This window comes from Anolis sagrei, chromosome 5, assembly GCF_037176765.1.
Source record: "Anolis sagrei isolate rAnoSag1 chromosome 5, rAnoSag1.mat, whole genome shotgun sequence".
In the NCBI taxonomy this organism is placed as follows: Eukaryota; Metazoa; Chordata; class Lepidosauria; order Squamata; family Dactyloidae; genus Anolis; species Anolis sagrei.
Genome location: NC_090025.1, coordinates 115,836,327 through 115,980,505, shown reverse-complemented (window position 1 = coordinate 115,980,505; position 144,179 = coordinate 115,836,327).

Sequence of the window (144,179 nt, the reverse complement as noted above, 5' to 3'; positions counted from 1 at the left end):
CCCATTATCTTCACAAGTTTTTTTTTTTTGTCGTGTCATGAGCAAGTCGCTTCTGGTGTGAGAGAATTGGCCGTCTGCAAGGACGTTGCCCAGGGGATGCCTGGATGATTTTGATGTTTTTTATCATCCTTGTGGGAGGCTTCTCTCATGTCCCCGCATCAGGAGCTGGAGCTGATAGAGGGAGCTCATCCACCTCTCCCTGGATTCAAACCTGCGACCTGTCAGTCCTCAGTCCTGCCGGCACAGGGGTTTAACCCACTGCGCCATCGGGGGCTCCACATCTTCACAAGTACAATTGATGTTTATATAACACAAGGCTTTCTCTTTGACAGTCTCTTGGTTCTGGAGCATCCTTTCTATAGAGGCTGAAATGACTTCTTCCTTGTCCTACCATCCAAAGGCACAGTCTTTTCTATTCTGATACACTTTTAGAATGGAAGCTATTTGAGGAAAAGCTTTTTTGGGGGCCGGGGGGTTACATATTATTTTGATAACTGTCCTAAATGAACAACCCTTGGGGAAAATTTATGAGATAAAAACAGTTGGATTCATTATCTCCAAGGACAAATTAACCCTTTGTTTATTCCCTCCTCCCATTGCTGCTCTGGCTATAGAGTCTTGTCTTTTTTTTTATCCTTCCATATGAGGAAAAGCTGTTTCTATTGTTTTCCACACTACAGAAGGAGAAAAAGATCCTCTACAATATATATATTCTGTAAAGTATTTGATGGAATTATTTATATGCATGTTCTTAAAATACATCTTTTTTTTTTGTATACAGGAAACAGTGAAGACAGCAATATTTTAGAGGGGGAAAGCATATTATTTCTTGTGTGCAATATATTCCCTCTTTTTTCCACAGAAAACATGTCTTGTTTACTTGTTTTTGTGCATTGAAACCATGTGTATTTCTGTGAAAATGAATCACCCAAGACAACTTCCAAGGAACAAATAATCTTGCCATGGCTATATTATTCTTAGAAGAGGTTTTCTGAGCACTAGGAAATCCATTATTTGCCAGAAATGAATAGAAATGAGTAGTCTTCCCACATTGGCAGCAGTATCATTGTGTGACCCAGCAAACAAACACCTTCATTAGCATTTCTGTAAGGTCCAAGTTCCAATAATTTTACAGCATTTTCTAAAGCAGCATCCTCCTTTTCACATGGGCTAGCAGCCAGTTTAGTGGGAGACAATGGAGACTGCCAGGTGGGAAGTGAATTCAGGACACTATCCAACATTATTGGGAAGATTCCAGCAGTCAGCTGCTCAGCAAAGATGAAAAAGGCAATTGTTGATTGCATCTATCAGTAGATATCAAGGTCCCAAGGTTAAATTTTGTTGTGGCCTACAAAAAAGATGGATAATTATGAACCTCTCAAGAGATGTGGAATAGGAAAAGATGTGCTTTGTTCTCCAGACTGAAGATATTTTAGGTTCCTACTGATAATTCATTGAAGTGTAGTATACTCAACACATTTTGACATTCAGTCTTCTCTAGAGGCAAGAAAATCTTACTCAATGTTGCCTTAATGCAGCCCATTAAAACCATCAGAGTTGACTGTCAGCTTCAACCACAAGATGGGGATAACATCATATTAGCACATATAGAGGAAAGGGGGGGGGGGGAGGAGAATTCGTTTAACTTAATGAAATGTCCATAATTATCCAAAAACCTAAAAACTTTATTGCAGAAATCTGCTGTTCCATGACATTTGTGTGATCAGGATAGTAGCAACTTTCTATGATGATTACCCCCCCCCCACACACACACACACACACTATCACACCTATCCATAATTATGGTATAGCCATACAGCCTGTTACGAATGTAACTCTGTCCTCCCATAGTCTTCTTATTCCATCATTTTTAATAATAATAATAATAATAATAATAATAATAATTCAAAGTAACTTTGAAATATCTGCAAAGTGAAGCACACACAAGCAAATAACAAACAAACAAACAAATGAATGAATGAATCACAGTGAGGGAGGGTATGACAGTAGCTCAATCTCACTCCCTGAAGGCATTTCTGTGCGGGCATGCAGATTTGGCTCATTGTATAAGCTAAGTAATGGGACTGTGACATGATCAGGGGTTGTTGATGGGTTTCCCCATCAACATCAGGGAAAAAATTATCATCAGAAGATGGCAGACCAGCAACAGTTTGCTCATGCCATTATGCAATTGGAATTTTCACAAATGGTAGCATCCCTGCTTCAATTGCTACTTTCATGCAATAGAGTCATAACAAATCTGAACATTCAGAATCTTCATACAAGATTCCATCCCCGCCCCCCTAAAAAATATCCAGGGTTACAAAGTATTGTATTTTCTCTTTGATGTCAATACATTCTTTACATGGACGCATATACACATAACTGATTTTTTTAATGTTTTGTTTCCTAGATACCTTTCTTGAGTAATGAATTAGATGCCTGTAATATGGGCAATTGCATTGCCGACTGCTCGAGCCATTAGATTCTGAGCCATAGCTCACACAAAGCCTTACATGCTTGTGTCTGTTAGGAGGAAAGGGAATATTGATCAGAAGCCCTTGCCTGTCCACTAATCTTTTCTAAAGGTCTCAAGGGATTAAAAACCTCTTCAGTGAGAGACAAGTGAAAGAGAAACAGGCATCTCTAAGAATGCATAAGTGTTCAGTTGCACTGCAGAATCAGCAGCAGGCCTGTGCCAAACTTCCTGGACTTGAAAAACTGCTGCACTATCTAGATATATGTATCATTATAATGTGTCTCTATTAGCATATTCCTGGAGATGGGAATGCCATCGAGGCATCCTTTCTTTGTGAGTGACAGTGTGAATGCAAATGTATTGCAAATGAATTTTGGACATGGGATGCTGAATGTGGTAGATGTATTCTATGGGGAAACCTAAAATTGACTTCTCTCATCAGTCACATCTTGACAGTATGACAATTGATATGTGAGAAGAAGAGGGATATAAAAACATTCCCTTATTACCAATGGCTTTCCCCCTTTTCAGCATGTAGATATTTTGCTAGTGTACTGACTAAAACCAGTAACCCAAATATTCCAGTATAGAAAATTTCATTGTGTTAGCCTCATATCTGATTCCTCTTTAACTGTCATAACAAAATCCTATGGAATTCTGAGGTTGAAAGTTTAAGGAAGGATACCTAAAATTGCCAGCCAGATAGCTCTCCTTTCTATAACTAAACTATTTCAGGATTCCACAGTCAGTTAAAGTGGAATCAAAATGTAATTTTGTCATCTGTGTGGGTCTCTAGGATCAGTGGCAGTTGTTGGTTTCCCTGACACTGGATCCATTAGGTTTAGTTTGAATTTTACAGCATCTTGGATAGCCTGTTTAAAAATTGAACTACGATTTAAAGTAAAGTCATCATCCAATTCATGTGCAATTCATCAGCTCTCACTGGCTATCAGAGTGCAAATGTTCTAAATAGTAGAAGAGGTGGTGTGGTGTCTTTTCCCCATCTTCCTCTTCATTCTCTTTTTTAATGCCATTGCCACATCAATCCAATGAATGGGTTGTTGTAGGTTTTTTTCAGGCTATATGGCCATGGTCTAGAGCAGGGGTCCCCAAACCTTTTAAACAGAGGGCCAGGTCACAGTTCTTCAATGTGTTGGAGGGCCGGATTATAATTTGAAAACAGCATGAATGAATTCCTTTACACACTGCACTTATCTTATTTGTAGTGCAAAAAAACACTTTAAATCAATACAATTAAAATGAAGAACAGTTTTAACAAATATAAACTTATTAGTATTTCAGTGGGAAGTGTGGGTCTGCCTTTGGCTGATGAGATAGGATTGTTCTTGTTGTTGTTGTGTGTTTTCAAGTCATTTCAGACTTAGGTTGACCCTGAGCAAGGGCCGGGTAAATGACCTTGGAGGGCCGTATCTGGCCCCCGGGCCTTAGTTTGAGGACCCCTGGTCTAGAGGCATTCTCTCCTGACGTTTCGCCTGCATCTATGGCAAGCATCCTCAGAGGTAGTGAGGTCTGTTGGAACTAGGAAAAAGGGTTTATATATCTGTGGAATGACCAGGGTGGGACAAAGGACTTTGTCTGCTGGAGCTAGGTGTGAATGTTTCAACTGACCACCTTGATTAGCATATAATGGCCTGACAGTGCCTAGACCTACAACAACCCAGTGATTCCGGCCATAAAAGCCTTCGACAATACATTAAATCTAATGAATAATTCCATGAATTAAAAGAAAAAAAACTAAGAAGATCCATAAAAACCACTCTTGATATTCATCTAACAAAGTTAGTTAGAATTCCTACTTTAGAGTAATGATTTGGCCTTTGTTCTTTATCATTTTCACCATATTTGTGTTGTAAAAACACATACTTACAGATAATGAAGAGCTCAAGCCTTATTGTCAAAATATGTTTGCGATTCATGGTGAACAATTGTAATAGCCACACCAATATAATCATGATGAACATGTAAATATACTTGAACATATGCAGTAGAAAATGGCTTCTGGGATGGAAGAATGAATGTATATGTAGCTCTTAATGACATTTTCTTGAGTGGCATATTCCATTATAATGCTTTATCAGTACATCTGTTGATGGCAAAAACAAACATGATGGTGTTGTATAGTACACAACCAGCTTGCTATAGAAGATCATACTTTTTTCATTCTACATTTAGAATAACCCATATTTTTGTGAGTTAGAAACAGCAGTGGATGAAAAGTGTATGTGCCATTATTTGAGCCATTACGCAGTTTGCAAGAACCATAAAGCCAGCAAAATCCCAAAATTCAAAAGTTGCAAAGTCTGAAAAAACCTTTCTGTTAACAAGATGATATTAGATAATGCCCTCAGGAATCTTTTCTGCAGTGACATGTATGCTGTGCAACCCCTATTAATATCACTGGGGTGGAGCAAAGTGTTATTCAGTGTCAGCTTTGTCCTTGTAGCTTAGCATTTATAGATAACACCTGACATCTCAGCCAACAGCTAACAGTCCCATTTAAAAAAATTACTTCACTTTTTGTCATGTAGTTTCTTTGTCTAATATAGCAACCTACTTAGCACACAATCAACTTCCACCACAACTATCTTGTAAATTGCTTTTTGCGAGCCTGCAACCCAGTTATATCAAACATGTTGGAACAATACCTTGAAGAGACAGAATACAACACTTCAAATGATGCAATTATTTTATCAGAGGAATAGCTTCTTGTAACTATTTTGAACATCTTGTTTTCTCATCATTCCATGTGAGTTACAATTCCAGGGAACATTTTGTCTGGCACCATTGGGTACACTGCAGAGTTGTCAAATGTACTAGTATTATCAATAAAAATGACCTGTTATTCAAAACCATATTGGTTTGGTAGCTAAAAGTGCAACATAACTTTTCAGCCATTTCAAACAAGTCTTTGGGGGTAAGAATGAAGTTGGAAATCAAGGAAATGCTAAGGATGAAAAATATTGATTTCTGGCCATATCCATAATGTAGAAAACAAACATATTTTTTTATCTTCAATTTTTAATAAAGGTGTCTGAATAGAGGGCCATCTGCACTCACACTCAAATTGAATAACACAGTATGCATGCAATCCGTATAATCAGGAAATTGAAAGATCTGATGGTGAAGTTTAGTTCCGGCAGTGGTTACCACCACATAGAAGTGATCATATACACACAGTTAAGCTCTGCAACCAATGTGGGCCAATATTTGAAGGTAGGTCTTACATACAGTAGAAATCATGCTGTACGTTGACAAATGTGTTTGGTGGTCTAACTGTACTGTGCATATAAAATACTTTTCTTGCCAATTTTGCCTTAATTTTTTCTGATTTATTTTAATCTTTCAGAAAACAAAACCTGACAAATGAAAGGCAATTGCAGATGCGGCCAGAAGAAGAAGAAGAGTAGAGATAGAGAACATGAATCCAACAGCAGCAAGTCTGAGACTGATTGGTATGTACACCTTTTGATTCAAATCATATCCAATACCAACATCAACCTGGACAAGCATAACATGAGGGAGAGTGGGGAGCCCTTATGTATGTCTAAGCAGGCTTCAGGGTGATTTTATTTTGAAGCATATTTATTTATTTATTTATTTATTAGATGCACTTATTGACCGCCATTCTCAGCCCTTACGGGCGACTCATGGCGGTGTACAGTACACATAAAAAGACAGTTACAGAGGCCAGTATCAACAACATATGACTATACAACAAATACAAGCTACATAAAAATCCGCTTCGTCTCTTAGTAGAATCATAGCCAGTCTCATTTTCCTTATAACATTCCAGTTCTCATTACCGTAATGTTGTTGCTTAGCACTTAATTAAATGCCCTCTCGAACAGCCAGGTCTTAAGGCTTTTTCGAAAGGACATGAGGGAGGGCGCCTGTCTGATGTGTGCCGGGAGAGTGTTCCACAGCCGGGGGGCCACCACCGAGAAGGCCCTCTCCCTCGTCCCCGCCAGCCGTGCCTGTGATGCAGGCGGGATCGAGAGAAGGGCCTCCCCAGACGATCTCAAGGTCCTCGTGGGCTCGTAGGCCAAGATGCGGTCAGAAAGGTATTTTGGGCCGGAACCGTTTAGGGCTTTGTAGGCCAAGACCAGCACCTTGAATTGGGTCCGGTAGCAAATCGGCAGCCAGTGGAGCTGGGACAACAAGGGCGTTGTGTGCTCCCTGCTACCCGCTCCAGTTAGTAACATGGCTGCCGCACGCTGGACCAGCTGAAGCTTCCGGGCCGTCTTCAAGGGCAACCCCACGTAGAGAGCGTTGCAGTAATCCAGGCGGGATGTGACAAGAGCGTGTACCACCGTGGCCAAGTCAGACTTCCCGAGATACGGGCGCAGCTGGCGCACGAGCCTAAGCTGTGCAAATGCTCCCCTGGTCACCGCTGAAACCTGGGGATCCAGGCTCAACGATGAGTCCAGGGTCACACCCAAGCTGCGAACCTGCGCCTTCAAGGGGAGTGCGACCCCGTCCAGCACAGGCTGTAACCCTATATCCCGTTCGGCCTTGCGACTGACCAGGAGTACCTCTGTCTTGTCTGGATTTAGTTTCAGTTTGTTCGCCCTCATCCAGACCGTTACAGCGGCCAGGCACCGGTTCAGGACCTCGACAGCCTCCTTAGTAGCAGGTGGGAAGGAGTGACAGAGTTGGACATCATCTGCGTACAGATGACACCGCACCCCGAAACTCTGGATGATCTCACCCAGCGGCTTCATGTAGATGTTAAACAGCATGGGGGACAGTATGGAACCCTGTGGCACCCCACAAGTCAAAGGTTGTGGTGCGGAACAGGAGTCCCCCAAATGACACCTTCTGGGTGCGACCCTCCAGAAATGACCGGAGCCACCGCAAAGCAATGCCTCCAAGACCCATTTCCGCAAGGCGCCCCAGAAGGATACCGTGGTCGACGGTATCGAAGGCCGCTGAGAGGTCCAGGAGCACCAACAGGGACACACTCCCCCTGTCTAGCTCCCGGCGCAGATCATCCACTAAGGCGACCAAGACCGTCTCGGTACCATGCCCCGGTCTGAAACCAGACTGTGCCGGATCCAGATAATCCGTGTCTCTCAAGAATACCTGGAGTTGTGAGGCCACCACGCTTTCCATGACTTTGCCCAAAAAGGGGAGATTGGAAACAGGCCGAAAGTTGTCCAATTTAGTGGGGTCCAGTGATGGCTTCTTCAACAGCGGCTTTATAATAGCCTGTTTTAGGCTCGCTGGAATCTTGCCTTCCCGAAGGGAGGCATTCACCACCACTGTTATCCACTCGGCCAATCCCCCTCTGGCCTCTCTCAGAAGCCAGGATGGGCAGGGGTCTAGGATGGACGTGGTGGGCCTCATTCCTCCAAGTATCTTGTCCACATCCTCGGGTTTCACAAACTGAAAAGAATCCAACAAAATAGGACAAGCAGGTGCTCTCGTTACATCCACAGAGTCTGCATCTAACGCGGCGTCCAGCCCAGAACGGATCAAGGCGACTTTGTCTGCGAAGAACCAAGCAAATGCTTCACAGCGCGCGACCGAAAAGGTTTGGAAGAGAGGTCATTTTATGAAACTGTTTTTCATCAGATTACTGAATATTTTTCACAAATTTGTAGTCTACTATTCATTCTTCCCAGTTATGATCTCCCTTTTCTCTACTTTCCTGAAAGTATATGCTAATTTTTTGTGCAATAAAAGATTTTTTAAAAAATATTTATGTATTTCCTGTATTTATATACTGCCCTTTTCACCATGAAGGGGGCTTAGAGTGGCCTTACAATCAGCAACAATTTGATGCCATATCAACAGACTATAAAATAAAAATATACATTAAGACAAATTAAAAGCAAAAAATTAAAAATTTAGAGACATTATTCTAAAGAATCCCCATTCCTCTGTTTTCCATTCATTACAATATTTTACAAAATTTGAAATATTTTCTGTTCCTGGATTGAAAGTGTTATTTCCTGTATAATTGTATGCTACTTGAAAGTAGTTTTATACTCCAGAATCTTCCGTTTTGTGGCTACCACAAACTATGTTGAATTTGTTGAGACTATATGAGATATTAATTGAAATCTATAGCAAAATGTGCTGCAGGGTGTCCCTTTAATAAACCTTTTTCTATGATTTTATGATACAACCAATTAGGAAATGACATTTTATAACCCAGGAACAAAAATCATGTTACATAATGTTATTGATAGATCTGCTGCATAGAAAATTTTAACTGTTTTCAATCAGGGCCCATAGTAGCATTAATTATACACACAAAGTTCTTTCGTATCATTTTTGGAATATCCACTTTTGAGTACAGATTTCATAACTGATGCTACAGTCCTATATATGTTTAGTCATAAACAATGCCCAGAAATAAGGTCTATTCACTTCAATGGAATGACAAGGTCGGCAAAGTAATGGCATTTACTTCAGTGTATATCATTTTTCATGACTGCTTCCCATCTTAAACATTGAAAATACAACAATAAATTATCCTGCTAACTTTTTGTGAGACCCCAAATGTTGCCTGAGCCAACTGTCTGATTCAGCATTCTCCAGTTCTTTTTTCTTTCATTCATTTTAACCCTATTCTGAACACCTGGATGCAGATAAAAGGGTGAGTCGCCTGATGGCTGAGAAGAGCAGTATACAAGTAAATAAATAAATAAATAAATAAATAAATAATAGATTCAGACATGTATAGATCTTTCAGTTCATTATTAGGCTATTTGTGAAAAATATCTGAAACCTGGGGTCACTGTCATATTATTTCTCCATTACCCAAAAACTTTTCCATCTGGATCTATTTCCACTTGGCTGCATTTGAGGAAAGGGAGAAAGAACACAACTCAAAATTGAGATTAACTATGGTTTTGGCTCCATGTTTCCCAGAACTATATTTTCTCTGTTTCTGAAATCTATTATAAGAATAATTACATAATTTTAAGCAATAATCATCTGGCAATGATTCTTACTTCATTGACAGTTTCTTTTTCAATTGCATGGATAAGCCAAGAGCCAAAATCATGACTTTTGATATCACCCATGAATAAATTGGGGATAATTCTTCAGGAACCAGAAAGCTCTATCACTGTTTCAGGGGAGCAGCTTCCATAAACTACTGCCATTTCCATTTTCCCAGCTAGGCATTCAAGAAGTCCAAAAATGCTGTTGCAACAGAGAGAGAATAGAGCTGTTGGTGCTGCTTCTAAGTTAACCCAAGTTCTCCTTCCTTCACTCTTCTCAGAGAAGAGGATGTTTGTTTGTTTTAAAAAGGTTAAAATATGGTACAATCATGGATAAGCCAACCCAGGGTTTGGGGTTTTGATATCTGATGAAAATTTCTAGACTTAACTCTTCACTACTTTCACCTATAAAAAAAATCAACAAGTAATGTTATCTGTTTTCTTTCCATTTGAGAATCAGTCAATGCAAAATATATTTGAAATGAAACCGGTAGAACAGATTTCTGCCATTTCAAACACTTCTATTACAAATTATTTCCTCCACTCTCTCAGCCCCTTCAATTAACACATACCCATTGATTAAACAACACATTTTCAGGATAATCCATCAATTAAATTGCCTAATATCTGAAGGAGAGATGAGTTTCAATTCCACATTCTTCTGATTCTGTAACAATTCTTTGTTAAATTGACTGTAGTATTTTGTCACATTTCAGGAATTGGTTCTGCTTATAAAACGAGCAAACCTGTCTTTGTCATATATTAGAATGAATGCCAGAAGCACACAACACATTGATTTCATTATAAAGCAAAACAACACATTCTGTATTGCTGGGTTTCGTATTGTTTTGTTTTTTAAATAAAGGAGTAGACAAATAGTTCTTTTGAATTAATTCCAAGTAATAGCTGACACCGCATGCAGCACTGTGAGACAAGGAGGCAGAGATGCAAAATAAAAGTCTGCAGGCCTTGCTACACCTCACCAGTCATACCACAAACACCTGCTGCCTTGGCCTCCCGTGGTTAATCCAGCTACACCTTTGTATTCTTAGGACTACCAACACAATTATGTCAGATTTAATTTGCAAACAAGGGGATAAATTGTAGTTGGTTCTGTACAATACATATTTTTAAAATATATCACTTTATAATTTATTGTAAATGACCCCTTCCAGAGATCACAGTATATACGTTACAAGACCATTTTAATATAATTTGAAGGCTAGTGTAACAAGCCATGTTTGATAAGTATTAATTGCAAGAAGACTGTTATGTATTAAGCAGGGAGATGTCTCTTGTCAGAGTCTGACTGTATTATAGAAGGCATGTGGAAGTGTAGGACAAAGTCAGGCTGGATCACTGGTCATCTTGGAAGAAGACATTTTAAAGTGCAAACTGTTACTTCCTTTGAAAAACCTTTCCCTCCTACTTACAAATAAATGGTCTCATTGTTGAATTCAGAAGAACATTAAGTGCTTAACTGCCTTGTTTAACTGAAATGAATGGAAACCCTGCCAAATTGGTTTATATTCATACACACTCCTCCATGATTATACTGGATTGGCTTTGTTTCTTGTATGCAACTCCATTGTTTTCATCTCCCCAAATGAAAGCCTAAACCTACCAAGACACAAATGTGTGCTTTCCACCTGCAGAACCATGAAGCCAACAGGAAATTGAAAGTTACCTGGGATGGCCAAGAGCTTGAACATTGTTTGCATCCTAAATATCTTGGTGTCATCTTAGATTGAACACTAACATATAGGAAAAATTGCATGTACACCAAGCACAAAATAGCTGCACACAATAATATCCTGTGGAAACTTACTGGCAGCACATGGGGTGCAGACCCAAAATTAATAAGAACATCACCCCCTAGTTTTGTCTTCAGGCTACATTTGGCTGATAGAAAAGGGGAAACATAAGAGGCATGATGAGGAAGTAACTCAAACATTGTCTTGTCCAGAAGCACTGCCAAAATACTAGTAGAGAGTAAGGTAAAGGTGAAGGCAGTACTAAATAATTTTTAAACTAGGATGGGTGCAAGAGTATGAATTCAGCATTGTTTTTGCATGTCGAGTTTGGGATTAATTAGGATTGCAGTCTTGGAGACCTTGGGAGAAATCCAATGTTTAAACCTTTACTAGCCTTAGCAACTCTCTATCTTTTAACATGCTCCTAGTTATATAGATGAAATTAGGATTCACCCTGACTGCTTTATTAAATTACAGAAAAAAAGTAGTAGATACATATAAACTAAAAATTAAGATAAAATAAGATGTTCTGTTAGATATTTACAATACATTTCTATTGTATAGAAGTGACATGATAGTGATATTTAAATATTTAAATGAATGTCATATTGAGGAAGGAGCAAGTTTGCTTTCTGGTGCTCCAGAGACTAGGACATAGAGCAGTGGATTCAAACTGTGGGAAAAGTGATCCTGCCTAAACATTAGGAAGACCTTCCTGACAATAAGAGCTGTATGAAAATGAAATGCATTGCCCTGGTCTAGAATCTCCTTCTCTGAAAGCTTTTAAGTAAAGCTTTGGATGGCTGTCCATCAGGAATGATTTGATCTGGCATGGCAGGAGGTTGGACTGGGTAGCCCTTGTGGTTTCTTGCAACTCTGTGATTCTATTAGTCTTTGTTAGAGATGTAAAGTGCAGTATTGATGACCAGCCTGTGAAATGAGTTACACACAGAAACTGGGAGATAAAATGAAACAACTTTATTTGCTATAGACCTAATTATTGTTTTCTTCTAAAAAGGATGCTATAAAGAGAGAAGGAGGTGTGACCTGGTGTAGGAAACACTGAGACAGGAGGTCTCCTACCAAACCGCCTCTGTAGCCTTCCTCGGGCAAAAACACATAAGCACTGAGGTTAATCCCCAAATGGGGGAAAGGCCTAACCAAGGTTTCCTGTTTCCCAAGTCCCTTGACATAAGATTGGAGGTGTAAGTCTCAGGTAACCCCCAAGAAAGTCCCACCTCCCCAGTCCTATGACTTAGAAAGGTGGGTCTAGAGGACTCTCTTCCACTCAAGTGTGGGTGCCAGAAATGTTAACTGAATAAGATTGATTCTCTATCCCCTGCAGTGGCCAGCTATTTAGGACACCATTCAAAGACAATTATCCATGGCAAAAAAAAAAATCCTTCAACAGGGGAGAAAATTCCTACCCAGCTTGAAGCAAACAATAGAACTCACACCAAAACAGAGCTAATGGGTGGATCATATTTTTAAAAAATTAAAAAACTAGAGGAAGAAGAAGAAGAAGAAGAAGAAGAAGAAGAAGAAGAAGAAGAAGAAGGGAGACAAATTAAGAGGACTCGAATAGGCTACAAGTCTCACTTCACCATGCTCTCACCTCAGTGCAAGCACCTGATGAAATTTTTTTGGTCTCTGTTTCCAGGAAGACAACAAAGAAGCCTTCTTTTTCCAGCATGGCTGCATCAGGTTGGGTCATTCCAATTATCTTTCTATATGAATGTCTCAAAGTGTTGTCTCAAAGATAAAAACACTGTTCTTCCTGTGTATAAAACCCATTTTTATGCAAAAAAGGATTTTTAAATGCAACTCTACCCCTACATATTTTATCCATAGAGTAATTCCTATAGAATACTTTGTTTCATGAAACAGAAAGCAAAACAAAAAACAAAAAAATCTGCACAGAGTCATTGGTAGTATATTATTTTTCCCAGAAGGATTTCTCCACTGTTGGGACACTTTTTTTCAAGGTGGGGACATGTGATTATCAATGATTTTCCATCACCAGCAATAATATATATGATGCAGCTTCTAATCCCAGTATGTCATGTATTATTTTCTTAGTTTTGCCTTTGTTGTGCAATGAATGCATACCACACTTTTCTAAGTGCAATGAATTGTGAACAAAAAACTTTATTGCTAAGGATTGGGCAGATTATTCAGCAGAACATTGGGGTGCAAGGGCAGAGCATTAAAATGTCCATATTTTTTGCTATCATTTTTGTTTGTTTCCAAATTGTTGGATATGATGGTAAACAATGATTGGCTGTAATTTCACTGTTAGTCGAAAAAGAGCTCCAGAGACAACGAGAGGAACGGTATCTTCAGAGAGAATAATTGGCTCACTGTAGGGAGTTTTTGGATCTTAAATTGTTCTTTGCCTTCATCTTCAGTGGCCATATGGTCGTATTGATAGTTGCACAGTGCTCCAATTTACAGGGGAAAGCAAATCCTTTGCATTTTATAATTGTACTTGAACCTGCCCCTGAAAGGGAATTTTCAAATAGAACTAATTAGCATCTCAATCTAAGAGGAATATCAGTATGCTGAAGATACCCAAATGGATTAGCAAGACAGAAACTATAGATGGTGATCAGACCATACATGATTAAAGGGAGGCACCAAAACCGGCTTCTAACAGTTTGCAAAATACGATGTGACTTCTGCTCAAAGGTTTTAATGTCTGTTGCAGGACAATGCATTCTAAGATCATTTGCAATCATCCTTCAGATCTGCTTTACAAAAACATGACAACACAGAAATAGATAACTGGAACAAATTGCTCCTCTTAAAGCAATTATTCAGTGAAGAAAAGAAATAAGAAGAGAGCCCACAAATTTGAATAACTTGTTTTCAAATTGTGTCAAGAAACATTACTTTTTCTGAGAAGAATCAGCTTCATGGAATGTTGATTTGCTTTGGTGTCTGGTGCTCTCTGGCCTCTGATTTTCTATTAATATGAAAGTACTGTGGGTCCTCAATATTCACTGAGATTTGATGCCAAAATGTATGGATGCTTAAGACCCATTATCTATAATTGTGTTGTAAAATGTTATCCCTATATAAAAAGGCAAAACTGAGGTTTATTTTTGGGTTTTTAAAAATATTTTTTCAAGCCATACTTGGTGGAATCTGTGGAATCACAATCTGTAGATACAGAGGGCCAGCTGTCAACTGTATAGCAAAGTAATTCAATACATTATGCTGTCAAAAACCAATTTATTTATTTATTTATTTATTTGCTGCATTTGTTGACCGCCGTTCTCAGCCCTAGGGCGACTCACGGCGGTGTACAACATATAAAAGGCAATTTACAAAAAACAATAACGAAATATCAACATATCAACAATTCAACAACAATATAATTACACTAAACAATCCGCTCCGTCTCATCGTAGAATCATAACCAATCTCGTAATCCGTATTCCGTTCCAGTCGTCATTGCCTTATAGAGCAGTGGCTCTCAACCTGGGGTCCCCAGAAATTTTTAGCCATCAACTCCCAGAAATCCTAACACCTGGTAAACTGGCTGGGATTTCTGGGAGTTGTAGGCCAAAATCATCTGGGGACCCCAGGTTGAGAACCACCGTTATAGAGGGATCATCATCAAACATAAGAATTTTTGATGCATTTAAAATAAAAAAAAGATATCACATTTTCAATTTTAGCAATACAAATACCAATCACAGCTCACCCTACTTAATAAAATGTGGTTTGAAAATGCATTTCATTTTTACTTTATTGTTGAGATCTGGGATCTTGACAAAATCCCACTGAAGCAGTGACCTTTATCAGTTTACTAGCTTGGGTACCTGGCATTGCTTGGGTTATTTGAAAGTCATTTTTTTTATTTTACAGAATGCATAAGGTTGTGGGTGAGCTACAAGTTACATCATGCCAGGTTAACCCCCTGAAACTCCATCAGTGGTTAAAGCTTGTCTTGTTGGGCAAGTTTGCTCTTGATGCATCATTGGTGGGGTTCGATATGCTCTGTGGCTGCAGGATGAACTACAGCTCCCACCACGGTTGATTAGTTCTCCTTAAATTCCTCCAGTAGGTTCAATTTGGTCATGGTGGTTCTGTGTGTCAAGTGTGATCCCAGTCTATTGTCAATGGTGGCCATGGTGTCTTGGGATATAGGCGAACTACAACTCCCAGAAATAAAGGTTAGTACCACTCACCCTCCAAACCCCTCCAGTATGTTCATTTGGCCACGAGGGTTCTGTGTGCCAAGTTTGATCCAGATCCATCACTGGTAGGGTTCACCATCTCTCTAGTTGTAGGTGAACTATAACTCCCCAAAATCAAAGTCAATCTCTCCCAAACTCCTCCAGAAATGAAATGTGGGCATATTGGGTATGTGTGCCAAGTTTGGTAGAGGTCCATTTTTGGTGAGGTCCAGAGTGCTCTTTGATTTCAGGTGAACTATAAATCCCAGTACCTACAACTCCCAAATGCCAAGTCCAATTCCCCCAAATCCTACTAGTATTCCACATTGGACATATCAAGTATGTGGGCTAAATTTGGTCCAGATCCATCATTGTTTGGGTCCATAGTGCTCTCTGGATGTAGGTAAACTACAACTCGTACAAATCAAAATGAATTACCTCCAAAAGCCTCTAGTATTTTTGTTGGACATGAGGGTTCTGTTTGCCAAATTAGGTCCAGGTCCATCATTGATGGGAATAAGAGTGCTCTTAGATGGCAGCTGATCAATAAATCCCAGTACCGACAAATCTCAAATGTAAAGGCTAATTTCCCTCCAAATCCCTCCAGTATATTCTGTTAGTCATGGGGGTTCTAGGTGCCAAATGTGGTCCAAGTTCATTGTAGGTGGTGGTCACACTGCTGTGTCTTGATACAGGGTGTACTACAACTTTCACCACGTGGAGTCAGTCCCCCAAACCCCTCCAGTATGTTCAGTTGCTGCTCATTTCGGCTCTGTTTCTTATGCAGACAGAGCTGAAAAGAGTAGGAAAGGGTTAAGCGAGATGCAGTGGGTGGGGGGCATGCATCAATAGAGAGAGAGGAACACTAGGATGTGGCACTCACTATAACTTGCAATGTCACTAGCAGGAGGACCATTGGTGTCTCCTGTGTAGTGTGGGCTATAGCTGTTTGTGGAGGTGGGAGTCTGTCTTTGTAAGTGGACACACCGCCACATACACACCTACACATTTTCACTTTTATTATGTGTATAGATGTTGGAAACTTGGGTGGAGCCATTGTCTCCCAGTTCTGTTCTCTTTATGTTCCTTGGCATCACAGATTTGAAAGACGAATGTAGACTATATGAACCACACCTCCCTCTCTGGTTTCCTGTTTATTTGTTTGCCATTTTAGATGCTTTCATCTTCTACTGGGCAATTAAAACATATTTGGGAATCCACAGATGCACTGTCTACTGTAGTGCTCATCTTTCTCCCAACAGGGGTGATTTTTGGTTCTAAGGATTCCAGATTGTCTAAAATCCTGCCAGAAGTGTACTTTCTGAAGTGACTTCAGAAGGCTTAATGCCATGAGTTATCTCATTTATCCAAATCAATTAGCAAGATAGAGTCAAGACTAAACAGAAGGATGGTGATATTAAGCCAATACAAAAAGAAGACATTTTCTATCATTCTATCTATATTGTCAGATAGCTCCTTCCTCTGGTTAGAGCTACTGTTGTCTTACCCCTTTGCACGGCTAGAAGAATTTTTAACACTTTAATAAGTAATTGAATCCAAATGCAATACATTGCATTCCTATCAAATACCTGCTCTTCTATGGAATGTGGAGATAATTTGGACAGTTTGGCTGAAGAACCTGTAAGAAAGTACTTCCATAAAACAGAGCCCTATAATACCTTCTTCTATGAAACAAAAAGACAGTCAGACAATTATAGTGTGGAAAAGACTTGTAACACATCCAATCAAACATAAAGGGGAGATATATGCATATGTATGCATCTCCAGTGCACAGGAAATGGTGTGTGTGTATGAAAGGAAAAAATGTTTTTCTTTGTAAAATTGTTCTTGTTCAACACTTTGAGAAGCTCAAAAGCAGGTAAATACTGTGGAATAATATTTGTTTTCTCCTCAGCTTTGGAAGCCTACTGGGTAATCTTTGGCAAGATGCATTCTTCTGGCCTCAGAGAAAGGCAACAGGAAACCCCTTCTGAACTAATTCTGCAAAGAAAACTCCATGATAGGTTCACCATAAGTCACAAATGACTTGAGGGCACACAACAACAAGAGCAAATATTTGTTTTTTTTCCAGCAACAACAATGAAAATACTTTAATTTTTCATCCACATCCATGAAGAGAAACTAGCCAAGAATTTACAACCTGAGTACTCAGTGAGTGGAAACATTTTATAAAATATATAAATTAGTAAAAACTGCCCCTAAAAATACATAGGCAAAATGTATTTTTCAATGAGAAAACAAACCAGTATAAAACAAACCAGTATAAATATGTCATAAATATAAACAAATGAAAATAAAGTCAGAACAACCCCCCCCCCCCCCACACACACACACTTTGCTCTCTGAATGGGTTTTTTAAAATCAGAATATAATTACAGAAATATCAGGGAAATTGGTTGTAGCATATAAAATATTCCCTTTTTCATACCAAACAAGAATGAGTAGTTCACTGCCGGCAACACCCTGTCTTCACAGATTAATAATGGGATCTTGTTTGATAATCAGTCTGAATCAGTCATGTTTTATTTTCTCCCTGGAGGACCAATTGCTTATCTCATCAAAAGTAGGATGATTCTCTCCCCTCTGTTTTTTTCCTCTCTCTTTCTTTCTCTCATTTCTGTCAGATGATATGATCATTATCTGGACATACTCTACATCAGGAAACAGCACTGAGCTCTGAGCCTCGCTGGTGGTGAAGGGATTCAAAATTCATGTTTATCATATACAGAAGATTGATGTGGTAACTAGCTTCAAGCACTACATTAGCACTCAACTCCATTAATTCTAATTATGCTTTGCATATAGAGAATATTAAAATGTTTAAATTAATAAAGGAGAAGGGCCAGCCTCTTGGCTCTGCTGCAGAATGCTAATATCATCCGTGGTGTGGGAGGTGATGTGTGTAGCGCAAAGAGTGCTCCCCAGGCCTGTGGAGAATGAGTACACAAATCCATCTGGAGAACATGTGCCAGCTGCAACCCTCTCACTGCATCTCCTTCATTAAACTATCAAATACCATTTGTATGAAGTTCCAAAGAAAGTGGTGATATCAACTTGGAGAATAAATGGAAGTGAAAAGTAATCCTTACCCCATTTTTAAAAAAAATATCTGTCCAAACCTGTTAGGGCTTGGTAATACTTAAACAATGTTGGAACATCTATAAAGGTCCTCACTAGGTATCCAATATAATTCTATAAAACCAGGGTACTTCATAAAGATAATTCAGCCTTTCACAATTTGATGTTGCATGCATGGGGTCCTTTCCCACAAAAAAAGATGTATGTGATGTATGCTACAATGAACAAAAGCATCTCTCTCTCTCTGTATGTGTGTGTGTGTATGTGTGTATGTATACACATACATACATACATACATACATACATACATACATACATACATACATACATTATGAGATGTATATGTATTATATTCTAAGCAGGCAGTAAAAATAAGTTTCCAGACAACTTCCTCTCTCACTTTTGTTCTTCGTTATCAATGGATTCATATACACTGATCATTTAATGCAGTTCAAAGATAGCTTCGAACTGTGTCTGACAACAAACTCACAGAAAAGCACATACAAAAGAAAATTCCTTACTGTGTGTCAAAGCTCTGCGGTTTGTGTAATCACCATTCAGGCTTTAAACTGGTCCCAGGGTTTCCTGTGTTATCATCTGCACAGTGAAACCACTTTCTTCAATGCTGGTTTGAAACTTCATTCAATGGTCAGTGTAAATGGGGGCAAGGACTGGTGACTCTTTTGTGAATAAGAAAAAGTCCCTTTTTGCAAAGAGTGGATTATAACTAATTCATTTCACATTTCCAAAGTTTATAACATCATAATAGTTGCATTTAATGAAGCCCAATTTCACATTTTTTCAAGTACATGTTTAGTTAATTTGAAGTCAGAGAAGTGACTTCACTACATGAAGAAATAACAATATTTCTTCATCCCAGCCAAAGCCTTGGATCCATGCTTTAAAGTCTGATGTTCAATCCTTGTATAAGCAGTCAACTTAATACTGGGTTAAAGTTGGCATTGATCTCGTTATTATTTTCTTTTCTGAGATTCCCCTTATATTATACATACATTGCAAACATTTATAATAGTGGCCTTTCTATTGCTAGGAATCGCTGCAACTCTTGAATTTGGACACAATACACCTAACAACCCAATGTATGTCCTTCACTCCAAAAGTTTTGATTTTGTCATTTGGGAGTTGTAGTTGCTGGGATTTATAGTTCACCTACAATCAAAGAGCATTCTGAACTCCACCAATGATGGAACTGAACCAAATGTGGCATACAGGACTCCCATGACCAACAGAAAACACTAGAAGGGTTTGGTGGGCATTGACTGTGAGTTTGGGAGTTGTAGTTCACCTACATCCAGAGAGCATTGTGAACTCAAACAATGATGGATCTGGACCAAACTTGGCACAAATATTCCATATGCCCAAATATGAACACAGATGGAGTTTGGGGAAAATAGACCATGACATTTGGGAGTTGTAGTTCCTGGGATTTATAGTTCACCTACAATCAGTGAGCATTCTGAACCCCACAAACGACAGAATTGGAGCAAACTTCCCACACAGAACCCCATGACCAACAGAAAATACTTAAGGCCATCTAGTCCAACTCCCTTCACCAGGGCAAGAAAATATAATCAAAACCCTCCTGACAAAGAGCCATCCAGTCATAGATATAGATAGATATATATGATTTACACACACACACACACACGCACACACAGATAATATCATAGATTTGAAAGAGACCCCTAAAGAAGGACAATTATATGTTGCATGTTCCAAAGTAGGAAAACCAGACACTCTCCACACCAACACTGACAAAGAAACAACAACAATTATGTTTACCCACAAGCATAAAGAAATTACATATATTAGAAACCAACATTTTCTCATTACTTTATTTTTCATATCACCAGACTGGGCCAAGGCAGCACGTGGCAGGGGATGGCTAGTTGGGATATAAACCTTGACTCATTTTATTCTTATATGAAAGAATAGAGTTAGGAGGAGAAATCAAACGTTCTTTATCTTTTGGCTGTTATTATGAATGCTTTTCCATACTTTTCTGTGGTGTTTGTTTTTCATTTCAGGGGTTTTCTTGGGGAAAAGACATACATTTTGCACAAAATTTTGTAGGAAAATAATGTGCTTAAAAATTGCAAAAGCTTCAATTAAAAAAATAGATGGAGGCTGATGATGGAAAGTAATGTCCTTGTCCCACACATTAGTGAGAAGTTAAGTGGTGATAAGTCATTGCTGGTGGGGGTGGGTTTTTTTTTTTTGACAAATTGATACATCTTTATTCATGAAACATAAGAAAAACTGTGACTATTATTTGCAAAAATAGTTAGCATGTAATCACTTTTTTTGATCTTCTGTTCTGTTTTTGATACTTGTTAAGTTCTGGAAAATCTAGTGTTAATTTCTAGGTATTGGTAGGCTTGGTTAATCCAAAAGAAATGGTTCAAAACTTGTTTCGGATGTAGGGGGCACTGGTGGTTCATTTCATAATTGAATTCTGAATTTTTCTAAAAAAAAAATTGAACTTTACAAAATTTCTGAAATTTCCAAATCAGTTTGTTAATGGCGGACGCGATTGTGAAATATGCAATAAGCAAGACTTGAAAGTATGGGATTTGTAGTGTCTTTTAGGCAACACACAGCAAACAAAGGAAATAACAAACAGCCAGCCCTGAGAGCTTTTGGGGCCTTGTAAGCTGATTTCACAAGTTAGGTAAGGAGAGACTTGAAAGTATGGGATTTGTAATATCTTTTTAGGCAACTTACAGCAAACAAAAAAAAATAACAAACAGCCCTGCCCTTTTTCCCTTGGAAGCTGATTTCACAACTTTTGTGTTTGTGTTCAAAGAGTGGCTTGAATTGATGGGTGATCTAGTTCTTTTGAGGCAATGTACAACACAAACTAAAAAATGCTGAGGCCAGATAGACCTTCTACAATGTTGGCTTTTAAAAACGTTGGAGTATGTGCTTTGGTTCCTCCGTATTGCTCTTTCCACCCATGCCACTCACCCACACACTACCCTCACAGTGCCCAACCATCCCAAACCCCAACAGCAGCAACAACACACAAGCAGCAAGGCAGGCTGTCCAGCCAGGCAGGCAGGCAGGGAGTCAGGCAGGCAACAGCCCTTCTTCTCTGCTTGCTTGCTTGCTTACCGTGCTCTTCTTCCAATCTCCCTTCAACACAATCTCCCTTCCCTTTGCCTTTCTCTTTCCCTATCCCTTCCCTTCCCTTCCCGGCTCTGAATGAGCCTCTGAGCCATGTGCTCCCCCACAACTTCTCTCCTGATTGGCTGGGCCTGGGAGGCAAGGAGCCTCCCAGCATGCAAGCTGCTTGCCTCCCAACAGGCTAGTAGAGGGCTGAAAATACACGGAATCATTTCCAACTCACTTCTTGAGTCATAACAAAAATGGTGGAAAAAGCTTCAGAAGGGCAAAGGGACTTCTGGTTTTTAAAAATACTTCAAAATCGCTTCAAAAGGGTGATTTTAACAAAATTATTACAAGCAACGCATTATCCGACGCAGCTCTATCCATGCCTAGGTATTATTACTATGATACATTTATAAATTCACTTTATTATCTTCTGGACCTGGCTTTTAATTGATAGTTTGTTAATGCTTTTAATCTTCTATTGTCGCATGCCCTTACATCTATTATAAAAGACAATATAGCTAACAAATTCAAAAATACAATAAAGACCAAGCATTAGCTAGTGGTCGTATTGTTGTGCTCAAAATATTTTGCTCTTCAGCATTGCACTCTCCATTCTTTTCTTTTAAAAATATTTCTATCAATAATTCATTACTTTAAGCTCATCAGACACCAAGTATGGAGGTGATTTTTATAGAATTTAAGTCCATTTTTGATGTATACATTCAGAGTGCAGAGCACTTCTAAAAAAAGAAAAAAGAAATGTCTGCTATGGAGTATTCATTATGATGATATTAGTCTGTAACCTTCTCCTCATACAAGACCTTTACCTTCATAAACTTCTTCTGTCATCTGTAACTGTCCTTTGACTCTGAAAATAATTACTGCCCTTAGTATTACTTTTTTTTAAAACCAAGATGTTTTGGAAAGGAGGGCAGAGGACTGGATCCTCCTATTTCTCTATCCTCACAGGCTTGGAGGATTTACAGTCACCTTAAGGTCTTGCCTGTCATGAAAGCTGCTTGCCTAGTTGATGCTGAAAGAATTAGCATTGCTTGCTGTGAGACAGACCTGTGGGGACATATCCAACTGATTTACAGTTTGGGTTGGACTTCATTATATACACCCTGTCATGGATATAGCCATTTGTCCTCTGTGCAAATGACTTTTCTCCCAAGTTACCATGCATATTCTTGAGTTCCCTGTCCTATAAGAGTAATGCTTTCACTTGGAATTAATATTTCCATTCTCTTTGTTCTACAGTTTATCCATCTATCACCAGCTATATCTCAACATGTCACTTTTTTTCCTCTGAATGTTTGGTCAAAGATAGAAACATCCAGTTTAATGAGGAACTACTCTGGTGCTGCAGAAGATTCTTGTAAGGTTAAAATCTGCCAAGACAGAGTTCTCTATCAATACTATCAGAAATGATCTCAAAGTTAAAAATGAATAAATAGTTGCATTTCATCTGAAGGTTTAAATGGACGCATGTTGAATATAAAGGTCAATGCCACAGTTGGATCAAGGATGGGGAAAATTTCCATTCCTTTACACTTTGATAAGAACCTATGAAATCCATATATTGGGAATATATATGAGAAGCAGAATAGTGTTGTCCATTGATATTTGTATTTATTACAATATTGTGTTCAAAACATACAAAAAAGTGTATTTTGACAGAAAGTGCACACAAAAACATATTTTATGAGTTGGGTGAAAGCATACAAAAGCAATTTTGTAATAGTTTAAACCACACAAATGCTAATGTTTACAATTTATAAAATAAACACAAGAAAAAAATGAAAGAAATAGGGAAAGGCCATCCCTTGTTGATAAAGAAAACAAATGTTTGAAAGATATTAGGAATTAAGATATGTAATAAATATATATGAATGGCCATGTTGAAAAATACATGCAAGAAAATAGCACATTGGAAGCTTTTGCAAAAGAGAAAAAAGAAGAATTTGGGTTGTCAATGAAGCATATAAAGCACACAAGGAGCAAGAGTGGGCTAATGTTGCCCTCCTCTTGCTTCCCTCCTTTGTGTAGAGACTGGTAGAATTGTAAGGACTGGAGTGTGACGGTAGTACACTAGCTCTACTTATGTATTTTATTTATATGAGTAGCACACAAAAAAAGTCTAAGCAGTCAAAAATAGAAAAGTAGTGACATGTATGGCAACAAAAATAAGAACGGTTCCAGATATTTCACACTGCCATCATTGTTCATTTAGACAGGAAGAGCACATGTACACTGACCACTTAGACAGTGTTTCAGAGAGTCTCTTTTGGGCTACCCAAACAGTTGTCACTGGCTAATGTTACCAGTATAAATTAATGTGGTCATGTCATGCCTTTTTAATAGCAGTTCAACAGGCATTACATGGTTTGGTGAAAAAGACATCCATGGATCTCTTCACATGGGCTGTTTTTTGACGGAAGTGGCAGGTTTTTAGTGGTTTCGCCACAGAGCCCAATGGCTCCAATCATACCCTGGAGAAACACATCCAGTATGGCTCCATAGCAAAACTGGCAAAAAACCCCGCCACCACTAAAAAATATCTGGCTGCAAAAGACAGGAGGCATCCCATATTTCCATATGAATCCATGGGGACAGATGGCTTCTTGATTCTTCCCCTATGTGATGAAGTAGGTGGGAAGCCTGAACAGTGCAGGGCACAGGTAAACAGGTCCCCTCGACCCCTGGGCTGGCACTGCCAAGATCACAGCAATGAACATGCAACTATACTTGGTGATTCTGGTGACGCATTTGAAGAGGTTGCATGTACATAATAAAGTCAGCCCAATCTGGTTGTTGAGCCAGCCAGATTTGGTGAAAAGCACTCCAAGAAACCATGAAGTGGCTGAGTCATCAAATAATATTCCTAAGTTAAGAACTTGTTCTTTAAAAGGAAGTGCAAACACATCCACATTATACCCATTATAAAAAGAGTTGCCTTCGGATTATTCATCCTTCCACAACCTATTACAGCATCCAGACATTGGTTCAGGATATCCATAGTTGGATCTCTTTCTAATGACATGGAGATTGAGATTTGGTTGTTATCAGCATGTTAGAAGAGACTCTACTCTTTTAATAGTGTTAAGGAAAGAGAGATCCTCCATGTAAAAAAGAGCCTCAGTGGAACAATATATCTTAAACTCATCCATTTTCTCTCTCTTCATTTCTAGCCAAATTGAACAAGATATTCCTGGCGTGTCTTATTCAGAAGTTCCCTAGAGAGAAATGCAATGGCAGCTGTACAGCTCTTCTGCATATTTAGCCAGGAATTTGGCACATCATTAGAAGAACTGCTATGCATACCAGCAAAAGTGCCAGTGTTAGAGAATCAAATGATAGAGCAAACAAGGTGATGTATGTGTGGAAATAACACGATTTAATTCAACAGGATAGTTTGACCTAGAGGGTTACTGATGCTTAAGCAGGAGATAAGCTCATAGCTGTCTATTCTGATATTTCCATAGGATATTCTAAGAAATAACCAAAATAGCAATTTGAGGTTTTTTTCCTAAAAGAAATGAAGTGTTGAATTATAAGTTTCAGGCTACGATGCTATGTACACTTACCTTGGATTAATCCCCATTAAACTCAGTGGAACCCACTTCTAGACATGTAGATTATTGAGTGCTTCCAACCAGCTGCATGCAACACTTCATTTACAATGCCACAGCTGCAAAACAAGAAGTTAAAGAATTATTAACCACTGCATAAACATGGAATTCATCCCCAGTCTTATATGAAGCAAAGTGAATCTGAAAAAAGATACATCTTATCAGTTTACAATGCATGTAGAAAGAGAAAATTGGATGACAGAGTGGGTATACATAGGAAAGAAAGAAAAAACAGAGATAGGGACTAGAAAGAAAATATTTTCTAAAAAAAATTATATAAAATTTGCAATAAAGTATAGAATGAAATCAAATAAAACCAAATTTGTGTAGTATACAATCTTAAACAAATGATCAAATTTAGTATATGCAAGCAGTTTAAATGCAACTATGATATTTTTCTTTCCCCACTTTGCCTTTTTCTGAAGTTGACAAAAAACCTTGATAAGCAGAGAAATTCTCAGCACTAAAAAACTTTCATGGAAAACAGTCAAGCAGCAATGAAGGAACCAAATTCAAATGCTGAAAACCATGCCTCCGGTATCTTAAAATTGCCACTGTCATTTAGGAATGTAAATTCCACCTGCATTTTCTTCCTACCCTTCTTCCATAGTGATTTGAAAGACTTGGAGGCAAATCTCACATATACAATTGTATAGATGTTAACATTTTCCTCTAAATGAGCACAATTATTAGTGCATTTTACTCATGTGTTACCCCCATTGACCAAAATATGATTTTGCATATTTCTTAAAGTGTGCACATTTCAGTCTTTTACATTTTAAACTGTTTGTGCTGCTTTGTGTGCGTTTTATTTTTCTGAGATGCCATGTAAGGCTTACAAAAATACAAATGCTCATGGCTGTCGGATCCAACAAAATTGTCTGCCATCACTAACAGGATTAAATCACAGCATGAAAAAGAGAGATCAGGATAAACATTGGTTAGTGGAGCTGTTGAGTTGAAGGAGAATTCAAGGAGAAAGTACACAGGACCTAGAGATAAGGCTATCTTTTCACTTTTGACAGAAAGGAAAGGGGTGAGCAAACAGGGGAGTCAAAGAGGCATAGAGTCATGATCTCAGACTGAAGTAACATGGAATAGGAATTGGTCAAATTCCTATCTTCTGTAACTCGCCAGAAGGAACCGTTCTGATTTGAAACCCAAGGCTGGCAATTTAGATTTGGAACAGTATCTAGACAACTAGACTGCTGAAGAAGATTACCCATAGGCAAGTTCTTTGGAGTCAAACTGCCCTAAAGGGACTGAGTTCCTGAACAGCAGGACAAGCCTTACTTTTCAATGTTCATTCATTGATTTAAGGAACACAGCAGATAGAAGTTCAGAGAGGTGATGAATTATTCAGGTTGATATATTTCCCCCTTCAAGATCTTCACTTTTTAGTTAAGGAAATATTATAGGAATAGTAAGAATATGAGAGAATATAAGATCTTACTTGGAACAGAGATTCCTCTGGGACAGGTTTCTTATTCCTAGTGATTTATGTTTTGTCATCTTTATTCTCCATCATTGATCCCACTTTATTCGCATCATGGCCTCCTGCCCCAATATGTTGAAACCATTTTACTTTCAGACTTGCACACACACCACTGAATTGTCCACTTTTCTCAGCACTACATTCTGATATCAGACTTTGTGTCTCCCTCACCATTTGCCATATATTCTGCTTTCCCCAAGATAGGGTACAATTGTTATTGTTAGTGGTGCATGACAATGCAATATGGTGCAATATTTATTTGCATCTCACTTTTTCTACGTGGAGTTGCCTCTGAAGACTGCCCGGAAGCTGCAGCAAGTACAACGCACGGCAGCCAGATTACTAACAGGTGCTGGGTACAGGGAGCACACCACTCCGCTGTTACTCGAACTCCACTGGCTGCTGATTAGCTTCCAAGCACAATTCAAACTGCTGGTGTGAACCTATAAAGCCCTAAACGACTCTGGCCCTGTTTACCTCTCTGAACGTATTCTCCCCTACGAACCATCAAGACCACTAAGATCGTCTGGAGGGGGCCTGCTCTCGGTCCCACCGCCTGCACAAGCACGGCTGGTGGGGACAAGGGACAGGGCCTTTTCGATGGTGGCCCCTCAACTTTGGAACTCCCTGCCATTAGAGATCAGAACTGCCCCCTCCCTCATGACGTTCAGGAAACTAACAAAGACCTGGTTGTGGAACGTGGCATTTGACAACTGATTTAATTCTTTGCCCACATGAAAGGAGGAGGATGAATGGGATTATGATGGTGTTGGACGATTTGGCTCTTTTAACTGTGATGATAATGTTTTAATGTGTATGGTGCTGATATTTTAATCTTGTAATGAAGTGGCATTGTGTTGTTATTGTATATTCTTTGTATGTTAACACATGTTGTGAACCGGTCCGAATCCTTCTTTGAAGGTGAGAGAGTCGGTATATAAAACCTCGAAATAAATAAATAAATAATAATTTCACCAGACCTGGAATTTATTGAAGGTTTACATCGCTTTAAAAATGCAAAAGTTTAAACTCAATCAATTACAATATTAATATAGTAAAAAAAAAAAAGTAAGCAATACAGAAAGCACAGCACGAGCAGTCAGTTCCAAAAGGGTTGTCAAAACAAATCTGTCTTTGGCTGCCATGAAAGGACACCACTGATACCTCTCTACAAAAACCATTCCAAAGTCTGGGAGGAGCCACAGTGAAAGTACTCTCCCATGTTCCCGTCACATGGTGGTGGAATGGAGACAAGGCCTGGTGCACTCTAGGCCAAAGTAGTTCCCACTTTACCATTGCCCCATTGTCACATAGGTCCATCTACACTGACCATGTAGTCTGGGAGAGATTAAAATCAGCCCCACAGTGGCCAAACATTGTATGGGGGAGATCCGTGGGGCAGGGCCATCTTAGTATGGCTGTGCTTCACTGGACCAAAAAGTCAAAGGAAAGCCCAAATTTTGCATTGGAACTTGGGCTTTCCTCCAATTTATAACCAGTGGGTCCAATTGAGCCATTTCTCAAATGGAATTGGCTACAAATGTCTCGATTGCAATTCTACATTCCCTGGGCTCAGGTAGACCAGGGAGACTGAATGGTAGTCCCCTTTCTCCTCTGACCTCCATGTCATGGAAGTTTCTGGCCATGACACAGGACCTATTTATTTGCCATTACTTCCCTTATGTTAGCTGGGGTTATGGGATGGGAAGGAGGAGAGCAGCAGGATTTCCTCCTCTCCTCCTTCCCTTCCTCCTCCCTCTTCAGCCCATTTCTATGACTGATGTTAAGAACAGCAATGGGGAACAAGCAGGTCTTATGTTGCTGCTAGAGAGCAACGTGACACACAGGTGGAGGTGAGAATAGGTACAGTGGCTGCTTTTAGTGCTGCTGGATGTTGGGGATTTCTTCCTGCCTCTATGATGGTTGGGGGAATCCCTGTGGGGACTCTTTTGGGGGCTGGTCCAGGATCCAGCACACTGGATTGGTTATGAAAAAAAGAGGTTGGTATAGATTTGCCCAATATGGCTCAACCTCTTAAAGAAAGAAAGAAAGACTAACATGAACCTTATACCACCCAAAAGCTTGGCTCTATGTTTCTTGCTACACATTGAAAAATAAATGCTGATCTGATGTCTTGATTCCCCCAATGCTTGTGGCAGGTTTAATAAAAAATTTAGTTTCTTAAATAAATGCACACTCACATCAGCATAGATTTAGTTTTCCAATTCACTGAGAAGACTCTCTACTGAGCATTTTGATTTTTCTTTTATATTTTTCCCCTAATATTTTGAACTTGCTTTCCCCTTTGCTATCATCCATGCAGACTGTTAAACTCAGCCAGAACAAATATCTGAATAACTGAATTATAGCCTTGCCAAAAATAGTGATAGAGAAGATAAGTCTATCTTGCTGAAGCAATTTTGATTTCAAAATTGATATATACCTCTTCTTAGTTTCTTTTGTGTTTGTAATGGGGTGCCAGAAGCAAGGCCTAAATGCAAGGGTTGGGATTAAGGAATGTAAAAGTCTGGAACAAGATATGAAACACAAGCCTCTAGGTACAAGGATGGGGGAAAATGATACTTGGTGTTACAGCATGAATAAAGGAACAGTATTGCCAGTAATAACACAGGCCCAATTAAAAAGTGATGTCAGCCCCTGTCAAATTGACACTACATTGGTGTAATTTGGGGCAGATAGGAAGAGCCTAATTTGCATCTAACATCAACATCACATGTCAAGGATTTCTTTTAGCTGTGGGCCTTTTATATTTTGTTTATGTTCTAAGTTTAACATTTAGATTGTTTATCTATACCTAGGGATTAGTAGCATTAATTTACTTTTTGGTGCTAATACCTTTGAGTGACAATACCTATATTTAGGAAAGTGTCTGCTTGATCATTTATGTTTGACTGATATTTGCTTGTTGCCAACTGTCAAAGGCAAGGATTGCAACACATGGAAATAGCAGCATGTACCTTTTTCATCCCTGAACAGTGTATTTCATATATTTGGTGGTGGGACAGGGAGAGAATGAGAATCACACACACACACACACACACACACACACTAAATGATCCATAACATATTATGTTGTCATTTAAAAACAGCATCAGAATAGGGTTTTTTAACACTCATAAAAAATTGTTCCCCAAGGCTCAATCTAGCATTTTGTGCCCATGTTCGGAAAAAATAATGAGGAAAACATTTATTCTATTAATTGGCTCAGCTATTTTTATTCAGAACACTAATGACTTGCTCAGCACAGAGATTTCAAGTCTTAGCTCTGTAAAGATTTTAGTGTGTACTCTACCTCTGCTGCGGCATCAAATAGGTTTGTGCTATGTCCTCCATCATTTCTAGGTTATTTTCAAGAATGATAAAGTCAGTGAAGATGAAGCAAATACAATATTATTTTGAGAGGCTACAAGGGATTGAGTTGGCAAACACTGATTCCCCTTCTACACTGCCATATAAAATCCAGATTATCTACTTTGAACTGGATTATATGACTGTATATTCATATAATTAGGTTCAAAGCAGATAATATGGGTTATCGGATTTGATAATCTGGATTATATGGAAATGTAGAAGGGGCCTGAGAAAAGAATGGAAATGTTGATTTACTATGTGCTCTTTACTCCACCATAATTTGGGTCACCATTTATTCACCAAAATATAGCAATTAGGACTGATAGCTTGGTTTGCATCAATTGCATAGAAGAGGGATTCACAGCTGTCTGCTCACTGATCAAAACTAAACTATCAGGAACAACACCAACAAGATTTATTTTACAACACATATCTCCTAGGACTGGGACCTAAAGCATCACACAATCTTAAAAACAATTTATACTTAAAAGAGAAAAAGTATTAGTACTTGAGGAGTTTGTTCTAAGAGTTGGATGGCATGGGTACCTCTGGTGCATGAAAACAAAAATAGAAACTTCAAAAATCATTTTATAAGATCAGCACTTATAAGAATTTGGGAGAAGTACAAGAAGAACTTTTATTTAAAAACACCAACATGGATTTCTACACTAGAAGGAGGTCAAAGGAGATTCTTAGGATGGATTGAATGGCCCACTTACAAGGATATCTTAATAAAGAAAGAAGGAAAGGTTCAACTAAAACCACAAGAAGAGATATCATCATGATATAGGAATGTATCATGGTTCCAATACCTACAATTAAGGGAGTACTTTAAAAAAGACTCACGAGTAGGTTTCATTGAAAAAGATGACTTCTGGGAACCCTTAATTCAAAACGACAAGAAAAACATAACTAAGATCTACTCCAAATTGTTAGAATGGTCTACAGAGACTGAACTAATAAAAGAATGCATGGGGAAATGGTCCAGGAATGTAGGAAGATTGATAAATCTGAGGAAATGGGAACAGATTTGGAAGGTAAAATTAAAATACACTTACATAATTAAATTAAACTAAAATAAAATTGGAACAAGATGTTCTGCTGGTACATCACTCCGCAGAAATTAGGCCTAATGTAAAAAAAAAATCCTACAAAATAAATGCTGGAAATGTGAAATGCAGGTGGGAACGCTATACCACATGTGGTGGACGTGCCCAAAGTAAGAAAATATTGGAAAATTATTCAAGAAGCCAAACAGAAGATCTTACAAACTACAATACAGCTTAAACCAGAATATTTCTTACTTGGAATCACAGATGAAGACATTGAATTGGACAAAAATAAAGACAAATTGTTCACCTACTTGACCACTGCCGCTTGGATTGTGCTTGCAAGGAAATGGAAATTGAAAGAAATGGCAACAAAAGAAGACTGGGAGAACAAACTATGGGAAATAATGAACATGGATATGTTGACCTTCTAATTAAGAGATTCAGGGGGAAAACCTCTGAAACCGACCAACTGGACATTATATAAAGACTATATGAAGGCTCAACAAAGCTCACAATGGCCCTAAACTACAAGACAAGATGGGAAAATTTAGGTTCCAGATCAATGAAGCAATAAAAAAGAGAAGCAACCTAATGTAAATAATCTAAATTGAGACAGAGAAAGACAATCAAGACACAGGGAAGACAAGTGTGGAAGTCAGCACTACTTTTATTTCCAAGTATATTCTTGTGTGTGCGGTTTCCTTTTTTCCCTCTTCTTCTTTTTCTTTTTCTTTCTCTTATTATTCTACTGCAGTGGGTTTTGTGTTTTCCCATCCCCACGTTCTCTCCCCGCTGCCCTACCTCATACGCCCCAATTCATACCCCCAACCCCTCCCCTCTCTCGTCCCATCCCTCATTAACCAGCCCCTATTCCCCTCCCCAACTTTCTTTGTTTTTTTAAAATATCTGTAAGCAAAATTCTAATAAAGACATTTTTTAAAAAAATAGACTAAATATAAATGTAAAAATAGAATTAAATATTACAATTATTAAGAAAAATAAACAAAGCAAGTACAAACCACTAAAAACAATTACTAAACCCATGATATACTCCTTGTTCCCAATTTTTAAACAAACCACTTGCTTTAAAAGCTTTCTGAATAAAAATGTTTTGGGATCTCTGCACACGGTGCAAAATAGCCCTGTTTTGCCACTTTTATTCACGGTTTGGATGGAGCCTGCCGATCACCATCAGACGATGCATGGAAGACCCCTCCCACATTCCTCCCAAACTGGAGGGGACATTTCCTCCACCACCAAGGAGAGGAAAGTGCGTTTTGGGTAGCTCTGATGGAGCTACCTGCATTTTCCTACCCTTTTTTCCGATATGATGGGGAAAAGGGCTGAGGGGCAATCTGTATTGCCACTCTTTCTCCCATCTGATGAGGACAGAGACAGGGTGCAAAAGCACCCTGTCCCATCCCACTATACGATGGGGAAAAGAGGGAGAGAGCATGGAGCACCACAAGCCTCCTGGTGTGCCTTCCCGTTCACCGGCAACTGCTGGCATAACAGCACAGCCCAAAAGGGCTGTGTGAAGTGGTCCTTAGTCTATCACTGAGAGTATAGTGAGAAGAGGACCATTCTGACCTCCGTAGGAGGGGAGGTCTAGAGCCAGGGTCAGTGACTAAGAAGGCCCTCTTCTTTGTCCCTACAAATTGTGCTTGTGAATGTAGTGGAACTGTGGACACTTCTACATTGCCAGAGAATCCAGGTTACCAAAGCAGAAAATCCACATTATCTGATTTGAACTGAATTATTTTAGTCTATACTGTTATATAATCCAGTTCAAAGAAGATAATGTGGATTTTATAAAACTGTATAGAAGGGTCCTGAAAGAAGGGCCTCTCCTGGTGATATCAGAGCCTAGGCAGATATGTTCAGAAAAAATATAGGTCATAAGCAGCACTTTGAATTGTGCCCAAAAACAAACTGAGAGCCAGTGGAACTATTGCAACAAAAAAAGCCATGTGCTCCATGTAGCCAGCCGTAGTTCCCAGTCTGGGAGCAGCTCTTTGGACAACCTGAAGTTTCTGAACACCCCTGCAAAGGAAGTCCCAAGTAGAGCATATACCAGTAATCTAAAAGGCATGTAGGTAAGGTATGTACCACCATGCCTAGATCTGGCATCTCAAGAAACAGACACAGCTGGTGTACAGCGTTTTAATTTGTGAAGACACTCTTGGCCATCACAGAAATCTGGGTCTCCAAATTCAACACTTAGTCCAGGAGTACACCAAAACTACAGACCTTTGTCTTCAGAGGGACTATAACCCATCTAATACATTATAAACTCCTATGCTCTGATTTGCCTTCTAACTGACCGGACACATTGCTGCATTTTCTGGATTAGGTTTCAATTTGTTTATCATTACCAGGACAGCTTCCTTGTCTTGAGGTGGAAAGGAGTGGGTGTCATCTGCATATAGATGGCATCAGACTACAACACTCCAAAATAGTACATGCATGTGTTAAATATCATGGGGACAAAACATGGTCCTGAGGAACCGGAGAGGCCTGAACAGGAACCTCCCAGCGCTATCTTCTGGGTTTGCCCCTCCAGGAAGAATTGGAAGCACTGTTTTACCCCCATCCCCCCCCCCCCCCACACACACACACAATTTCAGTGAGACAGCTCAGAAGGATGCCATGGTGAATGTTACTGAAAGCCTCTGAAGGGTCCAATAGAATCAAAAGGGACACACATTCCTCCTCTCCAGCTCCCAGCTTGGATCATTCAACTAAAGCTGTCTATGTTCCATAGCCAGATCTAAAACCAGATTGAAATGCATATTGGGGCCTTTCCACACTGCCCTATATCCCAGAATATCAAGGCAGAAAATCCCACAACATCTGTTTTGAACTGGGTTATAAGAGTCCACACTCAGATAATGTGGAATTTTCTGCTTTGATATTCTGGGATATAGGGCTGTGTGGAAGGGCTCTAGGAGGAATATTGAATTCTCTCTTTAATGACATATCTTCAGCATAGATAGGAGCATTTCAAAACCTTTGAGGACAGTGTATATGATGCCTTCAGGGAAAATGCACACTAGAATCAATATCACAAAAATGCTTGAAGTTGTTTAAAATGGGTGGGACTTTGGAGGAGATTAAACACATTTGTATGCTAAGACCTTCCAACAAAGCTGATGAAGTAGTGTCACTGGAAAATGTATGTGATAGCTATGTTTAGTTCAAGTTACAATTTATGCTGGAAACTCTCAGAAATACTGGATAAGCTTGGTCATGCACTCAGCCAAAATAGGGATCTCTACCAGTTACCAAAAATTATGCCAATGTAACAGGTTTTCACAGCATTTGTTCAGTTTGCCCACTATATGCTCTATAATTTTCATATAGAGGAAATGATTACAAATGAAGCAATTCCATTTCTCATAACTGAATAAGAATTGTAAGCTCCTTTAGTGATTACTTAGTTTTCATTAGTTTCCCCAGTAGTTCTACCACCTTGTTCAAGCATCTCTCCATAGCACAGAATCTCTTGGTCTATTTGTTTTGCTGTACAGACCATTACACAGGAAACCGCTGAAATGGACAAAGTGACTGTGATCATTAGATTCAAATGTTGCATTATTAAGATGTTATTCCTAACTAGACACCACAGAACAATGTATTTATGTAGAAAGACTTACAAAATATATTAGAATCTTCTATTCTTCACATCATTCTCCCCACATGTGTCAATACTTTCTTGGATTTTTTTTTTTTTGGCAATCAACTATGCACAGGTGTCAGTAAATGCAAGAATGCATGCTAGATCAATGAGGGTGGGATGCCAGAAAAATTGACTTTCTTTTTCTGTTTCTCTTGAATAGATGACCTAAACACTGTTTTGCAGGTCTAACAATTTGCCTTTTTCTACCTGGCACCTCTGGCTAATGGCAAGAGTCCTACTGACTCTTGAGTGGGCACCTATCCATTCTTCCAGATGGATCTCATGGCAGGCAGCCCAAGCAAGATTCATATGAATGTAATACATTCTTTAATGTCTGTAATCCCAAACTGGGCAAAAAACAATAGTTGGTGTTGTGCTTTTTTGGCTCCTGAAGTGGCTGCAAAAACATCAGTGTGCAAACATGTTGAAATACCTTGCTAATAACATTTTCAGTGAAGTGGATTCATTATGGAAATTACAAAGCAAACAAACAAATCACATTTAGGTCTGTTAAACCTTTAAGAACACCATACTTAGACCATGTGCTTCTCTCCCCTTAGTAGCATTTGAACAGTTCAAGGATTAAGTAAATACTTCTGATAGTGTTACTGAAAATTTCAACCAAACTTCTATAATGTACACATAGTTTGGAAGAGGCTGTAGCCGGAGGGGTCTCTAAGACCATCTAATGACTCCTAGTGCAACAATGATGTCTCAGTGCAATAATGAACAATTCAAATGGCAATTGGAATGGCTCCTGGCTTATGTTTCTAGACTATGTGATTTTATGTTTGTTTTAATTTGATATGTTTTAATCATGTGATTTTAATGATTATGTTATTTTATTCTTATATGCCCTCAAGGCATCAAATTGTGCCCTGTGTCCTCTTCAGAGTGAGAAGGGTGGGATATAAATCTGGTAAATAAAGAAATAAATAGATATTACAACCACCCCCTGGGCAGGAAACAATAGCTAAAACATTCCTGAGAGGTGACTGCTGCGTAAAAGCTGCAACAAAGCAAAGTTCACAACCTTCTACAATAATCTTTTCTGGTTTCAAAGAGCTCTTACCACCTGGAGCTCTCTTCTTGTAGTTGGCTTTCCACTCAATCAGGGAGGGCGAAGGTATTTTGAATAGCTGTCAAAGTGGATGAAATGTTCTGTACGTCTCTGTATACTTTATGTTAGTGCTTTTTGAGCACAGATTCTGTATTAACATCCTATTTGGCCAGATTGAATAAACTTCTGCTTGTTGCCTTCACACTTGGTTTGTGTCTTGAATCTGGCTCACTGGAAGTAGTGAAGCATGCCAGGCTCAAACCTGCTTTTCACAATTAGCTGAAATCACTCGTCAATGGGACATGAGAATCCATGAATTTTGGTACCAAACTTCAGTGCACATCAAGGAGCGGCAGTAGTTGTCTTCTTATTTCTTCTTTTACTTTCTGAAAAATGAAATTCTGCAAGGCAAGCATGCAACTCACTGAACTTCACATCCTAGGCAGAGATAATCAAAACATAAGCTGAAAGCCTATATTATTTTTGTATATTGTGTATCTACATGCATGATGTTAAATGATGGCTGAGTTACACCAGTCTTTTGCTGAATCCTGGTATTATACAACAAATTATGTATCTGTGAATATGCTTGCTGTTTCTGTAATCTCAATAAATCAAGCCGTAAACTGATACGCAGTTGCTCAGTGTCAAAGACTGTACAGCTACACTGAAGAATTTTGTCCCAGCAAATGCAATCTGAATAGGAACATGATAGGGCCAAATAAAATGCAACCACATATGTGAGTGAATGAACACATGTGCAAAAATACCAAAAAGATTATGGTCATTATTGTGTCCATATATTCCAAAACATACATGGACAATATATAAAAATACACCTTAGTTCTCTGTGTTTATACAAGGAGGCTCCTAGTGTAGAACTACATCAAAATGGACACACATCATCATGTAAATGAATTGAATTCTTTGACAGTCTAACTCTTAACTGCAAGACACTATATTTGTGATGAGACATAGAGGGAATGTCTCGATTGGGGGTGTATAATTTTTTGTTAGCTGTTGTATGATGGATTAAATTTGTTAAATTTGTACTTACAATGCAATATACGACATGTCGGCATGGCTCACACCAAAAATGTAAGAATCTAAAGTTACCCTATATATGTTTCCCAAAGTCAGTTTTATATTCAGTGCAAGCAAGCAAAGCAAACCCAAAAAGGCTGTTATTCCTCTTTAAATTAATGGCCTCTCACCATTAAAAGAGGGAAGCAGCAGGGAGAAAGCAGGGTTCACTGGGAAAGAGACTAAGAAAGAAACTAGGAAATGTAGTTTGGGAAGAAGAAGACCCCCGTGGCACAGAATTCAAAAGGCCTTGCCCTAAACTACATTTCCCAAAATTCAGCTCAGTATCAGAAAGTCCCAATCAGGTTAAGGCAGCCAGTCAGAGTTCCAATACACTGTTGAATCTGCAAAGAGGAGGGCTTGTAATAAGTAAATCTCTGTGCTGGTTTGGGAAGAAATCCCTATGGAATGGAAGTTCTATTGGTTAAAATGAGAGACATTCAATGAAATAGCTGTTGTGGCTTTTTTAAGTTGTTTTAAAAAAAAAAACCTTAAAAAATTCTTTAAAATCAGATGTATGAATATTTCTGCAAGTTGGGGGGGGGGGTGATCCCCTGTTATTTTGTGTCATTGTATAGTAAATTCAAGGAGATAGTTGTTTATAAAAACTTTGACAATTCCCCAAAAATCAGTGGATAAGTGAAACGTCCTGAAATTCAATGGGCTAACATGGGGCACATGTTCTACCATTGTAGTGTCACCCCAATAGCTATAAATGGAGGGAGAAAGGAGCACCTATGGTTTCCCACTTGTGCATTTACTATAATGAAAAAGTAACGAAATTTCGTTACTCTCATTACAGTAACATTGTCTCTTTTTTTACCAATGATACTTGGTAAATACTTTAGAAATGAAATGCCAGCACACACACACACACCCAGTTTTGTAAAGTCTTTTGAAACTTTTTTTATCAACCACATTTACTGTAGGGTATGTTGACTACAGGTGATGCTCACATATTTTTTCTATAAACCAGAAGTTAAATTGTCAGCAACTGTAACCAAAAAGTGTATGCATGCTAGCTGATTCTGGGGGGTTTATTCAGTAGGAGGGGTTTGAAATGTATAAAGAATTTGGTTTCTCATTTTATTTATCAGGTCATGTATGTGTATTTCTGCAATATGTTATACAATTGGCTAAATTTCAAGGTGAATTTATTATTCCTCTTTGTACAAAATATCTGGAAACTTTAAGTCAGGAAAAATAACAGTTTCTAGAAAACTGATGAATATCTCAGCAGGGATCTTTTGCACGCTGGCATTAATGAGGAGGGGGAAGCCCTTAAGCACAATACAAACATCTCATGTTTTTTATCCTTTATTTTGTTATTCTTTTCTTTTTTTCCCATCAGCAGTTACAAGTTTTCAAAACTTTCTTTCTTAGCATTGAACAACAGCCTGAGAAGAAGCTGCAACTGTTTTGAAAGAAGCAGAAATGAGCAATGGCCTTTAGTGAGACCATTACATGTTCAGGTGCATCCATCTTTATATTTACAGCTTCAGCCTAGTTCTTGCCAAATGTGTTAAGGATAAGAGAATGTTCAGGTAGAATAACAAGTGTAGCTGTGTGGGTGTCTCATGATAACATGTCATTTTCGTGGCCCCTGAGGAGAAAGATGGTGCTTTTACTGGGGGCTTTATTGGGTCTATTGGGCAGCATGTACTGCGTTTTTCTATAGCCAAATATCCTTGGTAGGACTTTGGGAGAATTATTTGAAGATGCAGGCTAATTCCTCTGAGCCATGAGATGCACTGAAGTGAAAAGCAGAAACCTTATTTTCATTTCAGTGCTCCAGAGAACAAATTCCTTTGTACAGAAGGATGCATGGCACTATGACCTTCTGAAAAGAAAGGTGTTTTTTTAAAAAGAGGTATGTTGCTAGAAGGTGGAAATGAATTAGGGTGAGAGGTACCTTTGAAGCTATCATGTATCCCTTGTAAGTCATCTCCAATAGAAAAATAACAATTAATGCTAAAGTTAGCTTTTTTAGTGATACCTCTCTTTGTAAAGAAAAAAGACTTTGAGATTTAAGACAAAAAAGAGGACCCTCACAGTCAGTCTACAGTTTGCCTGTTTCCTGCAGTGTGAAATTTTGTTTTGATTTTGTAAATATTAATACTACTGTGTGGGATGCCAACTCTCTGAAAATGAGATATCCAGCTTAATTCAGATGCCTAAGGATCCAAAGAAAAGAGAGCAAACTTTAAGTGTTCAAACTGCCAAATAACCATGGTACATCTTGTGGATTTAAAATAAGACATGGTTGGGTGATTTTTGTGTTTTTTAAGGAGGGGGGAGTGTTGGTCTTTTGAGAAATATGGGAGATATTAATGGCAGAAATAACGGGGTCAGGATTGGGATATATTGAATACTTGCAGATGTCCTATGAACTGTCCAATTCTGCATTCCTTATAGCATTGCTTTCCCAACTTTTTTTTTATCAGGGCCTACTTTGACCAGGGTCTACTTGACCAGGGTCCACTTGACCAGGGACCATTTTGACCAGGAGTCACTCTTCAACATTGGTACCAAAAGGGGTGGGGCTGGTCAGCTGTATGGAAAAGAGCAGAAATAAATAAATAAGGAGGAAGGAGATCAGATTTTTGTTCTTTCAGCTCACCGCTGGGTTAGGAACCACTGCCTTATAGGTTCAGAACATTCTCCATAAAGAACAAATCCTTTTCTGAATTTCCAACCAAGGCTGTGAGGATAAATAAATCTACTTTTAATATAATAATGATGATGATGCATGTGGGAACTTCTAGAGATTTCATAGTGATTCCAAAGATAGGCTTTTTCCTTTTTTTTTTTTTTTTTTACAAATAGTATTACTAAGAATAAGATGCTTTACTGAACCTAGGATCAATTTCCAGTGAACTCATGACTAGAATTGAGTTACAAGTCTTTTGAAGCTATGATTTTCTGCTGTTTGTTACATCTATGGTAACCTGTGATTTTGTGTGGGTAAAACGGTGCACAATTTAGGATTGGGCAGATTGAATGAATGCTAGTAGGTCATATTTAGTTTGTTTTGCTCAGAAAAAGATACACAGATCTGACCTACACCAGAAAATGAAGTATTTTGAAATCTCATGTGGAGACTAATGCATGTCTAAAGTACAATAATAATTCCACTACACACGATAAGGAATAAATAATAGATATTCATGATCAGGAACACTATGCAAGTTAGAGAACAGATATAACACATATGCATGATAAGGAACAGATAAGTGAAAGGGAAAATGCTAAGAGAATGCAGAAAGGCAGACCTTTCTGTGGAAGAATAATAGTTTATGCACATCCTTACTGAAGAAAAAAAACAAAGGAAAAAACTAAAAGCCTTGCTTATTCATATGCACAGTTTTATCTCCCCTATTTTATTCTAAAGTCTCCAAACATTCAGCCTCTGAAAACAGAACTGAGTGTCGTTATCCTGTAATGCATTTGAGCCAAGAGCTTTATGGCCTCAGCTCCCACATGCCAGTGCTCATGTTTAGCATTGTTTAAATCTATTCCAAGCCATTCTCAGCAAACCTCATTTCATTTTTCCTACTCTGTATTTAGGCACATAAACACAACATATTTTTGAATGTTTTGCATCCCTTTTTATGGCCCTCTCTGCTTAGGAAAGATGTTGTTTTGGAATTAGTGAATGTAAAGGAAATTGTCAATATGTGTTGCAGTGAATATTGAGAACAAAGATAGTACTGACGCAGTGATAAAAATGGAACTGCTTTCTATTTTGCTGTTAGACCTCAGTTCCACAGTACTGGAACAATTTGCAATGGTCTAAATACTACTTAATCTTTCCTTCCAATTACATGCCATTATTTACAGCGATGGTGAGACATTCTTATTCTGATATTTTCTGCAACAATGAACCCAGTAGTGTGACTGTGTTTCTAATCATGTGTTAAACAACTTCCAAGAACTAATTCTTTATCTATTTTACTTTTCTCAATATTAATTTGAAGCACTGCTGTTCCAAGTGTAGAAGTGCACAAAATCACTGCAGTTCCTTGAATGCAATTTGGGTTGTTTAAATCTACATATTTGACTTCTCACATTCATATCTACTTAAGTTTTTTTCCCTATTTCAAATTGTTAATTTTGATAGACCTAAAAATTAGCCTTAAATGTACTGGGAAAATATGATAGGAGGGCTGGAGAAATTTTGTCTCTCTTTCCTTCCTTCTATAACTCCTAAGGACTTTATTTCACAGAATATACACATAATGCACAGGAATTGTTTAAAGCCAAAAAGGCCATTTATGGCCCAACAAATCATGGCATACATCTTCAAAATAATAATAATAATAATAATAATAATAATAATAATAATAATAATTGTATTTCACCACCATCTCCCTGAAGGAATTTGGGGTGGCTTGCACATAGCACAAGATGCCTAAAAACAGAACATAAAATGAAAACAATTTAAAAATACAATTAAATCAAACAGAAAAGTCACAGCAGATTGGAGGAGGGCAAATGCAGTACCTAGATAGGGAGAAAATAAGAGGAAAAGTGCGGCCCAAACCATTACCATCTGGTCAGCCTCACATCAATATCCGGCAAGATTCTGGAAAAGATCATTGACTTCCGGGTCCTTGGACATGGCGGAGAGTCGCACACACTAGAGCCCTGCAAAGTGTGTGAGTGACAGGGTATGTCTGGGTAGAGCTAGAGCTCCCTTCCCTCTGTGGATTGAGGCAGGGGGAACAGAAAAACCAGAGGGGTCAGCCGATGGTCCAAAAGGAGGTCTTCCCCTCAAGAGGAGATCTCTGAAAGGACCCTGTATATGACTCCAAGGTACGGCAGCCACCCTGATTGTACGCAGGCAGATGCCTGCAAATCTCCAGCCACACACATTTTAACCATAAGAAGAAAGAAGGAGTGGAAATTTAAGGTAAGAAGGAATGAAATTTAATATAATACAAGAAAGAAAGGTATTGGAAGAGGGTCTAAGGCTCCTCTCTCAGAGGAAAGAGTTGAAAGACAGACCTGGGAAACCCTGAAAGAGGGAAGAAAGGAAGAAAGATTGAAAAAATCTTAAAGATAAAGACAAACAAGGAAGTGTGCAAGTATTCAATATTCAAATTAAATTGAGCGGATAGAAGAAGATAGAAGACGACAAAATAGAGGATAGCGGAGGTGAGGAGCAAGAGGGGAAAATAACAGCTCAATTAGAAAAGATTAAATAATAAATATTCAAGGGGAAAAGCATTACAGATCTAATACACATTAACTATCGGGTTTAAAAATAAAACAAAGAGGGAAAGCAAAGTGCAAAAGATAAATATAATAAAGGCAAGTAACTTCTAACTTCAAGAAGAAGAAAAATAGAAGACTGACCTTGAATCCAAGATTGTTTTAGCTAGAGGCTGAGGCATGTGAGGAGAGAGGCGGTGGAGAGTCTGCATGGTGGAAGAAGAAGTGTGGAAGTAGGGACTTAGCATTGCGAGAGAGAGTGGGAGAGTGGGAAAGAAACTTGGAAAGTAGTCTCACGAGTCTAGGAGGAGGCAGCAAGAAATAAACAAAGAAAAGGTGGAGAAGGAAGAAGAGAAGGGCAGAAGAGAGCCGGAAGATGCAGGGTGGAAGAGGACAGAGAAGGAAATAAATAAATAAATAACGTGAGAGAAATCGGAGAGGAGGCGAATCCCGCAAGATTTGGAACGGGATTGAGAGAAGGGCGGATGAAGTCATGAAGTAGGAGTGAAAAAAGGGTGGAAGAGGGTGCCAGACAATAAAAGAAAGGACGTCAGAAAGCCAGGACAAAGAGGGCGGAAAGAAAGGAGGAAAAGAAGAAAGGTGGAAAGAAGAGGAGGATAATAATATAAAGAATACAAGCAGGAAAAAAAAAGGTAAGGAATGTAAACCACCTACTTAATTATTTACTTCCTCAAAAACCCCAGCCAAAAGGAGATCGAAATTAATGAATAGATAATGGAGATTTAATTTATCAATACAGATAAGAGAAACAGAGGATCAGAAGTAAGAAACAATATATCAACATCTTTTTTAATGACTCAGATGAAGGGTCAGAAGGCATGATCATCAAGTTTGCAAATGACACCAAAATGGGAAGGAAACCTAATACCCCAGAAGACAGGAGCGATCTTAGAGAGATGGGCCAAAACTAACAAAATGAAGTTCAACAATGGCAAAAGCAAGATACTCCACTTAGGCAGAAAAAAATGAAATGCGAAGATACAGAATGGGGGATGCCTGGCTCAAAAGCAATACATGTGAAAAAGATCTTTGAGTCCTTGTGGACAAGTTAGACATGATTCAACAGTGTCAGGTGGTGGCAAAAAAAGTCAATAGGATTTTGGCCGGCATAAATAAAGAGTATAGTGTCTAGATCCAGGGAAGTCATACTACCCCTCCATTCTGCCTTGGTCAGACCACATCTGGAATAATGTGTCTTTTTCTGGGCACCACAATCTAAGGGAGAAATTTAAGGGAAACTGCTTTATCTCATCTCAAGAATGGATAACATAATGTCAGTGGACAGCAAAAGAGATTTAAAGATTGGCTTAAAGCTAGCCTTTAAAAATGTGGCATAAACACAGAGAAATGGGAAGCCCTGGCACTTGTGCATTCTAATTCAAGGTCAGCTGTTGCCAACATTGCTACAGATTTTGAAGAGGCATGAATAAAATAAGAAAGGGAGAATTATGCCAAGAGAAAGGCAAACTCTTCTCAGGACTGCCTTCCATCTGGAAATGTATGTCCCCACTGAGAAAGAATATGCAGATCAAGAATAGGTCTCTACAGTCACTTACAGACATATTGTCAAGACTCTACCCTTAGAGGGCAATACTTAGCCATGAGTGAGAGCCGATGATGATGATGATGATGATGATGATGATGACGACAATGATGACATTAAACCACCATAGAAGCAGCATACACAAATCATTGCAGGTCTGGCACCTCTCAGCGACAAACTCGTATTGAAATGCAAAACCCATACAAAGAAAATTACCAATTTGTGTTGCAGTGAATATTAGGAACAAATATAGTTTGGATGCAGCAATGTCAATGGAATTATTTTCTATTATGCTGTTAGATGTCCCTTCTAAAGGACTAGAAAAAATTGCAATGATCCCCAGCTGCTTGTATGCCAACATGTTGGCATATAAATGATGTCAGGAGGACTGCTCTCCTCCCATACAGTAAAATAATAGATAGATAGATAGATAGATAGATAGATAGATAGATAGATAGATAGATAGATCACACACACACACAGACTATTTGCTGGAGTTACAAAATTTCATTAACATATTAAAAATATGGAGCAGTAGAATTGTGGGAGAGTGAGGTTATTATATATAGAGTTGCACTGTAAATTAAGAATAGCTCCTAATCTCGAAATTATACTCTGTTATAATCACATTAGTAGTATTCCAAACAGCAGTGTTTTTGTTATCCTTGATAGATGTAGTGTACTGTCACTAATTTATTTTACTCAGTACAACTTATCTGATGAAAATGCAGACATTATTAAATCAAACATACTATGTTCAAACAATAAACAAAAGTCATATTAATTTGTTCAAAGTTATTTCCATCTAAAATGCAATGTTTCAGGGGCAAATATTACCATTGTTTCTCAGAGCAGTTATCAATCTATAGCTCACATACTGTTTCAAAATTATAGTCTAATGTAGCCATAAAACTGGCTGAGTTTTTTTTCCAGTCTAGAAGAATGTGACATTTGCCTCCCCTTTCACATTTGCTCAAATTTGACCTTTGATTCTTTTTGAGGCTGGGAGTATTTATCATTAAATCAGTACTGTTAATTTCCTTGTCTTTTTGTATGTTTGGGCTGGGTAGTCACATTTTTGCTTTTTCCTCCCCAAAACACCTGGGTTGCAGGGAATATTGGATTATTTTATAGGAGAAAACAGAACTTTCTGCTCACTTTTGATTTTTTTGTTTGTTTGTTTCATTAAAAACCAATCTTCTCACCCTGTGAAATGGAAAACCTTTGTGGTTTTGCATCATTCAGCAAGCTGGCATTGTAGGAAGCCATGTGCCAAGATTGAGCAGGAAGGGAATGCAATTTTATCTTTATTATTATTTGTATTATTTTATTTACATTCTGCATTTTTGAATAATTTCACAAAAGGCTGCTCCCAAACTTTCAAAGCAATGAAAACAATCACATGATGGTAAAAGCAATATCCTCACAACAGAGATAAATATCATAAAAGGCACATTCTCTTTAAATGTCATATCCAGATTAAAACTGATTATGATGGACATTGTTAAATGAAGGTGTTTTCAAAATGAATGTCAAGTAGGTAAGCTACTTGGAAGGTTTCAATGGTTTTATCATTTCCCTTTCCAAATAAAGCATAAAGTACCACCATGAGTAATTCTTTCTCAATTGCACCATATCCATCAGTTCTTAAATATAACTTTCTGTATTGGGAAGCAAGCATGAATGAAAAGCCATGACCCTTTTCTGGTTGCAATTTAGGTTTTCATGGTTTGAGCATTAATACCTGAAATTGGCACTTGTAATGGTGCATCTCTATTCCTAGGAGCCTTCTAAATGTTTCTGGGAAACAATATTTACAAAGTCTTTTTTATATCTCCATGCTGAATATCATCACCATAGGCAATCACTCCTGGCTGAGTATGATTGTCTTCCAAAGGTAAGTCTTGAAGATGCATTAGAATGACTGGAGCTCCTGGTGGCGCTGTGGGTTAAATCCCTGTGCTGGCAGGATTAAAGACCAACAGGTTGCAGGTTCAAATCCGGGGAGAGGCGGATGAGCACCCTCTATCAGCTCCAGCTCTCCATGCAGGGACATGAGAAGCCTCCCACAAGGATGGCAAAACATTAAAAAAAACCCATCCGGGCGTCCCCTGGGCAATGTCCTTGCAGACGGCCAATTCTCTCACACCAGAAGTGACTTGCAGTTTCTCAAGTCGCTCCTGACACGACAAAAAAAATTAGAATGACTGAATCCCATGGGCCAAACTGTAGCTAGGGGCTTCCAGATTTCACAGTCCTGTCTCCGTCATCACTGGACAATCACCATGAGATTGTTTGTAGGTTTTGGTTTGCTTGAAAGATGCCTGTGTGTGAATTTGTTTTAAGTATGTGGATTGTTACACAGCAACCAATATACAATCTTCACAGAAAGAAGCAACATGATATTGGTAGCCTATTATCTATTGCAGCTGTAATAGAAAAGCTAATTATAATGGAGTTTTATTGTCTAAGTTTATTGGTGTTGATGTTGTGACAAGGGCTGTCAGGAGTTGGTTACATAGGATTGGTCTTTGTGTTACTGTTGCACTCCAGAACAAGATTTGGCCTCTCTGACTATAAACACACCACACGATGAGTGAAGGAACAATCCTTTTTATTAAAGCTTAGCAAAAAAGCCAGTAAAAATAAATGCTTGTAAAGATTGATAAGATTCCAAAAAGCAATAAGGCATTTAATGGCAGGAAGAAGACAGAGCACCCAAACTTACCATTCAAAAGCAATGTTAAAAAAGCATAAAATAGTATTCTAAGGCACTGATAATCCAGACAGGAATCAACCAAGAAGCAGGAACAAATTGACTAGCCGCTGCTAGTTAATTTGAAAGGCTAGAAAAAACCATGAAGACAAGATCACTTGAACAGGAATTCTATGAGGCTTGTGCTAGGTTTCCAAACAATATCTGATTTGACAAGATTTTCTACTGGCAAACCGTACATCCCAAGAACTGGTTTTGTTTTCCCCTAGTCTTTGACTTTAATTGATGAATTATTTCGGATCTATGTAAACATTGGGCCTCTTGTCGATTCTGGCTAATTTCCAGCCACTGACTCTGCTTATCTGACTCCTCATTAACTTTAGCAGGTGTCAGACTGTTTTCCAAACTAGAATCTGAAGGGCTCACAGACGGACGGAGTAAACCTTTCTCCCAAGGCCTGACAGGAACATTCTCATGAGGATCTGATCTTTGGCCCAAAACATCTCTGTCAGTGTCTGCATGAAACTCATTGACCAAAGTGTCTTCATCTTGCACCTCATAGTCCATTCCAGCATCCCCCATATCAGAAGCAACAGGGAACTGATTTCCCTCCTCAGTACCCATATAAGACACGGAAACATCAGGAAACTGAAACACATTCACAGGTTCAAGCACAGGCTCAGGTTCAATCACAGGCTGAGTCCCAACAATTACCATGGATACGTAGCCTTTGCAGTAGAAATGTATCCATTTTAGAGTAGGTAGCAAGAAAAGGGGTGGAGCTCCCTTCCTGGTGAGATCAGGTCGGCCTCCTCTCTCCTGTCCTTTAGAAGGATGGTAAAAACTTGGCTGTGGGACCAAGCTTTCAGGGCAGGGCAATAAAGAAGTGATAGGAAAGATTACAGTAAGATGTGTACTGGGATGTTTGTTTTGTATGTCGATATGTTTATGTTGTTCAATTTTTTTTACTTCAATAAAAATGATTTTTTTAAAAAAATAGAAATTTTACCAAGCCAATTAGATTCAACACTGATGAATAGGACAGTTTTAAATGGTGTATTTTAATATTGAGATAAATGTTTTTAATGTTTATGTATGTGTACATGAATTTGTGTCCCGACATTGAATGTTTGCTGTATATATGCTGTGCTCCGCCCTGAGTCCCCTTCAGGGTGAGAAGGGCGAAATATAAATGTTTTAAATAAATAAATAAATAATAGTGGGGAACATTTTAAAAGATTAGGGAGTCTCTAGCCAGGAGCTAGAGCGAAGAGGATCACTGTTTAAGTTTGCAGTTTCTATTGCTATATTGAAGCAAAGAAAAAACTAGCATAAGTCTAAATTATCAGTTAAGTAAAACTGAGAGACAGAGATTCCTTTGAGGAATAAGATTTCAATCAAACTATTGACGGAAGGGAATGACTAAAAGTCATAAGCTAGCCAGCCAGGTGGCTGAAGAAAAATGTATTTTGAAGTAGCTTAGCAGAGTAGAAACAGTTAACTGTTTGAAAGTTATGAAATAACAATTGTATGTATTCAAATGAGTGAAAGACAGTTGCAATAATATCCAAGTGGAACTGAAGTGAAGTGTGTTGTAACAAATAAGCTTATGTGCAAAAATTCCATAAATAAACATTTATTTGTTTCAACATATATATTAAAGTCTTGTATCAAGTTATAGGATTAAAGTTACATGGCTGGAAAGCAGTCTGTGATTATATTGAAATAACTGGTGAGGAAAAGTTGGAAGCTACATATTGACTCCAGGTTTGGATTATACATTGAAGAAATATACACAGACATATAAAGATTGCATCCTGCAACAAACACATATTAATAAAGGCGCCACAGAGACAGGGATAGTGTGTTCCAAGCAGGAATTACAAGACACTGAGTTTGTGAGGTTTGATTCCTCATTCTCCCCATAATGCCTCATCGCCTCACGTGTACAACATACATATATGCTTAATGTAGACAGAGGTGGGATATCCAAGTTTTGATATACAGCTCCCCTTGGGAACACCCTGCTCTGTCTTGTCCTTTTTTTATATTCCAGCATTCTTCATCCATCTTTAGAGCAATTGTAACATGTACCATGTTATCATCTGCCTGTTCTGCTATTGAAGACTTCCTAGAATTGTTCTATGTAAAACAGAAAAAGCAATGTAATTGTGTCTTGCTGGCTGCTTCCATCCCATTCAAATGTCAGTGGAATTCCTATGAAAATTCCCAAAAAAATCCTATGAAAGGTTCATGTTAAACAAAGGATTATATAAATAGCAGCCAAGCATATGGGGACATTAGTGTTCATGGTTTACATAGTTTAGTTCTACATAGTTTAGCTGTAATTACATAAGAGCAATGGCTGCCTAAGATTTCTGAATATTCAGTAAGGATGTGGCAGAGAGGTACAACTGGCAGTAGTTTCCTGAGGCTTTGAGGATTATGCCATCACATGATTCATGGGACAGAAGGTATTCAAGAAGGAGTGATTTTAGTAATTTATTTTACCATGCTCATAATATCTGTGAAAGATAAAGTAGTCTAGGGACAATCAATTCCAATATTACCAAAAGATATAAATTCCACCTAGTTCTATAGATCTATTTTAACTCTGGCAGAACAAACAGTGCTTTGAACCTTCACAGTAAAAGAAGTATCCAGTACTAGAAACTGATGCAAGGTGTTGGGTCTTTCTCACTTTAATCGGCTTCTCTGCCTGGAGACCATGTATGAGAAAAGTTATATATAACATTCAATCATCTTTTCACAATGTTTGAGGTTATGCACCCTCAATAGCTGTATATGCACAAGACTGTCTTTTATGCATGCCCCAAACCCTTTTTTGTGACTCAAGTTAGAATTCATAGACATAGATATCAATGTCTAAGCTATGGGGAAGTGACCATAACTCATTTGTGCACCATATGCTCAATATGATGTCCTGGAAAAGGGAGAAATGATAGGTGCTACTGACCACTGCTACTTCATAGTGCAGATGAACCTGTAATAGATTTCAGAGGGATGCTTCATAGGGTCATAGAATCATAAGTTGGAAAAGACCACAAGTGCCATCCAGTCCAGAAATACACAATTAAATCACCCCTGGCAGATGGTTATCCAACCTATGCTTGTAAACACCACATTCCGGAGTTGGCTATCATAACATGTTCTGCTGGATATGCTGATATTAGAAAATAGCTGAACTTGCTATCACAGCTTTGTGTCCATTTCAATATGCTTGTGTCAAAAGTCATCTGAAAAATTTCAAAGGAAAATCTCAATAAAAGAGTTGAATTTTTCAGTGGGATTTCACACAAAAAGGAAGTAAATTTAAAGATTCCACTAGAACACAGAGGAAAGCAAAACAATTCGAATAACAAATCTCAGAAGGACCCAAATTTCCCAGGATGTTTAGCAGATCCCTATTGAAAGCAAATATTATGGGGATTCAGATTAAGCCTCCAGAATGAATGGGGTTGAAATGAAAAACCTTGGTGCTTTTTCTAACCTAGTATTTACTGTGTAAAAGCAAATAAATAGGAACTGAACAGAGAAGTATTTCATATGCAGTTCCTGCAGACTCATGTGGCATATTTTATATAATCAAATGGGGATATATTGTATTTATGAGGCTATAATTCTATCTGGAGATTCAGAGGACCCCATAAAGCACTTCCGTTTCACTCCAAGTTTATGTCCTTAGAACATTTCAGTAGAATAGAGCTCATAATTCAGTAGCTAGTGGTAAACTTTCTTTTATTAAAAGTTTTCTGGGATTTAGTAAGAGAAATCTATTTATTTTACCCTTTCATATCTCCCAGATCACTTTTATGAATTGGATACCTATCTGCATAGTAGCTTCCTACTTCCTACTACGACAATGTTGCTAAATTATGATCATAATGACACAAACCAGATTTTTTTTAAGAAAAGAGTAAAAATTCATACGAAAGATTCATACAAGGTCCATCTCAAACTAAGAAATGAAAAAAAAAATGCAGACATTTGATAGGAAAGAGTATTTGAATATCACAAAGACTGTACCTCCTAAAGACCAGCTTTTCTTTTTTTATAAGCAGCAATACTGTTGGAAAGGAACTTTTACACACACACTCTCACACAAACACACTCCTCAGAGTTTTTTTTTCAGAAAAAAACCTTGCTTTCACACTCAAAGGCCTTTGGAAAGTGTATGTGATTTCAACTCTGCTGAACAATGGGTTCGAATTCTTGCATAACTAGGCTCTGAAGTTCCAAATCAGACAATATAAGAGGTCTTATTCACGTTGGCCAAAAATGGATGTCAGGAGAGAAGGTATTCCCAAATCAGACATAAAGGCAACAGACATTCATAGAGACTTGACAGCGATTCAAAAGAATGGACTTTTACAATGCTGAGTACTGATTGGTGCAAGTTAGGATCTGCACACTGGTTGGTGGAGGCATGCTGCCAGGGATTGCTACTGGTAAGGGGTGTGTAACTCAGCAAAAACCTGTCCTATTTTCTATCTCCCCCCCCCCCCCCCCCCGCTCCATTTCATTTACTGAGAATTTCCCGAAATTGGGAATGGGATTCCGTTTTCATACTGGTAAGATTTGGTTAATTGGCGGAAACTGGGAAAATTTAGAGGCCAATTCCTCTACCCATTTTAGTCCTATCAACATGAAAATTATCTCACTTGGAGACCACATATATGATTGGAAGCCTGTAAAGTTTCAGAACGTTTCACCAAAACATTGTTTTTTGGGAATTTGTTTTATATTTTTACCATATAAAAACAACCACAAGAGGTTCTGAGAACTGAAGTCTCAAGAGTATGCCACAAAAGGGGAGGAGAATGGACACAGTCAACCAGGTGTCTGATTGGCTGAGAAAAACCTCACATCCCATGATACACCAGGAGGGAGCACAGAGTCTTCTTCGATGCCTGTGTCACACAAAGTGTTGCTGGGAAAATGAGTTCCCATTTACCTCAAGCTGGCATGGTGGTGGTGGGGCTTTTGGAAGGGATAGAGGAGGCTGCCATGGAAGAAAGAAAAGGAGTAGCCTCAGCTTGCCTCATTTGCAAGGCTGCTCACAAGCTGCCTCTGCCTCAGGTAGAGTGCTATGCAGCCCCCATTAGTCCCCATTAGCCAAAAAGATCCTACTGCTGTGATCCGTACTGGTTAAGGCTTTGGCTGCCCCTCACCAGGCTCCTTTTGGGCAATTCAACAGCCAAATCCCCTGAATCCACTGAAACTGGTGCGACCAAAATGATATCTACCCCTACTACTTATTGGTTCCCTGGTCTGGTGAGAAATTTAAGAAACGGTCACTGCTCAATTTGAAGTTTGTGGCTGTTTTATGCAACCCAAAACATTTTGCTGCCTGAAAGAAAGCAGCAAATATAATACAGAACCAAAACCCAAGCAAATTATTTTGATACATGAGGATTTTCCTCAGGACACCTCTACCACATGCCAACAGGACAAGTAGAAAATAGCAGAATAAATAACTAACAATTCATCCACCTAAACTCTGATGTCAGAGGTAGCTAGCTGCCTTACTCTGTCTAACAGAATGTCCAGTTCAGATACCAATTCAAACAAAACCTGTAAAATGTCTTTCATATAGAGACTAGTGATCATTAATCGCTAAATAGCAATAATATTAGTTGGAGTGTTATTTCACCTTGGACAAATGTTACAAAATACTTCATAAATTCAAAAATGTGTTGGGAATTTAAGAATGAAATTTATCTTCAAGACGATATAACTCAGATTTCATAAACATATAGATCCTGAATTCTACCTAGTTAAGCTAGAGATGTGAAGTGTACTTATATAATAGCTAGTTTAATTCTGTTTTAATGTTTGTGAGTTATGCCTTCTCAGAGCTCGAGAAGGGACAAAGTAGGTGTGTCAAGACCCAGAAGCCTCAGTAAAGCCAAACACAGGATGCAAGGTCCAAACACAGTTTTATTGTTCACAAAAGAGTCTTTGAAACACTTACTTCAGTGCCTCAGGTTCAAATAAAGAGTTGGTATCAAAAGCAAGGTGAAATAAGCAACTTAAATATAACCCGGATTATCCTGGCGTATAATCCAGTTTAACTGAAATATGAAGCAATCCGCTTAAAACTCACAAAAATACAAAGAATGTTCAAAAGCATGTTAGGTAAAGGCAAAAACAGAGTCCAAAAACGGTCTGAGGTCGAAATATGATGCAAGCAAGATGAATTAGTCCAAGAAGCAAAAAAGCGTTGTCCAAAACGGTCCGGAGTCAAAAGTGGTAGAGTAGAAGTCGTCGTTCACCGAATCACAAGAGGAAAACACAGGAACACAGGAATCTGTAGTCCAAGGACCCAAGCTCGAGAATTGTGGCAGGAACAAAGATTCACACCCCAAAAGAGGCACTTTGCCTTCTGCAAAGACCCATTGAAACAAACCCCACTTATATCTTAAAATTCCTCCTCAGAAGATGAGCTGCACCCCACCTTTTCATCATCACTCTCAGCTGCCCCATTCCCTGCAGCTGAACCCAAACCACCATCCCTCCAACTTTGCCAGCGTCTGTCAAGACTTAGATCTTGCCAAGTGCTCCCTGATTGCCACTCTTCTGTGCACCCCGCAAAGTTATCACTGGAGATAGGCTGGGTACAGATATCCCTAATCTCCTCTACATGGGTCCAGTCAAGATCATCCTCCTCCCCCCCCATGTCACTCTCAGTCCCATCACTCCCTTCAAAGCCCATAAAATCTTCATCCTCCATAGGAGCGCTAAGTATATCACGGATACGTTTCCTTTGAATCTCCGTGTCAGATTCTTGTTCGCAAGTAGCCTGCTTAACTCCCCTGCTTTCCTCCCCACCCCCCATTTCACAGTCAGAGAAACCCTCAAAGGTTTCGGAATCAGAGGGGGCCATGTTTATCTCTCTAATCCGATTTGCTGCTCCTCCTCCTCCAACACCTGCGCAGCCCTCTTCTCCCTTCTACCACTAGTAGCAACACTACTATCATGCTGAACTACAACAAGGTAGGCATTGGCCCTCCAACACATGAGCAATGCATGGTAAATGCATTAATAAATAAAAAATAGAATTAAATCTAAAGCTATTAAAATTAAAAGTTTAAACTATTAAAACTATTAAACCCCATTTAAATACATAAAAATGACACAATACATCCTGGTTTGGTCTAATGTTCTTTAAAAGACTGGCTGAATAAAAAAGTCAGTAGGGAGGAGGCCATTCTGGGTTCCTTAGATAAAAAGTTCTAGAGCTGAGGAGCAGCCACCAAGAAGGCCTTCTCTCACATTCCCATCAACTGTATTTGTGCTTGAGGTGAAACAGAGAAAAGGGGCTCTCTTGATGATCCCAGAGCCTTGGACAAGTCTGTACTAGTGGATATCCAAAAGCCTGAACCTGAACCATAAAAGGCTTTAGTGTACCCAACCTTGTCTATAAAGCCCTATGGTTGTGAGAAGGTCTACCTCACAATGTCTCCATGGCAATACTCTGGCAATGGTAGATAGACTCTCTTTTGTGACTTTTTCTTTCTTTCCTCCATTCCAGTAACCTCCAGGAGTGAGCGTATTACACTTGTCCTAAAGTCACTCCACTGGCTGCCAATTAGTTTCTGGGCAAAGTACCAAGTGTTGATTTTGACCTTTAAAATCCTGCTTGGTTTACGTCCAGATTACCTAAAGCATTGCCTTCTCCTGTACAATCCGCCCTGCATACTTCGGTCCTCTGGGGTGCAGTTACTCCAAGTAGCCAAAACCCAACTGGCAACCACCAATCAGAGGACTTTTTATTGACCACTCCACAACTGTGGGCCAACCTGTCAGTAGATATCCCACAGCTAGATCAGCTGTCAGAATTTAAGATAAAGGTGAAGACCTATCTCTTCCAGCAGACCTATCGAGAAGTTTTTAATAATGAATTTTAAACTCCAGTATATGTATGCCTAATTTTTGTTTGTGTATTTTAATATGCATTTTAATATATGTATAATATATGTTCAAATGATTATGTGTTTGTTTATGTTTTAGTAATGCTATAAGCTGCCTTGAGCTTTGAGGAGCGGTGGGCAAGAAATAAATTTTTATTGTTGTTGTTATTGCTATTTCAACATTCTCCTTTATCTGTTGAAATGTATTGTTGACAGCTTTCAGTTTCTATGACCACAGTTTTCCTATTCTCCTCCTATGGTTCCCCGAGACATACTAGGGATTCATATTTTAAAAAAATCAATTCTCATGTGAACTGAATGTCCAGGTGACTTCTTTATCATATTTGAAAAAAAGTTGGTTGTTAACACTTGTATTGCACTTTTGGAAGGCTATATGAATAAATTAATATTGTACTCAAAAGTAATCCTTAAAATAAGTTGCGTGTTAACATTCTTCTTATTGTACAACTTTGAGGCTCTCAGTTGAGTTACTTTCTACTAATGAGAGTATGTCACTTGGAACAGAGAACTTCCTCAGTTACGTGTAAGTTACACCAACTATGTACAGGTATCTTCAAAATCTAGCAAGTGAACTTGTAGAATACATCGATTGCTATGAATTAACATCACACACAGAGAGGCTTTTATAACATAGTCCTTTTCAGACCTAGTTTATATTAGAAGGAATATGTGGAGAGGAAATTAGATTGTGTACTTATATAAGGTAATATTATATGAAAGATTCAAGCTACCATCTCCTATGCTTGTATGAAGCAAATGACATTTCATTGAAATATTGAGGAGGGGTGTGGGGAAGAAAGCAGAGTAAGTTCATCAACATTTCTGGGAACTTGTGGTAGAGTGTAGCATGTGTACATCCCATCTCATCAGATCAAGTTGTACGAAGCAATCAGATCTGAAGCTATTTTGGAACATTCATTGCCTGTGGGTTATTACCTGCAAGCAATGAGTCAGCGCACTTATCCATGGGATATAGTCAGTAGCAGGTGTTCTGCTGCTGGCACATATCCACTGTATAGCATTCTTTTTTCTATCATGTTAGGTTATTAGGTGCTGACAAGAGTTGGAATCCAGCCTCTAGAGAGAGAAAGTTCTGTTATTCTTATATTATGTTAACACAGGTAATTTGTAGCCTTTTCTATTTGAGGTGTCCCATTATCAATAATTAGGTGAACAGACAAAGTAGTCTACTGATTAGAGTGTAGGGTGTGATCTCTGTTTCAAAATGGAAGCCTAATGCCTGGCAAATCATATCCTCTTTGCTTCATAGGAAGGCAAGAGCAACCCCCTTCTGAACAAATTTGCCAAGAAAACCCATTGATAATAATGATATAGGAACACCATATGTTGGAAATTATTTGAAAGCACATAACAATAATAAAATTATATTCATAAACATTCATCCTTCACCCACTTCCCTATTCTTTTTATGCCTGTTTCTGCTGACACACACACTATTTTTGTTTTTAAAATGCATATTTTGATTGTATTTTTCCAAGTAATATTTATTCTTTAAACATATCCCCTCACTCATTGTATTTGAATAGAGACCTCATCAGATGGAGATCCATAACCTTGGGGATGTGGGAGGGGGCAGAGGGGGAAACCGTCGGACAGCCCCTTGCAATTCCATTGACTTTTCCATCTGCCCCTGGCTTTGTCCCATGCTGTCACTGGCTTAGTTTATGAGAATGCAAGTAGTCATTTGTGTTATCAGGGCAGCCTCTCAACACACTACCAAGAGGCAGCCATGGGAGTGAGACGAAGCCCCACCAGAAGTTTATCTTCCGAGCCCAATTTAAGGTGCAGGTGCTTACCTACAAAGCCCTGAATGGTTTGGGACCACCCTACCTGCGTGACCGCATCTCCGTCTACGAACCCACGCGTTCATTACGCTCATCTGGAGAGGCCCTGCTCGTGATCCCGCCTGTGTCACAAGCACGTTTGGTGGGGACATGAGACAGGGCCTTTTCCGTGGTGGCCCCCCGTCTCTGGAACACTGTCCCCAAAGATCTTAGAGAGTGCCCTACATTGGCAGTCTTCAGAAAGAATTTGAAGACCTGGCTGTTCCGATGTGCCTTTCCCGATTAGGAAATCTCCAATACCAAGTCCCAGAAGCACTTTATTAGAATTTAAGACTGCTGCACACTGCACACTGCACTTGCCCTATAATATCACCTGTCACATCAGCACTTTTTAATCCTGTACCCTCTACTCTGGCCTGGCCCAGTTTTATCTTGTTGATGTATTGTTTATTGCTTGTGGTTTTGTTGTTTTAATACTGCTTTAATTGTTTTTAATTGGCTTTAAGTGTATTGTTATGTTGTGTATTGAGGCCTGGCCTTTGTAAGCCGCATCGAGTCCTTCGGGAGATGCTAGCGGGGTACAAATAAAGTTTAATAATAATAATAATAATAATAATAATAATAATAATAATAATAATGTAGCCCTGTGTCATGTGATGGGCTCCAGAGGGCTCTGTTCTGGCTGTGTCTCAGCAGCATCCTATGACCGGGAAAATGCCCCATATGATGAGGTCCTAAAACATCTTTGTGTTCTGTAATAGTGCACATTTCAATGTACATACTTAGGTAATGTCTACAAAAAGAAAAAATGCATACTCACATAAATCTGGCATTGGGAGTCTTCGTGGTACACAGTGACTTTCAGTAAATATCCAGTGTTTTAAATTCTTAACACAATTTTGCTCTGCAGTAAGCAAAGTCAGGAGATACTCTGTAGTTTGCAGGAAACTCTGGAGTATCCTTGGGGTTTTTAACATTCTGAACAGATGAAATAGGTCCCATTTTGCCCTATCCATTGCCCATACACACCATTACCATCTCCCTCTCCTTGTGTTGATCATCATCATAGGGAAGGAGACAGATTGTCTGCATGTCTCTCTAACATCTCTTTGCTGATTGCACAGGCACCCCATTGTGACTTCAGCAGAAGCAACTGCAACAGCCAGGCTCTCTCATTGGAAGCTCTGAGATTGGTGAGAAATAGTAATAATGGGAACATGGTGAACAAGAGGACAGAACAGCAGGGCTGTATGTACGTGGCATCACAAAAGGTTCAGCCTTGTGGATGTGGCCACTATCATGATAAATTAAGGGCCAGTTTTGAGTTCTAGACTGGCCTTGAATTAAGTGGCCAGTGTAGACACAGTCTTGTAGACATTGCCATTACTGATGGAAAATGTACAAATCTTGGAAAACTAAATGTGTCCAATTCACCTAGCCAAACTAGTATGGGAACAATCTGCAAAAAATCCATGATCTAGTTTCTCACATATCCCTGTCAGTAGAACTAGATTCATGCATCCTATTAATCTTAATCAACCCCTGTTTTCCCAACTATGTTGTCTAATTTGCAGTCAGTATTTAAATTTGATATATAACACACATTTTTGTTTACTGTTTTTCAAATCTGAGTCTCTATATGTTTTTGCATTCCCAGAAGTTTTGCCAGCATTGTTAGGGTTGAACAGTCTCTCCTGATGTTTCATCCACATCTATGGCAGGCTACAAAATGCTAACAAAAACTGTAATTTAACCATGGAAAGCTTATGATTTGATAAAACACACACACACACACACAAAACAAACCCAGGTATATTGTACTCTCCTAAGAGTCACATGCTGCATAATATTATGACATTTGATTATCATAGTATTTATATTAACACTTTAGCATGTTCAGATGATGATTTCATATAGAGGCGAGAGTAAGGCTCACAATTCTTTTGGAGAAATGTGTTGTTTTTACATGGTAACAGTTATCAAGTGTGTAGGGCTAGAGTAAGAAGTAAATGACTCTACTATTTTAATATTTTCTGACTATCTCCAGGCTATATCTTTCTCCTATCTCCTTCTTCTTTCTCCTTCCTAGTATTACTACATACCAAAGAAGAATAATTTTGCAGGAATTCAATCACTTGCAATTGGCTTTTCAATTTATATATAGATGTTAATGAAATATAGATGTAAGTGTTCACTAAGTTTCTTCTCAAAGGAAGCATGTTTAATTTTAGCACTTCCCTTCCTGCTGTAAGAAAGATTTTAAAACCCACATAATTTCCAAAGCCTGTTTGCAGTTCTGTACTAATTCTGTGTAAAATTTGCACATGATTTTTTTTTTGCAAAGAAAACATAATTTTCTCACCAGGAAACAGCATTTTTACAGAAAAGTAATCTTTCTGTGTAGAAATGTTATTTTCTAAATAGAAAATAGTATCTTCTGCATAGTAAATGTTATTTTCTATGCAAATAATTCATGTCTAAATTTTGTACAAAGTAAGTTTCCATTACAGATTTTACTGTAAAGGAAATACTATCTCAATGTAGGAATATCATTTTCTGTTCATTCTGTGCACAACGTTTTCTGTGCAAAGCAACACCTGATATTTGTGAAGAGTAAGACCCAAACTATGAAGATTCTTACCAGTCCAAAGGTTTTCTCATTAAGATTTCCCAACATGGAAAAACATGCTTTAGAAATATTTTTGATTTATTAAAAAATTCTAGAATGAAATGAAGCTTCTAGCTGTATTCGGTTCACATCTGGACCTTGACATATCATGAATATCCATTTTCTTCTTCCAACAGCAACTGATGAGTTTTTTTCAATAGTTTTTATTGATTTTTGCCACAGTATACAATAAAACAACATTTAGAAAAAGAAAAAAAGGGGGAGGGAGAGCACAAAAACGTCTTACAACAACAAAAAGCATAAACAAAAAAAAAAGAGAGAGAGAAAACCCAACCTACAACACAGCCCACAAACCTACACCCTATAGTGACCTCCATTCTTCTTACTTAACTAAGTCCTCTATATTTCTATTGTTTCTCTCTCTTTTCTTCTTCCCTCCTTGGTGTTTATTTATGTTCAGAGAGAAAGCACCTTGTATGTTCTTTCTATCTCTCTTATTTCACTTAGCTTGACCAGTCTTTTCTTTCTATGTATTCCTGTAAAACCGTCCAATCTGTTGGGTTTATTGCTCGTCCATTATGTTGCCTTAGCCAATATGTTAGTTCATCCATATCCTTAATGTCTTTTATTTTTCCAAATAATTATACATTAGGAATACTAATACATTAGGAATAGTGTATAAACAAATGAACAAGAACTGTTGGAAATGTAAGATGCATGAGGGGTCCTTCTACCACATGTGGTGGTCATGTAAGAAGGAAAATGATCCACTCAGAATGCAAAAAATTACTAAAAACAGAGATTCCATTAAAACCAGAATTATATCTATTAGGGATGTTCGAGGCAGACATTTTTAAAGATAAAAATAAGGAAAAGCTCTTTACCTTCTTTGCCACAGCTGCAAGAATGGTGTATGCTAAGGTATGGAAGAAGGAGCAACTGATGAGTTTTGAAGTTTTATTTTTGATAATGCAATTTGCCATTTGTCCAAACAACAAACCGTTTTTAATGTGAAACATATTTTGTTTGAAACAAAGACATCTTTAAACCACAATTGGTTTGTTTCAAACAATCACCATTAATATTATCCGTAGATTGTGAATTCATAAGAATTGACAAGCTATGTTAAGCTGTAAAAGCCTTTGAATGTCCATGGCTTGACTGAAGAACACACGTCAATGGTTCTCCCAAGATTTTTTAAATATCATGTTAAGCCCATTCAGTTTACTGATGAGAACTGTGCTTCACAGACATCATTATCCACTTGTTTCCAAAGCTTCTGCAAGAGTTTTTGAGTGATCATGATACCATACATTTCTATTCCAATGACCTTTAAAAAAAGGTAAACAATTGATCTCTACTGCATAACACTCTCTTATTTTTCTCCATTTTTAAAAATGCATACCTGCTAGCTTTCCAATTGCTTATCATATGCAAGATATTACATCATGTGGATGTGGAGATGAAAGATCTTCCCAAAACTGAATGTTCAGTGTCATCAAATGCCCCACCACATATTTAGTGGGCAATGGAATACAGGGTACACTTGGGCAGATGCAATTCCACAAGTGGGAGACGAGGATATCATAAACCAGGTTCTCCAGTGAATATGGTAGTATATGATGACTGAGTGACAACGGTTCTCTTCTCCTGAAAATGAAACTGTTTAATGAATGGTTTTGACATAAGTAGATGATTAGCTTTTTCTCACTTTGCTTACACTATTATGGAATGTGCAGTAGCCAACCAAATTACCAGAATACAAAGAAGTAAAGAAAAGAGTGTGGTAATGCAAAATAAAGTGCAAAGGGTAAGACAGCATCTAGACTCAGATTCCATTGGGAACTAAAGCAGGAGAGCCATAAAACACAGGGTTCAATGCTTTTCTACAGCAATATTGAATGCCACTCTGAGCCTTCAATATAGTTTGTGGCAGCCACAAAAATGAATTTTCCTGGAGTATAACAACTATGCTCAAAGTAAGTATTGCAAAATTAAACAGGAAATAACACATTCAAACCAAGAACAGATTTTTCCCCCCAAATTTGTTACATAGCAAGGAAGGATTGAAATGCCACTAAATTCTATTGAAATAAATATGTTTAAAACGTTACTTATCTTAGATGATACTCACAAAAATGTGAATAAAACTGTGTATGTCATTCCATCCCAAACCTAGATTTAAACTGTATGCTACAGTTGAAGCGTTATACTAATCCGCCGGCTCCCAATGTGCCATCTAGTTCTGCCTTGCAGGGATAAGATACAAAAGATTAAATTCTCGAAGCAGCAAGCTGTGAGACATTGGCAGCCAGATGTGGGAACTTGACATGAATGATGTACAAGATGTAATATAACCCCAGACATCTAAAGCTCCTGCAGTACTTAGACTCAACTGGGTGAGTCAAAGTCACAAAAGGGTAATCTATACCCATGATATAATACTATGAGTGATGCCTGTTCAAGTCTACAGGTAATGATTATAACCTGTTTGATTTATATTCCCTTCAGAAGCTGCCACCATGTTTTTATTTTAAAACAGCTAAACACTAAGCTTAATACTATTGGATTTTTATCTAATCATTCCTTAACTTTTTATCTAATCATCATAGAATATGCGATGCATGCCACCAAGCATTATTATTCATACAGTTAATAATTATTTTTTTTTACTTGCATCTTCCTAAAAGATAACTTGGGTTCATATTGGGGGGTGCAAATCACAATTTGGGCATGAAAAAGAAAACTATTATTGTCATTCTGGATAGTGAGATACACATGCATAACTCACATTATGTATGCTGGGTGAATTATTCAAAAGAATACAACTAATATATTCTGATGATGGTGATGAAAGGGAAGTTGTGCATACAGCAATGCTACCAATTGCAGTTTCATAATGAAAAGTGAAATTGTAATATTTTGGCTGTACATTCAGTTTTGTGGATTACACAACAACACTCAGTCATTGACAAGTGTTGTATTGTTGTCATTCTCCATGCAAGTTGTGTAGTGCTGGTGCAATATGTGTCTGCAGGAAGATATTGGTGTTAATGTTATTCTGAGGGGGCTAGTCTGCAGACAATGGATTGTTTCTAAAGTAATTTTTTGCTGAACTACAATTTCTCCCTTCAAATCATTTTATTTTTTCATATATTTAACACTTAATAATTACACACACACATTCACACCCACACCCACCTGGAGATTGAAGGAAGAAAGCATATATAGAAATCTGATCCAGTTCTTGTTCTACGCGTGTGCTGAAGATGCAAGATTATGCATGCATCTAGAATGTATCTATACCATGCTATTATTGCAATTTGACAATACTTTAATTGTCATGGTTCAGTTCTATGGAAGCCTGATATTTAATGTGTACTTAAGATTCTCTCCTAGGATGCTGCAATGCTATAGTACTTGTTTAACCAAAACACACATTCTAGCACACGCTCGCTCCGGTCATCTGGAGAGGCCCTGCTCGTGATCCCACCCACGTCGCAAGCGCGCTTGGTGGGGACACGGGACAGGGCCTTTTCTGTGGCGGCCCCCCGATTTTGGAACGCCCTCCCAAAAGATCTCAGACAGGCCCCTACTCTAGCCGTTTTCAGAAGGAATTTAAAAACTTGGCTGTTCCGTTGTGCCTTCTCAGACTAGGAATCCCCACCCCAAGTCCTAGTAGCACCTTAGCATAACTAATCGTCGCTGCACACCGCACTTTTAATCCTACGTGCCTCCTGCCATTTCAGCACTTTTAACCCTTGTACCCCAGTGCGCCGGCCGAACCAGTTTTTAATAATGTCTTGATGTATTGCCATTGTCGTTATTTTGCTTATTGTTTTGATTTGCTTTGCTATTGTTGTGTTATGTTCTCTATTGTATTGTGTTTTGAGGCTTCGGCCTGTGTAAGCCGCATCGAGTCCTTCGGGAGATGCTAGCGGGGTACAAATAAAGTTAATAATAATAATAATAATAATAATAATAATAATAATAATAGCATTCAAGGTATCTGAGTTATCATTTCAGCAGATGATCAAATAAATAAGAAAATTAACAGACACTGTTTTCATTTTATCTGAGGCTGTTTCAAACATGCTTGTTGATTTATTTATTCACTTTTAATTCAACAAGGAAAGACCCTATCTTTTCATTACAGTAGCACACTGGACAGTACCATGTATTTAACTTTATATCTGAAAACTGACTAAATAAAGGAAGAGTACGAATCACAGATGGAAAAAACTGATAAAAGAAAGTGCTCCTATACATTAGTTTGGATGGTTAGCACTTTTGAAGCACGTTCTGAAACGCCTGCTTGCTGCCCCCCCCCCCCAATATTAAGAATTTGAATCAAAAGGAGCCTTTGATTATTATTATAATAATAACTTTATTTGTACCCCGCTAGCATCTCCCGAAGGACTCGATGTGGCTTACATAGGCCAAGGCCTCAAAACACAACACAATACAATACCTAAAGCAAATTAAAAACAGTTAAGCAGTATAAACAACAGCAATAAACAATACATCAAGACACTATAAAAACTGGGCCGGGCCAGAGTAATGGGTACAAGATTAAAAGTGCTGATGTGTTTTAAAGTTTCTGATATGTATCGGCTATAGCTGTGGCTGAGCTAAAGTTCACAGAGCAGCCAAGCCCTGCTAAGAGGTGAAGCCAAACCTGTTGGCATGTCTTTCCAGCCAATAAGTACTGATGAAGGAGGGAGGGAGCATTGGTGGTGATAGCTAAATAGGTTGTTTTTAAAAAGTTTGAACATTCCCCAAAAATCCATGGATGAGTGAAACATGATAGGCAAAGAGTGGAAAATATGTTCTACCATTGTAGCATATTTCACCCCAATAGCTTTAAAAATGAGGGAAATAGGAGCCTCATTTATAGTAATTTTATTTAAGCCACATGTCTGCACTAAACTACATTTCCCAGAATGCATTGGGCTGCAGTAGCAAGCTATGACATTTAGTCAGTTTATAATAAATAAAATCATGGAATCTGCAAAGAGGGCTAAAGGAAGTAAATCATAGTATAAATCTGTGCTAAATTGTCATTACTTGGTTGTGTGTCAACTGGCATCATATTAATTGTACGTCAGGAGAGTTTGGATTGTGCCTTTCTGCCTGGAAGAAGGGGGTCAGTCGAGATCAGGCATGGGCAAACTTTGATCCTCTGAGTGTTTTGGACTTCAACTCCCACAATTCCTAACTCCCCAAGGGCTGAAGTTTACCCATGCCTGGTCTAGATGTCCCTTAATGGGGTCTGTTTTTGGGTTATAAATATTATTTTCTAATTGGTTTTGTCATAAAAACATGGCAAAAGTTTATTACCCTGGAAAAACTTTGACTTAACTCAAGGGACATCATCATTTTGCTTTGTTTGTTGGTTGAGTCTGCCACAAAACTCAAGTTTCTGGAGTAGAACAACGACTTTCAAAGTAAAGACCACACATTGAAACAGGAAACAACACTTTGAAAACAGGAACAGATTTTCTTCATTATTAAAAATGTGTTTTATAAAAACTTTGAAATTTGCCAAAAATCCATGGATAAGTCAAACATGCTGACATTTGGTGAGCTAACAGTGGTAAATGTGTTCTACCACCTTAGCAAGTTTCATAAGGAGAACTCAAAAAAATGAAGGACAGAGAAGTCACACAGATTTCCCCATTAACAATAATGTTTTCCTTATGCATCACCATCATTAAGGAAGTACTTACGGAGATTTGGAAGTTTCATAACGTTTCAAAACTTTTACCCCCAAAATTCAGAAAGGACTTTAGAAATGAAGTGCCAGCACCCCCTACTTGTGAACACAGTTTAGAACCATTTTTTTAAAAAAAATTCACATGCCTACTATACATACCACGTATTCTGCCATATGATGTAGTTATTATTGACACTTTGGATGGCTTTGAAATGGGACTAGATAAATTCACAGAGTATGACTACTGATCAGGATGGCCACACACCATCTCAGTTATGTCATTGTGTATTAGTTGCTGGGCCACACTAGTAGACAATGCAATAGCACTAGGTTCTGCTTGTGACTTTCCCAGAGATAATTGGTTGGCCATTCTGTGAACAAAATATTGGACTAGGTAAGCCTTTGGTCTGATCCAACATGGCTCTTCTCAAGTTCACCACAAAATGTTCTTGGCATCTGATCTCCTCTCATTAATTCCTCATTCAAATTAATGGGGCTTAAATGTGCTTAGTGTAGTTCTTTTCATGCATGGATGAACTATTCATTTTGTGGATGATATAAACCTGCAGGGGCTATAAACACAAGAGAATGGTGTAGTTATTTGAAATATCCTAAATAAAATTAATTTTCTACAGAAAAATATTTAAAATGATGAAACAAACTCAAGAAATTCAAACTTTATCCAAGTCAAGTGCTGTCCAGAAAGTGCAAATTCCTCATACATTAATCTCCTAATAATCTCAAAAATCATAACACCTTTTGATATAAGCAAGGCAAAATATGTCTGCAAAGTTCTTTAAAAAAAAACCTTTTTCATCTGTTTTAGTCTTCATATTACAAAACGAATATTCAGTTTACATGTAAACATAGAGCTATTCAGAAACCAGAATGCAAATAAAAATAATTGAACCAAAATAGTCCATTCTGCTGATGTTTTCTTGAGGGTTTGATTAATAAATTTGAACATTTGGCTGCCAGAAGGGGCAGTATTTTTGATAGAGAATATCATTCACTGCCTAAGAGAATAGGAGTATTTGGCAGGTGGTAACAGTCATTTTATATTTAGAATAGACTGGTGATTAGTGATGAGTGAAGCAACTTTAATTATTGACATCAGCCAGTTTGAGAAGAGATAGGAAGCCTGCACAAAATAACAAATATTAGTTGTTAAGACCAAACAAGTTGACGGAATTAACACAAAAATCTTCCATTAGACCAATGGAATTATTGTGTTTATGATTTTTAAAAATCAGGTACCATATGTAATCATATGTAAATTTACCACATGTATAAATTGAGGACAGGTTTTGGGGCCAAAATTATGGATTATGATATGATTCTGATATCAAAACCCTGGGACCCCGAAAGATCCCAAAACCCATTACCAAGTAAGGGTTTTGCAGGCCAGATCTAAAGGTTACCTTTCTCCGAGAAACTCAGTCTTGGAAACATCCACAGACAACCTCTGCTCCAGATCTACAGTTGCACAATCACACACACACATACCAAGGAGAACACAAGGCAATTCACATCATTCTTTCAGGCAGCAGATGTAATAACCTAATAATAAACCTGTGTGCCCAACAATGAATTAATCCCTAGGCAAACTAAGAGATTACAGAGTTACCCAATGCCCTGCCTTTGCCCTTCCTGAGAAATAATAATAATAATAATAATAATAATAATAATAATAAGTATTATTATTATTATTTGTACCCCTCTTTATCTCTCTCGAAGGAGACTCAAAGCGGCTTACATTAAAAGTATGACCACATAATTTAAAAATATATGAATATGCAAACATTAAAACAGAATTAAATAGTATTTTTAACAGTCACAGTCAAAATACATTAAAACATATTCAAAGCTAAAAACCACAGGACCCCCAACTTGATCTTTAAAACCTTCTTCTTTAAAAGATTGTCTGAATAAAAACGTTTTAGCCTGCCGCTGAAAAGAGCAGTGAGGGAGGCATTCTGGCTTTCCTGGGCATGGAGTCCCGGAGTCAAGGGGTAGCCACTAAGAAGGTCCTCTCTCTTGTTTCCATCAACTGAGCTTGAGATGGAGGTGGGACAGAGAGAAGGACCTCTCCTGAAGTTCTCAGGGCCTGGGCAGCTTTGTACAAGGTGAGGTGGTCAGCCAAATAGCCTGGACCTGAATCCATTCAGCTGTGTCAATATCCATTGTTGCCCATTGTTTCACCAGCTCAGACCCATTATCTATCTGAGCTGGCAGGATTATCACAATTATCACCCAACAATCTGAACCTTACCCACATTCTTTTTCCCTACATACCTACTAAAGGCCAACCCAGAAAGAAGAAACAAACTTATAACTGAGCAATGATAGTTCTTTAAACTTCCCATAAGACAAGTAGTCCAATCAGACGTTCCAGTGGATGGCATGCATCAACCAATCAGTGTACAAATTGTATCAATGCTCAGAGTGACAAAAATCATTGTTTGAATAGCTGTGATAACTATAAATATCTTTGTATGTATCTGTTGCTTTTATGTCTGATTTGAGAGTGCAGTTTCTCCTGACATCCACTTTGACCAAAGTGAAAAAACCTGTGATGCTTACCTTCATGCTTTTTTATGTCTGATTTGAAATGGAAATCCAAAGCTGAAATCACACATCATCATCAGTAAGTCAAAGTTCATTCTATGTAGAAGGAAAAGTGTCAGCACCAGGGGGAGAGGGAGGGAGAGCCATACCTGGCCACTTTTTCCTGCCCAAGCATTCAAAAGGACCAGAAACAGAGCTGTAGGATTAAAGAAGGTCAATGCTTCTATTCTCTTGGTTATCCTCAGTTTTTGCCTAAGGGAATAAAACTTCTTCTTTTAAAAAAGAGAGTTATAGCACAGTATTATATTGACAACCCAATTTGTTGTGCAGATTTTTGACTAACATTTCTAGACCTATTCATTAATATATACAGTATGCGCTGTACCATATCAACCCATGTTCTGACTGAGCATGGACTAGAGTGTATTTGAAAGCCTACTCCCTGGCAGTGGAGGCATCAGAGAAATTGTTAATTGCTGTCCCATTCTATCTGCAAGGAACAGTACAGAAAAGGTATTTTGAGTGGTCAGAGGGGTACTACATACTGGTTTGCAAGGAAACATCCTTGACCATTCAGCATCTCACTGTGAAGAATTTTCATAGCACTTTACAGATAAAGTCCCTCAGATCCATTCTGATTTAGATGCTGCTACTGATACAGTTCCAGTGGATGTAACTCTGGCTCCTCTTTGTCCAGTGTTGATGGATACCTTTCAATTTTTGCATCTTGAGGATGTGGACAGGATCCTTGGAGAGGTGAGAGCTACCACATGTATTCTAGATCCTTGCCCTTCCTGGGTGATCAAACAGGCCAGAGGGGGACTAGCAGAATGGGTGAAAATGGTGGTCAGTGCCTCCTTTGAACAAAGCAAAGTTCCAACTTACCTAAAGGAGGCAGTTGTGAGACCTTTATTTTTTTAAAAAAATCACTGAACTTCTCTATAACGGACAACTATCAGCCAGTGTCCAATCTCGCTTTTTTAAAATAAGGTCTTGGAGCGTGTGATGGTCTCCTAACTCCAGGGATTTCTGAATGAAACAGATTATCTAGATCCATTTCATCCTAGTTTCAGGCCTGGCTATGAAACAGAGACAGCTTTGGCCATCTTGTGGATGGCCTCAGCAGAAAGCTAGAGGAATGTGTCCCTATTAGCTCTCCTGGTTTTCTCAATGGCTTTCAGTACCATTGACCATGGTATTATCCTGGGTCGTCTCACTGAGATGAGATTGGGATACACTATTAGTGTTCTGGTTCTTCATGGAGGACCATACCCAAAAGGTGGTGCTATTCAAACCCCTGGCCATTGGCCTGTGGGGTTCCTCAGGGTTCCATTTAGTCTCCCATGTTGTTTAACATATACACGAAACCACTGGGAAAGGTCATCTGGAATTTTGGAGTATGGTCCCACCTATATATAGATGACACCCAACTCTAGTACTGCATTCCACCTAATGCCAAGGAAGCTGTCCTGACCCTAAACTAGTGCCTATTGTCAGTCATGGATTGGGTGGGGGCAAATAAATTGAAACTTATTAGAAAGACAGAGGTACTCCTGGTCAGTCAGAAGGTAGACCAAGAATAGGGATTCAGCATGGGCTGGATGGGGTTACAATCCCCCTGAAGACACAGGTATTAAACACAGTGCTGAACCTGGAGGCCCAGGTATCAGCAGTGGTCAGGAGGGACTTTGCACAGTTAAAACTTGTGTGCCAACTGTGCTCATTCCTTGAGAAGCCAGATCTGGCCACAGTGATGCGTGCCTTAGTTACATCCCATCTGGATTACTGTGATGCACTCTATGTGAAGCTGCCTCTGAAAACTTCAGCTGGTCCAAAGAGCTACAGCCAAGTCGCTAACTGGGGCTGGCTACAAAGAGTGGACAACCCCCCTGTTACAGGAGCTCCACTGGCTGTGAGACTGTCACCAGGCACAATAAAAAGTGCTGCTTATGACCTTTAAAGTTCTACATGGTTTAGGTCCAGGCTATTTGACCAACTGCACCTCCTTGTATGAACCTGCCAAATCCCTGAGATTTTCAGGAGAGACCCTTCTCTCACTCCCACCTCCACCTCAAGCTTGTTTGGTGGGAACAAGATAGTGGGCCTTCTCAAGGCTGCTTCTCAACTGTTGAACTCCATGTCCAGGGAAGCCAGAACATCCCCCTTCCCTGCTGTTCTTCCAGTGGCAGGCTAAAAACTTTTTATTTAAACAGGCATTTAAAGATGAAGGTGTTTAAGATCTAGTCAGGGGTTTTTAACTTTTAATGTGTTTTGATGGATTTTAACTGATTTTTTTTTACTGCTGTTTGTGTTTAATTCTGTTTTAATTTTTGTACATTTTAAATTATGTGCTAATGCTTTTATACCAAACTGCTTTGGTTCCCCTTTGAGGAGATAGAGTGGGGTATATATAAATATAAATGTAATGCATTGAATATTTCTATGTTTAAACAGCAATTTTGTGGTGGTGGGGGGGACAGTTTAACAAAGGAATTAGCAATATTTTTTGATTCCTTTTTTTGATAACAATTAGCCAATATTCATTTCCCTACCTCTATAAAGATGATGAAAGAACTCAAATTAAAATACCCCACACATTTTCTCACATGTCCTCTATTGACTTTTGGTTTGTCTTCATCCTGGAAAGAAGTGATTAGTGGGGTGCCACAGCTTTCTGTCCAAGGCATAGTGTTGTTCAACATCTTAATAATTACTAATAATGGATGAAGGTTTAGAAGGCATGCTTATCAAATTTGCAGATGACACCAAATAGGGAGGGATTGCTAACACTCCAGAAGACAGAATCAGAATTCAAAACAATCTTAACAGGTTAGAGAGTTGGGCCAAAATCTAACACAATGAATTTCAACATGGAGAAATGTAGGATACTACACTGAGGCAGAAAAAATGAAATGTCGAGATATAGGATGTGTGATGCCTGAGTTAACAAAAGTTAGTAGACAACAAGATAAACATGAACAAAAAAAAATGTGATGAAGCTAACAAAGCCAATGGAATGTTTGGGTTGTATCAAAAGAAGTATAGTGGCTAGATCAAGGGAAGTAATGGTGCCCCTTTATTCTGCTTTAGTCAGATCTCACCTCGAATACTATGTCCAATTCTGGGCACCACAATTCAAGAGGGATATTGACAAGCTGGAACTTATTCAGAAGGGGGAAACTAAAATTACCAAAGTTCTGTGAGGACTGATTGAGTTGAGTATGTTTAGCCTGCAAAAGAGAAGGTTGAGAGGAGACCTGATTGACATGTTTAAATATCTGAAAGAATGCCATAAAAAAGTGGGAGCAGGGTTGTTTTTTGTGGCCTTAGAAACTAACACTCAGAGCAATGGTTTGAAATCACAGAAAAATAGATTCCACCAGATCGTTAAGAAGAATGTCCTGACTGTAAGAGCTGCTCAATAGTGGAACTCTCTGTCTCTGCAAGTGGTGGAAGCTTTTGTTTTAGAGGCTTTTCAACAGAGGCTGGATGGCCCCCTGTTGGGGGTACTTTGTTTGTGCTTTTCCTGCATGGCAGGTGGTTGGACTTGATGGCCCACGTGGTCTCTCCCAACTTTGTGATTCTATGAGTCTACTCATTGGAAAAAACATATTGACACATGACCACCAAGTAGCCTGTGCTTGCCTCATACTAGAATTTTACAAACCTGGGCATACCTATGGAGAAGAATCATTTTTTCCCTACCAATCCCATTTCTGCTGAGACAACAATGGTTAAATTCTAAGGTGAATTGTATTGCAGAGTTGACAAAAGGATAATATTCATTGTCTGTGTTTCTGAATTTCTCATCACATTCCATATGGAAAGGAGCAGTAGTGGGAGCAGAGGGCAGGTTTGCTTGATAAGTTGTTTGAAGGGGTAGAGAAATAGAAACAGAGCTGATCATGGAATATGCCTTCTTCGAACAGGGAGACTGTCACACCTCCTATCCTCTGTGATTCTCAACTGGTCTATTTCGTCCTGTTCAAATATTTGGACAAACTTTTTTTTACTGAATAAAGTATCCTATATCATGTCAGGGAAGGGAGCTAATCTCATGATGGCATGCATTACAACAATTTGCTCGTTTTAAGAATTATGAGCTGCACTGGCATGGGTAATGCCTTCCTACCACATTTAATGGAACGGAAAGCCAATAATGATTCATTTTCATAATGCACCTTAACCTCACAAAGCCTAGAAATGGTGTCCATGGCAATGTCTAACTTCTATTTAAGCCATCCTCTTCTTTAGTATGCAGTTTCTTTGGAAGGAGATGCATTCCAGAATGGTTTGCATAGGGACACACTGCTTGATTTAGACAATGCAACTCTCAGAGCATACAAACAAAGTGACTGGTATGAACTTTTGCTTTGAGGAAGCAAGATACAGAAACTGAGCAGTTTTGCAAAATTACCATAGTACATCTTTATGGAGCAATGATGTATACCTTCCCACAAAAGGGTATGATATCTACCTATAAAAAGTTATTTCCAAGGGAAATGGAAAAAGCTCATAGAACTAGTTCCTCCATGTGGCAAGACTGAGAGTAAGAAAGAGCCCCATATCATTAAATGAGAAGTGGCATTGGTCATGAAAGAATAAGGAGGTAACTCAGATAGGACAATTTGTAGATTTGGAAAGCTATATGGATGGAATCTTCTCAGTTAGCTTCCCCATAATTCCCACTTCAGGAACAACAACAACACTAAAAACAACACTTTATTTATATTCCGCCCTATTTCCTCTAGGGGACTCAGGGCAGATTACAACACACTACAAAACACATAGAGGCAGACATTCAATGTCTCACAACAAAAACAGCAAAGATACCCATCCAATCCCAACACCAATCAACATCAAAGAACCAGATAATAATAATAATAATAATAATAATAATAATAATAATAATAATAACTGGTTGTTTGATGTTGACCAAATAATAATAATAATCTTTAGTTGTACCCTGCCACCATCTCCCCAAGGGGACTTGGGGCAGCTTACATGAGGCCAAACCCAACAATACAATACAACAGTAAATCAACACAGCTATAAAATAAATGAAAATAAAAATATGATACAAACCATTATAAATAACAATAAAGCAATCAAACAATCAGAAATAAAACAATCCATTTAAGAACCCAAAGATTCCAACACCGTGGGCAGGTCCAAGTCTAATAGATTAAAAATTTAAAACACTGGGTGTGTTTTAAAATAAAACACACCAAATAAAACCTAAAATCTCATGAACTATTATATAAACAAAGGTTCTGAGGTTCAAACTAATAAGAAAACAAGGAATTAAAATTAATAGGCAACAAGTGTAAGATTTGTAGACTAGTTCAAGTAGTTGTGTGCCTAATATGTGGTTATTAGCATAGGTTTTAAGTTATTTAATTCTTTTAGATTGAATTATGTTAGATGTAGTATGTCCTTTTGTGCTATTTTTGTTCTTGGCCAGCCTATTTTTTCTTGGGTCCCTGCCTCACTTTTAAATAGCTAAATTGAATGATTAATTTAATGTTGTTTTTAATAAGATTATGGTTTGTTTCAGTTTCTAATGGAAAGTACCCTACATACACACATAATGGGCTGTGTGTGAAAAGACATGCTGGCACCCATAACAGATCAAGCAATGCCTTCATCTTGGGGTACATCTCCACCGCAGAATTAATGCACTTTGAAACTACTTCAACTGTCATGACTCAGTCCTATGGATTCAGTAATGTGGGTTCATGGGAATTGTAATTGTACAAGGTCTTTAGTCTTCTTTGCCAAAAAGTGTTGGTGCCTCACAAAACTACCATGATTCCATAACATCGAGCCATAGCAGTTGTGTCCAACTGCACTAATTCTGCACAGCAGATACACCCTTAGAAATAAAAATGCTTACAGATTTCATGACAACTACATTATTATGTAGAATTTCTGAGGTCATATATTGCATGCAAAATTATATGGAACTGAGTTTGTTCAAGCAATTCAGCTGCAATACATCCAAAAGTGGAATAGTCACATGATTCTATTAATCTATATTTTAATCTTCTCAGCAAATTCAATAACTTAAAATTGTTGTTTCCCTTTTTGCTTAATTACATCACAATTGCATGAACAATTAGACTTCACTGTAGGTGACAAATCATTGAAAATAAGCATACAAAATTGTATCTGTCATTTAGAATCTTTTTGTATCCAGCAAAAGTATATCTTCATTCTTATGTTCATTTCATTATAATTGCAACAGATGGTGCTGTGTTGGCCACAAAGGTAAGACCCTATAAGCCTTTTTGTTTGTTTCTTTATTTCTAAATTACTCACATATTGTAATCATAAAGTACAAACACCTACTTTATCTGCATCTCCCAGAGATGTTTATTAAAATCAGGAAAATCATGTAATACAAAATATAGATATTGCAGTAAGTATTGTTGAGAATTTTGTTTGATCATTTTGATGTGGATTATTTATCATACTACATCCTGCAAGAGTCTGGATGAAAATACAATCTAGATTGTATTCAAGAATATTGTACTCAAGGCCCTTCTATTCTCAAAATGCCCCACAAGGAAAACTATAAAGTGGTCATAGTCACACTTAACCATGATGCATTCATGCTATATCATATTAAGGGAAATATATTCATTTCAAAAACATGCCCATTAAAGCATGCTTGGGATAAATGCATAAAAACATGGTTGTGTGTGTTTGTAGTAAATCATCATGGAAGTGGCATCAGAATGAATTTTCAGAGTACTTTGTATTAATACATAATTGGGGATATTTACAGCTCAGTTCTAGAGATTTCTCCCCCTCCCAGATTATCATGATTTGTTTTAAATAGATACATTCTGGATTTCTAAAAGTAAGGCTACTTTTGTTAATAAGGCAAAACAATTCACATACATACATACACACAGAGGAAAGAGATCACCATAATTCAGAACACATCCAGCAAATATTAATAAATATGTATCTTTGAAGGTAATAATATTACAAATGGGATATAAATGTAACAAATCTTTAATAATACATGGCCTCTTTCTTCCTTCTTCAACCTCTCAATTACACTATGAGGCACATGAAATTGAAAGGGAATGACTGATACAAAATTTACAACCCAAAATTTGATCTCCCAGGTCCAACACACTAATACACCACATCTGTTCTCACCAGATATGCTCCACATACTCTGCCATGTTGAACCATGGGATTTTATCCCAGCATTGAAAAGGTTAAAATGCTGATGATTGAATTCTGCTCACCTGTTCCATGTAGTCTGGTTGTATCTTGAAGTAATCTATTACAGGACCTTTAAGAAGTCAGGGAAATTATTAATTAATTAATTTTACCCCCTTTTATCTTCCCCGAAGGGGACTCAAAAATTCACATGTATTTTAGGTACTGTACAGGTGCCATACTTTTGATCTCTAATACTTAGATAGTATTGTCATATAATATGTCTGAGCTAAAGGTTATGAAAGCTATATAACAGCTTTCATTAGAAAAGTAGGATGCAGCTTGTTATGCTTTGATTTTGCTTCTACAAGGCTACACAAAGAACAACAAGGTCAATTGGCTCAAGGGTTTGCAGCTGTTGATAAAAAGAGAAAGGAAGAAAGGAACTTTACTGAATGCTTAGATGTTAATTAGTAGCTCATAGTCTATAAGATATTCCTGCTTGACTTTAGGAATGGAGAAGTTTCACTTCCTCTTCTGTTCAGGTTATTGTTATATTGTTAAATGTCAAGATATATCCATTTCAGTGAATAGGAAATGCATAAGTTTAGTAAATTTTTCAGCAGTAAAATGAAATACCCAATTTTCCAATTTGCAGTTTAGATATTTACCCCAGGATGCAAATCTAGATTGTTACCAATTTAGAACCCAAATCTCTGGACCTGGAAGGGGAAAATAATTGAGTTCCTGTTTCTCCTACATAGGAATTGATCTAATCTCACACCCCATTCCTCCCCAAACATAAAGGAAATTTCAGAATGTTGGTAATTTCTAATTAAAACTGTAGGATAAACTTCTCTCTCATCTCTGATTCTGAATTATTGAGAAGTCATAATAATTGTGTAAACAATGGCTGGGAGAAGGGATAGATGTCCCAAGAAATAATATGTTATATGGGGAAAGGGTCAACCTAATAAGATATGCAAGTGGGGAAGCTTTAGGTTGGATGTACATTGGGTCTACACTGACAGATCCAGTCCCAAAGAAATTTCAAAGGTCTCTAAAATAAATCAGGCAAGTTACAAAGAGAAATTATACAAAAATATATCAGATGTCTATTTGCACAAAGTAAAAATACTAATGGCAGCAACAGCCATGGCAAATGCCACCATATCTTTGAATTGTAACCAATAGTTTTTTAATACTTTGTAGTGGGTTAGTTAGGATATAGACTATCGTCTGCATAAGCCCTAATTTTTAGTTCTTGGCCGCTGATCTTTAATCTAGTAATTTCTTTCTCTTCCCTTATTCTTATATTTAAGATTTCCAGTCCCATAATAAAATAGTGGGGACAACGAACAGCCTTATCTTGTCCCTTTCTGTATGTCAATGTAATCTGATAGTTGACCATTTATTTTTAATCTTGCTCTTTGATTAGTGTATATTGCCCCTACTGCACTTTTGAATTGGTGACCAACTTCGAATTTTTCTAGCACTTTTTCCAAATAAACCCAACTGACATGGTCAAAAGCTTTTTCTGTGTCAATAAAGAACAATGCCAAATCTCTATTTGGGTTTTTTTCTGCTATTTCCAGGGTGTTCAGTATCAGTCTAATGTTTTGGTTTACTTGTCTTCCTGGGAGGAACCCGACTTGATCTTTATGTATTATCTGTGCCAGTGCTTGCTTAATTTTATTTGCCAATATACTGGCAAATATTTTATAATCACAGTTCAACAAAGATATTGGTATGTAATTTTTAATTAAATCTAAATCTTTATCCTATTTGGGCACTAAAACAATTATGGATTCCTTTCATGACCCTGGAAATTCCCCCTTTTTCATTACCGAATTCATCACTGACACTAACAATGGGACCAGCTCTACCTTAAACATTTTATAATATAGGGTTGAGAATCCATCTGCCCCAGGGGACTGATTTACTTTAGTCAAATTTATTGTCCTAATTACTACCTCTGGTGTGATTTCTCTGTCTAAATCGGCTTTCATTGCTTCTGAGATTTGTATAAAATTTGTCTCCTCTACATACTGCGAGATTGTCCTGATCTCCCCCTGAGTTCTTTTATATAAGTTTGCATAGTATTCTTCAAATAGTTTTTGTTTTTTGTTGAGAATCAGTGATCATTTTACCTTTATTTTTTAAAAATAATCTTTATTAAATTTTAAATAAATTCATACAAAAGGTGATTTTGTATTAATAAAATGCAAATCTTTTGTCCTAATTTTTGCCAACAACTCCAATTGGGCCTTATTTTTTCCTTTGAACCAAATTGAGTTTTGTTATATCAGTAACCCTCTAATTATTGCTTTACCAGCCTCCCAAACGATTCCCTCCTTCATTCCTTCTTTAGCATTGTCCTTTAAGTAATTAATAATTCCCGTTCTATTTTTTTCCCCTATGTGACTTTATTTTCAAAATGTAATCATTCATTCTCCAAGCTCTATTTCTTTTGTATTCCACTCTTTCATTAATATTGGGCTATGGTCTGCTAATACTCTAGGTAATAACTCGATCTTCTCTGTTTTCCCCACTAGTTCCTTAGTACCAAATATCAAGTCAGTTCTTGAGGATGTACCATGTCTATGTGAATAGTATGAATATTCTTTTCTTGTTGGATTATGGACCCTCCAAATATCATAAAGTTCCCAATGCTGAATTTTCCTTAGGAAGGATCCTGAGAGTTTGCCTTCCTTCCTGTCCTTTTTTTACTTTACTATCTCTATCCTCTTTGAGCACCTTGACTCCATTAAAATCCCCCATCCATAATATTTCCTTTTCACCATATTCTGCTAATGTGCAGAATTAGATTTTTTATAGAATACTTTTTGTTTGTTGTTGGGAGCATACACTCCTACTAATATTACAGTTTTTGTTAATATACACCTTTATTATTAATATTCTACCTTCCTCATCACAAAATATTTTCTCTGGTGCCAGATCTTATATAGAACAGTCTTTTTGTTGTTGCATGCTGTAAATAAATGGCCCAACCTTTCTTTTTTTTACCAGGTGACTATCCACATAAATCAGGTGTGTCTCAACCAAACGTGCTGGTTTGATTTTCTGCAAGTAATGAACCACTTTCTTGCGTTTATAGCCATTGTTTAAACTGTTAATGTTAGAAGATATAATTTTTAAGTTTTCTATAGACATTTTAATCTACTCTACCCTATCCTATCCCCCCCACACCCTTTGCCCATCCCAGTAAGAAAAAAAATTACATTTCCAAATACACATTTCGTTGCTCTTAATGTTCCTTAATTTGTTAGTCTATTCCCCCACTTTCATTTTCTTCTTTCACTTCTTCATCATCTTCCTCTTTTTCTTCATCTGTGTGGGAACTTTCCTTCTCATTTTCCTTTTGCTCTAGCTCTCTCCTTTCCTGTAGCACCTCTTTACCCCTTCCATGACCTTGTCTCTCATTGCCTGCATGCAGTTTTTCTCCATCTGGGAAGTCCTGGGCATATTTCCTTAGAAATTGTTCAACCTTCCTCTATCTGTAATATAGTGTCTCTTTGCCTTATGGTAGAAGGAGACTCCCTGTGGAAACAGCCAGCGCAAGAGGGTTCCTCTGTTCTTTAATTTAACCACCAGCGCATTGAATTCTTTCCTTTTTCTGAGAAGCCTTCCCAGGATCTCCTTCATCATTAATATTTTCTTCCCCTCAGTCACAATTAGGGATTCATATTGTTTTTTCAGCACTATCTCTTTGAATGATTTGGCAACACATTGTATTATATAATCCCTAGGTATTTTTTTTTTGTCTTGCAAAGGCTGAGTTGATTCTGAAACATGTCGAAATTGAAGCATAAATAATGTCCAGATTTTGCTCTTTCAATAACCCTGCCAGCATATTAGCTATGAAAGAGATAAGAGTTTCCTCTTCCAGGCCCTCCCTGAGACCTCGAATCCTCAAAGAGCACTTGCAGGCTTTCAACTTTTGCATTGCTATGGCATCTAAGACCTGTTCATGTTGGTCCTCATAGGTTTGGCTCTGCTCTTCCAGTCTTTCCACTCTTTTTTAAACATATTTTTGGTCTTTATCCAATTTTGCAATCTTATTGTCCATTTGGTCTTGCCTGTTAGCAATTTTTTGTACATCCAGCTGTAGTGAACCTATTGCTTGTGTCAGATTTTCAAACGTTGATCTAATCTCCAGGAGCGTTTGGTCTTGGTTTGATGTTGCTGCTGCCGTGGAGGCTTGTTTTTTGTTTTTTTTTGTTCTTTCATGGGCTGGAGGGATTGTGGCATATGATGATGTCAAGCCTTTCATCCTGAGGCCTGACACTTTGGGGGAGTGTTTATCCATTTCCCCCCCACTCCTTCTCTTGTATGTATCTGGATCTTAACTTTTATTTTTTACTTTTCTTCTCCTTCTCCTCTCCTTCTCTCCCCCTCCTTCTTGCTCAAGGCCGTCCAGTTCCCTCTGCAGTCAAAACAAATGTTCCAGAGTGTGCCTCTCTTTAACACTTGTAGGAATCTGTCAGGGTTGGGGGGGGGGGGATAGGCGTACTTATCCCTTAAACATAAAAAGGAAATGTGTTCTTTAATCCAAATTTTACTCTTCTAAATCTTAGGTCAATTTAAGTCCTTAAGACTGTCCAACTTCTGAATTAGAGACATCTGGATCAAGCCTCTTAATTGGCATGGTCATTAATGCATTTGTACATAGTCTTTTATTACGACCTGCCTCTTTCTGAAAAGTATTTCAAAGTATTTCAGCATCATTGGCTAAAATAGACAAATCACAACAAGGTATTTACTGGAGGTGCAGGAAACAGAAAAGGACATTTCTCCATATGTGGTGGACCTGTGTGACCATACAGGAATTTTGGGATAAGGTAATTAAGGAGACAAATAAAATGTTACATAACAAGATTTTTAAAAGCCCAGGATTGTGTCTGTTAGGTTTACATAGAGAAAACAATAATCAAAAGGACCAAGAAATATATCAATATAGCTTTGCAGCAGCAAGATTGACCATAGCCAAAGACTGGAAAGGGGGGAAAGGTCTAACCAAAAAGGATTGGAGGGAAAGAATACAAGAATATATGCTAATGGCCAGACTAACTTATAACAGGAGGAATAAAAGCAATGAGGACTTTTTAGAAAAATGGAAGTTGGCCATGGCTTATCTGAATAGAGAGTCAGTAATACAGACGAGCTCCATTACTAATTTTAGATTTACCATGAATAAGGATAGATAAATAGGCTTAAAGGCTTCATAGTGTTTCGGTGATGGAAGTCATGGTGAATGGTGCACGGGTGTGGGGAAGAGGTATTATTTTGTGTGAGATAGGGGTTTGGGGATGAGTGTATGGTCTGCTGTGTGTAAAATGCCATGTGCTGATTTTCTGAATGTTATGGAAAAAATGAATAGAAAGCTTTGACTGAAAGTAGTGGAAAACAGGCAGAAATAGCAAGTCTATATGTATTAAGTTAAGTAACTGATAATAATTTGTACTCAATGTCAAAATTAACTGATTGATTGACTAAGGTAGATAGGCATGCACACATAAAAAATATTGTAACCCGATTATATCTGTCACGATTTGCTTTTCTGTTATGTACCATAACCAAAACAAACAGTTTTATTTAACTAAAAAAAACATTGCAAATGCCAGATCATAACAAGGGTATTAAAAGCTCACATAGAGCTCTCTCCCTCTTCTGTTCTTTTATTCTCAGCAAAGCTACAGCTGAAGCTTCAACTTTATTGCTTATCCTCCCTGGACTATCCAATCAAAGGATACGAGTAACTATGAATTACTATAACATTTAGACTTGAGTTAACTTGAGGTGGTGATATCTAAAAGTTTACTACCTAAACCTTTACTGTAATCACCTCATTTACATGGATCCACTGAAGTTGTGTGGAAAACAAGGAAGAATATATGATGGGGGTATGAAAACACCAACTACTGAATATGTGAATCATGCTCTATTTTCCACATGTATCATTTATGAAAAAAGCTAATCATATGCCAGGCTTTGCTCACATTTAGAGCAACCTTTGATTTTGTTCAACCATTGTTAGGCTCTCCTAAGTCTCATTAATTTTAAAAGGAAAGGAAAGAACATTCTCCAACATTTCACCAATAGACCATAAACTCTGCTAACTTTGACATGATACCTTTATTTCTTTGCACAAAATAAAGCACTTTGGCCTAAATTCAGTTACTGATCTCAATTACAGTAGACCCACTGAAGCTATTGGATTTGGAATGAAAGCATGCTGTTTGATGATCCACATGCTTGTTGTTGATCCCACACAGTGAAGATCCAAAATGGCACGTGAAGAGGCAGGCAGGCCTTAACATAGCTTTTGGCTTTGCCCTCATAACACTCAACATTCTGGTGCTTTGTCTCATATATGATGGCCTCTTCCTCTATATATGGAAGCTATCCAAAATGAACCCTCCCTCACAATGTTTTGCAATACAAGCCTATCCACTGCAAAAACCACCACTTTGTTAGGAGCCCCATGGGTGTGCTGTCCAATGGGAGGCAGACTATTGTTGGCTTCCAATTGGTCTAGCCTACCAATAATGGATGAGTAGATGGCCAGTATTGCCTGTATCTCCAGCCCACTCCCCTCTGTCTGCATTTTATCAATTTTGCACAACCATGTGTTGGCAGTTGGCATATATCCTGGAACTAGAAATAGTGGTCAATACACACGAGTACTAGTAATTGGAGGGGTTTCCACCAGAATCCCAGCCACAGATGCAATGGGGCCAGAGCTTGCCCAGATAGGGGCAAGCACCCTGCAGGAGAAATCAAGATATCCTGAGACAGGCAGTAGCTAGGGCAAGCTAGCAGCCATCTCAGGGAGTGAGATATGACATCATTGGCAATCATGCCTGATGGAGAGAAGGGATCCATGACCCAGCAGGTGTACCAACCCTGATAAACTGTATCCAATAGGGCTGGGTAACCACGGAAAAATTTGTTTCTAAACTCGATTCATTTTTACGGGGTTTTGCGTTTCGTTTTTTAAAAGAATTCCGAAATTTTTCTTTAAAAAAGTTTGAAATATACGAAATTTTGTAAATTACGAAACAATTACGAAACAATTACGAATCGATTCGTTAATGGCAGACGCGATTGCGCAATACGCTAAAAAAACCTCCAAATGGGACAGGGGGAACTTCTGAAGCTTCCCTTTCCCTCTGTTGCTGACTGTTGGTGTGATAATTTATTTTTTTTATCACTGATAAAACAAACAACAACTATAAAACTTGCACCAGACATACGGAAATAATAACGAAACAATTTTGAAACGATTTTGAAACGATTTCGAAACAATTACGAAACAATTACGAAATAAATTGAAAAATTCGTTTCGATTTTTAGTTGCTCCTGCATGGCTCAATATCGGATCGTAAGCTAATTTAGATACGAATCAATAACGAATTACGAAATTAACGAACGAAACCGCCCAGCCCTAGTATCCAAATGAAATTGTGGCCTTATTTCACCCAACACATTGCCTGGTCTGGTTATTATTGGGCTAGAACTTCTGGCAACCACACTTTCCCGGGAACAAAAATGAGCTTACATTTAAGTGCAGCCCTCCTCAACTATGGGAGACAGGATGTTAAATTTGTACTGTCCCCTCAGCAGTAAATATCCAAGATTCATTTTAGATTCGAAGACTAATTTCAACAGCAATTCTGGAAGAAACAGTTCAGGCATAATTGGACCCTACTCAGTCCCTAATATACTTAACACTGTTCACTTGAAAGAAGCTTTTTGAACTCCCAGGACTGCCACTTCTTCCATCATTTCAAGCCATGAATGGTTACTCTTCACCAAAACAGGACATCCTAAACAATATGATTCTCTTTAAGCCTTCATTCATTGTCTAAGAGAGGGTGACAAAGTGTATATAACCTTACATTTCATTGATCATGCACTTGTGAGATTAAGGAAGCCAATGAGATATTTTTTTCAAGAATTTGTTGCATTAGAGATTAAGTGGGTCCAGATCTCTTGTACGTAGTAGATATTAGATGACAGTAAATGGCAGTTTCCATGTTGGTGTTAGCAAAAATGGATATTTTCAAGTACATGGCAGGTAGGAATACATAAGTGATGGGCAATTTTCAGCTTGCTTGATTGTGGATGTTCTTAAAAGACAGCAGGAGAGCATTGGGAAAAGTAACTAGGGAAAACATATTGAAACAGAACCTCTACAAGAACTCTAGTCCAAAATAACTCAAGCCTGAAGAGAAGCTGTGAGTGGTAAACTAATCAGAAAATGCTATGGTTCCAATGCCATCTTCAACTTGACATTTATTGTTTCTGTTGTCTCAGTAAAGTAAAAGAAGGGGGGGGGGAGAGAATAAAGAACCCTGTAAGAGTCAAATAAGATATTGATCCAAGTGAAGCCAGCTTTGAAATACAGTAGGCAGCTCTGGTATAAGTCCTTTCAAAGGACTATGCAAGCATAGAGTCTGGATATGAATTTATAGTGAGACACATATGAACTGATTTACATCAGAAATATACTGATCCAAATATTTATGTGCATTTGTAAGAATTCAATTTTAACTGCATCTGTTTTTATTTTTAAAAGCCATTTTGCATCTCATGGGTCAGGGGGTAAATTATTTTATAATGATGCTGCCAGTGGTGATGGTAGATGAGATTGTGTGGACTGCTTTATTAAATATTTTTTCATATAGAATAAAGAATTCTTCCCATTAATACCATGATAAGAACATCAATTATAATTCAAATTCTCTCTAACTAATTTTTCTCTTTTCATCCTGGCTCAGGTGGACCTGTGCATGGTTTAAATTAAGGTATAACACCATGGATGCCTCTATGAAATTATAGGTCATGCTGGACTACTTTCCATACCAAATTTTTGCTGTTCTCATCTTGCTGTCTTGGACACTTATCCTCAAACTCTTGCAATTTGCAGGGACAGTCCTGATTAGTCCACTAATGTTCCACTTTCTTTATTTGTTTTTAAAATGTCTGAGTTTCTCTTTCCTCCTCCCATGCTCCTCTTTATCCCTAGTTTATTTCAATTGGTGCAAACTGACTGAGTTCAAAGTGAAAAAAGTTTGCAGTCAAATGACTCAGCAAGGGGAGAGGAGAGGCAGGGACAGTTTTATCCTTTTCATTATTATAGGTCATAAGCAGCAATTTGAGTTGTGCCTGGAAACAAACTGGCAGTCAGTGGAGTTGTTTCAGTAGGTGTATAACCTGAGCCATTTAAGAGTTTGGCTGCAGTTCTTTGGGCCAGCTTAAGTTTCTCTTCAAGCTAACGCATCTACTGAAATAACAAGATGTCTACAGTATTAAGACAATAAATAAAATTAAAACATACAATCTGTAAGCATAATTAAAATAATCTGTATATGAAGAAGAAGAAAACACACAACTTCATTAAAATCCCCTTCCACAGCAACTCCGTTTAGTTGCCAAAGGCTTGTCTGGATAAAAAAAGAAGCCTTAATATTAGTATTTCAATATTAATTGAAACATTAATCTGCTGAAGACTTCTGCTTTGAATGTAAATCATAAGCATTCCAATAAGGAAACCAGCCTGCATGTACAGAAATTATTGTATGTCAGAAAGCATGAATTAGATTTTTGGATTGTAGCCAAAACATTTCTAGGTTAAGCACACTAAGTTCTTCATATATCTTTCTTTTGTTATTGAAAAAGAGAAAATGAGGTTCTTCTAGATATGCAAAGATTTGATCTTGACTTCAGAATATTTGGTGTGAAAAATGAGCTCTTTATAACCAAAGCCTTACAATTTCAGACAGAAAAATAAGTATGTTATCACACTGAGCAAACATATAAGCAAACACACACATACTTATCTTCACCTAAGTGGAAAACAATAATTTATTCCTAGAAAACAGTTCAGGAAATTGTCAGAAATTTTCTAGTTTTCTTTCACTTACTCTGAAACCTGGCTTTTGTTTCTGTGATAATTTTAGGTCAGAGAGATTGCATGTGCATGTGTGTGTTTCTCTCTGTGTGAGAGAGAAAGGGAACATGTTTTACTGTTTCTCCAGTTGTCAACAAGCTAAGTTTTATTATGCAACCAGGGCTTATATAACTTCGAGATGGCTGGTTTTCATGAATCATTTAAGATGGCCGAAATCCATTGGACTGCTTTTCTGATGTTTATAACTTTTAAAGTTACTTTACAAAGAAAAGAAATACAGTTGAGCATTTCAGCTTGGACAATAAACCTTATCCAGCTGTTAATGTCTAACTAGAATAGACTCACTTAAATCAATAGACCTAATTGCTTGTTTTACCAAGTTTTCATTGAATCAATGGGTCTGCCCCTAGATGGAACAGACAATTCAATTTAGACTTAGATTGGGATGCAATTTTTTTTGTAAATTTCAATCTAAAAGAAAGGAATTAGAAATTGCAACCATTTGTCTTCTAAACTTTAAAATGGATAATGAATACATTTAAAACATTCAGGATTTTCCATACCTTGGCTCAATTATTAATTAATTGCAACTACAGCAAAGAAATCAGAAGAGGACTTGGGGCGCATCTACATAGATCACATAATGCAGCTTGAAGGTGATGTGAGGGCAGGGTGTTTACAAAATGCATACTCCCAATTTGTGGTGTAGCATGCATCAAGATCAAAACAATGCATTAAAATGCACCAGAAAATCTGGAATAAAGCAGATAACGTGTTGAAGTTTTTTTTAAAAAAAGTATATCCTATTGAGGGCTCAAAACTGGGAGCAGAAAATGAAGAGCACTTATCAGAACACACAGCTGGGCAAAAGGTAAACAGGACACCCCCCAGGAAAAAAACCACATTATTCCTAGTTTTGCTTTCCACCCCTTTATTCTCATTTCCTATACCCTGCCATGGACATGGCAGATACATATCAGTGCATCTCACTGGACTGGTTAAGAAAAATAAAACTTCTAGGATTTGGTACCAATCCTCAAACAAAGGTTAACGTGGCCACCATTTTACCCTTGTAATGAGTAGATAAATTTCTTTATTGATTAGTCCTCTGACCATATCATTTGGTTCATGGGGTGTTTGTGTAGGTGCTTCACAGCAAAACCAGGATTTGATTCCAGATTATCTGCTTTCAACTGAATTATATGAGTCTACATTGACAGATAATCTGAGATCAGATCCGGGGATATAGGGCAGTGTAAATCCAGCCTAAGACAACAGGCAGTGGCAGGAAATACTCCTGGGAAAGGAAAGTCACTACTGGAAGAGTTATCATGGGAAAAATGTGTCTCAGCTGAAGCTTTCTCACCCATCCTTTTTTCCAGAACAACTCAACATTTTCAAAATCTAATTGCCATTGTGACAGAAAGTAAGGTGAAAGCTTGTGAACAGAGACATAAACTGCAAAACAAATACCACACAGGTGTTAAGCCTTCCCTATGCTATCCAAAATGAATATATATGTGGCTGGAGTTGTACTTAAAAATATACTTTTTTCTGACTTACATACAAATTCAACTTAAGAACAACCTTATAGAATATATCTTGTCCATAATCAAGGGACTGCCTGTAGATAAATGGGTTAAGTAGAGATAGTCACAGCCATGAGTCTGCAAAACCTGAGCAGTGCAGTTGATGATAGCTTGACTTGAGGACCACAAATTCCAGGGTTGGTAAAAAGTATTGCTGATCCAGCCCTGGAGTCTCCAATGGTGTTTGCATCTCTTTACTCCTCACCTGTATCAGAAGTGGGAGCAAAGTCCTAACTATCCAATCGGGATGAACCTGGATAACTTTTATCTTATTTGCTGCTGAAGTTCCAGAGAGCTCCTGAATATTATCTGGTGCATTTTTGCTGATGTCCTCAAAGGTACCTATACAATTTGGAAAGGTGAGGATAGAAAGGAGGAGTGCTCTGGCTCTAAGCAATGGGTTCAAATTGCAGAAAAGGAGATTCCAGCTGAACATTTGGAACAACCTTCTGACTGTGAGAGCTGTTCAACAGTGGAACACATCTGACTCAGTTATAGTGCCCATCCGCAATGACGAGGAGCTGAAAAAGCTGCTTCAGATATTACATTCATAGGGTTGCCATAAGTCAAAGTTGACTGGATGACAGGCGGCAACAATAAAAAGAATAACAAAACTCCCACAAAAGTAAATAAAATTGAGTTCTTATTTTGCTTTGATGCTCTGTAGTTTCTGCAATACCATGCAGCCTTCAAATTTGTTCCAAGATTTCCTGTGTAATTTTTTTTAACAGTGAAGCCACTTTCTAAATCAGGGGCCCTCAAACTAAGGCCCAAATCCGGCCTTCCAAGGTCATTTACTTGGCCTTTGCTCAGGTTCAACCTAAGTCTGAAAGCACAGAACAACAACAATCCTATCTCATCAACCAAAAGCAGCCCCACACTTCCCATTGAAATACTAATAAGTTTATATTTCTTTAAATTGTTCTTCATTTTAATTATTGTATTGTTTTAAGTTTTTTCTGGAACTACAAATAAGACATGTGCAGTGCACATAGGAATTCATTCATGTGTTTTTCAAATTATAATCCAGTCCTCAAACAGTTTGAGGGACTGTGACCTGGCCCTCTGTTTAAAAAGTTTGTGGACCCCTGTTCTAAATGGTCAGTTTAAATAAATGTTATACTTTTGGACTGTCTCATTTAGAACTACAGATTCCTATGAATGATTGCTGAAGTCTAAACTGGGATCTCAATTTGGTGTTTTCCTGGAAATATGTTCTGAATTTTAGATGATTTGCCTCTTCTTTTCAGACTAGTAACAAGGATATCTAAAATTGGCTTAGTTGGTTCAGAAAGGGCAACAGTTTTAGGAAATATTAAAATTCACCATAGTGTTAATATTTCAGTTCTGGAATTCTCTCTGGTTAACAGCTAATCTTCCATCCAAATCCACTACCAGTTTCTCAATATCTTTCAAGCTTAATGTACTACAGTATCCCCTTTCAGATTTTTACAAGAAAATATAAACATGAATTCTTCTATTGGATAAAGTAAACAAGAATCAGGGAATGAAATACAGGTTTGGTGTGCTAGTTTAGTGTATGAAGAGTACTTTGGGGAGGATATAGTCAATAAATAGAAAACCATCACCAGCAATCTCATATACTATAGTCCAGAACTCTATGACCATAGAATCACTGTAGAGAAACTAGAGACCCCTAGAGATATCATATTACTTAAATCCAGAAATAATCAAGCACACAAAAATTAAACCAAAAAATGTGGAGGGCCAACTGTATGTCTGTGTCTGCACATATAACAATTTAAGTAGTGTAATTATTTAACACATAAATACTGCCATTTGAACAGATTGCCTCTATTGCACACATAATTTCAAATGTGTTATGAAAGTGATGCATGATTCAAGATTACTTTCACATATGCAAATATTCATTTGATGTCACAGGCATCATGGTATCTGCAAATTAATACAAATAAGAAGGAATTGACAGAAATAACAACCAGGAAAGGGCAGGTATTAGTTGTTTGAAGGGAAAAAATGTAAATTAATAAACAGTGGGACAACTGTGTCATCTTTTGAAATTCACAGTGAAATAATTTTCCAGAATGTAGTGTTGTCTTAAAATATTAAATAAATGCAGATAATTGTCTAGCTTCTCTGTATTCTTTATATAGTTCCAGATTTTTAACCTCCCCCACCAAAAAAAAATACAAAACATTCTCACTGGAAAGTCTCTTCCAAAGAGCTCTTTCTCCAGAGAAGGTTTAATCTTTGTCCCACGCTGTAAATTGATCCAGTACATGTCTGTGTGACAGGTGAACCATGTAAAATCTGCTTTGAGGTTTTTTTTTAAAGCCCTGTGCTTGAACAACCAGTCTGGGGGAAGAATGGTGAAAATAAATGGAATCCATCAAGGTCACTGCTGAACAAGAAAAATTGAGTCTAAAATACTGGAAAGATTGGTCAATTGATTGAGAGAGGGGGGACATAGAAGTCACTATCCCAAAGAGAACAAACAACAAAAACTTGTTTCTCGGGTTACTTTTGGTGTATTGCTTAGTGGGAAAAATAACATGAAAGCCCGCCTGCTGTAATTGCAAAAACCCAGGGCTTCGTACAAAGGTGTTTAAAGGCTGCACGCATGTGTGCATATGGTCCAGCTTTCATTTCTGGCTGTTACCTTTCCATTGTCAAGATGCTTGCTTATTGGCCAAATTACACCAATGGAGTTTTAGAATGTTATTTTTTTTCCCAGTAGCATATGAGAGGGTGGCATTCAAAGGAGGAGCAGAAGAGTGTACTATACCGTATTGTAAATTCAAACATGCAATTTAAATGCTGCAACTCTTCCTGAAAGGTGTTTCTTCTTTTTCATCTTCTTGAAGGACTGGGTTCTTCTTTCTGACTTGTTTTCTATCTCTTTATATAAGGACCAAATGAGCAGAAACAGAAAACTCATTCTTGCTATAAAGAGTCAGGAAACGGAATACAAAAGTTCTCCCCATTAAATTAATGTATGAAAAACAGGTTCTTCTCAAACCTTGACAGATCTTGCTCCTCATATCACTAGATTCAAGGAAAAGATTATGGATCTTCATTCCTCATGAGTCAGGATAACCTGATTTTTTGGTACTATGGTCCTTGTTCTGTCCGTTCATTGCATGATGACTGGGATATCAAATGGTAACTTGATAATCCAAATTAGAAAGCAAAATATTTTCACTTGCCCTTGTATACTATTGTAGGGTCCTCTTTGTTTAAGATTTTCCCTTTTAACAGATGATGCATAAAGCATGGTTAGAAAGTTGTTGTATTCTATCAAAGATCTAACACTGGATTTGTAGGTCATATATTCAGAAATAATAACAATTTATGTCATGCCCTTTGAAGTTTGGAACAAATTGAATGAAGGCTTCTATAGAAATTATGTTGAACTGATGTATGTTCACCACAGGACTACATAAAGCAAAGTGTTTCCACTGACAGCATTAATATGTGGGGGGAAAGGAAAAATGAAATTTTCTTTTAACATGTCAATTGAAATGTTAATGGTCTTTACACAAACAATCTTGTCATTTAAAAAAAGAAACTGACATCATTTATGGGAAAAATGAAGGTATTATGTTATTCATGTAATTGTTAGCAGTCACTAGGTTTGCAGAGGAGCATCAGTTGATGAGTATGTCAAAGGTGATGACTCTACTAGCTCATCATGTTAGTTTGTGATGCCACTTAACTTCTCATCGGAGTCAAAACCAGTTGTCGGTTTTACACCCAGTATGGAACAACCGGTTCTAATGTGTTACAAAGGGGGTTAGTGTACTTTAGCAAGAAGGAAATGCTGTATTTTCCTTGTGGTAGCTTCTCTTCCTGTAATTGTAATTGATTTTATTCAATTTTATTTTAAGCACATAGGCACTTTGGCTAAATCTGTGTATGAAGATTGTCTTTTCATTCCAGGCTTGTTAAAAATATATACTTCAGATTTGAGTAAGTTTCAGAGAAGAGTCATTTTCCTTTGGACCTTGGGGCTGTGCATTTCACTAAAAAGCTCTTCCCCTCTCCCCCCAAAAGAAAGGAAGGAAACCCACCTGGACGTCAGGTTATTTCATGTTGAAAAAAATAACACAATAAGTTAGGCATAACAGAGCACCTGATGAACCAACCTGGACACAGCATATTATTTGAGAACACAGAAATGCCAGACCATCACGTCAACCTACACAGAGAAGCCATTGAAATTTACAAGCATGTGGACAATTTCAACAGAAAGGAAGAAACCACGAAAACGAACAAAATCTGGCTACCACTATTTAAAAAACTCTAAAATTATAACAGCAAATAAGGAACAACACTCAAATACAGGGGAACTCCTGGACAGCTAATCACCTCTCAATAAAGGGTTCCCCCAGGCACTAAAAAGCCACAACTAAAAAGTGTCAGGCCATCAAATACTAATCAAGGTGGCCAATTGAAACATTCACACCTAGCTCCAACAGACAAGAGTTCTTTTTCCCATTCTGGACATTCCACAGATATATAAACCCAATTTTCCTAGTTTCCAGCAGATCTTATAACCTCTGAGGATGCCTGCCATAGATGCAGGCAAAATGTCAGGAGGGAATGCTTCTAGAACATGGCCATATAGCCCGAAAAACTGACAACAACCCTGTGATTCTGGTCATGAAAGCCTTTGATGATACATTGACATGATAAATAGTTTGGTAAACCAAGTTATTTATCTGTAAAGTGAATTGCTGATCATGATAGCTTTCAAAAGAGGCAATTCACCTTTTAGGGAGGCAGTAGAAAAACAAGAATGTGGAAGGATTATCAACTGCAAAAACAGACTTGGTAAGTCACATGTCTCCCAAGCCAAAATTTGCCAACCACAGAACTAGAGGTTGAGCCAAAAAAACATCTCCAAGTATCAAAATAAATAAATAAATAAACTTTATTTATATTCCGCCCTATCTCCTCGAAGGGACTCAGGGCAGGTTCCAACAGACAAAAACACAAAGGCAGCCATGAACACAGATACAATAGTAGCCACGAAATCATAAAATAAACCAATATCTAACAACAAATTGTAACATAGAACTGAAAATTACATAATCAATTAAATTATATCTAATATAAAAACATGAACATGAACCTCAATTTACAAAGCCACTAAAGGTTCATTAAGAAAAATATTTAAAATTAATTATGCTGCAGTAATGTCAAGAGAGCCAACTGAGCTGACAAGGCCAGAGTACAATAGCAATTTCCGGTCAAAGGTATATTAGCTATCTATAGTTATCTAATCCTCCTCTTTTCCATATGCTAATTAGCATTGATGTGTTTTCAATTGTTTTTTAAAGGAGAGAAGGGAAGGGGTCTTCTCAATCCTCAATTTTACCCTTGTATGTTTTTCACAGTACATGCTTGTATTGCCATTGCATATCTTAGAGGTTGGGGAAATCAATAGAATGAGGTACACATATGGTGGAAAATGGTTCTTTCTCATTGCTGATGAAATTCCAAAATTGTTTTGTGTAGCAGCAATGGTAGGAATAGGTAAATGCATTACAGAACAAAGACAGGGAGGAGGCACTAATGGAGTACAGGGTTTATTTGCCCATGTAAAATCCTTCTTTTACTCTGGTGATACCTTCCAGCATATTATGCCACATTTTCAATATCAACAGGTCCCATATGAAGAACTGGGTGGAAATCTTCTTCATTGTATAGGTGAAAGATTTGGTGCAGCAGTTTCTTTCTTCCTCTATGCATGAAACAGAGAGAAGAAACAAAGCCATAGGAAATGCCATGTCTTCTCAGTGATTACAAATGGGATGAATTTTGTTTGGGGTAGCAAGAAAGGATAGGGTCATGGAGATGATGTGACTTTTCCACAGAAGAAGAACTTTCAGACCTTAGACTTCCCATGAAAATTCCTCCTTCTTCATCATTAGGGCTTCAAACATTTCTTGTTTGAATTAAAATAGTTTGTTTTTATGTTTTCAATGGATTTCATTTTGCACCATCAATGTGTTTTTCTCATGATAGGTGTATGGGTGGGTGGTTATTTCAACCTCAGACATTTTGCTCTAATGGAGAATTCTTGGTTAAACCACGAGGTCATCATAAATCAACAGACAAGGCAAAGACAAGTCTCCAAAAGAAAAAGTCCAGAAAGTGTTTTGCAAAGACCTTTTCCTTGCTTGAGACAAATCCCACTCACATTGTACTGTACAGTCACTTAGCACCCCCATCTTTTTGACACAAATACTAAGCTAGTGAGAGGGCAGAATAAAACCCTCACTTCTATAGCATATACTTCCCATCGTCCTTTTTGGATGCAGTGTCTGCAAATGATTAATGAATTTCCAGTGATGGGTGGTTGTTTCTACAATGTGAACCAACCAAGTAATGATGAACAGACTTTTGTTGTTGTTGTTGTCATCCCCTAAAGCTATAACAAATTGCAGCCTGTTTGCCAATGTTTCTTCCTAAAATCCTACTTAAGAGTGTCAGCAAACATTTGTAATTACGCAACTTAGAATTCTAGTTTTATGATTTATGCGGCTGCTTTTTGTTAACTTGTGAAGAAAATAATGAGGCCTTAGAGAATTAAGGCAAGGTGAGTTGGTGCCCTGATTCAAGAGATAATAATTCTCTTACTCTGTCGACCTAGTTTGCTTTGCTTGTTTCTTTATATTCAGTTTACTTTGCCCAAAAAAAAAAAGGGGGGGGGGAAGAGTTGTATGTAACCTATTCTCCTTTCATGTCAAGTACAACTGACATCATAAAATAACTTTATATTTTTTAAATATTCCTACACAGATGAAGAAAGTGGTGAGGGATGCTAGTGTAAAATAAGGATTGGAAATAAATTATATGCAAACCTAACACATATAAGAAATGTCCACTGGGAAAAGGTATTGCAAATGCCCTCATCTCTGGTGCCATAGGGCTAGCATATAGCCAACATTCATAACCACTGCTTCAAACAAGATTGGTTCGTATTTTGCCTTTTCCTACCAATGTTATGAGTTATGTTTGATAAATATGAAATGGAAGTGATTTTTCCCAGTAAACAGAATGAGGGGTTATCAGAAAACGGAACCGGAAACAGCATGGTTTTGTGCAGAATTGCACAACCATAATAACTATGTGGGCAGCTATGTATGGTCTACTGAACATGCATAAGATTATGGATTATTTTATTTGAACTTTGCACACGAAATACTACATTGGCACATCTGATATTTTACAGATATTACATGCATGAATACAGGGAAGGCAGTTTCATCTTAAAATCAAATAACTGGAGTGAGGGAATGAGAGAAAAAAATCCATTTATCTGAGTGTTTGTTTCCAAATAAAATATACACAAACTAAATAACCCTGTGTACTCACACAGGCACCATCATCTCATAAAGGTGTGAGTAAGTTTGCTGCCTGACAGGCTGAAAAATCAGACTGATTTGACAATGGAAAATGAAAACCAAATGAAAATGAATGCCTTTGAGACAGTGAAAAAGATTGTTAGAATTCTGTTCTAGTTAGAAGGATATTATGAACTGGAGGGGATAAATTGAAAAAAGACATTTTCTAACATTTAGCAAACTTAGACATTGAAATAGTGAACAGAAAAAATATAATATATTTAATAATATAAATATATTTCTAAATTTTGGCTGTTTCAGTAAATACATTCCTTATGGCAACCTGTGGGTAGACATTGTCTAGGATTTTGAATGGATTTCAGATTTGCTATCCATTAGGGTGGAACTTGGATGGATTTTTTTTATTCCTTCATCTCAGAATATGTATTGTCAAGGGAATCAAAATACTGCTTGTACAATAGCACTTATCACAGCAGCCAGAACTATAAAATCTCCCAGAACAGTTAAAGAGCTGCAATGTGAGTAGCAGCCATTGTGGCTCTGAAGGCATTGTAGATTTTGAATACTTTTCATGGAAATAGTAAGTCCATACTTTTAGGCTGATGCCGTAACATTTCTTTCAGCATTCAAGGTAGAAAATGTGAAAGCTTGCAGAAACTGAAAACAAAAAGGCATCAGCCATTGTAAGCACCAAGAAAAAGGAATGGCACAAAGTTAACATCTTTATTTGTGAAGTCTCTGTTCTTCAGTTTTTGAACTCTACATCAATAGCCAAAATAGTTTACAACTTTATTTGTTCTTGTATAATATTTGGGGGTGCAATCCTGCTAATCTTAAACCCTTTAATAAAAAAGCGTAGATACATCCACATAAAAATGAGGCTCATTTTAGAAAAGTGGAGATAGGGCTTGCAGTCAAAATTACATTTGTCAAGGTCATTGAACATATGTTCACTTCACCATGTTTGAACTCAGTAGACTTTAAGAGAGTTTGACTTTTAATAGGCCATAACCAGAATTCATATATTCTCTTAAACTCACAACTGTTCACCCATCATTGTCTGCAATAGGTTTTTGCTCTCAGAGAAAGTCTGAGTTACTTTGTTATTCTTAATTCTACAACAGTGTCAGTTATGAGGAAACATCAAATATTGATCACTGATAAGATTAACATAGTCAACATTTTAGGATGCTATTTAAAAAAACAAAACAAACAGTGTTATGTGCTTGGACTCACCCAGTATCAAGGGCTGAAGTTTATCAAACAAACATAATATGTCCCAAGACCAAATTTTCTTGAACAGAAAACTAAAGCCACGAGTCTTTCAAAGGTCTGGCTAACAAAATAGAATTACAGCACACAACTGCAGTAACATTAATCAAAGTCAAGAGTCCAATTAATGCAGAGAGTACTATAAAGCCAGGCCAGGAGTAAGAACAAACAGTAGCCAGCTTTGCAGTCTAAAAGACAGATACAAAGAGTTCACTTATCATAATTCTTAAAACAAGTCCAAAGGTACAAACTGAAATTCAAGTCCATAAATCAAGCCAGGAAGTCAGTCCAGAGTTCAGATTCAAGGTTTCAGGATACACCAAGGTCCAAGACAAGGTTGCAGGAATAGCAGCGTCCAAAACAAGATTACAGAAACAAGATCAGGATCCAGAATTCTAACCCGGGAATAACAACCAAGTTAATCACATAAGTTGCTCTTTCTTTTCACTGTGAAATGACTTTATCTGTGTTTTGCATGATATCTTAGGGTAAATATATCAGATTAATGCAGGGAAAATTGCTCCAGAGCTACCTCAGTGCAGTACAGGAGCATTCTTTGAGTTCTTTGGGCATCTACATGGCCGGCTGGGCCATGTAGCTTTTCAACCACAAGCTGCCTCAGTGCATTGTCAACCAGAAGCGGTTCCTTGCCAGAAGAATTCTGATGTCATCAAATTTTAGGGTCACTTGGCTGGGTGCTCTGATGTAACCTCATCACAAGTGGTCATCAAAATGTCTCTGGAGATGGTTCTAGATCTAGCTCAGTGGTGGCAAACCTATGGTATGCATGCCAGAAGAGGCACACAGCACCCTCTCTCCTGGCACGTGCACCATCTTTTGCCCCCCTGTAACAAGAAATTCAATGTGCAAATTTGATAAATGTGAATTTAATAATTATGTGTGGGAATGCATGGAAAAATGGAAGGATGTATGAATTGAGCTAATAATTTTGGAAATGCCAGTATAATATTAAGGCCTGCAATGGCTAACTACCTGCTTGCTGCTCTGTGATTAAAACCTGTTAATGAGATCTGAAGAGTAAACTCTGATAAAAATTGGGACGGTGATAACAGAAATGTTTGCAACATTGCTTATGTTAAGAACGAAGTCAACATAAGATCAACACCAATCAAGAAGATCAACATCTGGCCAGGAAACTGAGATGGAGCCAGGACGGAAGACGTCTATCATTAATTTAAAACTTTGGGACTATATCAACAGAATATTCCTATAAAGGACTCAGTCTAATAATGCTCAAAGTGTGACCGACCTGAGGAGTCTGGTTCACCCACCATGCTTTGCTCCATGGGAAGGAGAGAGATGATGTATTTGGAGAGTGGCAGATATGCTATGGGAAAGCATGATTCTGTACACTTTGGGGCTTCTTTCTCAAGGGAAGAGGAAGAAGTGCGCTTTTGGAGTCTTAGATTTTGTGCAGGGAGCCAGGTTCTGCTGTATGGAAAACAGAGATCTGGTGCTTGGCATTGTTCTTAGGGAAGAAGTTTTGGCATTTCAGCGTTTTGAAGTTATGGCATTATGGAAGTTATGGGACTATACGTTGGCAGGCAGCAAGGAAGCAGGGTCTGGCCTAACAGGTGCTTCTCCAAGGAGGGAGAAAATGATATGGTAATATTTGGATGCATGTGGATGAATGTGTGTACATGTGTGTGAATGTTGAGTGAAAATGTAATTACCCTTTGTTTGTTTGTTAACCAATGTAATTGTAAATCCAATGTAGAATCTGTATGTCTGTATGTCTAATGTCATTCTTTGTCTAAATGTTTTTCTGTAATCTGATGTACCCTCTCACACTGGAAATTGCAATAAAAAGAACCTATGCTTCATAGTCATTGAAAAGTCACTCATAAAACCCACCCACTCATCACACCTCACCTGCTTTCTCACCCATTTTCTCACCCCTTGCTTGTTTGCCACTAACCTGCCCACCTTCCTGGTCACTCACTTGCCCATTTGCCCAATCTTTGCTCACTTGCTGCTTGCCTGCTCCCCACTCACCTACCCCTAGCTCACCCACTTGCCTGCTCCCTGCTCTCCCACTCACTTGCTTGCCCCATCCATTCATTCTCCCACCCTCCCCCACTTTCTGCCCCCTACTCATCATCCTGAGTGCCCATCCCCCCCCATTTCAAAACTCCATCTCTAAAAGGTTCACCAGCACTGATTTAGCTGAATCCAGCCTGATCTAGCTGTCAACTGTTCCAGAGCTCCAGAATCATTCCAGAGCTTCCAGTTTCCCATTTCCTCTTGAGCCAAATTAATAGCTGGATGCAGTAGATCTGCTGTGGTTCTAAATAACCTGCAGCAGGTGAGAGTTGAATCAACAATACTTGGCCTATGTAAACATGGCCATATTGTAACTATGTCTTTTTGGTTACATTATGGTGATTAAATGATGCATTCTCTACATAAGATCCCATGTAAAAGACCCCAGAAGAAGAAAACACTGGAAACAATGGAAATCTGTCAGTAGCCGTAATAACATGAAAAAACAGTATTACCGAATATGTTTTTTTTAAAGTCAGAATTTGTGTACAGCATAGTTTTAAAAATATTTATATTCTTTTCTCCTGAAATTCTGGTTTTCAGAAAATAAAGTGGAATGAGAAAATATTAATTAAGATTCTATATTAAATATCCCAGTTTATTCCTAAATTGTATTATATGAGTTGTCCTTTCATTCCTATTCACCTAGTACATCTCCCAATCAAAACATGATGTGACGTTATCTTGATTTTTGACCTTCTCTACCTTTTCTGCAGTCTTTCACATGAAGCTGAATCTTTATGAAGGTGGGAAAGTTTTCATATTTAGATCCGGATTAATAGTGATGTAAAATAATTTGCTTAAAAAAACACCTGTGTTTTAATTAATAACATTTGGACAGATGGGAACAAAAATGAAAGTGCTAAATGTTCAGCAGGTAAGAAATGTGTGTACCAGAGAAGACAGAAGAAAAAGAGAAGGAGGGTTGAAACAATTTATGAAACATTTTAATGCCTTGTTTCTACCACAAGGATTAAAAAAAACATTATGAGGGGTGTGAAGTAAGGTTAGGTTCTAATTAACTCCTCTCCCTCTAATGGTGTCCAAGCCAAGAACTGTACAAAAGGATGGGAAGGGGGTGAACTACCAAAAAGTGATAATATTATGAGGGTCTCTTTCTGTGGTTTTTATAAAGATAATGAAGCGAAGTGAAAAGATTCTGATAATGAAACCTATAACAGCAAACTGAGGAATTAAAATAGGAATGTTTAAGTGTCTGCAGTTAATTATAGTCACAATGCAAGAATTGTATATTGATTTCTACAGATTCAGAAAGAATATTTGAAAAGTGGCAACTAGATGTACGAAATGTATAAAAAATAGTCAGTATCGTATTTGATTACTATTTTCAACAAATTTGGGGTAAAAAATACGGATTTGATGTGTAACAAAGCAGCAAATAAATTAATGATAGAACCTCAAAATGCACCTGTGTTTTGAATAGGAATATGATGCAATGCTATCAGCCCACTGCATCTACAGATTTTGCACCTAAGGATTAAATCATTCATGACTTGAAAACATCCCTCCGCCCACCAAAAAAGAAATTCTCAAAACATCCTGAATAAGAAGCAATATGCATTGAAGTAGGGATATCCCAAGAAGTAGAAGGCAACAGCTTGTTAATTGCTAAATTTTAGGTAAATCCAAATTAAGACTTTTATTTCAAGTACCAACATTTTGTTGACTCAGCTGCGAATCAGGCGTATGAGAAAGAAGCAAGGTTAACCTTAATAGCATACAAAATGGTCTGAAAAAATTAGTGCTTACTTAGTGCTTCATTGATTTTGTTGTTGCCTTTAGGACTCTACACAATTAATATTCTTAAATATAGAGTATGGTGGGTCACCAAGTTCATTTCACATTCTCGGGTCTTTCAATATGCCATGTTCCCATACTGAGCATCATAAATGTATCCAGAAAAATCTGAATAGTACTGCATGACCTTTTGTTTTTAAAATGTGAAATGGAGAAAAAGGGTGCAATATTTATGCAGTATGAACATATGGATAGCCAGCATTGTTGATGACTAATTTTGCAAGCAGAGCAAAAATACACAGTCCCTCAGACCCCATAAGCTTTAAAATAGTGAGTTTCAAGTATTAAGAGGAAATAGGTGTTTATAGTCATGCATGCTCAGTAGCCAATTTCTCTGAACTAAACCGCCAGCCAAATGCAACATAGCTGGAGTAATCTTCTTTGAAGGAGGACAAAAAACTGTCATGGCCGGCTGTCATAAATATAATATCTGGCCCCACGCATCAAGCTGGGCACACTCTTGACCTTGTCTTTGTGGCGGACGACGAATTGATCAGAGTGGAAGATCAAAACATCCTTCCAGTGTCATGGTCTGACCATCATCTGATCACATTTAGACTTACTGCGACCCTAAACCTCCGCAGGGGTGGAGGACAAATTAAGATGGTCCGCCCTAGGAGACTGATGGATCCGGATGGATTCCTGAGGAATCTTAGGGTTCTTCCTGCCTTGGAGCCTGGCGATTCTATCGACGCCTTGGTAACTCTCTATAACGGGGAGATGGCCAGGGCGTTAGATACGATCGCACCCGAACGCCCCATCTCGTTGCGTCGCGACAGGCCATCTCCTTGGTTCACCGAGGAGCTGGCTGTGATGAAGCATACGAGAAGGGGGCTAGAGCGCAAATGGAGGAAATCTCGAGATGTGTCTGATCGAACATGGGCTAGAGCCTCTCTTAAGGCATACTCCGTGGCCATACGGGCGGCCAGGAAGTCATTCACGACCGCTCGTATAGCATCTGCAGCAAATAGATCATCGGAGCTGTTTCGGGTCGTGGGAGAACTCCTCCACCCACCTGCGGTGGAGGAGGTCCCTGACGACCCCGCAGCTCGGTGTTGCGATTTCGCACACCATTTTGCAGATAAAGTCGCCCAGATACGCCTCGAGCTCGACTCCAATTCTATCGCAGTGCCAGGAGAGGTGACGGAGGCACCTGCTTGTCCAATTTTGTGGGATTCTTTTAGGCTTGTTCTTCCTGAAACCGTGGAGGAGATTCTTGGGGCTGTGAGAGCGACCACCTCATCTCTGGACCCATGCCCATCTTGGCTCATTAAATCAGCCAGAGGGGGGTTGCTTGATTGGTTTGTACCGATTATCAATGCATCGTTGGAGCAAGGAATTTTTCCATCTAATTTGAAGCAGGCCGTGGTTCGCCCACTTATCAAAAAAGCTTCCCTTGACTCCACGGTGCTGAATAATTACAGGCCGATCTCCAACCTCCCCTTTTTGGGTAAGGTGCTGGAGAGGGTGGTCGCCTCTCAGCTCCAGGGCTTCCTAGACGATACCAACTACCTAGATCAGTCACAGTCTGGTTTCAGGCCTGGTCATGGCACCGAGACAGCCTTGGTCGCCTTGGTGGATGACCTCCGCAGAGAGCTGGACAGGGGGAGTGTGACCCTGCTGGTTCTCTTGGACATCTCAGCGGCTTTCGATACCATCGATCATGGTATCCTTCTGGGTCGTCTCTCCGGGATGGGCCTTGGGGGCACGGTTTTGTCGTGGCTCCAGTCCTTCCTGGAGGCACGAACTCAGATGGTGAAGCTGGGAGACGCCTGCTCGGACCCCTGGCCTTTGACCTGTGGGGTCCCGCAAGGCTCTATTCTGTCTCCCATGCTTTTTAACATCTACATGAAACCGCTGGGAGAGGTCATCCGGAGTTTTGGAGTTGGGTGCCATCTCTACGCGGATGACACACAACTCTACTACTCTTTTCCACCTAATTCCAAGGAGGCTTCTCAGGTGCTAGACGAGTGCCTGGCCGCTGTGTCGATCTGGATGAGGAAGAACAAGCTGAAGATCAATCCCGACAAGACAGAGGTCCTCCTGGTCGATCGTAAACCGGATCGGGGTATAGGGTGGTCACCTGTGTTGGACGGGGTTACACTCCCCCTAAAGCCACAGGTCCGCAGTTTGGGCGTCCTCTTGGATTCTTCGCTTACACTTGAGGCTCAGGTGTCGGCGGTATCCGGGAGGGCCTTTGCGCAACTGAGACTTGTGCGCCAACTGCGACCATACCTCGTGAAGGCTGATCTGGCCGGGGTGGTCCACGCCTTGGTCACCTCTAGAATGGATTACTGCAATGCGCTCTACGTGGGGCTGCCCTTGAAGACGGCTCGGAAACTTCAATTGGTCCAGCGGGCAGCAGCCAGGATGTTAACCGGGGCCCATTATCAAGAGAGGTCTACCCCTCTGTTTAAGGAGCTCCACTGGCTGCCATTTATTTTCCGAGCCCAATTCAAGGTGCAGGTGCTTACCTACAAAGCCCTAAACGGTTTGGGACCACCCTACCTGCGTGACCGCATCACCATCTACGAACCCACACGCTCGCTTCGGTCATCTGGAGAGGCCCTGCTCGTGATCCCACCCACGTCGCAAGCGCGCTTGGTGGGGACACGGGACAGGGCCTTTTCTGTGGCGGCCCCCCGACTTTGGAACGCCCTCCCAAAAGATCTCAGACAGGCCCCTACTCTAGCCGTTTTCAGAAGGAATTTAAAAACTTGGCTGTTCCGTTGTGCCTTCTCAGACTAGGAATCCCCACCCCAAGTCCTAGTAGCACCTTAGCATAACTAATTGTCGCTGCACACTGCACTTTTAATCCCACGTGCCTCCTGCCATTTCAGCACTTTTAACCCTTGTACCCCAGTGCGCCGGCCGAACCAGTTTTAATAATGTCTTGATGTACTGCTATTGTTGTTATTTTGCTTATTGTTTGATTTGCTTTGTTATTGTGGTGTTATGCTATTTTGTTTATTGCTGATTTGCTTGCTATTGTGATGTTATGCTCTCTACTGTATTGTTGTTTTTGAGGCTTCGGCCTGTGTAAGCCGCATCGAGTCCTTCGGGAGATGCTAGCGGGGTACAAATAAAGTTAATAATAATAATAATAATAATAATAATAAAGGAGCAAATCTGGAAGATCTGCTGAGAAGGAGGTTCAAGAGGCAGGGAGCCTAGTTGGGTAGATGTCTTCTATAGCCCAAGCAGCATAAGATGAAAGAACCAATGAAGGGTGTAGAATATGATTTTCATGTATAGAAGTATCTGATAGTGTGGGTAGGGAGACTTGAGAAAGTACTTATAGCTGAGACATGGGTATGATCTAGGAAACTAAATTACAAAAGCTTCAGTTCAACATTGGAGGAGTTGTTAGAAACAAAATAAGCATCTGGTTCCAGGCCTTCTTATCTGTTCTTGAATCATTTAATGCTTAACTATATTTGATTCTGCTCATAGACTGCACTGGTCTGATTCATTTCATCTTCAGGAGGATTTCACTCAATTGAATCCTGGGCCTGGCGCTTGATGGATCACCCTTACCCCACTTAATTCTCTAGTATGACTTGACTCCTTCCTTTTGATGTTGCCTCTGAAACTGACTTTCCTTAAATATGATAATTTACTTATTGCATGCATATGCTGGTGTAGATTCCAGACTGTTGAGCCCTGCCCTTCCAACCTACCTGACCCAAATCATGACAGAAGCTCTGATTGCAGGGATGGAGATTAGCAATAATAATAATAATAATAATAATAATAATAATAATAATAGGAACTTGTGCCACAAATACCATCTGCCTATGACAAAGAACTAGTGGGATCACAAGTCTGAAAAGGTTACAGAAAATGAAGACATCAAATTACTCTGGGACTTCCAAATTCAAACTGACAGAGTTTTGGAGCACAATACTCCTGACTTCACGATTGTATTAAAAACTAAGTATGGATTGTCGGTGTTGCAATCTCAAGTGACAGAAGGACTGAAGAGAAAAAACTGGAAAGCTGACACGATTCGAGGATTTAAAGATCAAACTGCAAAGACTCTGGCACAAGTCAGTAAAGGTGGTCCCAGTGATGATCAGCACACTGGGTGCAGTGCCTAAAGACTTTGGCCTGCACTTAAACACAATTGGCGCCGACAAAATTACCATCTGTCATCTGCAAAAGGCCACACTATTTGGATCTGTACACATTATTCGCCGATACATCACACAGTCCTAGAAGTGTCCAACGTGTGATCTAATACAACAGCCAGCATAGTGATCTTGTTTGCTGTGTACTAATCTTAGTTGTGATTATAATAATAGATCTAAAACTGATAACAATATAATAATACTAATAATAATGATAATAATAATATTTTTCTATTATTATTATTATTATTAGTAGTAGTAGTAGTAGTAGTAGGAGTATTATATTGTTATCAGTGTTAGATCTATGATGGTCTATTTACTAGGGGTGTGAAAGTTTGGTTAAACCCCGTTGTGTTTTTGGTATCTGGAGCTCAGGGAAACCCCATATCCATTTTTTGGGAGCCTCCTGAATTCAGTTGGGGAAAAAAAACTGTTTTTTGATCCGGCAACTAAAAGATCAGTATTTTAATATGTATTTTATGGAAATACATTTTAATATTTATATTTTATGGAGTGTTTTTAAATGATTATGTGTTCTGATTATGAGTTTTAGCAATGTTGAAACCCACCTCAAGCCATGAGGAGAGGTGGTCAAGAAATAAAATTATTATTATTATTGAGTTGCTTTAAGGTTTTCAGGCTGTATGGCCATGTTCCAGAAGCATTCTCTCCAGATGTTTCACCTGCATCTATGACAGGCATCCTCAGAGGTTGTGAGACCTCACAACCCCTGAAGATGCCTGCCATAGATGCAGGTGAAAAGTCAGGAGAGAATGCTTCTGGAACATGAAAGCCTTTGAGAACATATTATTATTATTATTATTATTATTATTATTATTATTATTATTATTATTACAATTAACAAAATTCTCTTCTAAATTTTGTAAGTGACTTTAGCATAAGAAAAGTAGAACTTAAATTGAATAGAAAATGCTTTTTAATAGTATTGTGCAGAGGATTAATTTTAGCCAATAGTACCTCTTCTTCTCTCCCTCTGATGCCACATTCATGGTTTTTGTGATGGAAGAAGGGGCTTTCATTTGTTTCTCAGCCTAGTCATGATGGAGCTGCTCCCAGATGCAGGTGGAAGTCTTCCCTTTCCATTCCAATTGCCTCTTTTTCTCTCCCTCTACATCAGGGCAGTGGTAGTTGGAATGGAAGAAGGAAACTTCCATCGCCTTCTCTTCCTAGGCATGAAGATTTTTCATTTATGAGTTTGGAAGTTTTCGTGGCTTTAGGCAATGGGTGCAAAAAGTGTGTATGTGTGTGCACCTCTATGTTACACTATGAAGTTCTAGGCAACATCAAGAGAAGTATAGTGCCCAGATTGAAGGATGAAGTAACCTCACTCTATTCTTCTTTAAGCAGACATTACATGGAATACTATGCCTAGTTCTGAACCCCAAACCTCAAAAAGGATATCAACAAGCTGGCACATGTCCAGTGGAAGACAAGAACAATGATAAACACCTGGAAAATGAAGTTTTATGAGGAACATTTTAAGGAGCTGAATGTTGAGTTGAGAACATCAGGAAAATAATCTTTAAATATTTGAAAGGATGTCATGTAAAAAAATGTTTTGTGCTTCTTTTTCTTTCTTTTTTCAGTATGCTCCTCAGACTAGAACAAGAACCAATGCATTCAAACTTAAAGAAAAGAGATTTTACCAGAATATAAGGAAGGAAAAAAAAACTTAAATGGTATTACATTAGAACAGAGTGCCTAGTAGAATGTTGGACTCTCCTTTTTGAAGTTCTTTAAACTGAAACAGGATAACTATTTCTCCAGAGTGCTTTTGTTGTTTTTTCTTCTGTACGGTAGGGGCTGGACTTTCTGGTTGTGGAGGTCCCTTCCAAATCTACAACTATAACTGAAGTCATAGCTTTAAGCATACATCAGGGTTATGATAGGGAAGGGTGGGTATTTTGCTCAGTTCTTTGGTTAAATATAGGAGTTTGTCCAGAATCTGAAATGGTTTCATGAATGGGATAATTTCTTTTTTAATAAATAAATAAATAAAAACAAAGCATGTAAGAGAAAATAAACTATCATATTCCTCCACCCCTACTAAAAGAGAGAACTGCATCCAAAACACATATTCTTTTCATTCTCTTGACTGGCCAGGAAACCTTTTTTAAAAATACTTCTTGCCTGTTTATATGATAGCTGTCAGGATCAACAGTGCATACCATCCTTATTGAACACATATCAAAAAGCCTCAATCTGTACAAGGTAAACACAAACCACCAAAGCTTTTTGAGTGCTTATTGCTGTGAAAACTCAACGAGTTAAAGTGGCTGGATTAGTTTTATAGAAGTAGGATGAATTCAGCCATGCAAGAAAGTGGAATCTATACAAGAAAGAAAAGTATGTTTAAAGGAGGAAAAGCCAAGCCTTCTTCATAGTGAGCTGCCAAGAAGGGACTCAGAACCAAGAGAGAAGAAAGAGATAAACATGCAAATTAAAGCTGTCATAGTAAATGCAAGTCACTGAGAAAAGGATGTGATAGCTTATAAAATATTATACAGTTATGAGGAGCTTGCAAATGGGCGACTGATCACAACAAAACTGAACAAGGGTAAAATATACATATACACTCACCCACAATTGTGTAAACAGATTTATTAACATAATTACAGCAAGGCCAACTCTCTTACTGTAGGCAGGTTAGCATTGTTTATATTCATAGTTCATTTCAGACATTGTAGAACATGAATGTACACCATAGTACTGTGTATAAAACTCAAATTTTTGCCTTCCAGAACTGGACATCTTGAACAATAGGTTACATGTGCCAGTCTGTGATACTTTCTGTCCCAACCATGTAAAGTGGGGCATAACAGTTTACAATATTAATGAACCCCTTAATCACTAATGAAGCATAAGTTTCCCAAAGTCCAACTTCCTGCTTTGTTCATCAATGGGGTCAAGCAAGAAATTATGTCTTTCAAGCTCATCACCTCCAGGACTATATATTCTTATGTTAGTTTTCTAATCACATGACATATTGAGGGCAATTTTTTCTACTGAAGGAGACAATTCATGCATACAACTATGAAGTAATTTTTGTGCAAAGTACATAGCAATGCAGTCAGATTTCCACATTTGTCAGTTTGATGTTTACAAGTTTGATCCATAGATTTGATTAAAATATTTCTAGGCATCAATAGGTCTTCAAGTTCTACTTTATGGTCAGTTGTGCCAGAAACAAACCATAGAGTCATGCTGGAAGACCAAGATATTCATAGACAGAGATTCTATCAGTTTAGGGGGGAAAAAACACCAGTTTTTATTGGCAAAAATTGTTTCACACCAAAGGGTCTTTGTGCCCATAACTAACAAATGTGAAGGACTGACTGTACTCTGTGGCCCAATCTGCATGGATCTATTAAACCTATTAATTAGTTTAGGCTGGATTGCTAATGAAAATCTTGAATTATTTTTTTAATGGTCCTGCAAAATGCTTTGAGAAATCCTTAAATTGTAAAGGCTTGATAAACTAAATAAATTATTTCATGCCACACCAGTTGTTCTTGCAAGAACCAATTCAGTTTTAGTATCAAATAAATATTTTCACTGAATTATTATGGAAATGTTCACCATTTTTATTTATATGAGGATTTCCTAGTTTCACATCATTCCAACTGGAGAATTTCCACATTGCCAGTGCTGGCTTTTTCTCACAACCTCCCTTAGTAAATTGCTTTTTCTTCAAATACTTTTGTTGCTAAGAGGCCTATGAATTGTATAATTTTTACCAGTGAAGCAAAGCATGTTTTCTGAATGTCTGACTTCTCAAATCCCCAGTGAAAGAAGAAAAATGCCATGTTTGTTGTATCTACATCTAAAAACTTGTAGCCATGTGTGGTTTGTAAAGCAGTATTTTATAGTAAGCTCTCCCTGGTGGATAGCAAGTTTAATCATCTGAGCATCCATCTAATTCAAACCAGTAGTGCATTTTAGCCATAAAATGTACAATTAAGGGCCTTTTTTCAGTTCCAATAAACACATGCTCTGCAACTCTCTGCTTACTTTTCTCTTCTTCAGATCTGCTTTAGTCGCAAAATGTGTCTAGACAACATCCATCAAAAGGACAAATATTTCATGATTAGGGTAAAAATCAGAAGAGATGATCTCACGTGTCTGAAACAGAAAACCAACTTTGTAGCTTGGTTATCAGCAAGCATGTTTCTGTTATTTAGTTTTTGGATTTCTGTTTTTTTTACTGCTTCCCAGTAACTCAAGGCCAGAAATACCTTGTTTACCCTCAATTTGAATAAAATGTATACATGTACAGTTTTTTAAAGGAAATTTATTGACATAGGAAAAATGGCTTAATTGCAAATGGATATTCATTCAAAGATGTGACCAAGTTGCTAGAATTCATATCAATGGAGGATATGTTCCTGGACATATCATGGAAGTGTGGAACTACAGATAATAGCCATGAATGACTACTACCGGGTGGGAGCATGCTGTAGAATCATACTGGAAGACCTAGAGAATGCTTTGAAAGAATACCTCTCTAGCATTTCTAGATATTTTAGAGCAGAGTTTCTCACACTGTGCTCCTCTAGGTGTTTTGGATTTCAGCTCCCATAATTTCTCACAGCTGGAGAGCTGGCTGGGATTTCTGGGAGCTGAAGTCCAAAACACCTAGAGGAGCACAGTGTGAGAAACTCTGCTCTAGAGTGATTCAATAGTCAACCTCTAAATTTACAAAAGGCCACAGGATCATGCTGGAGAACTTAGAAAATGTCAAGGGAAAACACTTCTTTAGCATTTCTAGGTCCTTCAGCATAACTCTAAGCTTACCTCTGGCAGAAGCATAACATCCTATTTAATGTGCAAGGAGTGGTAGAGGAAGTAGATGTCTGGGGAGAGTACTCAGTCTTTCTTCGATGTTTCAGCATCTCTAAAAACATTTGCACTACATAGGAAGAACTATGAAGAATTCCATGATAAAACCATGTGAAGATACTGATTTGAGGAGGGAGTATAGTTACAACACCTATTCCAAACGTATTTAGCACCACTGGAAATGATACCTTTTGAATCTAACATGCTTGTCTAGCCAGAAAACAAGTACATTCATCAACACTTTTATAGGTCATTCATTGTGCCTATATTGTAAATAATCTCCCATTCAGATCGTGTGTAGCCATGCTTATTTAATGAGAACAGATCATGAATTATACTTGTTGAGAAAACACACACCATGTCCTCATTGTCCTTATATCCTAGCAAAGGAAATGAATGGAGGAGTAGATCAGGGAAGAGAAACGATCCAACATCAGTGTAAGGGATGCGATAACATATGCCTGGGCTTTCCTCTGCTACAGAGCTGGGTGATAGAACAAAGGTTTAAACCAGACAAGGGAATATTAATGTGTTGTGTTCCAACTAATTCATTAGATTAGTAAAGTTAACAGTGCATCCTATATAAATACCTGAATAGTTGTATCAGAGGTGTTTCTGTAGACCTCACTATTTTTAGTGAGAAAACAATATACCAAAGTCATTTTAAAAAGACAGCTTTGACTCCAGAGGATCTCCAATGATTTTATTAGTAAGCGGATTTTCTACTCAGAGATGGAGCTATAATTCTGGTATAGTTCAGTTAAGGGACAGGCAATGACTCAACTTCCAAGCTAATCCAAACATCATGAATTGGTTATCTAAATAGTGTATTTTTAAATGATCATTTTTATTAGATGTGTGATAAAACAGTCAATGTTGTGCCTGTTAAATGTAATATACCAAAATTAGCCCCTGAAGTTTTCCAACTCGCTCAATTACTTAACAAAAAAAGTAACAAAAATGTGTTATTTCACTATAGTTAGAACATTTTTTAGGTCCATAATTTCAGAATTACCCTAAAAAACAATTCACCCCTCCTCCCCAATTTCATAATGAGTACTGAAACATGTTTTCATTGATCGCACAGCCCTATTAAGTACCACTCCATAATGTTATGTAATAATTCCCATACAAACATAGCACACAGAAAACATAACATTCCCATTAGAAAATTACCAGAACTGAAGCCTCTATGTTATCCGATAGGAAGTGTGGGTAAGTGTGCTGACCAAGCTGTGGAGGGAACTGTGCTTGATTATAAAAATAAAATAATTTTAATTTCCTTTTATAATTTTTAAGATGCTACTTTTCTTTGCTTTTCTTACAGTTCGTTATTTTTACTCTTATCAATTCAGACTGAACATTTTTTTATTATAAACAATTTGAGAGGCCATGATAGTAGCATTTGATACCCTAGTCTATTGTGGTATTGATGATGGGCTATTCTCTTTAATTGAGAGAGATTAACTAATGCATCACCATTACTGTGTACAGCAGTCCAACTGAATGGGAAATCCATACATCAAAATCAGATGCTAGAGTGTCAATAATTTGGGTTTGAGAAAAAAAACATTGAATGTATGATTGGATCACTTAGGGTCTCTAGACATTAAGTAGCAGTGAACATGCTAGGCCTGGGTAACAATGCAAAAATTTGTTTCTAAAATCGATTTGTAATTGGGGTTTTTTTTTGTTTCGATATTTAAAATAATTACAAAATTTTCCAAAAAAAAAGTTCGGTATTTACGAAATTTCGTAAATATTTACAAAACATTTTGTAAAGATGGCGCCCTTTTTTTTCAATATTTTTTCAATATTTTATAAATTTAATTATTAATTTATTAGAATAGGGAGGAGAAATTAAAAGTTATTATTAAGGAGGGAAGGCAGGCACTCACTCTGGCGGGCCCTCTCGCTCGCCGCTCGCTCGCCGCTCGCTCGCCCCTCTCGCTCGCTTGCTCAGCCGGCGCCGAGAGAGGAGAGCTCCCAGCAAGCATCGGCAGGCGGCCATCTTACGTATTTCCGAAATGGACGGAAATACAAAATTTTTTGGCGCCTGCCGTTTCGATATTTAAAAACACTTCCAGGTTAAAAAAAAGTTTTGTAATCGTTTCGTAATTCAAAAATTAACGAATTTTTTAACGAATTACGAATTAACGAAACGAATTGACCAGCCCTAGAACATGCATATACTTTAGCTGCCACAGCTGTAGTTTTGTGAGGCACCAGCATTATCTGGCAAAGAGCTTGTAAAACCAGAATTTCATAATACTGAGCCATGACAGTAGTGTCAAACTGTATTAACTCTACAGTGTAGATGCATCCTAAGCCCATATGAGCAAACAAAGAACTGTCAAAGTAAGGTACCAGTAACTTTCTGAAAGATCTCTATATTAAATCATTACTGTATGGAATTCAGTTGTGAAATGAGGGTTGTGGTTCATTTATATGTAAGAGACAAATGAAAATGCAAAGGACTGAAATATTTCAAAATGGATCTTCACAAATTATTCAATTATTGTACACATCTTATTAGCACTCTAAGAATGTATCATTTGCCAGAGGGCATATTACTTGATTAGATGAGTAATGAATATTGAAAGGCATGCATTTTTGTTGTTAATTTATCTTGAAAGCATGATAAAACAATCAGATTAAGCCAACAATGAAATGAAATACCATAAAACAAAAACAACAAACTGAGAAGTTTTACAAAAGAAAAGAAAAAAATGGTCATAATATTTGTCAGCATAATTGTTTTCAGATTAGCCGTGAAAGGGTGATGTACTGAAACTCACTACTTTAGAAACCAGAATGGCTTTCATCGGTCTCTTCCCCATTTGTTGTTATACTGGAGATATTACTTGATAATACTTGATATTACACTGGATTTCCCCCCTATAGATTAACATTTTCTCTGTGTACCCAAGATCAACATAAAGCAGAACTGGAGTTTCACAGCAGAAATTGTAGCAGAACTGTAGTGAGAAATGAAATTATTGATTTTTTTTTGTTTCAAAAGAAAACTATTTCCAAATGATCTTCCACTGGTAGAACAACAGAAAAATGACGCAATGTCATACATTCCAGCTATCATAATAATAATAATCGTCGTCGTCGTCGTCATCTTGCTTGAATTATGGTAAACATGTTTACAAACTTTCTTTTTTTTCTTTTTCTTTTTGAATTTTTTATTAATTTCTCCATACAGATAACAAAACAATACGATACGAACCTTAGCCATCTAAAAGATATTATCAAAAACGAATTACAATTTTTATGGCTAGGATACAGGTTCTAATTGTGCTTCCCTTTACTGTATATCTTGATTAATTACCCCTTTAAACCCCCCACCCCACCCACCCACTCTTACCACCCTCTTCCCACCTCCCTCCCACCCCCATCTGTGTTTACTTAAATCAGTTCATTGATTTAATTGTCTGGAAGGCCTGATTTAAAGTTCTGTACCTATCTTTTCCTTCTGTTTTGTTGATTAAACAAGACCATTTCGTAAACCAATCTTGTCTTGACTGAATATTCAAGTATTTATTTTTCTTTTCATAGATGAAATCATTAATTAAATATTCAGAGAGATAAGACCACCAGGTTTTCAGGTCCCACCTTGTTTTATCTTTCCAACCTCTGGCGATTGTGGCATGTATAGCGGCTATCATAAATTTCAATATATCTGACCATTCGTTGTTCCCCTCCTTTACATGTTTACAAATAAGACACAAAAAAGCATACACAGTAGTACTCCCTGTTGTTTTTCAGTCGTCATCTCTGGAACTCCTTCCCCTAATTCCAACAAAGTAGTACCATGTTTTCTGCTACCTTCTGAATGGACAAAACATCAAATGTGGTTACTTCAGCCAGTAACAGAATGGGAAGTCCTTCAGCTGTACTACTCTGAGCTCTGGTGCTATGGTCATTCAGATTATCTCAGCTAACAGTGTCGCTCCATATCACCCAGGGTGATAAATTTAATGGTGCCACTTTTCATATTGCATTGCACAGTAAATGGTCTCTGTACTGCCATCTTCCCATGTTCATTTATACAATAATTGTAGTGGTGTCAGTAGGCAGTGAGCTACACCATCTGGGCTGCTCTGAAATTTAAAAGAAAGAGAAATACATGTAAAGGTGAGATGGTGATCAGCAGAGCTGGTAACATTCTTACTCCTTGTTGTGAATCTACTACTAAGTAACCCTCACAAGGAAGTTGAGTTTATGGGTATGCACAGATTAGGGGTAATTTTCCATGCTCCTCAACCTGCTTCCAGTTTTCAAGAATTCTTTGTAGAAGAAAGAACAACACTAGAACATGGGATGAATTGAGCACTCAGAATTTAGTAGTAGATATATGTCACTCTTGATGCCACCATTATATTTGTCACTCTGGGTGGTGTGGACCTGGTAAGGGTTATTTTATGGCTTACAGGCCATGTGTTGTCTTTCCCTGTCTTAAAATCAAGACTCTACAACCACAGAGCATGCTTTTATCCTAGGTCAAGTTTTATCTTTGTGTTGATGCTAAGAATACATATGAGTTGTAGTTTGAACAATTTAACAGTTCCTTTTCAGTACTTAAATCTAATAGGAGTCTTAGTTGCCCTTAACATATCAAATGGGGATTCACACACTTTGCCTTTGATTCATAATTGTTCAATTTTCCTTTATTGGATACTTCTTTGCTGAGTTCGAGTTGTGTAATTTGCTTTAATTCAGTTCACCTTCATTTAATTCATTTACTGCTTTCATTTAATTTGTGAAAATGAAAGTGAAACGGACACAAGCCAATTTAACAACAGCTAGGCTTTCAAAATGCTTTCCTTATTCCATCAAGTACCAGCAACATGGTCTGATCATGTAGTCAAGCATGCGTTATAAATGTAAATTTTATAACACTAAATTAATGCAATTCAAAATGTCATGTCTTTGACGCTTCCCTATTGTGATGTTTCTATTCATAACATTTCAAATCAGTTCATCTTAGGTTACTGCTTTAATGTAAACTGCTACTAGGTTTTTCATACAGAATTTGCATAATTTACATAAATATGCTTAGTTACACTCCTGTTTAAAATATGATCTGCATTTACACAGTAGTTAGATTCTGAAAATTATCTATAAATGAAAAAAAGATCTGTCCATTGGCAAAAAGGAATAGTTGCAAGGAATGAGGGTTCTACATGTTTCTGTATGATAGATGGAGGTGATAGCATCTTCCAAAGTTGTGATCAGGAAGTTTGTTTCAGAATCCCTACAAGAAAATAGTAGTAGCATGGCTAGTAGTAATATAATAGAAGCAGCAGGAAAAGTACTTTACTTGTTGTTGTTTATCTGTTCAGTCACTTCTGACTCTTCATGACCTCATGGACCAGCCCACGCCAGAGCTCCCTGTCAGCCATCACCACCCCCAGCTCCTTCAGAGTCAAGCCAGTCACTTCAAGGATACCATGCATCCATCTTGCCCTTGGTTGGCCCCTCTTTCTTTTTCCTTCCATTTTCCCCAGCATGATTGTCTTCTCTAAGCTTTCCTGTCTTCTCATGATGTAACCAAAGTACGTCATTTTTGCCTCTACTGTTGTATCTCAGGCTAAGATTCACCTTGCTGTCTCTGACAAACCAGCCAAACTTGTGAGGTAGAAAGTTTATTGTGAGGTTTTCCAAACAAAACAGATTATAAGCAGTAAAAAGATCAGTAGTACAAGGTAAAAATCCAATATAATCCCTTTGAGTCAAAGCAGGAGACTTGAAGCAAAGAAGCAGAGTAAAGTCCAGGAAATAGCATGAGGTTACATGAAGCAGGCTTTTCCCAAGCCCCAAGCCCCAGAGCCGAAGCCACAGCGAGCCATTTTAGCAACGTTGGAACTGACACAGGACCACTTCCAAGGCAGGTTACTTATACGTTAAACATCAAAACATCAAACATCAAACAAGCAGCTAACGAGCAGTTTTCCCACCAACAGATGAGCTCAACACTTGGCTGCAAGTTGTGAACTCTTTCTTAACACCTGGGCAGCGTGACCTTGTTTCCCACCAACTGTCTTATCAGCTGCATTCCGTTCTTGTGAAAACAGCGGCCTGTCTCTAGTTTTGTCTCTAGCTACATGAGAAAACTGAAAGCCCACATCTGCACTCTCATTCCCATCATGCTGTTGCTGAACCACAACACTATCCCCCCCTAAGCCCCCCCCGTTGGCCCCCCACCAGCCCGGGCTTGGCCGGGTAGGCCTGGTGAAAGCGGGACACTAGGAGAGGAGCATGAACATCCCGAGCATCCACCCAACAGCGCTCCTCAGGACCATATCCCACCCAGTCCACCATGTATTGTAACTTGCGATGGTAACGGTGGGAGTCCAAAATGTCCGCCACTTCGAATTCCTCCTCTCCATCGCGCAGAATCGGGGGTGGCGGAGGAGCCCCGCCAGCATCCGGCCGGACTTCCGCGGCGGGTCGAATCAAAGATCGATGAAAAACAGGATGAAATCGCATGCCGCGTGGAAGCTTTAGTTTAAAGGTCACAGGATTTAATTGGTCCACCACTGGGTATGGCCCCACAAAACGAGCGTCAAGCTTTCGAGAGGGGCGTTGTATAGGCAGGTGTTTAGTGGACAGCCAAACACGATCTCCCACTTGGATCGGTGGACCCGGCTGTCGATGAGTATCAGCCACTCATTTGTAATCTTCTTTTGCCTGCTCCAGCTGAGCCTTTAAGATCTCTTGAATCGCTGAGAGCTCCTGCAGCCAAGTGGTGGCAGCAGGGACCTCCCCTGACCCAATCACGGAGGGAAAGAACCGGGGGTGATACCCATAGTTAGCAAAGAACGGGGCTTCTTTGGTCGATCCGTGAGTAGCGTTGTTATAAGCAAACTCGGCTACAGCAAGAAGCGATGACCAATTGTCTTGTTGATAGTTCACAAAACATCTCAAATATTGTTCAAGGGTGGCGTTGGTCTTCTCGGTCTGGCCATCGGATTGTGGATGGTGCGCTGACGACATCCGACTCTCGATGCCCAACTGTCGCTGTATCTCCTTCCAAAAGTACGAGGTAAATTGGGCACCGCGATCGGTCACCAAACTCGTTGGAAGTCCATGAAGATGGAAAATGTGGCTTAGGAATAAATCGGCAGTTTCTTTGGCAGTAGGCACTCCCCCACAGGGAATGAAGTGTCCCATCTTGGTAAAAAGATCCACCACCACCAAAATGGTGGTGAAACCTTGGGATTCCGGTAAATCCGTAATGAAGTCGGCCGACACAATTTCCCAGGGCCGACTCGGAGTGGGTAGAGGTTGTAGCAAACCAGCCGGTTTGCCAGTAGGGTTCTTGGCACGGTGGCAAACAGGGCAACCATTGACATATTTTTCGACCTCTCGTCGGCTCTTGGGCCACCAAAAATCTCTCAGCACCAACTGCATTGTTTTAAAGATCCCAAAATGCCCCGCTGGCTTGGTGTCATGGCATAGTCTTAAGATTTCCTCCCGCTCAGGGCCGGGAGGCACATAGACCTTTGAACGATGACACAGCACCCCATCTATCTCTTGAAATGGGAACTTTAGTCCGGCCTCCAGTTGCTCTTGCACCCACAAGTCCTCTTGCTGCCGAGCCCGGATTCTTTCAGCCAGAGTCGAAGGGGGCCCTGTTGCGCCGGTGGACGCAAAGTTTTCTGGACGCAAAATGCAGGACTCAGAGGAATCTTCCTGGCCCCGAGTATACTCCGGCTTGCGCGACAAAGCATCTGCTTGTTTGTTTTGGGCCGCCGGCACGTAGCAAATTCGGAAGTTGAACCTCTCAAAAAACAACGGCCAACGCTGCTGTCGTTGGTTTAACTTCCGGGACGTACGGAGATATTCCAGATTGCGATGATCCGTATGAACTTCCACTGGTTGCGGAGCACCCTCTAGCCAATGTCTCCAAGTCTCAAACGCCGACTTGATGGCTAGGAGTTCTTTTTCCCAAATGGTGTAGTTCCGTTCTGGGGCAGTCAACTGTTGAGAAAAGTATGCACAGGGCTGGAGATGATCCCCCGCAGGTTGTAGCAACACTGCCCCGACCGCCACATCCGACGCGTCGGCCTGCACCACAAATAGCTTAGTTGGATCAGGATGTTGCAGGATAGGCTGGGAAGTGAAAAGCTTCTTGAGCTGCTGAAAGCCTTTTTCAGCCGCCTCAGTCCATAGGAACGGCCGTTTCCCTCTCAGGCAGTGGGTAATGGGGTCAGTTCCAAACTGTTGTATCTCAGGCTAAGATTCACCTTGCTGTCTCTGACAAACAAGCCAAACTTGTGAGGTAGAAAGTTTATTGTGAGGTTTTCCAAACAAAACAGATTATAAGCAGTAAAACGATCAGTAGTACAAGGTAAAAATCCAATATAATCCCTTTGAGTCAAAGCAGGAGACTTGAAGCAAAGAAGCAAAGTCCAGAAAATAGCATGAGGTTACATGAAGCAGGCTTTTCCCAAGCCCCAAGCCCCAGAGCCGAAGCCACAGCGAGCCATTTTAGCAACGTTGGAACTGACACAGGACCACTTCCAAGGCAGGTTACTTATACGTTAAACATCAAAACATCAAACAAGCAGCTAACGAGCAGTTTTCCCACCAACAGATGAGCTCAACACTTGGCTGCAAGTCGTGAACTCTTTCTTAACACCTGGGTAGCGTGACCTTGTTTTCCACCAACTGTCTTATCAGCTACATTCCGTTCTTGTGAAAACAGCGGCCTGTCTCTAGTTGTGTCTCTAGCTACATGAGAAAACTAAAAGCCCACATCTGCACTCTTATTCCCATCATGCTGTTGCTGAACCACAACATCTACTATCCTTCCCTCCAATGAGCAGTTGGGCTTTATTTCCTGGAGGATGGACTGGTTGAATCTTCTCACAGTCCAAGGCACTCTCAGAATTTTCCTCCAGCACCACTGTTCAAAAGCGTCTATCTTCCTTCGCTCAGCCTTCCTTATGGTCCAGCTCTCACATCCATAGGGTACTATGGGAAATAACATTGCTTTGACTATGCAGATCTTCGTTGCCAGTGTGATGTCTTTACTCTGAAAAATGCGGTATAAAAATGAAGCAAATAAATAATAAATAAATAATACTCTTCACTATTTTATCGAGATTGGTCATTGCTCTCCTCCCAAGAAGTAAACATCTTCTGATTTCCTGGATACAGTCTGCATCTGTAGTAATATTTTCACCTAGAAATTTACTTACTTTACTTAGGCGATCCTTCGTAGTCCGAGGATGATGGTCCTCCAAGTGATGTGTCTTGGTGGTGGGTACGTAGGTGGCTGTGGAGCCCTATTCTTGACCTGCATGTTCTCCTGTAGTGAGGGCATTGGTTTCCAGGTGGAAGGCAGTCCCGGTCGGAGTTGGCTTGACGTGTCTTCTACTTGGCGTGTTTCTCTTTTTCACCCTCCATTTGTGTCTCTTCAAATTCTACAGCACTGTTGGTCACAGCTGACCTCTAGCTGGAGTGCTTAAGGGCCAGTGCTTCTCAGTTTTTGGTGTTTATGCCACAGTTTTTAAGGTTGGCTTTAAGCCCATCTTTAAATTTCTTTTCCTGTCCTCCAACATTCCATTTTCTGTTCTTGAGTTCAGAGTAGAGCAACTGCTTTGGGAGATGATGATCGGACTTTCGGACAATGTGGCCGGTCTAATAGAGTTGATGGCAGAGGACCATCAATTCAGTACTGATGGTCTTTGCTTCTTCCGGCATGCTGACATTGTTCTGCCTGTCTTCCCAAGAGATTTGCAGGATTTTTCAAAGGTAGCACTGAGGGAATCATTCCAGGAGTTGCATGTGTCAAACGGAATCAGGCACCTAGAAATGCAAAGTCTGTCACTGCCTCCACGTTTTCTCCCTCTATTTGTCAGTCATCAATTAGTCTTGTTGCCATAATCTCGGTTTTTTATGTTTAACTGCAATCCAGCTTTTGCACTTTCTTCTTTCACCTTGGTTAGAAGGCTCCCAAGCTCCTCCCCTCTTTTGGCCATCAAAATTGTATCATCTGCATATCTAAGGTTGTTAATGTTTCTTCCAGCAATTTTAACTCCAGCCTTAGATTCGTCAAGCCCAAAAAATTAAGTTTTATCAATTAGTCTCACTAATTGTTATGTGTCCATTAACATAAAGGATAACTTCACAGAAAACTATACTGTGTGTGTGTGTGTGTGCGTGCAGTAAAGTGGCTCCCTCATTTTCTGCCTTGCTAGTATAACATTTAAAGGCTGCTGAAACTCACTGTGTTTTAAATGTTTATTTTGATATAGGATTTTAATTAAACTGAAATTCAAATATATAGACTTCTGATTGGACAGAACATCAGGAGTCCATGCCACCATAAAAGCAGCAAGTTAATTTGTTTCTTAGAAGCAGGATCGATAACCTCTGGTCCAACTTTGAACCAACTTTGGCATATCAGGCAGGACCATGGACCTTGTGGAGCTTGTGTGAGACCCACCACTCTCATAAAGCCACAGAATGAGACTTAGTTTTAAGGTCACAACTCATTTGGCTTTGCTTCTCCCACTGCTTCCTCAGCCAGGAATAAAGTCTGCAGTTGTATTTGCTTTGCTCACAGTCCCCCAAGTGAGCAAGATGCAGAAGGAACAAGGCCAGCTTACAACTCAGTCTTTGCTCAGTACATGCTATGCCAATTGGGAAACAGTTGGTGAGATGTTCTGATTGGAGAAAGCCATTAGATTGCTGCAGGAAGGGATCAGCACAAAAGTCCTTTCTCCATGTCACTTCTCACACAAATAAAAAGCCTTGGGAAATGTGTGTGTGTGTTGACAATGTCAGACAAATAAAAGGAGGTTGGAGGAAAATCCCATCCCTTGATATGCTCTGGCCCACTAGATTGGTTTCAGCAGCAGAATCATGCCTATCTTTAAACCCATTATTCACCCCCTACTTTTGGAAATTTCCTGACATCCTTAGGTCGCTCTAAAACATACCTGAAGCAAAATTCTATTAAGTTTAGTGGGCCTTATTCAAAATACCCATCTGAGGAAAAAAAATCAAAGTAAAATTCAATGCTTTTACCAGACGGTTTTTGGTAGAAAGAAGACAAGAAGCCCATATGCTCTGCTTACATTCGTGAGTATATCTGCATAGAATGTGAGAAAATGTACTCAAGTTATCTGTAAGTATGACAAGGCCAGTTAGGTAGACTCAGTTAGGTTTGGAACAAAGAAGAGACAGAAGCGCTGATTCTGTCAGTGTGGCTGAGGGAGACAGGCTGTATGCCCTAATATCAGATTTGACAATATGCTTTCCTTTCCTTTTCTTTCTTTTTAATTTTTCTTGCATCATCCACTACTGTGAAGTTGAAGAAATTATATGTACTTCTATATCACAATAGCACAATTCCTTAACCCTGAATTTCTGCCTATTTATTCCTCTTTCAGGAGAGAACACATTACACACTAATTACATATTCCCAAACATTCTCAGTCGTGACGGCATTTGCATTAAAAATACTGAACTTATTATCATAAAACAAGCATCTAGTAGGTTGGCTATAAAACTAATTGGTGGTTGTACCAAATCAGTTTGTTGGATGAGTTGCCAGGAAAAATAAGATTGCTTAGTAATGCAAACACGTCTTTGCAAATAATTAAACTCATTTGAAAGTCAATTTTGGCTTGGATTCCTTTCAAGTTTTTTGGTGACATTCCAAAGTATTTATGATTGTTTGATCCTCAGTGGTTCACTTTTACTGACTCGGGCAGAGTAGTCAAGGTCTGTCACATTGGTTAAGTAATTACAGGCTTTCAGGATGTCTAACGAAGCATGCAGGAATAATGGAGAATTAAGTGCCACCATGGGTAATAAAGGATTTGGTGAATCCTAATTTTGGAATTTCAAAGGGCCACTTTACATTGTACCCCTCTGGGTTGATTCCATATGGAGGATATATCTTTGCATTTTCTTCCCATCTAACACTGGCCCTTTAATTCAGCTTCAAGTTGACTTGAAACTGTGGCATCTACAAAACACATAGTGACAATGCATGCTGCAGTTTGAATCAAGGTCAGTAAAGTGCATTATTATATTAAACAAAGTTGTGGAAAAATCTGAGTTAAGACTCATCCCACCTCATAAGATGGAGTTTGAGAAGTGCCCTAGGATGCTTCTCTGCCAGTCCAGCAATGATAGGCACACTGCCCATCCCATTACATCACTGGACTTCCTGTGGAGGCCCTGCCCAAAAATGCAGTGGAAACATGGAACCAACACAGATCCTTGCCTCTCAGGCAATGCTTCCTACATGTGATGGGGTAAGAGTCACCATAAGGGAGCAGTGTGCAGGGTGATGGATTCATCATGGTGTTTTTCTTGTTTTCAGAGAAATGAGATGTTTCACCTAGCCTTTGTGACAGGGTTCTTAATGTACACCAGTAATCCCCAAATGTACAACTACATTACATTGCGAAATTGGCTCCACAGAATGCAAAGCACATTGTAGTCACCCACTTTTTACTGAAACACTTTGTAGAATTTGCAACACCAGGGTGAGAGGGTTGCTGAATAATGTCCCAAGGACATGGCTGGCTAGCAGGGGTTAATGATCCTGAAGGAGGAGTAATTGTTTACTTCCAATCTGTATTATCACTTTCACATCCTATGCCTCTGGAGTACTGGTGTTCATCTCTCGCAGGAATGGAGAAAAACATCAACCACATAGCCAATTGAGGCCTCTTTCTGTGGTAATGTAATCACCTTCTGGCCTCAAACATGTTCCAAAGAAATCAATTTAATCATCCACACAGCAAAACTGGTTTTTACTATACCAGTTCCAAACCGATCAGTGTAAATGTGTCCATAATGTTAATTGTATTTTTTTCAATCCTGACAAGTGTATAGAAAGCAATATAAAGGTTAAAGGTTAACTCCAAAAGGTTAGGAACCACTGTGTGGACAATGGCTTCCATAAAGTTGGTTTCCTTCCTTTTCTCATTTCCACATTTTGTGCATGCTCCACAGTATTGGTTGTTATGAAATGTATAGTCTTGTCCCCTGTTTACCTCTCAGTGGCATTATGGGGGAAATTTTAAATTGTACAAAATGGGTTTAATCCACACATGTGAATGGCAATACTTACAGGTAAAATCCAGCACGCCACATCATTTTATGTGGCCTGTGAGACTTTCAATGCCAGGGCAACATAGTTACTTTTATACAGTCTTACAATTACAGTCTTTTGAAGGCAATCATAAAGCTGATGTAGCCCTCAGTGAAAATGAGTTTGACACTTCAGTTTTAATCCAGTCCCTAATTAGTATAAATAATATTTAAGCAATGTTCTGCACATATTTGAAATGTTTGTGGTTTTCTATGAACTATTTTCAAACTTTTTTATTTTCATACACATACCTTCAGCTATCCATATATATGTCAATTTAAGAGTGTAATGATCTGGAAAAGGCGAACTGAGTGAAAATTTTGGGGACAGGGAAATTTCTGATTGAGAAGACATAACACAAATATACTTCATTGCCACAAATTCAGTGTAGGCCTGGCATCCCCATTTTTGTTGAGTATAGAGATTTATGTGTTCATATGCACATGTCATATCAAACCAATCCTCTCTTCCAACTTAGTGCAACACCCCTGAATGCCAACTTCCAGTACCTAGTGTTATGAAATAGTGAGAACTTGATGCAGATACAAAAAACAAAAAGCTCTTAGTATCCATGTTAAGTACATTGCGTCTAAATATACTTCTGAAAGGAAGGAAAAATGCAGAGCTCCTTTGGGTCATTGAATGAACCAACCACCCATGTTAATGATGATATGTACCCATTGCAACAGATCATGCCATTAATATAAAATTAAATATAAGCTTATACTTCTAGTCACCTATTTAAAAACCACATCCTTATAATCTCATATTAGGCCAATGGGTTAACTTATATAATAATACATATAGCTGAAATTCACTCTAAATATTATAAATATTATACATATAGGCTGGGGTCTATAAAATGTTTCCCCCATTAGAGTAGCCATGGAAAGTATGTTTTAAATTCAATTTGGAGACTTCATTAACCCAATACTCCTTCAAACTAGCTCAATGTCTTGACAGCTGTGTTTTGAACCATTTACCACTGGTAAATTGAAAGGCTTTTATGTGAAATGTTACAGTGATAGAATTATGCTGACTCCATTCATTAGTTCTGAATTTGAGTTTCTCACAACTCCAAAATACAGGGATAGATATGATAAGAGCACAGGAAGTTTACTTATATTGAGTTAGATGACTGGTCCATGTAAATCAATATTTTCAGCTCCCATTGCTCTCTGGGATTTCAGATGGGATTGTTTCCCAGGTATCATTGGAGATCCCTGGTATTCTGTAATCATCTCCTGTCCAAGTAATAAGCAGTCCTGATCCTGCTTAGCTTCTGAATCAGAAAAGACCGAATTATTTTCAGAGTAATACAGTGGGGAACAGGAAGTATGTTCACCCATAATACCTGTTGGCACCTAGTTACAGTTCTGCATCTCTGATAATATAATCACACCAGAACTTTAAAGCAGTAATCCCTGTATTTCTGCTGCCTGGAGAATTCTGGGAAATGTAGGCTGGGAAGGCAAGGACCTCTATAGCTGAGAATTCAAAAGATCCCACTCTAAACTAAATTTCCCAGAATTCTGCAGGTGGCAGAATTGCAATTATTTATTATTTATTTATTTCGAGGTTTTATATACCGACCCTCTCACCTTCAAAGAGGGATTCGGACCGGTTCACAACATGTGTTAACATACAAAAAATATACAATAACCACACAATGCCACTTCATTACACGATTAAAATATCAGCACCATACACATTAAAATATTAACATCCTAGTTAAAAGAGCCAAATCGTCCAACACCATCACAATCACATTCATCATCCTCCTTTCATGTGGGCAAAGAATTAAATCAGTTGTCAAATGCCGCGTTCCACAACCAGGTCTTTGTTAGTTTCCTGAACGTCATGAGGGAGGGGGCAGTTCTAATCTCTAATGGCAGGGAGTTCCAGTTGGATTAATTCAATCAATAAAATAAAACACCTAAAGACTAAAGAAATGCAACGAAAAATATTGACAAAATGGTACAGAACTCCTGTGCAACTGGCGCATATCACAAAAACGTGCCCAAAATTATGTTGGCACAACTGTGGTAAAATAGGAACATATGCCCACATGTGGTGGGAATGTGAAAAAATCCAAAAGTTCCAAGAAATAATCAGGAAAGAAATGGAGGAGCTATTAGGGATCAAGATAGAATGGAATAAGGCCCAATTTTTCACTGAGAAATTCGAAAATAAAGAGGAATATAAGGAAAGTGAGGAAATAATAAAACATATGATAGAGGGAATTAAAGCCTCAGTGGCCCTGGGCTGGAAAGACCACAAGAAATGGGATACAAAAACCTGGTACAAATATTTAGCAGATTACCTTCTTCAAGATTATATTAGCGAAAGGAAAAGTTACTATATGACGGGTCAAAGCAAAAAGACATGGAAAGCAAAATGGAAGGGTCTCATATATAGAATAAAGGGGAAAGATAAATATACGGTGTTGAACAAAACTATTCTCATGATTGAACAATTGTAATAAACACAGCTAAAGTTTCTATTTGTTCCCGGGGGGGGGTGTGTGTGCTGGTGGCGGGATTGGGGAAAAACTGGTATTTTGAATGTTATTTTCAAAGATGGAATGTCTCTATGTATTATACAATAGTAATTTTGAATGTTATTTTCAAAGATGGAATGTTTCTATGTATTATACAATAGTAATAATAAAATTTAAAAAAAAATTAAAAGAAAAAAAAAGGGAGTTCCAAAGTCGAGGGGCCACCATCGAGAAGGCCCTGTCCCTCGTCCCCACCAGCCGTGCTTGTGCAGGCGGAGGGACCGAGAGCAGGGCCCCTCCAGACGATCTTAGTGGTCTTGATGGTTCGTAGGGGAGAATACGTTCGGAGAGGTAAACAGGGCCGGAGTCGTTTAGGGCTTTATAGGTTAACACCAGCACTTTGAATTGTGCTCGGAAGCTAATCGGCAGCCAGTGGAGTTCGAGTAACAACGGAGTGGTGTGCTCCCTGTATCCCGCACCCGTTAGTAATCTGGCTGCCGCGCGTTGTACTTGCTGCAGCTTCCGGGCAGTCTTCAGAGGCAACCCCACGTAGAGAGCGTTGCAGTAATCTAAGCGGGATGTAACCAAAGCGTGTACTACCGTGGCCAAGTCAGCCCTCCCAAGGTACGGACGCAGCTGGCGCACAAGTTTTAATTGTGCGAATGCTCCCCTGACCACCGCTGAAACCTGGGGTTCCAGGCTCAGCGATGAATCCAGGAGAACTCCCAGACTGCGTACCTGTGCTTTTAGGGGGAGTGTGACCCCGTCCAACACAGGCTGTAACCCCGTACCCTGTTCGGTCTTATGACTGACCAGGAGTACCTCTGTCTTGTCTGGATTTATTTTCAATCTGTTGTCCCTCATCCAGTCCGTGACAGTGGCCAAGCACCGGTTCATGACCTGAACAGCCTCCTTAGTGGCAGGTGGAAATGAGTGATAGAGTTGGACATCATCTGCGTACAGATGACATCGCACCCCAAAACTCCGGATGATCTCTCCCAACGGCTTCATGTATATGTTAAACAACATAGGGGACAGTATTGAGCCCTGCGGGACTCCACAGTACAATGGCCGAGGAGTCGAGCAGGAGTCCCCTAGTGACACCTTCTGGGAGCGACCCTCGAGAAAGGACCGGAGCCACTGCAAGGCAGTACCCCCGAGACCCATTCCCGCGAGGCGTCCCAGAAGGATACCGTGGTCGACGGTATCGAAGGCCGAAGAGAGGTCCAGCAGAACTAACAGGGACACACTCCCCCTGTCCAGTTCCCGGCGCAGATCATCAACTAAGGCGACCAAGGCTGTCTCAGTACCATGTCCTGGCCTAAAGCCAGACTGTGACGGATCTAGATAGTCCGTGTCCACCAGGAATTCCTGGAGTTGCGAGGCCACCACACGTTCCAGGACTTTGCCCAAGTAGGGGAGATTGGAGACTGGCCGAAAGTTGACGAATTGAGTGGGGTCTAGTGATGGTTTTTTCAACAGCGGTTTGATGACAGCTTGTTTTAAGCTGGCTGGAATCTTGCCTTCCCGAAGGGAGGCATTAACCACCACCTTTACCCACTCTGCCAAACCCCCTCTGGCTTCTTTTACCAGCCAGGAAGGGCAGGGGTCTAGGATGCATGTGGTGGGCCTCGCCTCTCCCAGAACCCTGATGACCTCGTCGAGTTGAACAGATCGAAACGAATCCAACAAAACTGGACAAGCAGATGCTTGAGTTACATCCTCAGAGACTGCAGTTAATGTGGTGTCAAAGCCCACGCGGATCAAAGCGACTTTGTCCGCAAAGTACTGAGCAAATGCTTCACAGCGCGCTGTCGAGTCGTCAGGGGACCCACTCAAGGTGGGATTCAACAACCCTCTGACTACTCGGAACAGCTCTGCCGGACGGTTCCTTGCTGACGCAATATTGGCCGAGTAGAAAGCATTTTGCGCGGCCTCTATTGCCGCGCCATACGCCCTTAGATAGAGGCGTAGGCGTGTTCGGTTTGACTCGCTGGGCTGTTTCCTCCACACGCTCTCTAGCCACCTCTTTGTTCGCTTTAGCTCCACCAGCTCCTCGTTGAACCAAGGGGCCGGTTTCGCTCGGCGACTTAAGAGGGGGCGCTCCGGAGCAATCGTGTCTATTGCCCTAGTCAACTCCCTATTCCAGTGAGCGACCAGGGCATCGACAGAATCACCATCCAAGGCAGCGGAAACATCCCCAAGAGCCATCAGGAGTCCTTCTGGATCCATAAGCCTCCTGGGGCGGACCATCTTAATGGGTCCACCACCCCTGCGGAGGTTAGAAGTTGCAGCAAGTCTAAACTTGATCAGGTGGTGGTCAGTCCATGGCAAAGGGGAGATTGATAACTCCTCCACACCGCCACCTTCTTCCCAGCCCTGACAGAAGACCAAGTCAAGTGTGTGTCCAGCACAGTGGGTAGGGCCAGATATTAATTGGGACAGCCCCATAGTTGCCATGGAAGCCATGAAGTCCATGCAAGGCTGTTCACTTTAAAGCCCTAGTATGATAATGTGTTTAGTGGGTCAAAATTACCTTCCGCCTGCCACCCGATTATGATTGAATTCATAATTGGATGGCAGGCGGAAGGCAGGAAGGAAGGAAGGAAGGAAGGAAGGAAGGAAGGAAGGAAGGAAGGAAGGAAGGCAGGCAAAGGAAACCTATAATATTTGCATTTTGCATATTTACTGTTATTCAACAAATATATTATTCTGAGTTTTAAGAATTACTGGACCCATACGTTTACATATCCATACTTTGTCTTATTGTTGCCTTACACCTTTCGCCTCTATACCTGCTGTATCTATGTATTGAATTCCACTATGTTTATTTAGAAAAGGTCTGACTGTGTCAGCTCATTGTTGGTGATGTAATTCTCCTCACAGATCTCTCAAAGACATGATTTAGTTATGCCCAGTAATAACTTTCTTTCAAGGAAAGGTCATCGACTGAACCGATTTTGTTTCGGAGCAATTTGTGATTTTTGCAGATATGCATGGATGGAAACTATTTGCCTGCATCTTTGAAAAGTAACTTTGCCCATCAAAAATAAATTATCCTTAAATTATCCAGTGGATAAAGGGAATATATTTTCCACCCTGTATTGAAGCCTTCTTTTGTTGTACAGTGTTCCCTCACTTATCATGGGTGTTACGTTCCAGGACCACCTGTAATAAGTGAAAATTCATGAAGTAGGAATGATATATATGCACACATATATATATCACACATACACACACACACATACAATCTCAAGATTGATGCCTCTCCCACCTTTCTTTCCCTGCACACTGGTACCCTCTCCTCCCTCCCATCACTCGCTCTCTCCTTCACTCATGGTCTTCCTCTTTCAGGCCAGGCTACTCCAGAGGCAGGGCAGGGGCACGGCACAGGGGCAGCAGAGGGGTCACCAAGACAGGGCCATGGCTGCCTTGCCACTCTGATAGTAGCAGCAGCAGGGAAGCCTGCTCAACCTGAACACGGAAACCTGGGCCTGGGGCAACATGTGGGAGCCTGGAAGAAAGGCCTCCTCCTCCTCCTGCCCTTATTCATAGGGAGATGTAGGACAAGCAAGGCCTTGTCAGGGAAGGAGGAGAAGGAAGAGGAGGAGGAGGCAGCATCTACGGTGGAGAAACAACAGGTATAAAGTGTTCCCTCACTATGTGTATATTTTGAATTCATATTTTAAAAAAACCTGCAAAACAACAAGTCTGCGGAAAGCAAACCACAAAATAGCAAGGAAACACTATATATTCTATTTATTAACTTGTCAATTTCCTCTCCTTCCTACCATGTGGTTTTAGCACAATAAAAACAAAATTTGGAAAATTGTAGTAAAATCATTTTGTTTCTGAGACACAAAAATCCGGGCTTGAACAAGTGACATAAGAATTTTGGATTTAAATAAAAATAAAAATTATGTCTTTCTCATAGGCTGTATCAGTGCTGAAGAATGTAAAAATAACACAGTGAAAATAATTTAATAATGGACTGGATATATAATTCATATATCTTCCAATCATCTTCATATGACACATTGCCACTTTATTACAATTGCAACCATTTATTTTTGTGTTGTTTGGAAGGCCATTTCTTCCATACACCATTTGAAATATCTAATCCAGAACTTGTTTGAATGTCCTTTAGATTAAAGGTTTTCATTAGTCTATTCTGCTCTGAGGACCATGGATATTGTATACATCAGCTGAAATTGAAATGATCAGGCAAATAATAATAAATCAACAGAATCCTCATCAATTCTGTTGGTCACTATTGGATAGATAGGCATTCTGAAAAATGAACAATTGATTCTATACTATTTTACTGTGCTTTAATCATCTTGGCAATTAGCTCAAAGTGCCTTCTATCAGTATTTTAGAGTTTATCTGATTTGCAATTGTGCATGGCCTGTGAAAAAGGAGCTTTTGTATTACAAAACATCATGATTCTATTTTAATTTCCAAAACTGTACTTTATGAAATCCCAGGGTTTGCAGTTGAAAGAGGGACATTTCAACTTCACTAGAGAAAGCTCTAGTGCCTCACCAATCTATAAAATTCCAGAATGCTAGTTATGACAATAGGATGGTGACATGGATAAAAGGTGATATTTTTAATAATATATATATATTGTATATCTGCCTTTTTGTTACTGTCACATCTAAAAACAATTTTTAAACCAAATTTGGAGGATATATTTGAGATGGCCTGGTTTTAAATGCAGGCTATGTGGTCTGTTCAATATTCATTATTTTATCACCATTTTCCCCTCACCACTTTTGGAGAATATCTTTCAGACAGATTATGTGGGTACTGCCCATACAGTTCATGGGATATGGGGGCTGAGGATATCCCAATTATTTCCCCCATTGAGTTTCCACCATATTGACTCATTTTTATATGACAAGACACATTATAGATGGCAACTCTGCTCCTATACATTGCATTAGTGGATTCATGCCCAACTGAGTTGTTAGCATGGTGAGAGGTTGAACTCAGGAACTTTCCCCTCTGAACCCATTATTGGAACCTTCAGTAGCTCACTGTGGTGCTTTTAATACCCATTTTACAGATAAAATCTCACATAAGAACTGACTTAGACACTATCATTGGAGCACTGGCCAACAACAAGGTATTCAGGAACTCTGTGAGAGGGATTACACTGGATGAGTTTCAACTGGTGAGTACTGTTGATGTGGACAAGCTGCTGGGGCAAGTAAGGAAGGCAACCTGCTTTCTTGATCTCTGACTTTCTTAGCTGGTATTCCAGGAAGGAGATGCAATTCGATCTCAAATAGAACAAATTATTAAGGTGTCCCTCAGTGAGCGGAATTTTCCATCCTGTTTAAAAGAAGCAATAGTTAGATCACTGCTGAAAAGGCCCTCCCTGGATGCCTCGGACTTTAATAATGACAGACCAGTGTCTAACCTTCCTTTTTTGGGGCAAGATGATTGAGAAGGTAGCTGCCCTCCAACTTTGGGCAGTCATGGTTGTCACAAACTTTCTTGACCCATTTCAAACTGGCTTCAGAGCAGGATATGAAGTTGTGACTGCTATGGTCACCTTAGTGGATGATCTCTGCTTTAACACTGACAAAGTGTGTGTGTCCCTGTCCATGCTTCCAAACCTCTCAGTGGCTTTCAATATCATTGAATATAGTATCCTTCTGGAATGCCAGGGGGGCTAGGAATTGGAGGCACTGTGCTGCAGTGGTTCCAGTCATACCTCTCAGACAGGTTCCAAATGGTGGTGCTTAGGGATAGCTGCTCCACAAAAAAGGAGCTGTTATATTGCATCCCTCAAGGCATCATTCTATCCCCAAAGATTTCTAATATCTACATGAAACCACTGGCAAAGATAATCCACAGACACGAGGTAGGGTGTTATCAGGATACTGATGACACCCAAATATATTTCTCCATGCCTTCAAAAATAGCCTCAGCTATTAATAAAGTATGTCATCTCTGAATGAATGTCTTGAGGAGGTAATGGGCTGGATAAGGAAAAACAAAATGAGTCTGGATATAGACAAAACAGAGGTGCTTGCAATCAAGTGTTCTAATCAGGGGATAGAGATATGTCAATCATTTCTGGATGGGGTTACACCCCCCCCCCAAAAAAAAAAGACTGTGTTCATAGCTTGGGAGTGTTCCTGGAGCCATCTCTCCAGTTTTAGCCCAAGTAGATGCAACAGTCAGGAGTGCTTACTATCAGCTCTGGCTGATATGCAAGCTGCACCCCTTCCTAAATTTGGAGGACATAAAACTGTTAGTGCACACACTATTAACCTCAAGGGTGGACTTTTGCAATGTGCTTTAAATTGGGCTGCCTTTGTACCAAGTTTAGAAACTCAAATTGGTTCAAAAATACAGCAGCCAGATTGGTTACAGGCACATCCAGGAGTGAACATAATACCTGCACACTAAAGTCACTTCACTGGCTACCAGTCTGTTTCTGCTTCAAAGAAGAAAATTTTCATGCCTTTCCTAAATGTCATGTGGAAGATGATGCTGTGCAGAGGGCCTTCTTTGATGGCCACCATGGTATGAAACCAGGAAGCTTTGCAAGTCTGCCCTTTTGACTTTGATGGGAGTAAGTTGCTAGTAAGTTCCAGTAAGTTGCCGGTAAGAAAGCTACACTAATTTTGGACTGCCATTGGGACTGAAGTATTTTGCTCAAGGGAGGATTGTGAGGGTTGTCTCTGGGTAGAAACTTGGCCTCAGCTGGACCAACCTCAGGTTGATCCCTTTTCCTGTTCCTTTTAACATAACTTAAATAGCATATAGGTTAAAGAAAGTGGCCCTTATTAAACTCAATATTTGTGTTTGATCCTGTTATTTTATGGTTGGTCATCAAAGAGTTGAGAATTTTGGGAGACTATTTGTATTGATCTCTAGTGTAGTGTTGCAGTTTATAAAGTATTTTGAATAGTTTATCTATAGCACATATTTTATTAGTCTACTGTACCTTCCTTAGAAGCTTTATTGAAGGATCCTCCATATATTTTAGATAGATAAATAACAATCATGCCACCCATCTAATATAATATCTCTGTTTCAGCTTTGGCATGTAAGAAGCCAGTACTTTCCCCTTCACGGTGATAGCTTTTCTTGTAGAGAGTCATTCTAAAGATTAGCTGAGCTTCAAACTGCACTCATCTCATCAGTAGCAATTTTCTTGCCCTGTGCTCTTCTCCTGCTGGAATTCCAGGCTAATTCCTGAGATGAAAATGAGCTGATAGTGGCAGGTTCAGAGAACAAGTGTAAGGCCAACCAGTGGCTTGGGAGTATTGCTATAAGCTTGAAAAATGATGTGTGTGTGTGTGTAACAACCACATTCTCAGCATGCTGTCATTGAAACAGTACTTCCTTTTCATTTCAGAAATATGTGAGTTTAAGATCACTACTGTCTGTTTTAGAAGGAGGGCTGCTATTGCAGCCCAGTTGTCTACTTGATTCACCCCAACACTACACAGATGAACAAGAATAGTAAGTTTATTAAGAAAAGAAGATATAATATAAAAACTGTTTCAAAATACACTCATAAGTTAGATTTCCAGAATCTTAACAAAAACACTGTCCAACTCTGAACAGGAATTCCACAAATCACTTAAGGCAAAAGCAAGAAACTGTAATTCAAGTTTTGTTGCACTGAAACTAGAATTATATCCAAAAGCTTGAAAGCATGATGATTATTATAATCCAAAGGTTTGATACTTAAACTTGACTATAATCTCCAAGGCTTGAAATTTGAAACAAGATTTATAATCCAAATAAAAGGGATGTAATTTAAACAGGAAAACAGAATGGAAATCCTAACCTGGAGTTCCCAAGATAGGCAACTTGACACATGAAAATCCAATGTTGATCTCTCCACTTAACTTTGACTCCAATTCCTTAATACTCCCACTTACCCATGACATTACTCTTTCTCACACCTGGGTTAACTTTGTTTTTCTTTCAGTCTCTGGGAACACCAGATTTGTCTGTTTTGCATTATCTCTTCCAATCTCTAAATGCTCGGTTATCTAAACCCTCATGTTTCCTCGACATTCCTTTCAGAGTCAATCCATGGCTAATTCTCATGAGAATTGCTGCCTGTTTCCCCAACAACAGATCTACCTAAAACATTCCCATTGTCTTGAAAAACACTTTTGCTTCCCCCCACAGAATCATTTTATCATAGAATCATAGAGTTGGAAGAGACTCATGGGCCATCCAGTTCAACCTTCTTCCAAGAAGAAGGAAAATCACATTCAAAGCACCCCAACAGGCGGCCATCCAGTCTCTGTTTAAAAGCCTCCAAAGAAGGAGCCTCCACCACATTCTGGGACAGAGAGTTCCACTGCTGAATAGCTCTCACAGTTGGAAAGTTCTTCCTAATGTTCAGGTGGAATCTCCTTTCCTGTAGTTTGAAGCCATTGTTCCGTGTCTCAGTCTCCCGGAAAGCAGAAAACAAACTTGCTCCCTCCTCCCATGACTTCCCCTCACATAGTTATACATGTTCCCCTCACATAGTTATACATAGCCATCATGTCTCCTCTCAGCCTTCTCTTCTGCAGGCTAAAAATGCCCAGATCTTTAAGCTGCTCCTCATAGGACTTGTTCTCCAGACCCCTAATCATTTTAGTCGCTCTCCTCTGGACACATTCCAGCTTGTCAACATCCCCCTTCAAGTACGGTACTCAGAACTGGACACAATATTCCAGGTGTGGTCTGACCAAGGCAGAATAGAGGGGTAGCATGACCTCCCTGGATCTAGACACTATACTTCTACTTATGCAATCCAAAAACCCATTGGCTTTTTTAGCTGCCACATCACATTGTTGGCTCGTGTTTAACTTGTTGTCCATGAGAAACACCAGGCTGAACGAGAAAATCTTAATTCTCATCCTTGGAGAGTTCACAGGCCTCAACAGCTGCTCCTTAATATGTGGATACAATACATTTATTAGCAACCTTAAGATATTTATTAGCAAACATAAGACACATTCCAAAACCTTTATTGGTCCTATTTGAAGTATGTTTCATTAAAGAAAAATTTAGACAAACTTGAATCTTACTGATGTTAATTTAGGAACACAGTTGGAGGCACAAGAGTAAGGCTGTCTAGAAATGTATATCATTGCTGTGCAAGATAATGTATGCATCAACACTGTGGAATTAATGCAATTGATACCACTTTAACTGCCATAGCTCAAAGATATAGAATCATGGAAGTTATAGTTTTACAAGATCTTTAGTCTTCTCTGTTAAAGACTGTAGGTACTCATCAAACATCAAATCCCAAGAATACATAGCAATGAGCCATGACAGTTATATTAGTATCCAACTGCTTTAATTCTACAGCTTGGAGCCAATCAAGGACAGCTGAAAAGCTGAGGCAAAATGATAAGATGGTAAGAAAATTGTAAATAAATAGAAATTTGTCTGAAGTAAATTTAAGATGTTTGATTCAGGTTTAAAAGCAAATGGCTTTGCAATGCTTTTTATAGGGACGTGTTCTCTCAAAGTCTTACAGAACTGTAATTCTGGGTTGAGCAGTGCAAAATTATTCAACATTTCCTCCTTCTGTAATGAGTTTCCTTTTAATACAAAGGCAATTGCTTTTCATCTCACACCTAAGCCTAGAATATAAAGCTACCAGGAAGCATAAAGCCGACGGGAAGAAATCTGATTAAAGACTCCTATGTCATATTCTCGAGTAGATCCTAGATACAGTGGGAGATTTATTTAAGTATCTGTAAAGGTAGAATGGAAAGAAACTGTTTCTTCATATACTAAAAATGAAAAAAATGTGGGGTTCTATTGCACAAATTTCCACTAAGATATTGCACTTGGCTATATCTTACCTCTTTTTTCTTTGCTCACTTGCTTTTGAACTGACTGTTGGGCATATCTTTGACTTCCAGATGAAATCTCCCTCCCGAAATAGGAGATTAAAATATTACTATTATTATTATTATTATTATTATTATTATTATTATTATTATTATTATTTTGAGTAGATTAATTTGTCCATATTGAAATTTGTGTTATTTCCCCAAAGGATCACTGACACTGTTGCTTTAATGCAATTTGACACCACTGACATGACTCAATGTTATGGAATCATGGGAGCTGGGTTTTTTAAAAAGGGGCAGATCTAGACAGCCCATTTATTGCAGAAACTTTCACAATGAAAAAGAGGGCTATCCAGACAATGTGGTTTGTGCTCAATTAGATAGTGGGTTTATTCTGCAATTTCTTCGAATAAATCCACTACTTCTGGTGTCTGGACTGCAGTTAGTCTGGAAAACTTTGGGAATACCCACCCCCTCCCCCATTCTGGAAAACTGTGGGAATACTCACCCCCACAGTTTTAGTCTGGAAAATTGTGGGAATACCCACCCCTCCCCCAAAGTCCTAAAAAAACCCTAAAAAATAAAAGTATTTACCAGCCTCTATTGGAAATCTAGGGCAGCTCTCCTGGCACATAGAAATGATGGTCGCCTTAGTAGATGATCTAGGCCGGGAGCTGGATGGGGGGGGGGGTGTCCTTCTTAGTTCTGCTGGACCTCTCAGCGGCCTTCAATACTGTTGACCATGGTATCCTTCTGGGACACTTCACAGTGATGGGACTTGGAGGTACTGCCTTGTAGTGGCTCTGGTCCTTCCTGGAGGGACAGTCCCAGAAAGTGTTATTGGGTGACACCTGTTCAACCTCACAACTGTTGTCTTGTGGAGTCCCTCAAGGTTCAGTACTGTCTCCAATGTTGTTTAACATTTACATGAAGCCGCTGGGGGAGATCACCCGAAGTTTCATAGTTAGATGTTATCTGTACGCAGATGATGTCCAAATCTGTTACTCCTTACCACCTCTTACTAAAAAGGCTGTTTGGACCTTGAACCGGTGCTTGGCAGCTGTGTAGGACTGGATGAGGGCTAACAAATTGAAATTGAATCCAGACAAGACAAAAATCCTCCTGGTCAGTTGAAAGGCCGAACAGGGCATAGGGTTACAGCCTGTGTTGGATTGGGTTACACTCCCCCTGAAGATGCAGGTTCACAGCCTGGGAGTGATCCTGGATTCATTGCTGAGCCTGGAAAACCAAGATCTCAATGGTGGCCAGGGGAGCTTTTGCACAGTTAAAGCTTGTGTGCCAGCTGCGCGCATACCTTGGGAAGTCTGATCTGGCCATGGTGGTCCATGCTCTGGTTACATCCCGAATAGATTACTGCAACACACTCTATGTGGGGTTGCCTTTGAAGACTATGAACTATTTTTTAGTTCATATAAGTAACCAGTTCAGATATTGCACACTGGAAATGGTGAGAATAATGCAAGACATTATTATCCTTACCTGAGATTCTCTTGTTCCCCAAATGTTTGGAATTCAATCCTGCCCCCATCCCTCAACTGCTCAAACAATCAGAGATGATATTTCAGATTTCAATCGGTGTAAAAATATGTAATTCCCATTATATTTTATAAATTTATATGCATTTTGAGAAACCTGATGTTTGGAACAGCCAACCTGGCAATGCAGGCTCTCTTTTCTGCCCGTCATGGGCTTACAACCTTTCTTTCTTGTTCTCGTGCTGGCAGCAGAATTTTTTCATTTTTTAAAAATTTGGATAAAATGGAAAAAGGCAAACAAAAAGGTTTCTTTTTTTAAAAAAAGAATGATATATCTACATTTCTACCACAGTTTTTTTCAGTGTTGTTTTCTTTGCCCCTCCTCCTTGTTGTGCCCTCATTTCCTCTGAATTTAATCAGCTAGGTAATGTTCTACAAAGTAGCTATCTACACAGCACTTTTTTATTCTCTCATTTCATTACTCACACTGAGTGACAACACACCAAGTACAGCATTCCTTATACAGAATTTTGAAATCAATACTCCAAAATTGTCATCATGAGTGGCTAATATAGTGACACCTTTGTTTTCTGAAGGTTCAGTGTACACACATTTTGTTTAATGCACACAATTAATTAAAATATTGCAGAAAATAATCTTTAGACTATGTGCATAAGTTATATATTAAACATAAATTCATGTTTAGACTTAGGTCTTGTCTTTAAGATCATTCATTAGGTATGTATATGCAAAAAGAGGTATTCCAATATCTATAAACATCATCATCATCTTCCAAAATCCCAAACCCTTCTGTTCCCAAGCATTTTGGATAAGAGATACTCAACCTGTAATGACAAACAGGCAGAAACCAATTTCTCTGAAAAGCACAGAATGACATCCCTGCCCATTTCAGGTAGATTCCATCCTGAAGCCAATCCACAACAGATTTACCCTGGAATGTTGGGTCAGTGTAGATCCACCTCAGGCTTTCCAAATTAGGGTTAATTAAGAATTAATTCCATTCTCAATTAAAGCAATGAGTAATTGTAACAGTTTTTTCCCACCTCATGGATGAACTATTTACAATTTCAGACTTTGTGCAAATTTTATATGAAAGAAACAGCATTTAAAGCTCGAAAAATACTATAGTTGGGAACATATTCTGCACAAAATTTGGACATTTTTGTGCATAAATCTGAGCAAAGAATATGCAGGTTTTGCATATAATAAGTTTCAAATTGTGGAATTCTCATAAGTCTAAGAATCTCCTGGTCAAGATTTTCTAGCATATGAGAAACAGTATTTTCAAAATGTGTTTTTCCAGATGTTTTAGGCATCAGTTCCCAGAATCCCTAACTGATGGTTAAGATGACAGGCTCTTTTGGAATTTGAAGTCCAAAACGCCTTGAGGGCTGATCCTAGAATCACTGTTCTAGAAATATGCTTTAGTCTTTTTTCAATTTTTTGAATATTCTTTCCATTCCTGTTCTGCAATCATTTCCATTTCACTAACATCAGTAGAAATTTTCCCTTTTAGTCTTTTCCTCTGTATGTTTTTTTTTTCAATTCAGCATTTTTTTAAAAAAAAATGAATCAGGTTTTCATATTTCTTTTCATAAGAAATGGCAAAGGTAGAAAAGATTAAGACAGGGACTCTTCAGATATTAAAAATGAAAAATGAAAATACTAGCAAAGGCTGACAGATATGTTGGACTGTCAGTGCTGGAACAGAAGGTGGTAGAAAAGCTTGGTGTTCAGCTCAAAGCATAGTGAAGCTGAGGTGATGTATTGTTCTCATCTCTGTCTCTCTTAGGTAACACAGCTACAGGCCACACTCTGGGCAGAATTGTAACCTACTGTATCTGGCACAATAAAGTGTTTCTGTTGCATGCATCTGTCAGGTATCTTGTGATCAGCATGACAGATATCCTTATAAACTAAAACCTGCATCTGCAGGAAGCCTGATACTTTCCAATCAACACAGTCTCTCTTTTAATAAATTGACTTTAAATATTGCTTATTTATTTAGCTTGGAAATACTGTTTCTCTACTTTAAGTCTCATGGAAACATATACTGTACAATGAGCAGATATGTTGAAAGTTGAAGTATCTTTGTTCTCCAATTATGTATGTTTTCTTTACCTGTACCATATATTTCATTTCGTTTTTGAGAAATTGTGTAGCCCCAAGATAGTCCTGAAAATGTCTGATAACACAGTTGCTTCCTCTGCTGATTTTGTTTACCAGCCAGAAGCTCAGAAGTGAGACAATACTGATATATGAAGTCATCTCATTGTTGCTGTATGCCACACCATCAATCCTATATTATTGGAACTTGTCTAGCTTCATGACCAGTCAGACAATTCACCAGTGGCAATCAATGTTCACAATAATAAGTCAACTAAGGGGAGAGATAAGCCTAGCTGTACTAGGAAAGTTTGGAAACTTTCTCAGCCATCTCTTTAAAAATCCAGCTTATATTCAAATGTTTTCATGGTGATTACTGAGAATTGCTACCTGTAAGAAAAATTAGCATTTCTACACTGACCACTTGATGTGAAGGGCCAGTTTTGTGACCACTAATAATTGAACGTTCTGCAACCACTTCATATGTGTATTTTCACATGCTTAGAGTAAATGAACCTTAGAACCTCTTCACATGGCCCTTTTGGCCCAAGCCCTTGTGCCAACAACTATCAGTGAAAGAGAAGGTGTATGGGGTGGCTTGAGGTGTCCAGCACACCTTCCCTCCACCCCTTATCACATAGATAGGATGCTGGCACCCTTTCCCTCCCCTCATCAGGTGAAGAAGTGGTAAGTGTATTGATGGAATTAACCTGATTATCTCTTTGTAGAAAAATGCATAGATCAAAGCATACATTTTCTTTCATGTTTCACACATCTCCAATTTTGTAAAACCTCTCTCCGTCCAAAAATGTAAAAGTATCAGTATGTGTTTCAAAATGGTTTTTTTTAAAAAAAATGTATAGAAAAGAAAATTATCAGAGAAAGTGCAATTGGAATATAGAATTTGTTAGGAAATATATTTAAAATACATTACAACCTTATCTCCTTAGATCTAGTATTAATGGTTTCATTTATCCACATTTTAAAAAGACATATTCTCTAGGAATTTTTTAGGTTCCTCAGTGTGACACTGTGTTATTCTTGGGCCAGAAGTCCTTCATGTGGATAAAGTTCCCTTTTAGCTGCAGTTTTACATATTTGCACAATCCATTTTTTCAATTTGCCATGCATTAAGAAAATGACAATCTTGGACAAGGAAATTAAGCCAAGGAGTTCCCAAGAATGATGATGAAGAAATCAGGATGTAACCGTCCCCAATAAAACAAACTTGTTACTGGACGACATACACTACACATCTGAGATATTTGCCGGCAAATCACCTAATCCGAGAGGAAGGCAACAACAAGCAGCATGCACTGGAAAACTGCCTAACATAACTCTGCCTCTCTGCCAAATAAAATGAAAATAAAATAAATTCAATTTTGCTGTTCAAGCGTGTGTTATGCATTCGCCTTGTGCAGCCATCCAGTGGTGGTGTGGCAAAGACCAAATGAGTGTGTTGGGCCCAAGTACAAGTTTGTTTTCGTCTGTTCTGGTTCAAATAAATTTTAACACATCAGCTGCTTTCAGCAATCCTGTATGCAGCATTGTCTGTTTTTGTCTGGAAGCAACCACAAACCGCAACTTTACTTTTGTTTGGAGATGGAGAACTTGATGATGATGATGATGATGTTTGTTGAAAAACAAAGTATGGATTGTCGATGTTGCAATTCCAGGTGACAGCAGGATTGAAGAGAAACAATTGGAAAAGCTGACACAATACGAGGATTTAAAGATCAAACTGCAAAGACTCTGGCACAAGCCAGTAAAGGTGGTCCCAGTGATGATCAGCACACTGGGTGCAGTGCCTAAAGACCTTAGCCTATTTTTATACTCCATCTCCCTGAAGGGAATCAGGGTGGCTTACATGGGCCAGGCCCAACAGAACAGTTAAAGCATAACACATCAAAATGCATATCAACAAAATAATAATAAAAAAACAATAAAATGAAACATCATCATCTTTAATTACTTATTAATCGCCCTCCATCCAAGATGCTCCAGGCGATTTACATAGCAGAAATTATACAGGATAAAACAAAACTTAAATCCTGCCATTTTTAAACCTTAAGATGTCAAGCTTTAAAGCAACAAGGAAAGTTGGTGCCAAGTCTCCTGTCATCCAATAAAAGGGGAGGGGGAGTGAGAAGGAGAATAGGAGAAGTTCGAAACTCTGGGGATGCTTCACATGCGGGGATTCAAATTGTGCCTTTCTTTAAGAGAATGATTCACTCCTTGCATTGTACAAGTAAGTGGAGTGAAAAGAGAAGGCAAAAAGCAGATGAGGTATAAAGCAACCATGTTGTGGAGTTTGCCCAAAACTCCAAAGGAAACATGTGGCTTCACCGAAGTGTTGACAGTGGACCAGTTTACTCTTTACATTGGTCACTGCCACCATCCCCTCTCCCCTGAATTCATCGGCACAGGGAAAAGGGAGTAGATTGGACCTATGTTGCTGCTGCCAGATGGCCACATAGCTCAATGACATCAGCAGATCACCCTAAGTGAACAGAAAGAAGGCAGACAATCCAGTCTGGTGCCGGATTAACTGGCCCATAAGGAGGAGACCATATAATAAAAAGTTTCATGTTATTAAACTATGAAAAATTAAATGAGTCTGTGTAACATACGAAGAACTGTAGCTGTAAGTCTCTTCTCTCTCTCCCCGTCTCCCCCTCCCTATTTAATTCTGTCCTTTTACAATGTGTTACTTCCTTCTAAATTTCCTAACATTTGCTCTGCAAAGTTATTTGAAAGAGGGGAAAAACGTTTTAAGCATTTGAAGGTTGTGTCTATTGAACACAACTCTGAAAACTCCCAGTAAAAGTTTTATGTGTCACAGCAAATTCTTTTGCAAATTCAGACTTGCCCAAGATTCACCTTTTCCCATTAGGACTAAAAATACAAAAAATGAGAAAAGAAGCCAAAGAGAAAGAGGAAATTATTTTAAATGTCAAAAGAAAGCTATGGGAAAGGATGGACTAAAATCTACTTCATTTTGCCTTTTCTGATAATCTTTTATTTTCTTTTTTTAAAGTTATGTGCTTACAGAGAAAAAAAACCCAGAGACTAAAAGTCACCTTGGAAAGTATGTAAAACATATTTCACACCACTACACTACAAAGTTACAAAATATTTCTTGGTAATATTATATGGACATGATCCAGATGAAAGTAGTCATTTTAAAAATCCTTTCCAACACAGAAATGATGAATCTGTTAAAGTATCCCAAGAAAACAAATATAGTTTGCAAGGTTTGGGACAATAAATTCCTCCCTGCCTATTACCCACTTCCTAATGTCACAGAGAAGGGTGAGTGGGATGTAAAGTACAGAGAGAGCAGTGTATGTTTTTCACTGGATTGTGAAATGGCTCCTTCTTTGATTCCTCAGAATGTCAGCAGGAGTTTGGGAATTTTTTTCAACTCAAGCTTCTCAAAATTACTAATGTATAAGTCAAAGCAACTGTGTCAAAAATGCCCCCCCCCCCCAAAAAAAAAGTTTTCAATATATTTAATTAAAATCTTTAACAAAAATACAAAGACAACAATATTTATAAATACATATAGACAGACATACTTAGACAACTTCCCAAAAAACATACGTCTCTACTTATAACTCTAAAACTACCAACATATATTCATATATAAATTGGTTTTAAAGTGGATTTCCAGCTTTTCTTTTGTCAATTTCTCTATACATTTAACTTTTTTCTCCCACTACATATCCAGCAAATTGTTTATTCTGATTTTTAAAAAACATTTACAAGTGAATATTCCAACGTTTATGCCTCAAAACTTGTACATTTTGAGCCTCATCACAAATGCCAGGCAAAACATCCTGTGTCTGGGGGTGTTTGGGACAAAAGAGAGGTGTAGTTGAGGGACTCTATCACTCCATATAGCTCCCTCTCAGTGATGCTTTCCCCATCACAGGGGAGAAGCATTGCTTGAGTGTCGGGGGTCTGTACTGGCTCCATAGGTGCCAGCATAACATGGGAAGTCTACTATGTTCAGAGTGAGAACTCCGGCAGACGGAAGTCACACGATTTCATGTGAGGGCTGTCATAGGGCTCTGTCCCCAAGACAGGGTGGAAGCATTCTAGGACGCTGTTTAAGGTAATTGTGATGAGGTCAAAACTCCATTTCCCTCCAATATTTATTGATAAAATCATATCCCATTATTCTGAAAATGTGTCCAATGACTTGTTGTTCAACATCATTGTTAATTTCTATTATTTCCCATATCTTGACTGTCAAGTCTTCTGTCATTTTCTTCTTTCAAGCATATAAAATGTGTGCATGGTATACATGGGTCACCGTAATACCTTGGTCAGCTGTAGCACCACTTTTGACACTATGAAATGCCGGTTTTAAATATGGTGATGGCAGTGGCTCTGTTGTAGCTTCCCAGCATTTCTTAAAGGATTTCTCAGCACAGACTAAGCTTCAAGACTACAAAAGCAAGTCTAGGTTGGGAGAACCTGGAAGAAAAAGTAGCTCCACTTACAATAGCTTCCTAGCCACTGCAGAGAGAATGGAAAAGGGTGGGCTATTTATTTATTATTTATTTCATTTACTTATACCCCGCCCTTCTCACCCTGGGGGGGACTCAGGGCGGCTTACAGAGGCGGCTACTCCTCCCACTGGTCTGCTGCCACCACTATTCTTCCATTTACCCATTTATCCATTTATTCAGAGGAAAATATGCAACCTGCTCCAGGTTCATTTCCATTGATGTTTGGCCTGTTTCCACTGTTCCTGTTTCTCCATGTGTCTGGCAGGCATGTTTCCAAAGTGGACTCAGAGCATGATGGGCTGCACCCCCCTACACCCCATAATAAAAAAAGAAGTGACAGAGTTCATACATCCAGGTAAGAGTGGATGAATTCCCTTTTCAAAAGACAGTAGCTGTTTCTATTCCTGTGTGCGATTGTTGACCCATGGGATGATTCAGAGTGTGTTGGGCTGCATACAGGGGCGGTTCTTCCATTACGCTAAGTAAGCGGTTGCGGAATAGTTTGTTTTTCCAGGGGCGCCGAGGCGCCTCTGTAAATGCCCCTCCACAGTTGCGAGTCGCAACCTTTCTCTGCCTCCAGAGGCGGCTCAAGGCAAATTACACTTTTGCTTAGAGCGCGCGTCTTGGGGGGGGGGCTTCTTGAGCTCCCACTCATGGCCTCCGGGGGAAACGAGAACTGACGGGGGACTCGGTGGAGAGCATGAGGAAGATTAATATAGCGCTTCCTGGCCTGGGGAGGGCTGGCGAGAGAAGAGGGAGCAAAGTGGGCAAAAGGAGAGCCGTGGGAGGGGCAAAGGGACAGACCCCTCTTCTGCCTGTCTTTCCCCTTCATTGGGTTCAGGAGTTGGCGTCTCAGTTTGGCCACAATCCCTGACTTGGTGTGGGAAACTCATTCCCATTTGGTTACTTTTCTACAATGTTTTGGAGAGGAAAGGCTTGGAATATGGCTTCTCCTCTTCGTTCTCTTCCTCCTCCCACTACTTTGGGACGAGCAGAGATTTCTCCCTGGTGTCGCGAGGAGTCCTGAGGTGTTGGTGTGTTGCCTTCAGGGACTGAACTCTTTGTTGTTGCTCCCTCCTGCTTCTCTTTGGCTTGCAGCAAATGGTTTGCCCGAAGAGCAGGCTTCCCTTCTCTTCCCTTCCCTTCTCTCCCCCCCCCCCCCGCCTTTCCAAGAGCAGGATTCCCTTCCCTTCCTTTCCTTTCCCCTTCCTTCTCTCTGTCTCTCTTTTTCTCTCTCCCCCCTCATCCTTTTCAAGAGCAGGCTCCCTTTCTTTTCTCTTCCTTTCCCTTCTCCCTCCCGCGTCCTTTTCTCCTGTGGAAGGAGAGGCTTTCCGTCGAGATCTTTCCCCGAAGCTCTTGAGGTTTGTAAAGCGTCAGATCTGGGGAATATGGAGCGTTTCCTAGTTTCCCAAGTTTCTCCTCCTCTCCCTTTCCCTCTCCACGAGCTGTGGTTTCTGCAAAAGGCTTGAAATCCAGCCCCAGGCTTTCCAGCCAGTCCAGGATATTTTATATTGTGTGTTCATATAATATTTATAATATTATAATGTAATATAATACTACTAATAATAATACAAAATAATAATTATATATTTTATAGTAAAGGTAAAGGTTTTCCCCTGACATTAAGTCCAGCGTGTCCAACTCTGGGGGTTGATGCTTATCTCCATTTCTAAGCCAAAGAGATGGCATTGTCCGTAGACACCTCCAAGGTCATGTGGGCAGCATGACTGCATGGAGCACCATTACCTTCCCACCGGAGCGGTACTATTGATCTACTCACATTTGCATGTTTTCAAACTGCTAGGTTGGCAGAAGCTGGGGCTAACAGCAGAAGCTCATGCCACTCTCTGGATTCGAACCTGCAACGTTTTGGTCAACAAGCTTAGCAGCTTAGTGCTTTAACCCACTGCACCACCGGGGGCTCCCAGGATTATAAAATATAATATATTTTATATTACATTTAATATTACTAATAATATTAAAATATATTTTATGCATATATATCTTGTAAACCACTCTGAGTCCCCTTCGGGGTGAGAAGGGCGGCATATAAATGCCATAAATAAATAAATTATATAATATAATGCCAAGTTTTCAAACTTTGATTGTGTGCATGTTTTCTTTTAAATACAGTGCAAAGGTACCCTTGGTTTGGTCTGATACCATAAATAAATAAATACTAGGGAATCCTGGAGGCACCAGGACGCTTTGGTAAAGAAGTCTAAAGATCTTAGGTGCATCAACAGTTTAGAATTAATGAAGTTAGCCCTGACATTGGCAAACTTTGGCCCTCTAGGCATTTTGGACTTCAACTCCCATCATTCCTAACAGCCTCAGGCCCCTTCCTTTCCTCCCTTTTCCTGCTTAAGGGGCTGAAGGGGAAAAGGCTGTTCAAGGACCTGAGGCTGTTAGGAATGGTGGGAGTTGAAGTCCAAAACACCCAGAGGGCCAAAACTTGTCCATGTCTGAGTTGGCGCCACTTTTAAGTGCCATGGCTCAATGCTAGGGAATTCTGAGAGATGTTGGGTGCTTCCACACTGTAGAATTAATGCAGTTGAGTCTCGCTTTTAATTGCCATGGCTCAATGCTAGGACTTGTGTTTTGGTGAGGCACCAGCACTCTGTTACAAGTATTGCAATCGTTATGGCCATCCAAATGAGGTCCTAAGGAAGAGTCTTACCCTCTCTGTATAGGTAAGACTGTATTTTCATTGCAACTCAGAGTGCATCTCAACTGTCCAATGAATGTAGTCTGGCTGACTTTTAACAGCCATGGCTCAATACTAGGAATTTCTGTTTCTCAAGTCACTCCTGACACGTAATTTTTTTTTTTTGGTGAGGCAGCATTTTAGTAAGAAAGGCTAAAAACCTTGGGTGCATCTAACACTGTAAAGTTAATGCATTATGACCCCACTTTTAGGTGCCAGGAGTCAATGCTATGGAATCCTGGAGAAGTGTAGTTTAGTGGAGCACCAGCACTTACAAAGAAGGCTAAAGTATTGTAGTTTGGTGAGGGACCAAGTCATTCAGCAAGTGGCGCAGTGGGTTAAAGCACTGTGCCGGCAGGACTGAAGACCGACAGGTCGCAGGTTCAAATCTGGGGAGAGGCGGATGAGCTCCCTCTATTAGCTCCAGCTCCTCATGCGGGGACATGAGAGAAGCCTCTCACTAGGATGATAAAACATCAAAATCATCCG